General features: G+C 48.2%; 1 protein-coding gene and 1 long non-coding RNA gene across 5 annotated transcripts; both read right to left on the bottom strand.

Annotated features, from left to right (window-relative positions):
- Nucleotides 1-32,599: 32,599 nt before the first annotated feature.
- Znf516 (zinc finger protein 516) lies at nucleotides 32,600-125,561 on the bottom strand. 4 transcript variants are annotated; one of them, XM_029471882.2, is made up of 6 exons: nucleotides 125,438-125,561; nucleotides 79,593-81,518; nucleotides 50,007-51,461; nucleotides 45,476-45,595; nucleotides 43,492-43,559; nucleotides 32,600-36,690 (listed from the first exon to the last, which is right to left on the bottom strand). In XM_029471882.2, the coding sequence occupies exons 2-6, from the start codon at nucleotides 81,361-81,363 to the stop codon at nucleotides 36,631-36,633; spliced, it is 3,474 nt and encodes a 1,157-aa protein (XP_029327742.1). In that variant the 5' UTR covers nucleotides 81,364-81,518; nucleotides 125,438-125,561; the 3' UTR covers nucleotides 32,600-36,630. The 4 variants fall into 4 exon arrangements, with proteins under 4 accessions (XP_029327742.1, XP_021006646.1, XP_029327741.1 ...); XM_021150987.3 differs by lacking the exon at nucleotides 125,438-125,561 and adding an exon at nucleotides 121,710-121,814; XM_029471881.2 differs by lacking the exon at nucleotides 125,438-125,561 and adding an exon at nucleotides 118,597-119,171.
- Nucleotides 125,562-130,742: 5,181 nt separating this feature from the next.
- Nucleotides 130,743-134,185, bottom strand: LOC110284991 (uncharacterized). Its single transcript, XR_002377010.3, has 3 exons — nucleotides 133,775-134,185; nucleotides 133,172-133,320; nucleotides 130,743-131,658 (listed from the first exon to the last, which is right to left on the bottom strand). It is a non-coding gene; the product is annotated as an uncharacterized LOC110284991 (long non-coding RNA).
- Between the last annotated feature and the right edge of the window lie 9,994 nt (nucleotides 134,186-144,179).

Here is a 144,179-nt window from a genome sequence, read left to right as displayed (position 1 = left end):
AGCCCTGCTGGGTTGGGTTGGGTTCCAGCCCAACTTCTCTGCTTCCTGGTCCATGGAGATCCGAGAGTCCCCACGGATGTGCAGGTCCACAGCACAGCCATGAGCTCCGCCTCTCCTCTGCCATCATGATGGACTGTAACCTCAAATCAAGAGACAAAATAAGCCCTTAATTGCTTCTTCCAAGGTATGTGGTCACAGAAAAGTAATACACACACACACACAGACACACACACACACACATACACACACACACACACACACACACCTCTACAAAGTAGGTTCTTGAGAAAAAAAATATACCAGCAGTCACTTTTGTACATGTTCATTTGTATGTCTTTTCTTTCTCCTGGGTCTCATTGGGAAACCCCAAGAGTGAGCAGAAAGCAACTGCCCTCTATTTCTTTCCACTAAAGTCAATTGAAGGCATGGCTTTCTGAGAATGGAAGGCCCATTCTGTCCACACAGTCTGCTTAGGTGTAAGTAACACAGACACAGACGGTGAGGACAGCCCCCTCCACCCTCATTACTGTCAGATGTGAAGAGAAAAGAGCAGGGTCACTTATGAGAGGTTACTTTGCATGCAAAACGCCCCAGCACTCACTGTCATTCAGAAGGTGGCCGGCTACCTCCTCACTCCCATAGTCAGGAGGGCTCAGGTTATAACCCTCCAAGGCACACAAGATCCCAGAACCTCTAATTAGCCCCCAATTTACACACCCTTCAGCAGAACCTGGTCTTCATGGCAGAGCACTGTAAATACGTTTAGCCTTTACTCTAGACTATACATGAACTCTGAATTCAAGGCAGGGCGCATTAAACTCTATCTCTTTGTCTTGTGATCGCGTTTCCATTAGCGGGATGCTGGTTAACCCTTTCAAATGAGACCCATCCGTTGGGGGCAGTCTTTTCAATAAAATTAATAGTTGCCACTTACTCGAGCTACCTTGACCATCTGATCCCATTTGTGGGCTTCTGTACAGGAGAAAAAAAAATTTCACATCCAAATCAGGCTTGATTTAATGGCCTCTGTAGGATTTGAAATGATGGAAATTTACTGGAAGTTTTAAGAATGTCATTGAATCATTGCGCCATCACCTTATAGGAAGAGATCACCAATCATGGACTTTCTGAACTCAACAACAAGACCACATCTTCTGTTTGCATCTCATAATCAATACATGCTTTGTTTTCTTAATTGGCTAAATTATATGGTTGTGCTGGCTGGGGCTCCTACTTCGAGTTGTCTGCTGGCTTGCTGACTTGGCTGTGAGTAGATTGCTGGAGACAGCCACACTTCATCAACAAGGGGTAGGTCAACAATCTATCAACTCGGTGCTACAGAGGGATTTCTAGAAGGCGAATGTAGCCAGGGAAAGATGTTCACAAGCCCTAGTGGAGGAATGTTGAGAAATGGACCACTGTGTTCTTGCTGCAATGCCCACCTCACTGCGATGGAGTGGTGCACTGGACTCTCAGAAACTGGGCTGATAATCCTCCTGAGTCTAATACCAAAGCTGAAAAGACAGATGCATTATGGTTATCTCCTCTCATCACACCGTCTTCCTCCCATGAACCTGCATGTGTGGATGGCAAGTGTGACGTCGAACTCCGGAAAGAATTCTCTCCTAGACAGACCAGTTCCCATCTAAAACTTTTGAACACCTGTCTCAAGTGCTCAAGGCCCTGGGCCGGAGCTCAAGCACTGAATAAACTAGACCTGGTGGTGGTTTGAGTGAGAATGGCCCCTGGAGGCTCATCTATTTGAATATTTGAATATCTGGTTCCCTTGACAGCCATAGAACAGTGACTGAGGCACTGGGTATGGAGGTATACTCTGTGATCCCAGCACTTGAGAGGAGTCAGGAGGAACCAAAGGTTAAGTTGCCCTCAGCTATGTAGCCAGTTCGAGGATGCATCAGACCCAGGAGGGAAGAGAGAAGAAGGAAGGAGGGGAGGGGAGGGGAGGGGAGGGGAGGGGAGGGGAGGGGAGGGGAGGGGAGGGGAGGGGAGGGGAGGGGAGGGGAAGAAAGAGGTGGAGAGCTAAAGCAAAATAAGAAGTGCTAACCCAAAAGAACCTAATGCCCTCAGGCCTAATGCAGCCAACAGCCCATGAGAGAGCCACACTTGTCCTTGTTTAAACAGACTGGCTGTATCCATCTGAGCTACTCAACCTGTGGTCTGCTGTGGCAGAGTCAAGTGCAAACAGCCTGAGGATTTCCCACTGCTTAGAATTCTACAACCCCACAGCACACTTGTGGGGAGTCACAGCATCCACCAAGATAAAAAAAAAAGAAAGAAAGAAAGAAAGAAAGAAAGAAAGAAAGAAAGAAAGAAAGAAAGAAAGAAAGAAAGAAAGAAAGAAAGAACACATGACCATGAAAAGCAGGAAAAAAAATTGGGCAAATAAGTTAGCTGTGGTCGAGTTACCAGGACCCGGCTCTTACCACCCAAGGTAGCAGCAACTGGGTGTTTTCAAACCACTTGTCGAATCAGCCTTCAGAAGCAAAAGAGCCTCCAGGACAGACCATGTACAGGACCTGGGACATCAAGAACCTCTAAAAATAGCATTATCCCATTACAGTCCTGTGTAGGAGCAGTGTTCTCTGCTGAGGGTCTAAACTTGGCATGGAAAAGCATACACTAAACTATAATTTCCAAATCCAAGAACATACACCCTGAGAATGTGCGCAGGCTACTGTGTCGGTTTGCTTCCTTGTGCAAAAAGTGGCTGTTGGAACAATTTGTTTGAAAAGAAATAAGAACCTTCAGCTTTCCTATGGAATGAATTGGCCCCCAAATGTGCTCATGAGAGACAAGGTGCAAAGGCAGGGGTGCACAGAAAAGCAGCAAATATCCCTGAGCAAGAATTCCAGAACTGAGCGCCGGCGAGGAGGGGGAGGATCAGTGGGAAATGGCGAGGGGGGAGGAGCACAGTAGAGAATGGCAGTGATCTTGGGTGGGTGAGTATAGAGACCAGAAAGCGCCTTCCCACACCGTACACCGCCTTGGTTGGTGCGAACTCCACTGCTGTTTCTGTTTGGTTCAGGCAGGTTCTTTTTTCCTTTTGTAGAGGAGAGGGGGACTTGGTGCCTCCTGGACCATCTCCTTCAACCCCTCAGGTCTGTGCCTTTGCCTACCCAGGAAAGCTGTTCATTGCCAGTGTCTGGCCGGTCCTGGATATGACAAAGGTGCCCCTGAGCTAGGGGAGGAGGGAGAGTGGTCGTTCCTTGATGGCAGCTAAGATTCTAGGGGGAACAATGGTCCAAATCATGTCACTTTGTGCTTAGACGCGTCTCACCACTGGTATGTTGAGTAAGTTCTGAGTTTTACAAACATACTCGCTCTTCTACCGGAATGGTTGCAGGAATTGGCTTGATCCCTGGCGGTTTCAGAAACAGACACGTGCACAGGAGCTGAGGGAAAGAAAGAAAGCTCTGCAACCCTCACATTACAAGGAGAATACGCCTTTAATCCCAGCACTTGGGAGACAGAGGCAGGCAGATTTCTGAGTTCGAGGCCAGTCTGGTCTACAAAGTGAGTTCCAGGACAGCCAGGGCTATACAGAGAAACCCTGTCTCGAAAAACCAAAAAAAAAAAAAAAAAAAAAAAAAAAGAGAATATCTTGCAAGGGGCCCTGGGTGTAGTCTTAGTACTTGAGACCGATAGTTGGTCATCCGTGGAAACACATGCTCAGGCCTGAATTACCATGGGGGAAATACGAGAGCATAAACATTGCTTCGTCAACAAGCCCTGAGCTTAAGTGTAAATAAACACATTTTCTGTGTTCGGTGGCAGAAGGCAGAGCCACAGTAGGAAAGCAGCAACGACACACAGTTACACAGTTACCTTATTGTGCCCAAATGCACACTTCCTTGCCATTCATCTCCTGCCCAAAGTCCAACAACAAAATAACCACACGGGACGACACAGCCATTTTATAATCACCGTCCTTCTAGGAAAACGTTTTCCCCTTTTTTTCATTGGCTTTTTTGTGAACAGAAGATATAAAATAGGCCTTTGAGAGTCCCATGAAATATCTCTGCTTTATGCTCAAATAGCCCATAAAATGCACAGAGAGCCATGAATATTATTTTTATACCCAAATTGAATTCCAACCATTGACGGCTATTGTGCTCTTGACTAGTCGACAGGACTAGTTATCCAAAGCAAACTATATGGGCAAACTGTAGCCCACAGCCTCTCGTGAGCACTGCCCTTTGCTTTCCTGTGAGGTCAGAGACAGCTCACTCAGAGCCAGCAGGGGAGCTCTGAATGGAATCTTGGCAGTCCCAAAGCAGGTAGGCAGGAGAAGCAGAAAATCGACCCTACGGCTTGACCCAGAGGACCAGCTGATGGTAAGTGGAGACCTGGAGTCCGTAAATAAGATTTGAACGAATGAGTGAATGTTCACTTTGGAAAACACCAGACAAATAAAACACCAGACAAATGTGAGTCTGGACGCAGACTGAGCAACAAAAATGGTGTGTGGCCCTCCTGAATCTGCCTGCACTCAGACAATTCTTTGGCAGGCCTATGTTATTACTGCTTGTGCTCCAAACCAGGGTCATTATCACAAACACCCAACCAAAGTAACAAATGATTTGTGATTAGATCCTACACTGAAACGCATGGGATGTTCAGAAATTCCGAGTTCAGGGAAAGCTATGTGCTGACCTCCAGCCAATGTCGTCACTTGACTGAAAAACACTGAATTATTGTGAGAACTCCGTTAGACGGGGGGAACCCGAAAGGGTTTTTAAACCAGGCTACCCAAGTCCTTAGCACAGTAAGTCACAGCTTTTATTACACACTGCCCTCGACCTGGATTTATAATTCCTTCCCAGGCCCCTCTGCTAATGGCCATCCCGTTTGCCCCCCAAGATCTCTCTCTCTCTCTCCCATCCCAGTGTAAACACTGTTCCACAGCCACCGAGGACAGGGACACGGTGTGGCTGATGGTGGCTTCTTTTTCATTAACTTCTCTCTGCTTTCTTTTTTCATAATTTTTATTCAGGTTATATCCCAATCACAGCCCCCCTCCTCCCCTCCCAGTCCCACTTTTGCAAATCTCCCCCCCCCCGCCCTTTACACACGTCCCTTCTCCTCAGAGAAGTGGAAGGCCCCCTTGAGAGCCACCCTACCCTGGGCATCGAGTCCCCGAAGGACTAAGCTGAGGCCAAACCTGGCAGTTCAGGCAGGGGAAGGGGATCCAATGGCAGACAATGGAGTCAGAGAGAGTCCTCTGCTCCAGTTGTTAGAGGACCCACATGAAGACCAAACCACACATCTACTACAAATGCCTTTCCACTTCTAAAAGGGGTATCTAACAAGCACTTGGTGAAGTGTGAGACCGTCTGTGTTCTCCTCGGCAGAGGCAGGTGACTGTTGGCTGTGAGACTTCTCAGCCTGGCAGCACAGAGCGTAGTATCAAGCACGGAGCAGCTGTGCTCTGCCCCCCTGAGTGTCTGTCACGGGGCTTCTTCGTCTTTTGGCAAGAGCAGACTTGCTCATCTCGAGGAAGATTGCCAAATCCTCTCAAAACACTGTTCTCAGACACAAAAACTCGAAGAGACCTGCAATCGCCTACTGTGGATTTCAATGACACTAAAAAAAAAAAAAAAAACGCTTCCCATTCAGGCCACATGAACACACTCAAGATTCGAGACTAGACCTCAGGGACCTTGTTGGCGTGGAAAGCGGGCAGGGAATTCATGAGGTCAGCAAATGAGGCACATTCTCCCACACCTACACAAAATCTCCCAGGCTCCTGATGACCAGAGAATCTGCGTGCTATTTTGTGCAAATGATTCGGTGCTGAGGCAGCAGAACCCAGGAACGGCTGGAAAGCCTGTTAAGATTAACCACTAACGCATTACTGCTTGACACAGCAGCGCTATGTCGCAGGCACAGGCTAAAAGAGAGCCTGGTAAGATATTTAAATTTTTCTGCGAAATCTCCACTTTATTCTTAATAGTAAAGATTCTTAAAATTTGAGAGACAGACAGAGAGAGAGAGAGAGAGAGAGAGAGAGAGAGCCCATTGCTTATTAGCAAAACAAAAGGAGTAGCCTTTCCCAGCTCTGTTTCCTTGGGAAACAATGAATGATCACACCAAGGCATCCACAACACTCACAGGGAAACATTGTTGCCATTTAAATTTTCCAGGGGACAATTTAGGGAGGCAGTCATTTGTGTTAGGCTATATTACATGCTCATTTAAAAAAATAATAATAACTCCAAACTTGACAGGTTGCTCTTCCTTTAAAGGAAAAACGTTCTGAGAGTTCATCAAAACCCACAGAGAGGATCGGGTCCTTCCACAGAGGGGCATTCGTTCTAAAGATGCTGGTCCCGCGCTGCGCATGCGTGGGTCCCAGACTGCAATCATCTGTTTCAGGCGTTATGAGCATCCGGGGTTCCTGGGGCCTGTTATTGCCATAGCTCTGTTCTCTTTCCTGCCACTCACTGCCAAGAGATTGGGAACAAAAGCCTGCTGCTTTAATCTCAATTCGTAACACTGAAAATGCAAAATTAAAGAAAAAGGAGGAAAGTTTAATCTTGCCGGGGAATGTGATTGATAACATTGTGTCATGTTACGATTCCTAATATTATAAACTGAGTTTTATGTGGCTGTCTTCTAATAGTGACATATTTAACTTTTTAAGACGGGATATAATAATTTTATGGGGTGAAACGGATATTATTAGATGATTAGACTGTAGCACTTTGTCAAATTCTTGTATATTAAATACAAAAGAACTACAATAAAAATAAGAGGGAGTTTTGTCCTCATCTCATGGAAGAATCCAAACCACCGCTGACCTCCTCCTGAGCACAGTGCTTGCATCTGAATGACTGCTTCCCCGCGGGATATTTTATCTCTGTCAAAACGCAAGTCCTGTCTGTGCTGCTGGTTCTCAGGAAGTTCACATACAGCCATGAGCAGGAAGTCCATGGAGCCCAGGATCTCCATACTGCTACAGGCCTGAGAGAGAGGAGGGGCATCCCTCCCCTTTGCCCACTAAGTATTGTTGAGTAGCTAAACGCTTTACAGGAAGGACAAGGGAATTAATGAAGATGCCAGTGTCACAGACACACATCTAAGTCCAGGGTACCTAACTGAGATTTCCACATCCGTGGGATTCTCGTGTCTGGCCACGGCCAACGAACTGCACCAGGCACACATGGTCTGCAACAGAAATAGAGATTGTTTATTCAGATGAGACAGATGCTCCCAAAATGGGGAGTGGCTAGTGCGTTGAGGAAACATGAGACGGTCAAAGTGCCAAGCCACAAGTCCCGACCAGTCTTCATAAGCATTTACACAGCACCTCCTTCTCTCCCATGTGTTAAGCAGGTGTTTTGCATGTATACCATGTTTGTTACATGTAGTTCAGATGGAGACGCATTTTCAGCCTTTCTTGTTAGCCTTTTTCATGTGTGCGTGTGTGTGTGTGTGTGTGTGTGTGTGTGTGTGTGTGTGTGTGTGTGTGCGTGTGCGTTACCATATCCCTACTCCCTGTTGCACCAGGAATCAAAACCAAACGGCGTGGTCCACCCTGGCTGTACATATTCTGGCAGAACCTCTGGGTCTGGGCAGAAAGACAAGGATGAGCTGAATCAAAGAAGACAATGTGTCCCCGGAGCACTTGGCTTCCGTTTACCAAGCCTGAGAGGTGATCTTACCTCATCACCTGCATGAAGGAGAGACTACAGAGACACAGGAAGCCTCTGGGCCTCTCTACACCAGCCACCTGAGAAGGCCTCTCCCAAGTCCACTGTTTGCAAAAGCAGGCTGCTGAAACTGCCTGAGGTCTAATAGATACAAGATTAAATGGCTACAATAGCAGGCCAAGTTTAAAATACAAGAATCCCAGGCAGATGGCCATGCTGCACACATCCTTAATCCCAGCACTGTGGAGAAAGCAAGAGATAGATTTCTGTGGGTCTGAGGCCAGCCCGGTCTACAGAGTGAGTACCAAGGCAGTCAGGATTCCACAGTGAGACGCTGCCTGCAAAGGGTGTGGGGTGAGTCGAAGAAATGGCTCATCAGTTAAGAGAACTGGCTGCTCTTCCAGAGGACCCAGGTTCAATTCCCAGTACCACAAGGTGGCTCACAGCCATCTATAATTCCAATTCCAGGGAATCTGATGAGTTTCTGGCCTCCCCAGGCATCAGGCACACACTGGTGAGTGCAGACATTGCCACCATCAAAATGTTTATACCCATAAAATCATTTTAAAACTTTAAGGAATCCTAGAGCAAAATGTTGCCCTACAGAAATACCTGCCACGGTACTCCTGACAGTAACCCATAAACTCATCTGCTCTACATTTCCTGGGACGTCTGATGTGTTTCCAGTTCAGGACAACCCATAGAGATGCTCCAGTCCGTAAGTCGGTAACAATAGCAGGCTCTGAGGTTTGTGAACATTTGACTCTATTGTGATTCACAAAAAAAGGCAGTGCAGCCCAAGGTCAAGTTTGTGTGGCCAAATCCGTATGAGCACGTGCATATTTTAGGTCCATATATTGAGTATTTATTATTTTAACAACTCCAGTTCTCGTGTACAATGTGGTTTTAGAAATAAGGCTTCATCAACACACCACAGATAGAGTCACGGCTACTTTGTGGACAGGGGCAGGACATCTCACAGGCCCAAAAGCGGACTGGAAGATAGATCACGGTCATCTGCTTTCAGAGAATGGTGTCTTAAAAAGCACTTCCTTTCAGGACCAGAAGTGCACACTATGTTGTCCTCCAGCAGGTAGGGAACCAAGAGCCTGCAGCAGAGGCAATTCACCGGATTATGCCCAGAAGGCAAACTGCTGGCAAAGCATTGAGTCCAAAAGAGCTGTGCTTCATTGTAGGACGGTAACTCCAGTTCTGCTGCAGGAGAAAGCCAACTTCCAGGCCAGCCTGGACTACAGAGCAAGATTCTACCTCAAATAGGAAGAAAGGGGGTATGAAATCAAAGGAAAGAGAAGAGAGAAGAGAAAAAAGGAAGAGAGGGGGAGAGAAAAGAGAAAGGGAAGGGCGAGAGGGAGAATGAAGGGGAGGGGAAAGGAAAGGGAAGGAGAGGAAGGGAGGAACTCCAGGGAGGGGGGGCAGTGGAGGAGAGAGGAGGGGAGAGACAGTCAAACCTTGAAGCCAGGAGGCCCAAATTCAAATCTTTTTTTCGAGACAGGGTTTCTCTGTATAGCCCTAGCTGTCCTGGAACTCACTTTGTAGACCAGGCTGGCCTCGAACTCAGAAATCCGCCTGCCTCTGCTTCCCGAGTGCTGGGATTAAAGGCGTGCTCCACCACGCCCGGCCCAAATTCAAATCTTAATTCCTCTGCCTCTTAGTTGCCTTGAGCAAACTTGAGTACGTTTGTTACAAGTTCTTGTGACTTCGTTACTTTCCTTACTTTCCTCATAGCAATGTCACAAAGAATCGAACAAAAGCAACTTCAGGAATGAGGAAAGGGGTTCTGAGGTTCAAGTCCATCACAACAGGAAGCCATGGTAACAGAAGCATGAAACAACCGGTCACTCTGCATCTGCAGTCAAGAAGCAACCAGAGAAGCTTGTACTCAGCTTGTGTTCTTATTCAATCCGTGGGTCCAATCCCATGGGACTGTACCACCCACTTTTAAGGTAGATCTTCCCACCTCAATTAAACCAGTCAAGCTAACTCGGGTATGCTAGAGGTTTTGCCTCCCGCAGGGCTCCCTGTCCAGTGGACAATCAACAGTAACGATTCCACTCTCAGTCCAGAGCAACAGCAGTAACGTCTCTGAGCCCACAAAGCCCAAGTGATAGCAGGATTCTCTGAAAAGATCATCAGAAGATATAAACACAGTGTACACATAAAGAGAACAACAATGTTGTATAGATCAAAATAACTCCACTAAAATGCCAGGAAAAAACAAAGCAAAGTGGGAAGCTTTGAAGTGTGTGTGTGTGTGTGTGTGTGTGTGTGTGTGTATGGGTTGGAGAGATAGATCTCTCGGAAGAGGTTTTGTAGTTCAGAGCACTCTTATTAACATTATTATTTACAACATATGTTTAGTGTGTAAGACATATTTCAGAGTACAAACAATAATATGGTCTCTATTTTTACTTAACAATCAGGAAGACATAAAACAAGCCTCCAAGGGGTCTGACAAAGATGCTTAAGTTTTCTTTTAAAGCAAACAAGTCCATGTTAATACTGTCCCTGTCCCTGTGCTATTTCTATTGATGGAGTGTATTATCATACACAGTCCCACAAACCTGAAGATAATGTTCAGAAGAGAGAGAAGGTATTTGACATTGGCAACACATTGTCCTATAACCTTAAAGAAACCAGAAGGATTCCAACCAAAGTCAGAACGGCAACTTTAATCAGCTAGGGAAGTATCAGACATGTCAAGAGACACACAGAGTAATGCATCGTCTGCAAGAAGTCACTAGAAATACTATGTGCTGCTTGGAATAAGAACGGACTCGTAGTTTCTCATATTTGAGTTCTTAGGGAGTGACACCATTTGAGAGGATTAGGAGGTGTGGCCTTGTTGTAGGGACTGTGTCACTCGGGGATGAGGGGTGGGCTTTGAGGTTTCAAAAGACTAAGCTCTGACCAAGACCTCTCTCTTTCTGCTGCCTGTGGATCCAGATGTAGAACTCTCAGCTCCTTCTCCAGCACCATGTCTGCCTGCCTGCCACTATGCTCCCCACCATGATGATGATGAACGAAACCTCTGAAACCGTAAGCAAGCCTCCAGTAAATGCTTTCTTTGGTAATCATTGTCGTGATCATGGTGTCTCTTCAGTACACAGAACACTGACTGAGACATACCAGTGTGTACATACTTGCAATATAAACCCAAGTTCAGGTGAAGAAGAGACACAAGATCAAAAGCATGTTCAGTTATTAACGCTCAACAAACAACAGGCGGGTGTGGCCTTTTCCAACTGTACTAATCTTTAAATTCAAGGAGGGGCAGACTCTATCTGGCACCGTAATAGGGAGATGTGGTCATCTTACCTCACTTCTGCCCAGTGAATGCCACAAACACATCCATCCCTAGGTGACAGCGCTCAAAGGGAGCCCTTTGTTCATGCTGTCAAAAACTCTGAAGCAGCCAAGTATTTTGAAGTCATAACCACTGCTAACCTAATTGCAGGGACCACTTTATATTGTGATGTGCTCATGACATACTACGATGGTAGAGTATAAACCTGTCAAAACAAATAAACCTTTTAAAATATATACACATAGTATGAAATCTACTGCACACAGAGCTAAACAAATTAAGGGGGAAGAATAACTGTCTACTCCATCAGCTGCACGAACACCTGCAGAAAAATCCAGGAAACCTTCTAGAATAAACTGGAAACGACTGAGCACGAAGAGAAAGCCATATTATGATGGAAGGGTAGCGATGGTGTGATCCAAGGTCCAGGGCAGAGCACCATGTGAAAATATGCTGGCCACCTGTGCTACGACGCATCTGCATGGGGCTCAGAACAGGAGAGCGAAGCTGTTCCTAGGCTAGTCACGTGGGTTCACTCTGGCCACTGACACGCAAAGTCTCGGGAAACATCCGATGGCTGCTCTCCCATTTCTAACCAGAGATGGGGGACTGAGTACCAAGTCGGCACCGCAACTGATCCAGAGCTGAGGTGGTTGGCTGGCATTAAAGAAACGGTTCTGGTAAGGAGACTGACAGCTGGTGCTCCCGGTTCCCAGCCCTGTTTTTGGATATTGCTAATACAGCTGTCTTTGAGTGTTTTGTGCTCCAATAAGTAACCCCAATAAATGCATTGATCCACCCAGTTGGGCTTCTGTGGTGGCTGTGTTTTCTTCCGTCTTGAGCTCCCTCGCTGGAGCGTGTGTCACATCTCCCAAGGAAAAGTATTCTCATGAAGCGCTGACCCTTGCAGAGACTTGGCCATTGCTCACAGTGTGACATCATCTATAAAGCTGTATGCTTTAAATTGCTCAGACCACCCTACGTCCTTTCTCAGAGCCTCGCTGCAGCTCAACGGGTGGAAGAGTGTCTTTTCCAGGTGCCTCTGTCAGTCTAAGCCTCTTCCAGGCAGCACATCTGGATTCTCCCTTGTCTAGGCAAGCTGGTCTGGTCTCGGAGTCTTCTTTGCAGCTTCATTTCTGTTTATACTGTGTAGTCTTGTGCTTAGTTAATCAAAGGAAAGAAGTCAAGACAGGAGCTCGAACAGGGCAAGAAGCTGGAGGCAGAAGCTGATGTGGAGGTCATGGAGGGTGAGCTTACTGACTTTCTCCACGTGGGAAATCTGATTTCTTATAGAACCCAGGACCATCAGCCCAGGAATGGCACCACCCACAATGGGCTGGGCTCTGCCCATCAAACTAACTAAGAGAGTGCTCTACAGTGAAGGCATTTTCATAATTGAGGTTCCCTCCATGTTTATTAACATGGAAGACATTCACTGTTGGGAGCCCAGCACAAAAGAAACCAGGGATGTTAATCACAAGGGATTACCCTCTCAAAGGGCTGGATGTGCCACAACGTAGCATAGAACATGTAGAAGAAACTGTTTGGAATCACGCTTATCTAGTATTTTATGATAGGCTTCTCTTTGTCGCATGCCTCAGACTGGTTCTTCTTTTTGCTTACCTGCTTTTTCTAAGGAAAAAAAAAACTGGCATGTAATTGTTACTTTGTTTGATAGTTTAAAAATAAGTAAATCTAGTACCCTTTCTGGCCTTGATGGGTAGCAGGATGTGCATAGCATGTATATAGGCAGGCAGGCAGGCGGGCAGACAGACAGACCGACAGACAGATAAAATAAATGAAAAAAAAACTAAATAAATCATCATGGTCTAACAGCAAAGGGAAACCACTGGAGGTGGGAGCGATGGTTCATTGAATAAAGTGCTTGAAGACCTGAGTTTAGACCGCACTACCCATGGAAAAGCAGAGCCCAGTGGTGTGCCTGGACCCTGTGCTGAGCAGATTGATATAGGAGAGCCCTGGGAGCTCACTGGTCAGCCAGTCTCGATGAATCAGTGTGCTCGTGTGAGAGATCCAGTCTCAGTAAACAAGAGATCCAATCTCAAGTAAAGACTGAGGGCAACACCGGACATCGAGTCCTGACCTGCCCATGCATGTGCACACAAGTGTGCTTATACAAATGCATACTTTTTGAAAGGAAACCATTTGTATGTTTACAAATTAGCTAGCTATAAGAAAGACCTCGCCCATTTTCTTTCTATTTATGTGAAGAATGAGATGAGGATGTTGATTGTGATTTCGTTGAATCAGTAAATTGTTTTGGTACGAAGGTCGTTTTTCACAATGTTAATTCTACCAAGCTATACACTTGGAGGGTCTTCAAATTCTAGTGTGTTTCTTAATCTCTTCCTTCATACATTTAAAGTTTTCATTGTAGGGGCCTTTTACCTCTTTTGTTATGTATATTCTAAATATTTTATTTTATTTGAGAAACTGGGAAGAGGAGCGTGTCCATGATCTCTTTCTCAACATGCTTGTTACTCATATGTATTAAGGCTGGTAAATTTTGTAATTCAATTATGTATCAAAACATTTTGCTGAAATTATTGATAATTCCTACAGTTTTTCTAGTCAAACTTTGGGAACATTGGGTATAGGGTAATATAATTGTCAATTGAAAATAATTTGACTTAATATTTTCCCATTTGTATCCCTTCTCTTGCCTTATTGCTCCAGCTAAGGCTTCAATCACGTTATGGATGAGCAGCAGGGAGAGTGGGCAATCCTCTCCCATTCCTGATTTTAATGGGGCTTATTAATGGTTTTATTGATTTAGGATGATATCAGCCATGAGTTTGTCATACATAACCTTTATTATGTTGGAATATGTTTCCTATAGTCCTACTTTTCTAGGGCTTTTATTAAGAATGCATGTTGAATCTTATCAAAGACTTTTTTTTTCTTCCATTGGAATGATCATATGATTCTTGTATTTTTTGTCCATGTATTTGGCTTATTATATTTATTACTTTAAAAAGAGAAAGAAAGAAAGAAAGAGAGAGAGAGAGAGAGAGAGAGAGAGAAAGAGAGAAAGAGAGGAAGAGAGGAAGAGAGGAAGAGAGGAAGAGAGGAAGAGAGGAAGAGAGGAAGAGAGGAAGAGAGGAAGAGAGGAAGAGAGGAAGAGAGGAAGAGAGGAAGAGAGGAAGGAAGGAAGGAAGGAAGGAAGGAAGGAAGGAAGGAAGGAAGGAAGGAAGGAAGGAAGGAAGACCTCATCCTTCTACGAACTGAAGAAGAGGAGAAGGAACAAGAGGCACAGAGGCAGAATGGACAGGGTAGAAGGCCCCACGACAGGAAGTAGAGGAAGTAGAGGCATCACAAAATTTCCTTCCTTCAGTCTCTCAACAATTGCATTCCTTTCTGAGAAAGGGAAGCCAGTCCAGTCCAGGCCACAGCCTCCTTCTAAACAAAAGAAAAAACCTTAAAACCCCGAGCAGCTCAGAGCCTGGATGGCAGTGGAGAAGCTCGACGGCCGTAGCTCATCATTAGCTCAAGGCAGAACACATAATATGATGCCCATTGATTTCCTCTCCCACCAATTCATTTAAAAGAACGGCGCAGCTAAATCTGAAACGAGGCGAGCTCGTGTGGGTGGAAGTCATTCATTAGCCTGGCTGGACCCAGTGCCACAATATATACTTAAAGCAAGAACAGGGGTGAGACAGGACCTGTAATTAGACTGTCTCTGGAGTGAGGCTGGGCAACAGAAATGGGCATTACTCATGGGGTGACACCAAGCAATGTCCCCAGCACTTAGGAACAGTGTCTCCTCCATGAGAAGGCCTGGACACAGGCGGCAGACAGACCCAGCCCTGTTCTCCACGAAGCCCCTGTGTTCCAGTAGATCCTACCGCTGGGGTTATCAGCACTCACCCTTCATCAATACAAAGGGCATTTGGGTGGTCCTTCTTTCCATAAGAACTCCCTTCTTTAACTTCGTTTCTACAGGGACACCAAACCCCATGGATGCAGACTGAGTGTAATCGCTGTCCCTACCTCAGACTACTGAAGATACCCACTCCTTCTAAGACCACGTGCTTGGTGGAGTATTGATGCCCAGTCAAGCCTGGAAAGGAACCTGTTGCAGAGAGGATGGGCTACTATGAATCCCCACCCTCACCCCAGGGGACTGCTCCCCACAGGGAGCCCTGAGTCTTTACAACATAAGATGGAGCCTCTGAAAACCATTTTCATACCTTATAACCCTAGTGGGTATCAGTAGAAACCCCACACCAACCTTGAAAGGTCAAACTGGCTTTTCACTAAGCCTAATACTGAAGAACACCCCATAATACATGTGGCTCTCGGTTATTTTTTTTAAAATCAAGTCATTTCTGATGTGTAAAGTTTCAATAGGAAGAAAGTAGAACAAGTCACAATGACTGCTGCCATGTCAGACACATTCACTTGTAACCAACAAGCCATATGAGTCCCAGAATATATGTGAATGTGGCCCAGAACAAAATGATGAACTTACTTAAAATATTATGGTTTTGTAATTTTTGTAGCCTGATTGCCCATAGTCTCATGAATGGACTCTGGTATATGACAACATCCTACCACAATGTTGGAAGACTGGATGTGCCTGAGCTTCTTTTTTGTATTGTAGATTGTGTGTTGGTTAGTTTAACTGTTAACCTAGAATCAACCAAGAGGAGAATCTTAATGAGGAATTATCTAGATCATCTTGGAGAGTGGGCATGTCTTCCGGGATTGTACTGATTGTGAATTGACAGAGAAAGACACAGTCCACTGTGGGAAGTATCATTCCCTAAACAGAAGCTACTGCCTATATTGGATCAAGGGAGTATTTCCCTCTGTTCTTCACTGTGGATATGATATGACCAACTGCCTCAGGCTCCTGCTGCAGCAATTTCCCCACAGTAAAGGACTGTAACCTGGAATTATGAGCTAAAACGAACACTTTCTCCGTTAAGTAGTGTTTTGTTGAGGTATGTGCCACAGTGATGGAAATGAAACGGAAACAAGTCATACGTAGGCATCTGTTTCACAAGGCATCTCCAAACCATACTCATCACCCACAGCTTTGGTGGTCCTTGCTGCACACAGTTCCTCACAGAAATCCCCTTTCATATGGGAGAGGTGGGTAGAAACTAAGTTAAGTAATGCATGTAAATTTTAGTCTGCCCGTTTCCTGTGTCCAGCATGGAGACGGTGCTTGTCTCCGCCTGCGCTTGTGTGATGTGTGGCTTATCAGATCCTAGGATGCCAAGAGTGTTCTGAGTTCATCGTAACTCTAGAGACACAAGCATGCTTAGGGTAAAGCAGACTCCAGAGGATGAGTGCAAGGGAAGTGAGCTGGGTGAGGACCAGAGCCGCTCACCCCAGTCCATGTCACACCAACCATGCTGCAAGCCCCATGCCATCCTTGCCTCCATCTCCCAGAACAAGAGCACAAGGAATACCACGTAGGCAGCACTGTGGTCACCCCAACCATAGCCAGGGAAGAGAGTCTCTACGCCATTAGGGGATGGAACACTCCAGAGCCGTCTGTTGAGGACCAGGTGCCTGGGCTCCTCTGCTTGGCTGAGGGCCCCTCCCCAGCCTCTCTTAAGAAGGTGACAGATCCTCCAGTCAGTAGCCAACACAGTGGTTCCAACTATCTACTCACATGAGGAAGTGCTAATGGCAAGAATCAGATCAAAGCTTTGCCTTTCGCCAAGGTCTCTGTCTCCCTGTACTTCAGGGTCTTGAGGTGACATCTGTGGGACAGAAGAGGGACAGAGAAGATTCTATCAGCCAGTAAAGGCCAAGAGCTAGGGCAGGAATTCAATCCCTTTGTGACAAGGTTTAGATTTGCAGATCACAGGCTTGGGATGGAAAAGGCAGAGACAAGCCAGAAAGTCTACAGCAGTGGTTCTCAACCTATGGGTCTCAACCTCAACAAGAATCACGTATCAGATATCCTGGATCTTGGATGTTACATTACAATTCATAATAGTAGCAAAATACCATTATGAAGTAGCAATGAAAGAGCTTTCCCCAGATCAGGCCCAGGGAATTGGCAAAGCCTTCCTCTGGTCAGAGTGTGAATGTTAACAGGAAATGGAGAAGCAACCAACCACAGCTTTCTCCTCTGAGGTGAATGCAGCCCGAGAGAGAGAGACCTCCTATCAAGATTAGCTAAGCCTACCATCTTCTTCAGCTATACGATAAACCTGCCTCCCCAGCTCAGATATGTAAATAAGCAAGCTGAGATTCTGAGCTGTCGTTATTGGTGTGTCTCCATTAGAGAGCAAATGATCCAGCCAATCCCAGCTTCTCTGTACATGTGTCTGTGTGTCTCTCCATCAGGTTTCCAGGACCAAGCTGTTTAGGAAACCGCAACAGAATCCTCATCAAACAAGTTCAACAACGGCAACATTCTGCCATGTGGTAAGTTCTGCCTCTGTTTCCTCACTTCACCACTTGGCCTGGAGTATTTCAAATTATTCGCAGACATGATACTTCAACTATTAATGTTCTCTTTTATAAGACAGAGTATATACTGTAACTCAGGTTAGATTCGAACTTGCTGCATAGCCACCTATGACCTTTAACTTCTTTTCCTCCTGGCTCTACCTCCCAAGTGTTGGGATTACAGACACAGGGCACCAGGACTATTTTATGTGATGCTGTGGATTGAACCCAAGGCTTCGTGCATACTAGATAAGCACTTTCCACCCAAACTACATCACATGTATGTGATATTCCACAGCCTGAGTAAGAACCAAAATTCAATAGATCCAGAAAGTTGGGAAAAAGGGTTTATAGCCAGGAGTGGTGGGGAGAGAGAGAGAGAGAGAGAGAGAGAGAGAGAGAGAGAGAGAGAGAGAGAGAGAGAGAGAATGAGAAGAAAAAACTCACTGCTGTTTGCCAGTATAGCGGTGGCTTTCATCCCATGCTATTAGAACAATAACCAAATTCATTCATCTGGTGAGCATATCCAACTCACACTTGACTGTGCCTGTACCACACAGGTCTCCAGGGCCCTTCCAAGCAACAGAGTCTGTTTGTCTGCTCTTGTCTTTCTTCAACATCTTGAGCTCTCAGAAAGCATTAAAAGGGTGCTCTTTGCTTCTTTAGCACACCTTCAGTGAGTGCTTCCTTGAGACCAGGCACTGAGATGGCTGTTCCCTCCAGGGTCTAGAATCACTGGGGTTTGACAAGAATGACTACAGAATGATCACATGACAGGAAGAGCAGCAGTGTCAGGAGAAATCAAAACTCTCTAGGTGTCTTAGTTAGGGTTTTACTGTGGTGAACAGATACCATGACCAAGGCAACTCTTATAAGGACAACATTTAATTCAGGCTGGCTTACAGCTTCATAGGTTCAATCCATAATCATCAAGGTGGGAGCATGGCAGCATCTGGGCAGGCATGGTGCAGGAGCTGCTGAGAGTTCTACATCTTTATCTGAAGGCTGCTAGTAGAATACTGACTTCCAGGCATCTAGGACCAGGGTATTAAAGCCCATGCCCACGGTGACACACCTACTCCAACAAGGCTACACTTCCTAATAGTGCCACTCCCTTGGCCAAGCATATACAAACCATCACACTAGGTATTTCTGGTTTCATGCCGGACATCATGAGCAGCTTCCACGAAGGGTGGAAACCAAGATTCAGCAGCTCAGACTAAGACCCAGATGTTTGAGCAGGCATCTCCTGCATCCCCTCAAACTGGCAGGAGGACAAGCCTATCGATAGGGAGCCTCTTCTCCAGCCAGATACAGACAGCCTGAGCAGATGCTCCTCTGGGTCACCTGAGCAGTGTCTTCCCTGGCTTCTCAGAGATCAACTGTCTCTTCTTATGGACTTCTGCTTATGGAGTGGACCGCCCAGAATGCCTCTTCCTGCTGTATTTCACCTAAAGCTATCCAAGGATGAGGATGGGTGTTGGCTAAGGCAGCTGGAAGCGGCTCTTCTGCAGGGCACAAAAAGTCTGGAAGAGGTGGTACAAACGTGACAACAGACACCACAGCAATACAGCCAATGCCAACCCAAGCAGTGTGTGTGTGTCTGTGTGTCTGTGTGTATAAAGCATGTGTGATTGTGTATGAGTATGTATGTATATGTGTGTATATGTGTGTCTATGTGTTTATAGTGTGTGTGTGCACATGTACACATGCATGCATGTGTTTGTATTCATGAGTGTGTATATGAATGTGTGTGAGTTTATATGTAAGTCTGTATGCATTTGTAGTATGTATATTAGTGTGTTCAAGTTTATAGTGTATGTGCGTATGAATATATGTATTCGTGTATGCATGTTTGTAGTGTATATGTGAGTGTGTGAGTGCATATGTATGTGACTGCATATGTGCATGAGTGTATGTGTGTACTAGTGTTTGTATGTATGTGTGAGTTTATGTGTATATTAGTGTGTGTTTATAGTGTATGTGAGGGTATATGTGTGTGTATTAGTGCTTGTATGTGTGTGAGAGCGTGTGTGTATTAGTGTGTGTTTGTAGTGTATGTATGTGAGTGTTTATGTGTGTGAGTGTGTGTATGAGTGTGTGAGTGTATGTGAGTGTGTATGTATTAGTGTATGTGTGTGAGTGTATATATGTGAGTGTATGTGTGTGAGTATGTGTATGTATTAGTGTGTGTGTTTGTAGTGTATTGTGTGAATGTGTGTGTGTGTGTGTGCTGACTAGTGAGTGCACTGGTGGTGAGACAGACATGCATAGGGAATAGCTTTAGCCACTCTTATCTCTATGCATGGACCATGCACACACTTCTCTTCTAAGAATGCACTTGGCAGCCTGAGACCCTTACTGTGTGCACTCTGCATGCACGCCCTTCTCTAAGCAATGCACCTAGCATCCTAGAGCCCACACCCCTCTTGGAGCAATGGAGTAAGTTTCTCTTCCTCTTACTAACCATCAAACTTGGTTTGGAAAGTAGGAGGCAACCCAGCCTAAACGGGGTTTTGGTGACTGCACAATGAGGCGAAACCATACCCCAAGTAAACTTTTACAGACATTCCCCTATTTACCACCTTATGCCTATGCATTATTGGCTTTGAATAAAATTAAACTCAGATGCATTATGGGAAAGGACATGAATAGCAGCAAATGGCATATAAACTATTTTATCAGTCAAAACAGAGAAACACCCAAATTATGCTCTTAGTGAATAAATCTTTGCTTCTATTGCACACCTTAAAAGGCCCCAAGCAACACTCGGAGCCTTTTGGTATCCACACACATGGTCGGCTGCTCTCTTGCAGTGTGCTCTGATCGGCTCTGGGACTTTGGTTTGAATAAAGTTTTCTTGCTTATTTCTTTCTTGAATAAGAAGCCAAGAACCTGGAAGCACCTGGCCAAGACCCCACCAGTAGCAGCAGTCCTGGACGTCCCTTGGAAAGTTACTCGTCTACTTTGTGGTAGCTGTATAGAGGTGTAGGAAGACAAGCACAGAAAAGCACCTATGTGGATTTTAGTTTCTGAAGGCAAAGTGAAGCAGGATACTGGGCAAAGCCGTGGTGGTGGGCTTCTCAGAGAGCTGTTTTCAAACAAAAATCGACACAGTTGACGGCTGGTTGGTGTGGTGAGAGGTAAGATCAGACCCTGAGTCTACAGTGGCTATGTGCAAGTGATGCCTCCTCTTCAAGCTTCTGCACCCAGGCTGTGCGGTGTCTCAGTCACCTGTGTGTCTTCTGCATCTCCATCACTACTGAGGAACTTGGAGCCTGTGGCAGCCTCTCCCAAGGTACCTGGTCACCTTGGTGGCATGTCTCCTCAAGCCTGATTCTCCCCTGTCCTGTGTCTGACTTTCCCTGTCATGGTCCTTCCTCACAGAAACATGGCTGCCAGCGTTAGGCCTCTTTGAGCCAATCCCTGGCCTGCCCAACTTACTCCAGAGTCTTTCTACTTGCTTCCTAAAACAGGTGACTACTGGCCCCTTGGCTCTTTCCACTTCCCTGAAGGCCAAGTCCTCATCCCATCCCCCCACGCCCTGTACAGTCTTCTCTTCTGCAAAGAGTCATGATAAGCTTTGAGAACTACGACCCAGCATCAGATTAGCCTCACCTGTCTTTAGCTTTTTGCCATGAAGATGAAATCTCCTAGATAAACATCTCAAGGGAGAAAAGGATTAAGTTGGGCTCGTGGTTTCACAGGTTTCCCTCCAATGATCAGCTGGTCCATAGCTCTGTGATCTGTGGCAAGGTAGGAACATCATGGCAGCAGGGAATACTGATCAAAGGTATTGATCAGTATCAGGACCTTACAGGAACCAAGAAACAAAAGGGAAGAGCCTAAGAAAACTGAGGAGAGGGTGAGGGGGAGAGAGAGAGAGAGAGAGAATTCAAGAGCATGCTCTTGGTGACCCACTTCCTCCAACCCAGCCTGCCTCCCTCCCCACATCCCCACAGCTCCTTCAGTTGTGAGGTCATCAATGCATTCACATGGATTCGAATTCACACCATGGTGATGCCTGTGTTTTTGCTCAATGTCAGGACCAGAAGTCCAGGCCTAGCCTACTATCCCTTGCTCTGATGTCTGCCTATTACAACGACAGTTGCCGTCTGACACTGACTTATCTTGACCCGTCTCTCTGTTCTCTCCTCTGCACCCCACACTGCCATTTCCTTTCCCAAGGCAACGTTCTGTAATTGTTCCCTCCTGAGTTAAAATCTTGGAAGGAAGCTCCCTGAAACGTATGGTGTTAAAGGGGAATGCATAGATAGGATGTGGTAAGAGGAGGGAAATACTCCCTGATGAAGTTAAAACTTAGGAAGCAAACGACCCAAAGGAGCTTCTGGAAGTCACTGAAAAAAACCAGAGTCACTAGCACCCCCCCAGCCCCACACGTGCACATAAGCAGTAGGGACCAACTGGGAAGCCTGGAAGGAGCAGGCACCAGCCAAGGTGCCTGGCAGAGGCTCAGACCAGCGGGCACTCTCTGACCAGCAGTGAGCACGTTGTGCAATGTGGTCCAGATTTCCAGCTTTAGTGAGTTCTCACTGGAGCTGGGATGGGTTTTTAGCGATACACAGCAGCTGTTTCTCAGTCCTATCTGCTTTTGTCAATCATCTCTATGGAACTCACTGGCTCACCGAGCTGCCAGCTCTCTATCTGGTGTGATTAGATATCTGTTCCCCTTTCCCCATGAATAGTGTCACCCAACAGACAAGTTTCTGCCATCCCCCTGCCTCAGGTTTCAGCTTCAGCATCACCCAGGTGAGACTTCTCTTGCCACTGTAACTAAATCGGGACTCCCATTTTTTTAATTCTTAGCATGAAAGTAGCAGATTCCCCTGTGGAATTTTTATGCCTGTTTGGTTTTAGTTGGCCTGCCCATCCCCCTTCTCCCTGTCCCCGTATCCCATCTTAGAGATGGAAATACGTTGTTACACATTCCGTAACACTTGCTAAACATCTTCTGAACAAATATATAACTGGACAGAGAGCTGGCTCCTGCTAGCATCCAGCTCCCGGCCCCTACTCCCCCACCCACAGCTCATACCCTTGCTACCCCCCCCCCCAGACGCATCTGTCTTCTATTGGTCTTGCTCATTTACTAATTTTTCAAGACTTCCAAAGGAGAAAATGCACTTAGACTCACAATACTTTTTTATTTATTCAATGGCCATTTCCAGAACAATGATGTATGAGCCTTAGGCTGGAGACAAAAAGTCGGGGGTCACTGGCCTCATTCTTGGGGATCTTCTATCTCTCCTGAGAGCGCCAATTGCCTCCGCAGTGACGTCTCTCAGCAGGCAATGTGTGACTCCATCAAGGTGTGGTCTTTTTAGACTACAGCTATGTTTGTCTGTGTGCTGTCCCGGCTTCCTCAGTGTCTCCCAGGCCTCTATGCCTTCCACTCTTATCTACAGGTCATTGGCCTTCAGATAGAGGTGACAGTCCATGGCCACCTGAACCAACACATGTGTCCTCAGCTTCTTCTCTCCCCACCCTTCCATCGCTGCCCCTTTACTGCTCCCAACCCCCACCTGAGCCCCGCCCGAGTCAGGCATGGGGATTACAGTGGTCTTCCAGCTCAAGAAGCACCTTCCAGCAAACCAACTAAAAGTGAGACGGTCGAGTATGCAGCTAAAACAATAAACAGCCTTACTGATTACTGATGCTGCATTTGCGCATTCATGTGCCTGGCAATTATAAGAAAATACTTCAGTGACTCGGTCGGCTTACCACAGTTCCCGAAAGGAAGGCACTCGTTTTTCTCCTCCGCAATCTTACAGTCTAACAGAGGCTTCCTCGTTTTCCGAAGCCTCTGATATTATGAGAGAAACAGACTGGAAATCCCCAATGACAACTTTCTTCCAAGAAACCATTTAAAATTATGTAACTAATTTACAGTGGCTGCTAGATCCTGTCTATTAATAGTGCAAATTTGAATTCCTATTCTCCAAGCGAGCATCCCAGAAAAGAACTCCTTATTTTGGTTCATTGCAAGCTCAGCTGGTATCTGGTGGTGGAATGGTAACTCTGGGCTCCCCTGAGGTGCCAAGGCAGCAAAGTGGTGACACTTGGTGATGCCTGGTTCCACAAGGTGCCTCACAAATTCCACCCACTGCTCAGAGCAACCCTGCCTTCCCACATGAGTTGGGCCCAGCCTCTGTGAAAGCATTTGGTCTTGGCGAGCTGTGCATTTGCATGGGCCTCACTTAGCACCAGCTGGTCCACAGAAGCACTGTGTTCTTCCTGCCTCTAGCCACATTCCTCCATCCCCTGTGACCTTCATCATTCATTGGTATTTGAACTTCTTTTTATATTATCTTTCTTTACAAGGCTCACTCATTTTCCTGGCTTTTGCCATAAGATTAAATTACACAGGGATCTTAAGTTTCAATCATTATAATCCTCTTGTTTGTGCTTCCACCTACGGCTATGTTATTTGTGATAATGGTGATGATGGATTTGATAGCAAAGGTTGTGAGGACCATAGTAGTAGTGATGGTGACAGTGTTGCTATGGTAATGAGTGATGGTGGGTGACAGTGTTGCTAGGTGATGAGTGATGATGACAGTGTTACTATGATAATGAGTGATGGTGACAGTGTTGCTATGGTAACGAGTGATGGTGATATGAGTGATGGTGATAGTGTTGCTATGGTAACGAGTGATGGTGATATGAGTGATGGTGATAGTGTTGCTATGGTAACGAGTGATGGTGATATGAGTGATGGTGATAGTGTTGCTATGGTAACGAGTGATGGTGATATGAGTGATGGTGATAGTGTTGCTATGGTAATGAGTGATGGTGATATGAGTGATGGTGATAGTGTTGCTATGGTAACGAGTGATGGTGATATGAGTGATGGTGATAGTGTTGCTATGGTAACGAGTGATGGTGATAGTGTTGCTACTGTAATGAGTCTAGTGGTGATAACGATGGTTGTCTAGTTAGGGCTACTACTCCTATGATAAAACACCTCAGACGAAAGCAACCTTGGGAGAAAAGGGTTTCTTTGGTTTACGTACCCTGAATAGCAATCCATTAAGAGAAACTAAGCGGGGGAACTCAAGATAGGAACTGAGAGGCAGAAATTGGACCAGAAACCATGGAGGAGTGCTGCTTACTGGCTTGCTCCTCATGGCTTGCTCAGTCTGCTTTCTTATAGCACCCACGACACCAGCCCAGGAATAGCAGCACCCACAATGGGCTGGGTCCTCCCACATTAACCACTAATTAAGAAAATGCCCTACTGGGTTGCCTACACCCCAGCCTTACAAGGGCATTTTCGAAATCAAGGCATTCGTTCCCACGAATGACTGACTATAGCTTATGTCAAGTTGACATGAGAACTAGCCAGTGCAAAGGTGGTGGTGACTATAGTATCCTACTATAGTCAGGATGATGATGGCATTGATAATGGTGAGAGGGGACGATGGTGGTGGCAGTAATGGGAGAGCTGGTGATGACATTGACAGGCAGATAATGATGATGGTGGTGACGCTGGTGATGACTATTGTGATGGTAAGAAAGGTGGTAGCAGCGATAGTTACAATAAGCTGTCAAAGGGCTGAGAATAACTGACTGTTAAAAAAAAAAAGTGAGCCCTAAATGTAGCAATAAACACACACACACACCATCATACTCCAGGAATATCACAGAGCAGGGGATAGAAAGAGTGTGTAAGAGCTGGAGTAAAAGGTGAAATGCCTTGGAATTCTTTTTCCCAGATGTTTACCATTGCAGATGTTTACCATGCCGTTGCACCCTTGAACTCTCAGCAGCTGTGAGTGTCACACAAGGCCTGCACAAGATTGAACTCATCAACGTTCAGTCATAGAAAGGACCACTGTGGGCAGAGGGCTGGTGAGTCTCTGTGTCCTTGCCAGTGACCTCTCATTTCCATAATGTCTACTCCTCTCCTGCAGAAAGGGCCAGGTTCGAGGTCAGAGAGCCATCTATGTGCTCGTCACTCAGCTACTCTCTCCAGCCTCTGCTCACCTACACCTGCTGCAGACACAGATGTGGGGTGGACACTTATCCCCTAACCATCCGAGAACTGAAGCCCCGTACCACGACACACACACTCTTGTCCCACCCTGCTCCATCCTCCTAGCTAGTGAGGGACTCCATTCCACTGTAGCAGCCCTGACTCCAGGGCTGGTGGACGAGACCTTTCATTTCCCAAGCAAAATTCCATCCCGCCAACAGCACACACGTGGAATCTGTTTGTTTGTTGTTTGTTCTTTGTTTTGTGCACTGAAAGAGTCATACAAGTTCCCCATGGTCCCCACTGCTTCTTCCCACTTTGGGATGTGTTTATCTGCTGCCCTCTGGTGTGCTAAAAATGACAAGTTGCCTGCAACCCATTGTCTCCCTTTGCCTGGGTGTCTCTGGCTGATCATGCCACATGTGAGTGCATGTTGGCACACAGGCCTGTGATCATTTGCCATCCTCTGTTTCTTGGAGCCTGCAGGCTCTCTGCTTCCTGCTCCAGTCTCTTTCTGAGATGTGTGCAGGTTTTTTTTTTATGGGTAGACTCCTCCAGAAGCAAGATCATCCTACCTCTGTCTGATCTCTCCCTCTCCCTCTCCCTCTCCCTCTCCTCTCCCTCTCCCTCTCCCTCTCCCTCTCCCTCTCCCTCTCCCTCTCCCTCTCCCTCTCCCTCTCTCTCTCTCTCTCTCTCACACACACACACACACAAAGCCTATTCACACATGCATATACATATACACATAAACACAGACACATACATATATACACACATACATTCACACACAGAGACACACACATACACAAATATTACACACAGACACACACACCATCTTCCTGTACCTGACTCAGATCAGATCACACAGCACCTCTGAGGAGATCAGAAGAAAGCAACACCTGCCTCCATTGCAGGATTCAGTGTCGCCATCTACCTGACACCGCACAGCCCTACTGTGTCATCTTCATCCGGGGAACCCCACAGCATGAGCATGCTGTACGTGGCTCAGTGTGTTTGGCGAAGAACAGTCAAGTGGATAAATCTGATGTGGGCATTCACGTACATGTGTGACCTCCATCCGCCATCTAGTGGTGGAAAAAGGCAACTTCATGCCAGTATGCTTTCTGCAGGCAGTCTGGGAGCCCGCAAAGGAGCTGGCACCCAGGTCTTGAGGGGCACAGAGGGGCGCCCCCTGCTGGCCTACAGGTGCCAAGCTTTGTGTCCTAGAACAGGTGTTCCACTGGGTGGCCAAATCGTGCATGTTGGGGCGATAAACATGAACCCGGAGGAAGAAAACCCTCTCAGGAATCAAGAGTTCCGTGTCTATGTAGTGGGATGAGAGCTATCGCCCACGTGTCAGACAGGGATAATCCAGGCAGATCTTCTGTGTGCTCGGGGGTCAGATATGTGTGGAGGCTTTCACTGAGAGACATATAAATTTCATATTTCATATGTCCTGGGCCAACTTGGGAGAGAATTGGAGACAAGCTAAGAGAAACTGAAAGGGGTGCCGAATGTAAAATTGAGGGGCAATGATAAAGAAAGCGTAATAGAAATGAAAAGATCCTAACACAGGAACCCCCAAAGGGGATTATTCAGTGTAAGGAAATAAAATAGAGCTGACACCTGAGGACAACCTGGGGACTGCGTTTCTCAAAGGTTCACTTACCGCCTAGGCTTGCGCTCCGATTTTGAGTTAACTTAAAGCAGCACACATGCCCCGCCCCCGCCCCGCCCCCGCCCCCGCCCCCGCCCCCAGCAAGAAGCTGTGCTAATAACAAGCACATGGCTTGGGGGGGGGGGGTTCTCCTTGAGCTGTCACTCTGATGAGGGCCACCTTACACTAAAGGGTAGAGGCCCTATATCAGTGACTACCTCAGCCTGTGCCTTGGCTAACACACCCCTAGGAAGCTAAGATGATGCGGGAGTCCCGGGGAATAAACACTGAAAGCTTAGTCTAAGGAGGTGTTTGAGACCCAAGGTCTTCCTCACACAAGGCAACCCAGGTACACAGGTCTGACGAACCATGAGCCCACTCAGGGCTTCAGGACCAGCGGTCCTGGATGAATGTCTGTGTACTTTCATAAACCTCAAAGCAAGTCCCAGATCTAGGCATGGTGGCACAAACTTTTAATCTGGGCCACACCTTCTGCTGGAGACCTACATAAGGACATTGGAAGAAGGAAGATTCTCTCTCTTCTTCACCAGCTTGCCTTGTGGGATTGAGCTAGATCCTTGGACTTCCATTCACAGCTGACCATTGTTGGGAGCTGGACTACAGACTGTATAGTCCCTTACTGTATAGAGACTACCCATAAATTCTGTGACTCTAGAGAACCCCGACTAATACAGTGGCATAAGCCTGTCATTCCAGCACTTGAGCTATGGAGGTAGAAGTGCCAAGCCATCCTTGGCTACAGGGAACCTAAGATCATCCTCCTGGGCCACATGAGACCTGTTCATGGGACAGTGGCCTAATTTCTAGCTAATCTAGGGCTTTATGCATGCCAGCCAGGCAGTCCCTCAACTGAGTCTCATTCCCAACCCTCAGCTGTAAACACTTCCACGTGCATCTTTCAGCAAAATAAAACATATTTCCTGGTGCATATGTGCATGCTTGTAAAAGAGAGGGGAGAAGCAATCTAGAGATCTTGATGACAACTGAATGAGACTTGGGAAAACCCATCAACGCGGCTAAAGGTCTCATGTTTTGGGTGTATTGATGTTCTTGGAATGCCCCTCATAAGATCACTTACCACAGTATTGAGACCTTGAGTAGCTGGAAACTGAGCCACATATGCTTTGTCCTGTGTGCTGGTCTAAGAAACATGCCTTGGGGCCTCATTAGCGGACCTGTCTGGAAGGCAGCCCATGGAAATGCCAGTGTGTCTGCCTGTTGAGGCAGAGTTCAGCCTGCCTCAGTGGCAGGAAAGGCTTGTGAGCTTGGGCTTTGGGAGAGATGTAGCCCTCCATGGTAGGGGAAAGCATACTGCATACCCACTATGGGATAGGAATGACAAACAGGAAGTGGGTGCCATTAGCACTGACTTCCTGGCTGTCCTGTGGGCCAGAGTTTTGTATAAGAAGAGGCAAAGATGGCAAATAGAAGGTGCCTAAGGCAATCTGTGCAGCACATGACATTCTGTGTATGGGTTGGGAGTTTGTGAACTGTGTGATGCGGTCTGTCAGGTCACAGGACAGTTCCACATTCCTAAATGGAGAACTGCAGTCAAGGCCCGAGGAGTCATGTCACCTCATTGGACTCTAGAAGAGCCCTCTGTGGCAACACAGGTCAGGTATCTCCCCTCAGGAGCCACTGAAGGGGGGAAAATCATGAAGCTGGAGCAGCAAAGGAGGGACAGCAAGTTCTTAAGACCATTCGTCAGTTGCTGAAAGATGCACACAGAAGTGTTCACAGCTTAGGGCTGGGAGTGAGACTCACTTAACGGTGTGCTTGCCTGCCATGCATAAAGCCCTAAGTTAGCCTAAGCCAGGCATGGCAGCAAATGTCTGTAATTCCAGCACTTCGGACATGCAGGCAGAAATAAACTAAGTTCAGAGTCATCTTTGATAGAGAGTTTGAGGCCAGCCTGTGCTACATAAAACACTGCTTCATCAAAAGAAATAAGGAACAGTTGAAAGGCTGTAACACTTAGGGTCATTGGGAATACTCAGACCAAGCACTAATGAAGGATAGAGGCCATTCTTCAAAATGTAACTGTTGAACCTGAGTGATCGGGAGTATTTGAGTGTGTGTGTTTATATATGTGTATACATATATGTATATGTATGTGTATGTATGTATGTATGTATGTATGTATGTGTATGTATATATCCATAGAAAGGACTAGATCAGAGACAGGATAATTGGGAGAAGTAACAATTACATTTAGTAACTACGTGGTCCTGACAACCTCAACAGGAGACGGTGGCGGGAGATATCCCATCCTGAGAGCTGTGCTTGAAGTGTGGAGACCTGGAGAGTGTTTGGTAGAAGAGGCACCATCAGCATCAAGTCTGTGGCAAGGGGGTGGCTTGAATGCACCAACACAAGTGAGGGAAGACCCAAGCAGTAGAAGAAAGGAAGATGCTAACAGATGCTGAGTTCTACAGGCAATATGGCAGCCATGAAGCTCACACCGTATCTTCAGAATCTGAGTTCACCACTGTTTTTCTTGTCCCTAAGAGATATAAAGCCAGGCTCCAAGGGACTGGCTGAGAGAGCCAATGCAGCAGGTCTTCTCCATGGACTGGCAACAACCCCCTCCTCCTACCTCACCAGGTGACTTCCAGACCCATGAGCAATGCTCCTGTGTTCTAGACCGCAGTCTCATCATTCCTCATCAAGAGTGTGGCATCCCACGGCACACACCCAGAACCTGATTTCTGACAGCACTAGCTGGCTCTGAAGTTCTACTTCAGCTTCCCATCATGAGATGGAGTGAGTGATGCTAACTAGTGCTAACTGTGGAATACTGAGAGGACACGTAGGAGAGGAACAGCCTTGAAATCCCAGCATGTTGGTCTCCATTTGTGTCAATTCCTCTTTCAGGAGAAGTCAGAAGATCCAGGTGAAGGCTCCCACTGCCCATTCCTGTGCCTCAGACCCGGGATCTTCCCACCACAGGTTTGCCCTCAGCCTCGTCCTCCCTTGACCATCTTGCCTAGCTGGACAGCCTCAGAGTCACGTTTCTCAAATGACTGTCTAAGCCCTCGACTTTGACCAGCAGACCCAGAAACGCTTTTCACTGAGCCAACCCTGCTCGCTCCTTAGTTAGGATCATGGCAGCTAGTGGACACCTTTGCTTCCCGAAGCTTCATTTTGTTAGACACCTAACAGTAACTGGCAAGGAGTCTTGGGGGCTTTCCTGTCAAAACTGACAAAATCTGTTCTTGATGCACTGTTTCCTCACATGGAAGTGCCCGTTTCTCTCAGAAGCACGAGTGTTGCATTCTGCTGTAGTCTTCCAAGAGCTTTTTGAGTTTCAGGACCACCCCAGGGATGTGAGACTACTTCTGGCCTCCAGGTGTCCTCCATCCCTCCCATGCACATCCCATGCACACAGAACAGCCCCCGCCCCTGGAGTCCCCGCCCCCTGGACTGGCCTTCATCTACCTCTAGATGCTTGCTTTCTTGCTCCGTTGTGAGCCCAGAATACATGTTCCTTTTTCTTTCTCCTATGCCATCTATCCATTGTTGGCTCATGGTAGCCTGTGTGCTCAAGTTATACCACCGATCTATTTCTGTACATGTCCCACAATTTTAGTGGAGACAGAACTCTAGGGAGCCAACCTTCCCTAGCTGTCTGAGCAAGATTATACAGCATTTCTCAATAACGAACTAGAAGCTGCTCAGGGAACCGGCCACCTCCACCGGCAAGCCTTCCCACTGTCTCCTGGCTGACTTCCTGGTGATTCTTGATGCTGGACCAGGCATCACTAAACTGAGAAGACATCCCAATCTCAAAGCTGGGCTCCAGACACTCCAGGCCTTCCATGACTCGTTACCAAGTTGTGTGAGCTTTGTAAACGGCTCTCTCATCCGCCTCCGGAAAAGTTCAGACATGGTGACTGGGGTGGTAAGAGGGTTAAGTGGAGGGGACTGCCTTTAAGATCTAGATAGTGCGCCCTGCTGCCGAGAGATCCATGTCTCTTTGTCCTTTGGAAGTTGATCAGCCGCTCACTCTGATGCTCTACTCTTGCCAAACCAAGGACTTAGAGTGGTGTCCTACTCATCTCCCTGGCAGGAAAGAGCCATTGCCATTGTCTGAGCAGCTGCACGTACCCAAGATATACATACTGAAACCCACCCCCACTGGGATTACCTGACATGGTGGGTGGGTCTTTTGGGAGACCTGATCTTCAGAGCAGAACCCTCCTGGGTGGGATCAGTGCCCGTGTGAGAGAGGCAGCGGGAGCTTCTCCTTCGACCTGGGGATGATGCAGCAAAGCCCACCACTGAGGGAGAGCTAGCTTCAGCTAAGTCCCAAGTCTCTGGTGCCTTGCTCCTGGATTTCCCACACTACCCAGACTGAGAACAGTGGATCTGCTACTTTAAAATGACCCAAATTACGGTGTTTTGTGATGAGGTCCAGGAAAACTTCTAGGCACACATTTCCCCTTGCAACATGGGAAACCTAATATGCTGTGAGACTGCGTGCTGCATTCTCTGAACTGACACAAGCCTAGGATGACCTCCAGAGAATCCTATAGGGATCTTGGGAGCACAAGGTCACACAGGGACTGCAGACCATGGCTGCTCACATCCTCACTGTTGCAGAGGGCCAGAGAATGCAGGGACTCCTGTATTTCTAGCACGTGACTTGAGGGCACCACATCTGTGAGCTGTCAGCTGTTAGTGGCACGTGGAGATGCAGGCCAAGCTTGGTTCTGCTACATCTCGGGGGCTGTTGCAGTTCAGCTCAGCCTCAGCCACCCTTAAGTCCTCCATTCTGTTTATCGAGCATGCCACCCTTGCATGAACCAGTCATCCAAGGTCAGGACAGTCCAGAACAGCCACACCTCACAGACAGCTTCATTTCTTCTGCCCAATCCTGAGACTTCTAAGGATATCCCTCAAAAATGACAATTCACCTTGAAGCACAGCAGGAGTGGGTGGGTGCAAGCAACATTACACATGGCTCTATGGTCAGTGTCAGCCGGACCTCATTTCCATGCCGTCAAAAGCCATTCCCAGTACCTGCTCAACCTCTTTAGGGGTGGACCATAGACATATAGGTACATCTTTTACCTTTAAAACATACTTTTAAGTCAGTCATCTGATGGCCAGACTCCCTGTTTTTATACCTAGTCAAAAGGTCAGAGGCCCTAGGCCACCATCTGCCCAAAGTCTGGCACAAAAAACCAGGGTTGGCAGCACCCTGACCCCCTCCCTACACACAGCTCCAAGTCCCACTACACCAAGGGCTTGTCTAACCCTGCCTTAAGTATTAAAGCAGACTGATCATGCTCAGAAGTGCAGCAAACATCGAAATGTGCTTCTCAATAAAAACAAAACAGAAAAGGGCTATCTGGAATGCACAGAAGATGGAGGGGAGGGCTGTCCATTCTGGCCTCTTTTTTGATGAACCATCCCATGGCTTTATTGTAAAACTGTACAAAGTAAAAACAAAAAAACAAAACAAAAAAAAAGTGACATCTGGGCTTATGTTCAGCCAATAAAAAGAAATAACCACAGGTCAAAACAGGCTGTCAAATGATGTAAGCCACCTTCTAAAGGAGGGGCAAATGTCTTACAACTCCAAGATGTTTTTATTTATTTCAAATTCCAATAGAGTGAATATGTTTTATCTAAATACTTTTTAATCACACAGCTGTAACATTGAATTATTTTTCTCAGAAATAGTTAAATACATCAATCTAGTTACAAATTCTAATATAAAGAGTACAAAATATAGCATTATAAATTGTGTTTTTAAAAAGAAATACAAACTCTATGGGCTTCTGCATCTTCCCAGCTCGACGAATGCTTAGCGGAGTAGGTGAAAAAGGGACGTGTTGCTTGGCGGTCACGTCACGCAGGCATGTCCCAGGGCTCTGCAGTGTGTGTCAATCATTAGTGTCAAAAATATGTCACCGGAAAACCTTGTCTGTGGGGCATGCTTGTTTTGGTTTTTTTTGTTTTGTTTTGTTTTTTTAGTGAACAAAAGATGCAATTTGAAGTTGCCTGATTTAAAAGCATTAAAACAACAAAACTCGTTCTTCAGGTGCTGACAGGCAGGGGTCTCGTCTTACAGGTCCAGAGACACTTTCCTTCCTGGGGAACTGCAGTCACTGTTTGACCTGGAAGACACCCTCATCCACCCAGACAGGTGTCAACTCTACTGGTTCACAGGAGGTGAAAAGGTCAGTGCTGCCAGCCCTGTGATGTCCACGGTGGAACTGGTCACCTGTGGATCATAAATGGAGAGCGACTCCAGTGCCAGCTGCAGAGAAGCTGTGGTGTGCACACAGCAGCCACGGGGAGGGGCATCCCTCCAGCCCGCTGGGACAGCAGAGCTCTTTCACGTTTAAAGCGTTGCCTTGTGCCGCCTGGAACACCTTACTTCCAGAAACCAGTGTCTTCCTGGGCTTAAAAAAAATAAATAAGCAAATATTGGAGAAACTTCTTAAAGTATCTAATACTCTTTAGAACCAAAAAGGCAAAGTCCACTTGCCTTGGAAATTGTACTACGCAGGAGAGACTAAACTGTCTCCACCTAAGACTGAATAGACTTCCAAGAACCAGCAGAAGTGTGGAAAGGGGCAGTGAGCAACCCCCAGAGGAGACAGAGTCCACAATGTATTTATTGTTTGTGAAGTTAAACCTTCATTCTGGGAATTAAAAATGAGTGAATCACCTGAAGTATCTTGAGAAACTCTGGGTAATGTGTACTTGAAAGGAGGAAAAGCGTAAGAGAAGACACGTCACACAGTGAAGCAGGGGATGGTGGGGGCTGGGCTGGTGTGAGCGAGCGAGGCAGGAGTCAGAAGAGCGCAGGTGGAGAGGGCAGGGGACACACAGAGTGAGCGGCTGCAGTGTAGACAACCAAACCCTTTATTGTCTAAGTTACATTAGACGCAACACTGTAAAAACCCCGTCAGGAAACAAGGAGACAGAAGATGCATAGAGGTAGTAGGAGGTCCGTAACAGTCAGAGATGTGGAAATTACCACAGGAAGAGGGGCAAAGCAAAACAGATTGGCTAAATAAATAAGGAAACACAAATCATATTAAATACTATTGTTGAGCTGACATAAACAAATTAACAAACCAGTCCAATACTGATGGTCAGCGGGACAGAGACCATGCACCAGGCCAGCTGGTCCCAGGAGTGAGCGCTGGGGACCTCATGGCCTTGTGGCTACAGGAAAATTGTGCCTCTCTGTGCTTTGAGGGGCAGGTCATCCTGAGACTGGCTGCTCTCCAGGCAGACGGACCTCAGGCACCTGTCTTTCCCCGCCAGACCCTGGGAAGGAGACTCACCGGAAGACAGACCTTCCAGTTCTCAATGCCAAGTGCAGCTTCAGACACAGGAAAAACACAGACGACACCTTCGTGTCCCTTTGTGTACAGAACTGTTTAATAACTAAAACACAGAAATAGATGGGCCGAATCACAGGCTCTGACATTCCTAACTCTCACCTTCACTCTCAGCCAAGGGAACAAAAAGCCAGAGAGTGCGGAAATGATGGGGAACCTATCAAAATGAACAAACGCCGTCAACAGAAAGGTACTACGCTGCCTCAGGCGGAGAGAGGAATGTATCTCTGCGACCTGCTCCCGCTCCGAGTAACACCTCAGAATGATTGCTATTCCCAAGCACTCCGACACGGCGAGCCGTTCTCATACAAACCTGCTGTAGGAGTATCAGGAAACATAAGTAAAAAAAAATTATATATACACACACACATATATATATATATATGTATATATGTATCTGCTAGCCAGTTAACATTGCATTGCTTGCAAGTGCAGCAGTCACCTGAACGGTCAAGTAATTAAAACAGTAACAAATAGAACCTGGAATCAAACATTAACTAACAATAACAATAACAATAATAATAATAATAATATAATAATAATAACAATCCAACAGATCATTAGAACAGAGAAACCACGCGCCAGGGTTCGTGTATACATGTGTGTTTAAACAAGTCTTTGTATCAGAAGCCCATTTCCTACAAAAACCGCACTGATCCATTACTGGGTTAAGTAAACTGTCGCTCTCACCAGTATTAAAGGTTAGGATAATTTCTGTACATGTAAAATTATTGCTTTTTTTTTGAAAAATATATTTAGCATGCTCGTCTTAATCCATTTCCTGCCTTTACAAAATTTCACAATAAAAAAAAACTAGTAAAGCTTTTGCAAAAAATTTCACAGAACGTTTTCATTCAAGGCAGCGGTAATTCGTGATAATGCATAAAATCATATGTGCAAACATCTGGAACTTGCAGAAGTTATCGCCATCACACACAGTGTCACAGCAACGGGGAAAGGAATCGCTGCTACCTGCGGAATACAGTTCCGACTGCGCACGTCGCGTGGGTTCGGAGCCTCTGCTAGGGCCTTCACCCCACCGCAGAAACGTGAACTTGCGTGACTAAGGAAGAGGTATATAAAGCCGTCTTCACCCTCAGGCCTGGCGACCCCCATTAATCTGTGAACAAAGTCACTCATCCAGTGGTGCTCACCAGGCCCAATGGGGAAAGACATCTATTTGCTGGGGTGGTGCAGGGGAAAGGCTGGGGTGGGAGGAGGAGAGAGAAGGCTCCAGAGCACTAGCACCCTAAGGATCTAGGGCCCCCAATCTGCTCAAGGGTTCCTCTGCCATTACCAAAACAGGCCCAAATTGGGAGGACTCAGTGGCACTCTGTTAAGACATGGAGTCGCCTTCCGTGAGCAGTTTGCAGAATGTAGCCCTGTTACAAAAAAGGTCCTGAGAATAAAAAAGACACCTGCTCCTCTTAGTGTTCAACTAATGTTTCTTTTCCAAAGCAGATTTATATGTGTTCCCACCTCTGCAGTGTTTCCTGAGCCAGACGCAGCCCGGACGGTGAGGACGCAGCATGGCGGGGCATAAGCAGCTCAGAGGGTCGTGGCCAGACACCTAACCGTGAGGAGCTATCTCATTGCCCTGCCTCACCAAGCTCCTCTCCACAGCATTCAAACACCACCTGAACACCCCTCTGTCTCACCTTCTACTTAAAGTCCCCACTGAGGTGGTGGGGAGAGGTGGTAGTGCAGCCCCCTCCGCACCCCACATCCTGACAGCATCATCTGTCTTAAGCACTGGACCTCCCCACAGTGCTGTCCACTTCTTCCAAACACACCAGTATCTTTTTTCCAGTGTCTCATGCCTGTCTTGAGTAATCCAGACTCCTTGAGCTCCCACTGTGCCTGACAATACCACTGCTTATCACGAGGAGACACAGGCCATGGGTGATGAGCACAAACATGTGTGTGAAAGAGCTACACTGAATTTTAGGCATAGCATCTTTGCTGTCCCTAAACATTACCAAGGGAGGCCTCTCCCTGGGTCTGCTCTACCGCAATGGCTCCCGAGTCTAAAGTATCTCGTCAGGAGGCCCTGGATCTTCTTCCCCAAAGTGGCCATGGTCACTGCTGGGAGCCTTCCAGTCACCCGTGAGGCCACAGTCAACACTGTCACGGGGCCGGGCGCTGGAGGTGTGTCTCTAGGTCCCCTTTCGGAGGGGCCCTGCTGGCACAGTCCCTGGGGTGGTATGGTCTCTCCCCTGCAAAAGAAAGAAAATAACAGGCAAGTTCAGTTGGCTTCTGGTCTCAAGGCATTTGCCCTATTCATTTTCTTAGCAAGACCCAGAGACACAAGGTACAATGAAGCCCTCTGATTCAGGGTGGCTCGGTTTATTCCAGCATCAAGGGATTTGCTTTCACTGCCTTCACAGGAACAGCTCAAGAAAACCATCCTCGGGGCTCAGAAAGCATTGCAGACTCCGGACAGCAAATAGCAGTGGTAGACTTGGCTCTGCTCAGAGGCTAAAAAGCCAAACGGGAAGAATGGGGGTTTGAAGAGCACAGGTCTAGGGTACAGAGCAGACCCGGGTGAACATTATTCCTAAGGGCAAAGCTGGATTCACATCAACAGAAGAACAGCCCATGGCACCCACATCCATCTGAGGGAGTCCCAGAGTGCTTCCCTCCATTTTCCCAAACATCCCACACGGAAGAAGCAGAAGAGCTGTGCTTTAAGTCATGTGAGCTGTAGAGTATTGCTGAGTGACAGGGTGCACTGGTGCTTGAACAATGTCATCTCCCAGCTGAGGACAAAACAACGTGTCAGGATGAATCTCTCCTAACAACATCAACCTAGCTAAAATCCTACAGAAATGAAACCAACATGCATTCATAAGCCACACAGCCCATAGGAGACTCTAGTCTCCAGCTAGGTCTATGGGAACCCTAGGAACACACGGGAAGGGAAGCTGGTTGGCATGGTGAATTTAATGTTTCTCTTTAGCTAATATTTTCAGAAAAGTATTAAAAGCTGGTCTCACACACAATGCCTACTGGTCAACACACAGCATAAATCAGAAATATTCTTAAAGAATGTGTCTGAGAGGCAATGCTGCCAGTGGCTGGTCTGAAGGACAGGAAGCGGCATTTAAAGAAGTAACAAACTCAGGCAGATGGTGACCCTCCTGCTGTAGACCAGGAGGGATGTCTAGGCAGATGGTGACCCTCCTGCTGTAGACCAGGAGGGATGTCTGACACCACTGCACACCAGTGTTGCATGGCAGAGATCTTGGTGGAGAGCCAGAAGCACACACCTCAAGGATACTAGTTCTAGGCATGTTCACAAATGAATATGGGGTTCTGAGCTCTCTCTCTCTCTCTCTCTCTCTCTCTCTCTCTCTCTCTCTCTCTCACACACACACACACACACACACACACACAAACACACACACACAAAGAATTGCAGTTCTGGGTTGTTTAGTCTTGATCACTCATAAACACCTCCCAACAGCAAACACACACCACAGAGGTTCCAGGACAGGGGAATCTATGCAAGGCCGAGGTGTTGTGCACATCTGGAGTCTGCACAGACTGCTTCACTACAGACCCCAAGACACATCTACCTGTGGCTTCTACTTTTGGACAGAACATAGGAACTAGTCCTGGGATAGGACAGAGAAGATAGGATGGCCTTCCACCAACAGCCGTCCACCAACAGCCGAAAGCTTCATGACTCAGAACATTTTCAAAGCATTTATCCCAGGTCTACAAAGGTTGAAAATCTACAACAAGCTACATGCTATAATGTAGCCATAGAGCATCATAGAAATTGGCATTTTCCCTCACATTGGAAGAGATGGGTTCACATTCCTCAATTCTGAAGAGTCATCTGAACCACTGACTCGTCAGGACCATCAGAGATTGGACCATGAATACAGTTCCCCTTGCAGGGTTCAAGGGGATGAGTTCAACAGGGGAGACGGGACTACAGTAACAGTCTGAGCAGATAGTCTTGTTTCCTTCTCCAAGGACATGGGAGCATGCTTTGGGGACACTGGGTTTTGCTTTTCCTAGCTGTGTATTCTGAGATGAGTGTCATTACCAAGATGTTTCACTGTCTAGGCTGGACAGATGAAATCATTTCCCCCTTAGTTCTTTATAGGACAAGGGACCAAAGTAAGCAGTCACGGTTGTGTGTGTTCAACATGCACACAACCCAGAGGGCTGCAAGGTGCACATGAGACAGGCCACGGAGCAAGGGCTCTGGGTGCTAACTCACAATTGTGCACCAGGCGTGGGGACCTTGGCCTTGCCCAGCTGGCCGTCAGTCAGCAGCGGCGTTGTGAACTCAGGAGCTCACTCACATCAGTAGAATGTTATACTTGGCGAAACAAACGATGTTCAAGGACGTTTGTTTGATTTTATGGTTTTATGAATAAGAGCTTCAACTTGCATTAGCTATGAGATTTTTAAAAAAACAATCTTTCTTTGTAAAAAAAATTTTAATGACTTATCTATTTTTATTGTACATGCCTCGGTGTTTTGCTGGTGCGTATGTCTGCGTAAGGGTGTACCTAGAACTGGTATTACAGCTGTAAGCTGCCACATGGGTGCTGGGAATTGAACCTGGGTCTTCTGAAAGAACAGCCAATGCTCTTAACTGCTCAGCCATGTTTTCAGTCCTACCTATCAGAACCTGATGCCAAAAACCCATAAACACTGGTAAACATGGGCCAAAGACTCGGATTCACAAACCCGCTCGAGCGAGCTTCCTAACTGCTGTGTGCACATGCGGCGAATGATGTGGAGTGCCTGCCGTTTGTTTTTACATTATTGTTAATTTGATTAATGGAAATATTTCTCCAGCTTAACTATTTTAAGCTAATGCTTAGAATTATGAAGAATAAATGATTAATCATAGTCTTTAAATTCTAATGATAAATCCAAACCAAAAAAAAAAAAAAACTGTATTTCACATTACAGCAAAACTCTCAACTGGGGGTGGGATTAGGAGGTTGGTTTCAAAAGTACTTACAATGTCTTCTCTTGAAATATTGTAGTGCTTGTATGTATTTGCAGTATGTGCACATGTGGTCACGCACACCATAGTGCATGTGTGGGGTCAGAGAGCAGTGTGCACGGAGTGCTTTCCTCCTTCCACGCTGCAAGCCGTGGGTGGGCCAGCAAGCACCTCACCCACCAAGCCACCTCAACAGCTGCTATTTTAACTTATAATTGTTGAACAATATAATAATGATTAAAAACTGTTTCTCTGAACTATCAGACAGGTTTTACCATGGGCCAATAATATTTAACATATAATTTTTCAAAAAGTTGGTTTTTTTCTAATGGCAAATGAGGAGGATTACAGGAACCTAAACGTGGACATGATGCAGCCGGTATCTTTAAACAAATGAAGGGCGACTCTCCCTAGAAATACGGTTTAGAATTCTCTTCCTCCTTGTGAAGGCTCATCTTCAGCAAAGATGCGACAGTGCCTGAGATGGCAGTGTCCTGAGATGGCCTGTGCCCCTCCCCCACAGTGCCCTCCCATGGACATGGCTCCTCAGCTCAGCATGGTGTCCTAAGTTTGTGTTTTAATCTTGTTTGTTACAATTCTTGAGAAATAATAGCAGTTAAGATGACAGGCCACGTGGTCACAGCTGCCTTCTACGAACTCACGCCATGACCTAAGTTCTGAGGTCCGGCCACAAGCCTCTTACCTCCTTCCTATTAGAGGCTCTGGGCACCATAAAGGAGAGGTTGGTGACCTGAGAGAGGCTTACACAGGACATGTGCAGGGAGAGACTGCACTCAGACACACCAGGAAACTAGGTCCCTCACTCCTCCAAGTTCATGTACGAGGGGGCCTGAGAGGTGACGGTGAGTAACCAATCACTTCAGAGCCCTGCCAGAGCCCACGCTGGTTCAGTCTGTCACCAGAACCTGCAGCACGCTGTGGTTCTCTAAGTCTGACATGGGAAACGGAAAGGCTGATATTCAGATACAGTGTGCACTCGTCACTTTTCCAGTCGCTATGTCAAAATACCAGACCAGGCAACTTAGGGGAGGAAGGGAATCTTGGCTCACAGTTCAAGTGTACAGTCTGCAGCACAGGGAGTCTTGGTATCAGGAGCTTGGGCAGCAGTCACACCACATGCTCTGTCAGGAAGCAAGGCGAAGGGAGGAGCGGCGGGAGGAAGGGAACCAGCACATAGCATGGTCCACCCGGTCTGTGCAGGTCAGGATCCCAGCACTCGGCCTGGTGCCATCCAGAGTTAGTGCTGCCCTGAGTCCCACCAAACCTAGCCTCCTCTCGTTACGCTCTTACAGACATACCAAAAGCTGCTCTCTCACATGACTCTGGGTCCTGTACGATGACAACATTAGCCGGGACAGTTGTTCTGCAGCTCTTTATACAAAACCTCCATGTGCTAACTGGCAAGAAGAGCTACTGGGAACTCTGTGTTCACAAGACTGCTCAAGCCAATGACTCTCCTGGATTACAAGTAAGTAGCGACTGGTCTCTCACACAAAGCAAAACCAGCACACACACACACACACACACACACACACACACACACACACACACCTCTAGGCACATCCTGAAAGGGCTGGGGGACGTGAAGACAGAGGCCCCCAGGCTGCGCCTTAGCACAAGCTGGTACTGAGAGTCCCCGTGAGCATGGCCTGTGCACACAGAGAGACAAGCGGCCCGCTGTGGCCTCTGTGTGGTCTAGCGCTGCTGGAGAGTCTCCCCCCCAGTATTTAGACAACTCTCGGTTGTGAGAGTATCTGGCAACAAAGACTCCCTTACAGTGTGTGTCTCCCGTGCCGGGGTGGGCTGCCTCCCGACAGGAGAAGAGATGCACCCCAGCTACAGTGAGACCCTTCTCCTCCAAACTCTGCATCCAGTACCTTTTATTATCCCAGCTCAGCGCCCACTCAGCTGGCCTCGAATGAGTTAAAGCTGACAGCCACTAAACATAGAGGCTGCTGCCACTCCTCCTCCAAGCTACCTGCTTACTGGAGATTCCTACTGGTGTTGCTAAGAGGCTTCTTAAACAACAGGAATTTCATCTGGAAATGGATTCGCTCTGCTCCCCTATCCCTGCCTAGGGGTGAGGACCTCAGGTCTCAGATCCCCCCTCTTTCCTTGTCGACTTCCCAATATGAATATCGATTAGCTGGTGTTAGGAAAGTTCTTGGACAGGAGCAACAAAATCCATTTCTGGCGTTAATAATGGCATAAGCCAGTTCTAGATTAACACGTCCTAAATTCACAGCTGCACTTGTGAATGAACCACAAGACCCAGCAGGAAGGAAGCCCATAGCTAATGCCCCAACTTATTAAAGACGTGTTCTCCTGACAACAAAACTCTTTAAGACTCTTACAGTTCCAAAATACATTAACAAAAATGGGATTTCCATAAAGACCCAGAACATTCTATGAAAAATAAACAAAAACTGCTTTTCAAGGTAAGGGAGGGCACAGGGGCACTGGAGCACATGACCTTAAAAATGGAATTAAACCAACTAGCTGCTGTAAAAGAAGGATAAGTCAGGCTGGGTTAAACCCAAGGCCTGGGCCACTTCTGTCCTTTCAGACAGGAGAGTTGGCCAGCTGAGGCTTCGTGGAAAACAAATGTGTGCCTGGGGCTGGGTCCACTCATCTAGCAGCTCCAGACGATCCTGAGATGTAGAGGGGCAGGGCGGGCAGTGTAACAACACAGCACCACGTTGAGAGACAGGGGTCACATCATCATCATCTACCTCTCTGTCAGAACCAGGAGGCAGTAACAATTAACATAAACACTCAGGATTAAAAAGTAACTCTGGAATAACCCAGCCCACAATCTTGGTAGGTCGTAGATAGCAGGAAACGTCTATCTCCACGTTCCCCGTGGGTACAAGCTGGAGAAGAATTAGGCACATCAAGTGAGGTCACCGGTTCTAGGAAACTGGCTGGTTATTGGCAGATCTGCCTGGTTCATCCCGCTCCAGCAGATACACTTAGCAAATGTGGGCCTTTGGTGGCCTTGGAGGCCACTTGTGAACAGGAGAGCCTAGGAGTCACTCTAGCTGTGACACCCAAAAGCAGTCCTCTAGTCACATAATCATGATCCTGTCACTGCGTCCCGCACACCTCTTGGGGGACTCTTCTGTAGCACTTGGCCATGAGGTCTGTTAAGACAGCACTGTCCAGCAGGCTCTCTGCTGGACAACCTTTCTGTTCAGCATTCTGGAGAGATTATATTCACTTGAAAAACTCTATCACTACCACAAAGGAACTGCTTTCCATGTTTAAACCACAGATTTTTACTGAAATAAACTAAAATAATCCTCAAAAGTTCCTTGATGCGTCACTATAGGCATTAATCCTTCCTGTCATTACAGAACATGGCACACGTTGGGGTCAGGCACACAGACCTGAATCCCTAGTGGTGTGAAGGACGAAGACAGTGGGAGGGGTGGAGGGCAGGCAGAAGGTCCCAGACAGTGCAAACTATCAGCCTAGGATGACAGAAAAGAAACCTTGAACAGATGGTCTGTCCTCAGAGGCACAGTCTGAACCAAGCGCAGCACAGGGCTTTGCTATGTCCCACGCACATACAATGGGGTATCTACATTCTTACGCTGTCAGGAGGTGTTAGGGGTGGCACATAGGCTGTTTTACCAGGTCATACAGCTGTGAAACATCAGATTAACATCTTGAAGAGGCATCTCTTACAAAAGAATCCAAAAGCAGTGCCCTTAAAGGAGGCAGGACGGGATTTATTCACAGGCCAACTTAGACCCACACACGGTGGAAAATAACCAAATCTTGTAATGCATTTGTCACTACTAGTCACTGCCTACTCCCCCTCCCTATCAGCCATCATGGGCAGATCTGCAGCAGCTGACAGCTAAGTGGCCTCCTGCTTTCTGGTCACCCACCAACAGCCCTGGCTGACATGGAATTAGTCCACTGCCCACATCATACACAGGTGCTTTGGCGAACCCTGTGTCCCAACTGTTTGCAGACACCACATTGACAACCAGACATGCAGCATAGGACATACTTGTTTAGGGGCATCCGTGGAGGCTGTGTGAACTTCAGAATCTCGTGGACCGTCACACTCAAACACCACTGTGGGAATAAAGGGTCTGTTAGCAGAGAGGCAATGAGATCCCTGCGCATCAATCAAGGAGGCCGTTAAGAGTGAAGGACTTTCCTAGAAGCACACAGCACCTAGCCTGCACCTGGAAAACCCCAGTTCCTCGTTATACTTACAGTGAGAGCCCTTGATAATGGCCACCTGGGGCCACTAGCATTCCTAATACAGATGCCACACCGTGGAAAGCAATCACTAGCAACATCAATTGTCAGTGTGTGGGTAAAGGGGCCTGTCTTCTGCTCTGCTGATCACGCGGCCTGTGTCACTGGGCATCAGGTTGACTTCTGGGGATGTGTGTGTGTCACACTGCTAGACAGTGTACCCATCTCGCTAAGACTCCTGGCTCTGTTGTGACACACAGGTAGCCCGTGCAGGTCTCAGCCAGATTTATACAGAGATCTGCAGGTGTTTCAGGACCTGCTGATCACACAAGGAGTCTCCATACGCATATCCATAGACTAGCTCTGCCCGTTAGGATGGGAGTCACCAGGCCATGAGTTAGAAGAAGGTCTGGCTGCCACAGATGATGGTGGCACCTGTAGCTCATTAGCATACCCATTTCTGAAGGTCGACTCTCGTTAAAAAGAACCCACACAAAAGGGTATTTCTCGAACTAAACCAAAAAGCCATGCCAGGCACTGAACGGGAGACTGAAGGTCAACTGAGAGGTAGGCAGATGATAAGTAAAGCGTCGCCAAAGCTGGAGCCTAAATATGCCCAGGGTGACAGGCAGTGGCTAGCAGAAAAAGCTCTGTGCTGGTCAGTCTGCCTCACACACCCTGGAGTCGCCTGGAGGAGAGACTCTCACTGATAAAATGCTTGGATCAGGTAGGCCATGGACATGTCTGTCAGGCAATATTCTGATTGGTAATTGATACAGGAGGATCCCGCCCACTGTGAGTGGACCCATTCATAGTCAGCTGATCTTGGGAGGAGGATACAGTCCACTGTGGGCGGACCCATCCATAGTCAGCTGATCTTGGGAGGAGGATACAGTCCACTGTGGGCGGACCCATCCATAGTCAGCTGATCTTGGGAGGAGGATACAGTCCACTGTGAGTGGACCCATCCATAGTCAGCTGATCTTGGGAGGAGGATACAGTCCACTGTGAGTGGACCCATTCATAGTCAGCTGATCTTGGGAGGAGGATACAGTCCACTGTGGGCGGACCCATCCATAGTCAGCTGATCTTGGGAGGAGGATACAGTCCACTGTGGGTGGACCCATTCATAGTCAGCTGATCTTGGGAGGAGGATACAGTCCACTGTGAGTGGACCCATCCATAGTCAGCTGATCTTGGGAGGAGGATACAGCCCACTGTGGGCGGACCCATCCATAGTCAGCTGATCTTGGGAGGAGGATACAGTCCACTGTGAGCGGACCCATCCATAGTCAGCTGATCTTGGGAATAGGATACAGTCCACTGTGGGCGGACCCATCCATAGTCAGCTGATCTTGGGAATAGGATACAGTCCACTGTGGGCGGACCCATTCATAGTCAGCTGATCTTGGGAGGAGGATACAGCCCACTGTGGGTGGACCCATTCATAGTCAGCTGATCTTGGGCTAAGAAAAGCTAATCAAGCATAAGCCTGTGAGTCAGTGAGGCAGAAAGCAAGCCAGCAATGAGTGTTCCTGCATGGTGTCTGCCTTGAGGTCTTGCCTTGACTAACTACCCTCAGTGATGAAACATGATATGGAAGTACATGCCAACTAAACCCTGTCCTCTCCGAGTTGTTCTTTTCATAGCATTTGTTACAACACCAAAATGAGACTAGGAAATACCCCAGCTGCCCCCACAACACACACGCACACACACACACACACACACACACGCACACACACACACTTGACACTGGCCAGTCACATGGCACAGGGCTGTGGTACCTGTGTGTGCCCGAAGGTGGGCCCTGAGTTGGCTGGGCTGGTGGAAACTCTTGCCGCACTCCACACAGACAAAGTCTCCCTGGTGGGCCTGTGTCCGTGGTGTCCCTGTTAGTGATGTCCCTGTCAGTGATGTGGTACAACATGGAGGAGGAGGAAGAAGAGGAGGAAGAGGAGGAGGGAAGGGGAGGGGAGGGAGAGAGGAGGACATCGTTAGTCTGTCCGACGTGTCAGTGTGAGAAGCCGTCACTGGTTGTGACACCTGTCAGCCTCGTCTTGGCGTAGCTGACAAACCAGGTACACAAGACTGCAAAGATACATAAATTACAGTGGGTCACACAAATGCCCCAGAGACACCCAGGGCTGTGTGTGCCACCCAGGGCTGTGTGTCACCTGTCAAGCAGTGTAGCCAGCAGATGAAAGTGACATCAGTGTCACACAGATGGTCTTGAGACAGCAGGAAGTGACTAGGACCAGAGCCCACTATGCCTACAACTGAATTCCCAGTAGACAGATGCAGAGCAGCAAACAGCAGCCACCTCACCATGGCCTCCTACATATCTGCCTCTAGCACAGAAAAGACATGGAGCCCTTGGCTGGCAGCAAGCAGCAGGCAGTAGCCCCCACTATAGGCTATCCATCAGCAGGACAGAGCATCAGACACCCCTCTGCCTAGCCTGGGTCCTGGGTTTCCCTCAAAGCCAGGAGCATCATGTGACTTCAGCCACCCTTGGCCCCCTTCCCTTCCCGTAACACCTGCAGCCAGGACCCCCGCTCCAGTGTGCAGGAAACCAGAACTAGAAAATGTACCTTTCTCTGTGGCCACGATTCTCTCACGTGTTTTCCTCTGCCTGCTTGCTTTCATCCCTACCACCTGACAGGTGACACTCAAGGCAAACAGAAAGGACATGAGCACACCTCCAGGACTGTCCCCTGGGTCCCCAAACTCAACAGAGAGGAGCTACATAAACCACATCCCATTCCCTGCTGTGCAGGTGAGGAAAATGAGTCTGCACGGAGAGACCTGCAGACTCTCGGGCTCTGTATCCCTGTAGACTTACTCGGGACACACGAAAAACACTGAGAATGGCCCCAAAGCCCCTGACTGATGCTAACAGATCAGCACTCAGGGTGGAGGGGAAGGTGATCCGTGGGAAAGGTCACAGGCCCTGAGTGAGCAGCATACGTCACCTGCACCCTTTCTTACTCTTGATTGGAACAATGATTTTCTACATGTGACCCTACAAATACAGGAAAGAAAAGTAAAACTGTGTCCGACTGAACAGGGCAAGCAATGGCAGAGCCATCCACAAGGCAGCAAGGCCAACTGCAGAAGGCCTACACCCCCAGAGACAAAGCCAGGCACTCGGGAGCTCAGGGAATCCCCGGCAGCAGAACTCAGCTGCCCGGTTAGCAACCCTGGACTCTGCAGGCTAGTGTCCTGCATCTGCCTCAGCCAAGGGGCTGGCGTACGGGAGCCTGTGGGTAGCCATGCTCCTCTCTAGGATGGCTCAGTCGGGAAAGTGATCTTGCACCCTCCATGCTCTACCGAGCGCAATGCCCAGGATCCTTCTGCTTACACTGCTTGCCCACCTTCCAGAATGTTCCGGGTATACCTCATGGCATCAAAGCACTTCAGCCAACCACACAGAGAGACACCAAGTGATGACCCAGACAGGGCCAACAGCTGCCCTGCCACAACACACACACTCACTGTCAATCTTCCCACTGCTGTCCCCTCCCCATGCAAGCCCTGGGATGCAGTCCCTGAACCAGCACATGCAGCCTCACACACACACACACACAGCCCCACACTAACACACAGTCCCACACAAACACATACTTCTCACACACACTAACACACACAGTCCCCCCACTAACACACACAGTCACACACACACTAACATACATCACACACACACTAACACACTAACACACACAGCCCACACACAAACTAACACACATAGCCCCACACTAACACACACAGCCCATACACACTAACATACACAGCCCCACACACACTAACACACACACACTCACACACACAGTCCACACATCTACCAGCACATTCGCTTTACTATTTTAAGGAAGGACTCTTGCTCATCACAGCCGCTGATACCACACCCAAGCTGCTGTACAATTCTGAGTTACTCAAAAATATCTTCCATTTGAACAGAAGACTCCCTTGGGAACACACAGCTGTGACCTGCTACCTTAGGACCGCAGAGTCCACAGTGGGAGAACAGCCCTGGCCACGCAGAGACACATGCAGCCTGGCATGTTTCTCACTGCCATGGGATGTGTGATATGTAAGGAGGAACACATGGCCAGAAGGTTGCTCGAAACAATGAGACATTCATGGCTGTCATAGCTTTAGTATAGATGACTTTTTAAGTTCCAATAAGGAAGTACATGCATACTATTTTATCTAGAATTACCTCTTTTCTCTGTCTGAAGTCTGTATTAGCATGTAATGCAAGCGGGTCAGACTGGAGACACAGTGACTTTTTATAACTACTGAACTAACAAACCACTCCTGTCACAGCCCGTGTTTCCAGACTCTGGGGCTGCTCTGTAGCAAGACCGTGAATGCAGTGGGGTTTGTTCTGACAAGCTGGGACCAGGCCCCTGAGGCAGCAACAGTCGCTCTTCTATGTTCTGCTGGGGTAGTGGAGGCTCCACGGCCCACCCTACAAAAGAATCGCTCAGACCATCTGAAATCAGCAGCTACTGCCCAGACACACACAGCAGCATGGGCCAGAAGAGGTGGGGGAGGGGAGCTTTTTAAGCAGGCCGTGTTTTACTGTGGAGGGCTTGCCTTCACAACCTGAGGTTCTAGGAAAACAAGCTGAAGCTATTTGCTCCCGAGGTAGTCTTCCATTCAAACAGGAGATATTTGTGAGAAACTCAGAATTTTACAGCAGCCAGTGTATGGTATCATTGGCTGCTTGGCTCACCGAGGTATACGTTGGTAGGTCAAGCGCCATACATTACAGAAGCCACCAGCGGGTAACTAGTTCAAATAGTTACTACAACATGGTGTGAACATCCGAGTAAGCTGCAAGAGGCCGGGACAACAGAGAAGAGCTGCCAAGGACTAGCCAGCCTGACAGGCGGCTCTCCCACTGTGGGTTCCAAGAGAATCTTCTCCAGAAGAATGGAGAACAGCTTCCCACCCGCAGCCAGCCATACTGCCACTTCACATGACAGAGACAATCTACAACCGCACGGGGCTGCTGGGACCAAGAACCACTCACACAGCCAAAGCTGAGAAATGGGGTAGCCTCGCCAGCCACAGACACACCCCCAAATCAAGTAAGAACCAGCAGGCTGGCCAACACCCACAGACGGAGCGCTGTTACTAACTGGGGTCCCCACAGCCCTGCCGCACAGCTCTCTAACATCTGAGGCACTGGATGACAAAGACAGCTGCTTCAGAGTAATGAAGCCACTTCTCTGTGACCAACACACCTCTCAAGGAAGGGCTAGGACCACAGGAAGAAGCAGAGAGTGGAGTGATTTGGTTTTTTGCTGTGTGATCCTGTTTATATACCAAGGCCGTCCTTGAATTTACAAATCTTCCTGACTTTATCTTAATCAGCTGTCTCTGTTCTTCCCCATGTTATACCTGCTAAGTGAAAGCAGCCTTCCACTTACATTCACGAACAGGACTGTGGTACAGGGTTACTGTATCCAAGACACAGCCAACTGGCAGGGTAGGGGGGATCTACTGGGAAGTTCTCGTGAACGCTACCGGCTGCTGAAACTGCGGACATCCGTGTGAAATGCTCCAAACCTTAAGACCTCACGCCTCGCCTCAGCTCCTGGACAAACTTACTAACATCATTGCCCCCACCACCTCCTCCTCCAGACTGCGTGTGAAAGGTTCGTGTGAGACATAAATCAATGTTGCCTTCAGATTTGGGCCACATTCTTAAACTACTATGTATATGTAACTATTCCAAAATCTCAAAGGATCCAAAATCCAGAACACAAGTGGGCCCACGTACACGGGAGACTTGAGCAGCACTGCTGTTGCCTGTGAAGAATGACACAGAAGGAGGGATGGGGACACCGTAAGTACTGCTGGAGGACTCAGAGACAGCTCAACCCTCAGTTCTTTATGCATACTCCCATTTCCTGCAAGACCCTGCCTGCAGGGTACTGTGTATACGCCTTCTGTATTATTTATACACAAATGAAAGACGTACACGTCCCTTCAATAGACAAACACAGTGGGCATGTGCACCAATGTTTTGTAAGTGACGGGTCATGTGGTCAGGTCTGTCTGCTTCTGTCAAGTTGCAAAACAGAGCAAACACAGGAAGGGGACAGTCAAAAGTTGCTGCCTGCTGCCTGCTGCCTGCTGCCCCAGACACACAAGCTCTGGAGAGGGACACCTGTTGAGAGCTAGGGTAGCCAGGTCAAGAGGAGGCAGCGACTTGCTGGTATGTGCCCTGATGGCTCAGGTGAAGAAGGTAAGCACACTGTGACCTTCCAAGCAGCCAGGGAGGAGGGAGCCCCCCCTTCTTACCTCTGTGCTCGGGCCCAGGGCTGCTGACACCCCAGCCCTGGTAGAGGGTGGCGAAGTCCTTTGGAATGTACGTCTTAAAGATACTGAGGATGTCCAAGCGCTTCTCCTGCCCCTCAGCTGCCGGCTCCTGCTTGGCGGAGTTTAAGGTGGGAGGCGCACCAGGTGGGGCCTGCAAGGCCGCCTCCCCTCTGGACCCCGCTGTGCAGGTGGCTAGTGTTCTCAGCTCCTGGGCCGCCTTCACAGGGGGTTCTCGGGGAGGTAGAGGAGAGCCTCCTTCACCTTTCAATGGAGGCTGACCCTGAGGCTGAGGACTGAATTTGGCTTTCAGAGAGTCTGGGGCACTGTGCTTATTCGGAGGGGTAAAGCCAGTCCCCACTGCTGGGCCCCCAAGTTTCTCCACTGGTTTGCTATTGGCCGAGGGCTGGGCACCAACACGGGTTATCACTGAGGGTGTGGGGGTGGTACTTCTGCTGAGGCCCCCACTGCCTGGGGAAGGTGCCAACCTGGAGCTGCCCTCCTGTTTGGGTTTGGCCAGGGGCCCCTGCACTGCAGCGCTGGGAGGCTCCTGGCCATGTCCAGCTCTGGTCTGTCGATATCCATCGGGGCCAGAGGCCCACAGAGCACAGGGGCCCCCGGAATGGCTCTCCTTATTCTTAGGCATGCTAGCGGCTTTTGTGGTCACCCCGAGGGGAGAGGAGCTGCCCTTTGATCCTGGCGCCCCACCTGGCACCTGGGTGCGGGCAAAGCGAGAAAGAAGCAGGGGCTGGCACTCTTTGCCCCCAAGAGCAGGTGGAGGGCCTGTGCGCCCACTGCGAGTGAGGAAAACCAGGTTGCTGCGAATGCTCTTGTGGCCACTGGGCTGAGTCCAAGGAGGTGCGACAGAGCTGCAGCTGACCCTGTGCCAAATGCGCTTGTGCATCCACAGGACCTCGGGGTAGTAGGTCTTGTGGGTACAGTAAGGACACGGGTGAATGACCAGGGCCGCCTGCAGGGAGCACGCTTCTTTACCGCTGGGCTCATCCCTGCTCGACCTCATGCTCAAGTCCAGAGGGACCAGGTCCGGGGCGGATGCCCGCTTTCCTACCCCGCAGTGCTCCTTGTGCAAATCGGACAGCTTTTCTTTAGAATGCCCGGCCTGGCTGTCCAAGGTGTGCTGCAGGCTAGTTATCTCCATGCTCGCAGGGAAATCTACCCGGTCAGTAGTGCTGGGCACCTCCTGCTTGGGGTGAAATGCTGGCATCTTTAGGTCAAGAGAATATCTATGCTGCTCGGGACCCTTGGCGGTCTCTCTGCTGCTGTTTTCAAGTATGGACACAGACGGCATGGCGCTCCCCACCTTGGGCTCGCTGATGTCTTTTTCTGGCAGGTTATTTCCAAGCTTGTGACTCTGGTCTCCGTTGGAGAGTGCTGTGGGTGTCACCTCTCCAGAAGAGCAGCAGTGGCGAGGCTGGGCCCCTGCAGGATGCAAAATGTAAAAGGGAAGTTAACCACTTCTCAGGAGGTGCTGAGGCTGGGGGGGTGGGGCGCGGGGGGGGGGGGAACGGTGGCTGAGGTGGAAGGCTGGAAGGGAGCCTGCCTCATCTCAGGACCAGGGCCTGCATTGCAGGAAGGATGTGCTGGGGTTGGGTTTACTCTTAACAGATCTGTCAGGAATGAGCCACACAGAGAGAGCAATACTCTACCAGACAGACTGTCAGTTTTCAATGAACTAAAATGACCCAAAGACAGGCAAAGGACTCATGCTATCTTGTTACATGTAGCTACCCACCACTACTGATTCAAGAGAAGGTGACTGGTTATACTTAGAGACCGAGAGCTGATAAGAGGGCTCTCGGGGTAAAGTCACTTGCTACTGATCCCTACATCCCACACAGTAAGCAAGAGGAACTCCAGGCCCACACAGTTTAGGAGGAGGACACTGACTCCCACAAGCCATCCTCTGATCTCCGTGGGCCTCCTGCAGCATGCGTGCAGTTCCATACACATACACAAATGACAGTAACAACTTTAAAAGAAGTTAGCAAAGGGGTCTAACTGTAACCACATGGTACTCTGGACGCTCTAGAACTCTCTACAAGGAGGGCACTATGCTATCTGTGGTCACCACAGAGAATTTGTGGTAAAAGCCAGCAGGGAGGCCCCCATGACCTTGATAACACAGAGCAGGAGTGAAACAGTTTCCAGAGCCCCAGTGCCAACCTCTGACTCTGCATCGTGAAGGTCAATTTTCAACTCTAAAATCTTGATATTAAGTCCCCTTCGAAGGCCTGTGCACACACGCGCATGTATACACACACACACACACACACACACACACACACACACACACACACGGGCTCTGTTACTCTCTCTACCTCTACAGTGCCACCTATGGTCACCAGACAGGTGAGCGAATCCTGGGTGTAGCCCTAAGCTTGGGCGCCCACTGCTCGTGGGGAGCTCAGTACACTGGCAAGAAGGATAGACTGCGGGCTCCACACCCAGCCCCCTGCCTAGAAAGGGCCACGTGCTGGCTGTTGACCACCACGGTAAGGACTAGGCTCTGCTGTTAGTACTGCAGTGAACAGGACACGGCTCAGCAAAGCTTCCTTTAAATGTGAACTGGTTTATTCACACCTGGGTCTGAATCTTCAGGAAGTGCCCTGCAAATGTCCAAGCCCTCTCTAGGCAACACATGGCTCTTTACCACCAATGAGACCATGGTGGTCTTTAGCTCACAGCCCTCACCCTTAGCGCACACTGAGATGGTGGGATGCAGGTATATACGCGGTTCTTTTAAAACGTTCTCTGTGTGGTTTTGAGAGATTCGTCATGGTAATTTTATCATAAAACTATCTCAAAGGACTCTTTGTCGGGTAAGAAAGCAGTCATCACAGAAGGTGGGGGTCCCAAAAGAGAAGGAGCAGAGTGTGTGCCCTGTCCAAGGAGATGGGGGTCGGCGGACAGTCTCCTAGCAACTGTGCCAGAACATGGAGGTCAGCAGAGCTATGCATTGGTAAGATGGGGGTGGGACAGCCACAATCCCACTCTAGTCAGCTCCAAAGAGCTGGCTAAAGGCTCCTGAGAGACAGGAGCCTGTTCTTAGCGCATGCTAGAGTGGCTCAGAAACCACACTACAGATACCATGGCCATAAACCTGAATGCAGACACCATTCGACTTTGGGCAAACAAGAAAAAGGGGGGCGGGGACATGAAGAAGTTGAACCAGGCTTCTTAAAGGTGATGGTAAAGACTCAGGCTGCACTGGGGGGGAAACTGACACACACTTGTGATGGACACAGAAACCACAGCTCTCCACAGGAACCCCAGAACCATGGCTCCTCGCAGCAGGGGCTTTGGAATCGGGACCGTGAAAAGATCCTTAAACCGTGACACCCTGAACTGAGTAGCGGCCTTCTGTACACCAAACAAAAGCATCCCCCTCTGAGTTGACTTCCATGGGGCATTTAACCACAACTGAGGTGGAAGCCAGAACGATACAATGCTGGTTCCAGTTCTCTCCTTCCTGGGAGAGACCAAGAACCCGAGTACTTAGTGTTTCCGAGTCCAAGGCATCCGCCATGACTGACATTTGCTTTGTGTAACCAAACACTTCTCAATAGTGTATTGTTCAATTTCAGGGGTTTGGCTCCACCCGTCCTGAGTGACTAACCTTCTTCCAACAACAGGACGACCAAGGAGAAGACTCTCTCTCTCTCTCTGTGTGTGTGTGTGTGTGTGTGTGTGTGTGTGTGTGTGTGTGTGTGTGTGTGACACCCCAGATTCTCAGCTCAGACACAGAGGCAGAGAGCAGGGTCCACTCTGGCTCGGCACGCATGAGACACGCAGGGCTTGAAATCATGGGTTCCCAAGCAGGTGGAGCATAGCCACCGGCTCACCTCAGTGCCACCAGGTTGGGGACACATCTGTGCCTCTTGAGTACTCTCCATGACAACAGAGCACACAGAGGTCCCTAAGTGGGTTACTCGGTACATTTGTATACTGAGTCCCTGACGCATATGTGGACTTGGCTTGCCTAATACTCCGAACAGCCAAGGGCTAGAATTGCTCAAGGGGGAGGGGGGGCACTAGTGGCTAACAGACACGTCAGCACAGACAAAAACATGGTCAGCAACCATCCCATGCATGTTAGTGGTGTTCTTCCTGAGGTACGGTTTTTAAGTACTAAACCCTGTGTTTGGCCCATGTGTGGTGTGACTTCCCTCAAGAGAGTTCTAAACTGAAAATTCAGGAGATAAGGCCTGGACACGCTGGGGCTCCAGGCTTGGGGTCAAGGACAATGTGGCTGACTCAATTAGGCCAGCTAAGATGCACATTTGTGGAACCTCACCAAAGAGGATGACAAAATGCCACACTATACACACACCCACACAGAGCCTCACCCACCCACACAGTGTCTGAACACACAGGGCTCCACCGCCTGACCCATCCATGACCACAGCAAGGAACAAAGGCCAAATCCTTCACTGCAGCACAGCAGGCACAAGCCTGGAAACTGACGGGGTAAAACTACAGAAGGGAAACAGAAATACCAGGAGGAGAGAGGGAAGGCTAGAGTGTGTGCCGTGTGAACCACCCCAGACTCCAAGGGCAGCACTAGACAGACACCTGCCCTGAGAGGTTCAGATCAAACGAAAGGCGTTCAGGCCACAATCCTGGAGAACACAACCCCAGACCTCATGGCCTCAAACAGTGAAACCCACAAATCATAATCTCTATGATATAAAACTCCAAACAGCTTAAAATTCTGAAACATCAAAACCCTAAAACTTTTAATTCTGGGTTAAAATTACAAACTGCTGAGGGCCAATGAGATGGCTCACTGTTGAGTCAAGGGGCTCTAAGTAAAGCAGGCCGCTGAGTTCAATCCCCAGAGACACTCGAAAGGAGAAAGTGAGATCCATAAAGCCATCCTCTGGCCTCCACATGCGAATCCCATAGCATGTGCAGAGGCTGTACACGCATGCACACAAGCGTGCACACACACACACTGTCCTCCAAATGTGAATTCCATTGCATGTACAGAAGTTTTATGCACACACTCACACACACACACAGAGACAGAGAGAGACTTAAAAATCTAAAAACAAACAAAATAGCCTAAAAGACATTTATTTACAGTCTCAAAGGAGGATTTTTTGTGAGACATATAAAAACATGAGAGAACACTTTAAAGACCTCTTTCTACAACAACTCACGTCATGAGAATCTGTATATCTATGCATACTCGTAAGCTTGGACATCAGGGTACACTAGGGCATGTTATAAGCATACAGACCATGTTCACTAAGAAATAAATCCAAGAGTGCACTGTGTGATTCCCACAATGGTCACCACTGCACCAGAAACTGTCCCCTCACATCTGGAGAGAGAGAATCTCTACAACACAGACTAACAGGCACTCGTTTCCTCCCTGGCCAAGGAACATTCAGGATCATTCACGCACTCCATGTGTTCAAAGTGAGTTCTGCATTAAAAAGTTTTGTCAACTTTGCAAAAAATGCATTAACCCAACCTGAGCCCCTAAGGCCTTCATACGATGGATGGATCTAGTTCTGGGAACAGCGGAAGATTAAAACAGCTGGTGAATGACTAAAAAAATAATGGTGGCAAAACCCCACGGGGAAACTGAAAAGGAAAATCCAATCTGGAGTGGCCTGGGCGGTCCCGCCCACAGTCAGGAAGGAGCCATCATGGTGTCTCAAGTCCTGAATGTGTCCACAGGGTTGTCTCACTTGGAGAACAAGGCTCAGCTTGGAAGGCAGACTCACAGATCCACCACTCGGCCTGTCGTGATCTGATGAAGACGGGCAGTCAGACTCTGCCCTGCAGCCAGGCCTCTACCCTGTCTTGGGCTAATGGTGTGAAGCCCCTGCTCTGAAGGTCACTGAGGGCCTGCCTGGTCCTTCTATTCTCTGAAATACACATTTGTTAAAAGTTACCTGTAGCCAGGCGGTAGTGGCGCATGCCTTTAATCCCAGCACTTGGGAGGCAGAGGCAGGCAGATTTCTGAGTTCGAGGCCAGCCTGGTCTAGAAAATGAGTTCCAGGACAGCCAGGGCTATACAGAGAAACCCTGTCTCGAAAACAAACAAACAAACAAACAAACAAAACAAAAAGTTACCTGGAACAGAATAAAGAGGAAGATGTGCAGAGAGGCAAGCAGGTCAGTTCCTTTTATCTTCTCTGGGGGTTTTGGAGTTTTTTGTTTTTCATGATTAATTTTCTCTATGAGACCCTGGATGTCCTCAAACTAGCTCTGTTTTACTGTTGTTGTTTTGGGTGGGACTTTTTTGGTTTTGGATGGTTTGCGTTTTAGTTTGGTTTGGTCTGGTTTGTTCTCTGTTTTTAATCTCCCAGCCCATCCTGTGTTCACACCTAGACCCTTGATGCAGGCACGGGTTTCAGGAGCAGGTGCTCTGACCCTGCTCGACCACTACAATCACCTGAGTTTCTCCTTTGGAAGTTCTGATAAGAACAGACCTTTAAACTTCCCTCCCCTATCAGGAAGTGCCTGTCCCACCTCGCAGGACAAGGCCAATCCCTCTCCAGAACTTGGTTCTTGTGCCTCAAAGAGCTATGTCCCAAGGAGTTGTAGTTTCAGGAATCCTAGCACTGACGAGTGTCATTCTTACGAGGAGGCTGAGAATTTGAGCTGGGGGCCTTTAGACAATGAAGAGTGTGGTGGTTTGAATGAGAACACCCCCTGAAAGAGAGAGGCACAGTTTTCAGAAAGCACTAGAAAGACCAGGACTGTTAAAACACACAGGGAAGAAAATGGCTGGTACCTGGTCACCTGGATGGCTGCAGTGGATGTCGTCTGACAGCCTGGTGACCCTGGTGACCTTTTGTTGGTCTATGGAGTCAGTCTATTCTGAGCAGTGTTTAGCCCTTATTTCCAGCCCTAGTCTCTCAGTGACTAGAACCCACCCTTATGAGAGAGGCCCCATGTACTTTGTATCCTCCACCAGGGACTCCATTTTTATGCTTATTACAAATCCTCCTTAGGCCTCTGCCTGAGCACTGTGTATCAGTCCGTGAAATACACTCTTCTTACAAAGGTGACAGGTGCTCGGCTCCTTTGTGCAGAGTCCCTCTGTAACCTCCCCAAGCTTACATTGTCAAGTAGACACTGCCCAAAGTTTTACCATGCTTAAATGTCTGAAACAAAAACAAAACAAAACTTAAACGTCAATCTCTAAGTTCTGACCTAGCACCTGCTCAAGCGAGCCAACCAAGTTTCACCCTTCACCTCAAGGATCAATTCCCTGACAGCCTGACACTTGCAAAGTCACCCCAAGGCCCCGACAGGCTCATAGCACTTGGTCCCTAGCTGGTAGAACCATTTGGGAAGGACTAGGTCTGGCCTTGTTGGAAGAGATATGTCTGTGTTGGAGGAGTGTCCCTGGGAGCAGGTTTTGAAGTTTCAAAAGGTCTCATTCTTCTAATGTGTCCCCTCTGTCCCTGTTTGTGGTTTCAGCTGTGCCTCCCAGCTGTTCTGCTGCTGTGCCTGTGGCTCACTGCCACACTTCCTAACTGTGCTGGTGATACAACTCTAAAAGTCCAAAATAAACGTTTCCTTCTATACAGCTGCACTGGTCAGGGTGTTTTTGGCAGCAATAGAAGAGTAGCTGGTCCACCAATATCGGCACCCTAGAATGTGTCTTTTGGGAGCAAAGTTCAGCCATCATCCAGGAAGGACAGCACACTCCTTTGTGGAGGACACAGACAGGAAGGTGCAGCTAAGGGGCCACATGACAGCAAATGCATGACTGTACATGTGTATGCATGTTTGGGAGTGTGCGTGTGCATGCTGAAGGGACTCTCAGGTGTTGCTCCACAACTGTCCTCCTTCTCTGTCAGGGCCTCAATGACCTGGAAGTCACCAGCCAGGCTAGAGGGGCTGCCAGCAAGCCCCAGGTACCTGCCTGTCTCTCCGTCTCCAGAGCTGGGATGGCAGGTGCACACTACCACAGCCAGGTTCTTATGTAGGCTCTGGGGATCACACTCAGGCCCTCCAGCTTGCACCACGGGCACTGTACTGACTAAGCCATCCCCTCAGAAACGGACACAGAGGCTCCCACACCGAGTCTGAAGCAGGACAGGTCACTCTCCTGGGGATGGTGGGCAGCAACTGCAGCACATGAACAATCCTTACAGAACAGGCCAGTCTCCATCCACATAGTGGGCTAGTGTCCTCCCTGCATGCCCTGTGGCTCAATGAGAGAACAAGGAACAAAGCAGCCTGGTGGGTCTCCTGCCACCCTGAGGGAAAGGGGAAGCTGGGCCCATAGCATAGCTTTGGCATCAGATCCTCAAACAAGCAGCAACCAACCAGATGTTACAGCAAAAATGTGCCTTGGGCTGGCTCAGTGGTGCCAGGAACCTGCCAAGCATCTATATCCACGGACAGACAAGTGAGGCAGCAAAGACTGAAACTCTAGCGTAAAGGCCCCAGGAGAGCAAGCCTAGGTCATCAGCAACTCCACAAAGACTCAGGCTCACAGCAATCAGGGCAGGTTCTCGTCTTTGTCCCCTGAAGCTAAGAGCAGGAGTTTCTCAGAACACAAAGAACATAGATTGCCCCCAGAAGACCAGGGGACAAGGAAGGACAGGAAAGGAGAGCCAGTGTTGACAGCAACACATGGCCACCAGGACAGCATAGCTCAAGAGAAGTCCACCCCACACCAGGACAACTATGCCTCAAGTACCTGAGCCCCTCAGCCAGCTAGGCCAGTGCGTGCTTGCTTGCCAAGACATGACAGGAGGTCTGCGAAATGTGTGTGGGAGAGAGAGAGAGAGAGAGAGAGAGAGAGAGAGAGAGAGAGAGAGAGAGAACTGTAGTGGTTAATCTTGGCTGACCACATCTGGATTAACTAAAGCCTAAGCACCTAGGAGGAATATTCCAGGTTGAACTATCTGAGGTGGGAGACCCACCCTCAGCTTGTGGTGGCCGCTTAGACATAAAGGGTGTGGAGGGAGGAAGGCGGCAGTCTCTTCTCTGCCTGCCCTCACTCTCGTCCATGTTTAGCTTACCTGAGCCATTCCTGGTGCTAGAACCTGCTTCTTCGGGATTCTAGCATGGACTGACAACTGGCCAATCTCAGGGCCTGCCTGGGACTCAGCATTGGCCTGGGACTGCTGGGTCTCAAAGACTAAGCAACAACCCAGTCCTTGGTCTTCCTACCAGGAGACTGCGGCTCGTGGACTATTGATAGCCTGTGAGCTGCTCTTAGAAAGCCATATATATGGGGGGGGGGGGGCTGTTAATGCACACACACGCACACTCTCATATGATACATGTGTGTGCTCATTCTTTCAGTCATGCTCTCTAGAGAATCATAAATAATACAAGTATGAAGGACACCCCGCGGCAGCCCTGAGAATGGAAGCCACAGCCTCCCTGAACTCCCAAGGGTCAAGCCCAGCTCTCCCACGCAGACCGTCTGTCTTACTTAGGGCAACTACCACCGTGGTGAAACACTTCGGCCAAAAGACACCCGGAGAGGAGAGGGTTTGGCTCACACTTGCACATGACAGTTCAGCATCATCGAAAGCTGCCGGGGCAGGCGCTGAGGCACAGGCCATGACGGGGCTGTTCATTGGCCTGCTCCCCCTGGCTTGCTCAGCCTGCTCCCTTTCTTTCTTTTTTTTTTTTAACATTTATTTATTTTATGTATATGAGTACAATGTTGCTGTCTTCAGACAACACCAGAAGAGGGCATCAGATCCCACTACAGAGGGTTGTGAGCCACCATGTGGTTGCTGGGAATCGAACTCAGGACCTCTGGAAGAGCAGTCAGTGCTCTTAACTGCTGAGCCATCTCTCCAGCCCCCCACAGCCTGCTTTCTTATAGAACCCAGGACACCAACCCAGGGCTGGCACCACCCACAAGGAGCTGGGTCCTGCCCCATCAAGTAGTAGTTTAGAAAATTCCAAACTGGCTTCTATGACTCAGTTTTACAGAGGCATTTTCTCTACTGAGATTACCTCCTCTCAGATGACTCTAACATTGGCCAACTTGACATAAAACTAGCTGGCTTACAAACTAAAAGCCAGCTCCTTGAATGCTGCCTAGTCCTGGGTCAGAGTATCTGCTTCAGAGACCATGGGAGCTTTCACCCCTGGGGCTGTACACACAGTAGAGTAAGAACTGTAGCCTCTGTGTGTGTGTGTGTGTGTGTGTGTGTCCCCGTCCCACTTATGTCTGAACCTACTCTGCCCCCAAATGATATGGAAGGGTCCCAGCCCTTTGAGAGTCGGTTCTGAGGTACAAAAAAAGGAAATGCAGAGTTTCGGAACAGACACATTTACCAAGTCAGACAAGAAAAGTTTAAAGCTTAAAGCATGAGAAAATGTTTTCGAAAACCACCTTGTGAGCAACAACAAAATCGGAGGCACCTTGAATGTTAGCAAAGGCTTTCTGCTACTAAAGAGCAGTCTGTCAGCCACAAAATACAATCACATCCTCCCAGCCTAGAGCCCACTGAGTCCCCTTCATGGAAACCACACACCGCTGCTTTAAACCGGAGCCACCCTAAAGTGAACAGAACTTGTAGTCCTTTTCCTGCTTTACCCCGTTGTCCTTTATGCCTTCCTGGGTCTCCTAACCCTAAGGGCCAGCTCCAACTGCATCTGGGGATGTGAAACGAGGAAGGAACTGGAGAATGGTTACATCTCAGTTCCTGATTAAATAGCAGCATCCTCATGTAGAAACGCTAAGTTGGCTCTGGGCGTGTATCGATCCTTAAGTGGAGGGAGCCTGGCAAGAGAACTCTGCAGTAACTGCTGGAGGAGGTACGAGTCAGTAAGGAGGAGCAGAAAGCCCACTGCAAGCCCAGCATGCAAGCCTGGCCCACCACACTGCACAGGAAGGAGTGTGCACCGGATCTCCTTTGGGCCAACTGCAAACACACTATAAATACATGTGTGTGCACCTGCATGGAATGTTTTAGGAGAAAAGGGACAAGGAGATTAAGAACTCAAAGGAGAGGTGCTGCTGTGCCTTCTAGCCAACAAGGGTGACATACGTGTAGCTCAGCATGAATGTGGCTTAATAATGTTCTGTGGTAATATATACTTCTCCAACACAAAAATCCAAAGTCTCTATGTTGTGTGTGTGTCTGTGTGTGTGTGTATATATATATATATATATATATATATAATGATCCTTTTAAAATATAAAAGAGATCTAGATTACATAGTAACAAAACCTTGAGGCTTAAAATACAGCACGTGTCTGACTGGCAGACAAAGTCCATTTCATAACACAAGCCTTCTGTGTTCTGGAAATAAAGGCAGACAGTGCCTCTCAACAGCTGCCCCATGGGATCCTGGCCAGTGCATTGTGTTGTCGTGGCCACTAGGTGGCGCCTGTGCCCAATTTATGATATGCTCTCTATCCCAGTGCGCCATGTGTGCCCTGCTATTTTAGAATACCACAGACAGATTCCTACTTCTGAGCAGGTATTCATTAGCAGAAAGCATACCAAGTGCTTAACTTATAAGGTCGCCAAACACAATGATTTCTTTTGAAACGGTTCTGTAGATCTTGCAGTGCACTGTGTGGACTTTTATCCAAAGGTCTTAAAATACCTTAGTTTTTGTTTCAATATTCATTAATATTGCCAAACATTAAAACACAGGGGACTTTAGCAACATATTTGAAATACCTGAAAAAAAATAATTTAAGAGAGATAATATATCCACAGACTATGCATTCAACTTTGAAAGTGTCTATTTTTTTTTTTTTTGATGAATCCAGTTTGATGAGTTAGAAACCTGCTTTGACTATTCTACTAATTCAGTAACTAACACAATTCCTTAGGAAAGCAGATCATGGGTATACTAAAGCCAGTCAGAACTGGCACCTTCAGCCAGAGACTAAGATCTCCTATAGTCTCTGGATTCAGCTATGAAGATCCAAATCCCAATACTGCAGAGCAGGGTTCACTTCACCCTTGTCACCCCAAGGACACAACCGACCCTAGGAAGGAAACCTGTGTCCCTGACAAACCACTGGGGACAGAATAAGGAAATCCATGTGGGGAATAAGAGAGTCTGTGTGGAAGGCAAGCCTGTGGTGGTGAGATGGGGGCTGGGGGGCGGGATGCTGCAGGAGTCTCCACAGATGGGGTTAACATCAAGGACAAGCCAGCCAGCAATGGGGCCACCCTCTCCTGGCAGATGATCATTTTAGCCAACTCAGGCAAGATGAAGAAGCTGCTGGGTGAGGGGGAAGGGACCCAGAGACCCAGAGAGAGACCCAGAGCCACTGCTCTAGGGGCACAGAAGGAGAGAGGACGGGAGGGTTGCAGTAGTCAAGGTATGCCCAGAGTTTGTCTGGTCCGTTCACCAAGTTCACGCCCACAGAACTTGCTCAGTGGCAGAGCGACTTACTCTTTGGTACTGTCTGTGTCTTCTCACAAGCTGTAGAGGCCCTGAGTCGGCCTGGGAGCCGTGCAGAATTCTGAGCATTTGCTAGCTAACCCCACCCCACCCCACCCCACCCCACCCCACCCCAGGTTAAAATGTCTTTACAACCAAAACAAATCAACACTCCACCATGCCCGTGCTTCTTGGGTTCTCCCCAGGTGTGGTGAGCTCCTGAGACATGAACTAGCCCTTGACTAACATGGCTTACAGGGCTGTAAGCAGAGGGACCGGGCCTCAGAAGCCAGACAGGCTGAACAGCTTTCCTGGTTAGGAACCTTCTCTGTTCAGAGAAGCGGGCACTGTATAATACAGGAGCCACTGTTAGCAGGGATGCCGGCCCGCCCTGGGTCTCCCAGGTCCAGGTTCTGTTCTCATCAAAACCCTAATGTCTGGAGCTTTGGCACTCCACGTCACTGCTCAGAGAAACTGTCATATGTCATGCTTTTAACTTAGTCAGGTTTTCCCAAGTCACAGCTGCTTCTGGACTACAGCAAAGGAGCTCAGTGCCACACACAGGGAGTGACTGCAGGACTCTTCCCTCAGGTGCAGTTCCCTTCCTTCCTGTCTTCTGTTTTAATGAAGACAGCTGGTTCTTCCCTTATAGATCTTTATTCAAGTTGGCAGCCCACTTTTGATTGTCTCAATTTTACAAGTCAAAAACATACAAGTTTGGTTCCCAGGATGCCTCAGAACCCTTGGGAAAGTGGTGAACACTAGAGATGCTCCACTCTTCAACTCTGCTGTGTGCACACAGATCTCTGTGATGGTTTACCAGAGATCCATGGCCAATCAGAAGTCCCAGCCTATACTGTAAGCTTCCAGGGTGCAGTCAGTTCTATTCATCCTACTAGATCCCAGTCCACGCCTCATGACCCCTCCAAGAAGGCAAAAGTCAGCCTGCTCCAGCGGTCACCCACACCACTTATCGTGGCTGCCTGGAGGTGAAGAAATGATTACCGCAGAATGCTCAACTCACACCGTGCTGGCCTAGCAGCCAGTGTCAGGAGACCACAGAGACCAGAGAGGCTGGGAATCAACACACTGACAAGCAGGCTGAGTACCTACCCTCTCCGTGAACCCAACACAGACGCAAAAACGTTAAGCAATACGGATGGCAGTCCACTGATGCCCATGTCCCTTTTGTCAGAAAGCTAAGTATTTGCATGGAAGCTACACAATCATTCAGCATGTTGCTGGTCATTGCTGATGGTCCGCAAAGGTTCTGAGATGGGAGCCATGTGTCACCTCTCAGAGAAGGATGACGCAATACAAATGTAGAGTTACTTTCCCCAAAGCTTTCAACCAGCGGCCAGCGTCCACAGTGAGGAGGGAGATCAGGAGTACAAAGAATTAACTGAGTGCGTGCATGTGTGCGTGCACATGTGAGATGTGTGTGTGTGTGTGTGTGTGTGTATATCTACACACACACACATCAAATACCCATCTGTCTGTCCATCCATCCATCCATCCTTACATCTGAATACAACTCCACCAACAGAAACAGCTTCAGGACACCAAGGTCAGAATGACCATCAGGGTGGCTCTCCACTCTACTTCCTCTGCTCAGATACGCTTTGGTTATAAAAACTAGTTTTTTATATATGCAGAGAGAGATTAGAAATACTAGACTAGATGTCTGATGATCAATTTTCACTATCAAAGACACTTACATAGACTTTCATTATCAAAATTTAAATGTATTTTCCAAGCTAATAACATTCTACATTTTGTTTGTTTGTTTGTTTTTTGTTTTTCGAGACAGGGTTTCTCTGTGTAGCCCTGGCTGTCCTGGACTCACTCTCTAGACCAGGCTGGCCTCAAACTCAGAAATCCTCCTGCCTCTGCCTCCCAGACCTTTATGTTTTTAGCCCAACTAGACCTACTTATTAAAGTTATTTAAAATGAAATAAAAACATTCTACATTTTAACCTTACCATCATAACGATGTCTGGGTTGACTAAGGTCTGAATGAGAACTGAGGTTAGACCCCTGGCACCCACATAGGTTAGTGTGTGAGGGGAAGAAGGCAGACAGCAAGAGGCAGGTCAGCCAGCCCGGCTGACCCCAACAAGCTTCAGGTCCACTGAGACTGTCTCAGACAAGAGAGGCTGGAGCATGGTCAAGGAGAGACTCCTGATATCAACCTCTGCCTCCACGAGTAAGTAACACACACACACACACACCATACATGTACACACCCACAGACAAGTATATACACCACGCACACCCACAAAAGAAAACATCCAAGAAATGCCACCACTGGCCCTGTTAATTTGCCGACTGAAATTTCAAAAACCTACAAAATTAAATTTGAGCCGACAGTGGGATTTCAGCTCTGGTCCCACTTTCAAATAGCTCAGCTACCACCCAGCCAACAGGCTACTGTGACCATTTCTCAACTGGAGAGTTTGTGCTAACAGTGAGCTCTTCCTAACCCCAGGGCTCTACCACAGGGGACTGGACCCAAACCTCCTGAAAGGGAAGAAAGGCTCCTGGGAGAGTAAATCACGCCTCAGCAGCAGCAGCCCCTGGACAGCCGGGCATCTACGGCAGTGACAGAAGCTTCACCACGATGTCAGACCTTCAGTCCTCGCCTGAAGGAGGCCACCTCCCAGTTTCAAGCTAACGCCCTGCAGCCCTGCAGCCCTCCAGGACGATCTGGGCAGACTGATAACCGGACAGTGACAGGCCAGAACGCCCCTGACCACGGGTCAGACGCACCTACCACCGTATAGGAATGTGTAATGTGCTGTAATCAAAGGGTTAATCCTGCTTCCGCTGCAGCAACTCTCCTTCCACTGAAGGTGTGTCTCTTGACTAGGTTGGGAGCTGAACTAATGGCCAATGGGACCAGGGCACCCAAGGTCCAGTGCTGGTCAGGAAATCACAACTGTGGTTTTCTTGTGGGTCTCAAGAGAGAAAAGAAACAGTTCCGGAAGACAACATCCCACCTCGTCTGCAGGTCTAAGTGAGAATGCCCAGGCACCTGGACGTCATGGTACCCAAGCCAAGGCTCCCGGATTGATAGAGTACATAAATCAACCAATCGATCAACCATCAATAGAAACACTTTACCCTTTCTCTTACTGTCTTCTTCATGGTGGATTCCAGATAAGATGCAGCCACTGCCTCCCCTTGGTTCCCTCTTCCATTAACTGGGTAGCATGGTTTTAATCTCAATTATAATTATGGCTGTTGCTAATAACCAGACAAAAGAGGGAAAATGGAAGCACTTAGCCCCTCTCAGGTTTGGCAGACACAACCTGCAAGCTTTCCATAAACAGAACATGAGGCCAGGAAGACAGGAACTGAGAAATTAACCGAGCCCCACAGAGCTGCGCACCCTGCAGCCCCGAGGCTGCTGGAAAGCATTGAAATGAGCCGGGGCAGGCAGTGGGGTAAGCCACTGCTTTGAACTGGAAGGCCTGGCTGCAGTGGCCACCAAGAGTTCCAGTCCCTGGGCTCCACTTCAAAGAACAGGCAAGCACGGGTGTGACCTGAGAAGACCAGCTCTGAGCCCCGCCCTGAGCCCCGCCCTGAGCCCCGCCCTGAGCCCCCGCTCTGAGCCCCGCCCAACTCTTCCAATATTTTATGCAACCAGGAAAATGTGGAAGACTGAGCCCTCAGTCACACAGGAATGTTCAGAATGTTTTAACGTGGAGGACAATCCATCTGCCTTACCCCAGTCTAAGAGCCGAGCTTGTCCTTACCAAGGAAGCCTGCAAGACTCGAGTCCAGCTTCCTCGTGTGCCACGTGACGCAGGTAAGTGGGGTCAAGCCAAGATTATTTTCTTTTGCTTTAACATAACATATGAAGAACTCTGACTGTGTCATAAGCACAGCTGATGAGTCTTGGTCACTTACAGCTGAGAAAAAATAAAACTTAAAAGGACTTTTCCCTTTCCTTCTGTGACCTCAGGCTTACAGGGACAGCAAACAGCGCGCTAGCTACCCACCATTCCTGAGACACAGCTATGCCAGTCACTCCCTTCGGAGTCAGCTTACACACTCGTGTTTCAGGAAGCCTGAGGTAAGGAGCTCGGGCTTCACCCCGAACCCTGACAGGAAACGATGTTTGAATATCCAAGCCCACCCACCTACGAGACATAAAAACCATAGTTACCAATCTGGCAAGGCTTCTCAGTCCACAGGTCAGGCACAACTGGAAATCTTTACAGCTTTTGGACATTAAAAATCTCAGCCAAACGGTTCTTTTAGTTTTTTCTCTTTCTTCTTGATCCCCCAACCCCCACCCTTCACTGGCTTTCACTTCCAGGCACATAACACACTGCCTCCCTCCCGTGCGCCTCGACAACACACAGACACAGGCTGGCCTGAGGCTTGAAGGAAGAAGAAAAGGTGTACTTGCTAGGTCATCCCCAAATTTAAAAAATAAGTAAAGTAGGAACAAAAATCCTTTAGCAATAATTTCATTTCAAGTGTAATTATGATCTCTGTTTTCCCTTTAATATATATATATAACCCAAAAGACCAAGGAACGACTTCAAAATACAAATGATGTTGGCCATCCCAGGAAGGTTGACAGAGGATGCCACAACCAGCCTGCTGTAACTGAAAATAAGACGGCATACTGTCCATGGGAGAGAGCAAGGAGGGCCTGCAACACAGGCATCCGGGCTCTGCCCCTCCTGCCCCTCCAGCCCCACCAGCTCATCTCCCAGGCAAGCGATCACTTTCTATAAGTCACAGCCAGTGCCACCCTGAAAATGCACATTTCCAATGCCTAAAATGAGCTATAGCTGCACTCCCTGTGCCGCACGAAATTCTGTCTGGTAGATATGAGCTGTGTACCCCTGACACTCAGAGATGAGGAGTGCAATTTGCTGGCTTGTTCTTCATTGCCTGTTCAGCCTGATTTCTTGTCATCAAAATCAATGACTCAGGGTGGCACTGCCCCTAGGGCTGGGCCCTCCCACATCTATCATTAATCAATAAACTGCCCCACGGGCTTCCCTACAGGCCATCTTATCACGGCGTTTTCTCAGTGAGAACCCTTCCTAAGTAACTCTGGCTTGTGTCAAGCTGATACAAAACTCACCAACATAATTGTCCCCTTGTCAACTAAACACCCAAACACATCACTATTAAACCATAAACATTTCTTTCAGTTGCCCCAAGATCTCATATTAATAATACTATCACAGTATAGAACTTAAATAATCCGGGTGTGGTGGCAAACGCCTTTAATCCCAGCACTTGGGAGGCAGAGGGAGGGGGATTTCTGAGTTCAAGGCCAGCCTGGTCTACAGAGTGAGTTCCAGGACAGCCAGGGCTACACAGAGAAACCCTGTCTCGAAAAACCAAAAAAAAAAAAAAAAAAAAAAAAAAAGAACTTAAATAACTTAAAAAGTCTCAGTTTTTGAAAATTCAAACACTTTAAAAGCTCAGTCTTTAAAATACACCCAAAATTGAAAGTTCAAAACCTCTCTAAAATATCCAAAGTTTCTCAACTATGGGTTCCTGTAAAATCAATTAAAGAGGGCATTAGAGACAGAATTAGGGAACCACAGCAGGAATTGGGGGGAGAAAGGAGGGTAAAGGGTATTAGAGAGCTCATATAGAAAATTCTCAAAAAAGAAAAACAAATGAATATGAAGAGCAGAAGGGGAATCCACCATGCACAGAACTAAGAGCTGTACACCACCACATGCAGGGTGCACGCACACCCACACACACACTACCATACACTCACATATACAACACTATACATGCACATTGTTTAAAGGGCATATATAAACAAGTTATAAGACATGGAAACATAGAACAGTCCTAGACTGGTGCAGCTAGAGGGAAAGTTTTCTACAAATGTTAAATGGATATGGTGTAACATGGGGGACAAAATGCAGAATTCTAAAATGTCCATCAGCAAAAACACAATGGCCTGTCACGAGGCTCGCTTTGCCAAGCTTCTGGCACACCACCTTCGCCACTGCCTCTCATAGCTGTCTGGCTACTCACCTACGTTTCAGAAAAGTAATCTATCAGGCTGTAGTCAGTAAAACAGCGGACAGACAGAGCACCCACCAGGGGGAACTCATGGACAAATCGCCCGCTCACACTACATGCACACACTGCTGTGAGAGTTCTGTCGACATGGACAGAGGGGTGCTGCTACTACAAGCAAATGGGAGACACTCCGTGAAAATCCTAAATACACAAGATGACCAATTCCCGCTCAGAAGGCTAGCTACCTGCCACAGCACCAGACAGGGACGGTGGCACCCCCTCAGGATGCCTCAGCCCCTGAACACACTGTTCAAAACCACAAGTCCATTCTTAACAGAAAAACCTTACTGAGCAGGTGGGATTCATGTGACCAGTGTATGTGTGTGCCCCATAACATGTGTCACCACCAACACCTCAAAACGAAGGACTCCAGAGAGTCCCAGGAGAAGCCAAATGGAGGGCACACTTTCTGGAACAAGGTGACATGTGTGGGAGCATGTGGGAGGGGCCACTGTGCTCACTGCCTGAAGAACCTGACCCACTTCTTTCTGGGAGAATGAGCCACTCGGGAACCCAATACCACATGGGATGCATGTATGCTTTGTCAACGTAGTTACATTCATCTCAACTCCAAATGTTATTACTCAGGCTGTATTTTTATTTACCAAATCTGGCAACCTCAGCTTTCAAAGACGAACATGCTATCTGGACAAACGAGCCCCAGCAAGGAAACGCATGCATTCCACACCCAGGCTGGACGCATGCAGACGCTGGTGTAAGCACACTAACACTGTACCTAAGAGGAAATCTGTCTCTGTGCTGCTGAGGGAAAGAGAAGTGCTGTCTACGCTGCAGGCGGGAGCATTTCTTGGCTGGCTAAGAAGCACCCAGCATCACTGAGGTGAAATATTCTGGCAAGTATTTTCTGAGATTACAAAGAAGCTGTGATTCAACCTTGGGGGCTTGTGGGGAGGATGGGGCAAGGAAGAGATGGGTGCAACCTTAGGAGCCCAGATGCCTTGGCTGCCTCACTTTCTGTCCCTCCTCCCCGTCTCCAGCATGGACAGACTGCAGTAAACACTGACCATAGCCACCATTATGTCTTGGTTCCCACTCGTGACTGACATAACCTTGAGAGAATCTCTGTAACCCTCTCAGCCTCAGACATGCTCACGGTTGGCAAGCCATGCCTATAAAGCAATGGCGCTGCGGGGTGTGGCTGACAGTTCAGGCAAGTGAATAACGGGCCGGCAACATTAGGAAAGGCCAGGCACAGTGGCGCACACCTTTAATCCCAGCACTGGGGAGGCAAAGGCAGACAGATCACTGAGTTTGAGGCTAGCCTGGTCTACAGTGCAAGTTCCAGGTCAGCAAGGGCCACACAGAGAAAGTCTCTCTGTCAAACAAAACAAAACAACGGCTAGTATACTAGATACCAATATGGCAAAATTTAAGAACTTCTCACAGAAAGCATGCAACATTCCATGTGGGTTAACACTGTGTGGAATGGAGAAAATGTAATAAAAATTGGAGTTACTCTGTGAAAATATTTTCACAGCTGGACAAAGATGACTCTCTGTCATATGCAAGAATTCAAGGGTGATAAAAGGAAATTGGATAACTGGCTATTGAACTTCATGAAAGACTTCATAAATAACATTTTAAACAAACAAACAAAAAAAATAGAAGGAAGTATCTTAAACACACAAAATAAAATATTCAAATCTCCAAAACTGTAAGCTAAAAAACAAAAGGCCAGGGTGAGCTTACTGGTAGACACTTTCCCTACCATGCAAGAAACCCTAAGTTCAGTTTCTAAGCAGAACACACACTGGGAAAGTACCAACACTCACAAAAATCAGAAAAACGAAAATTAAAAGCAGCACAATACTCCACGTTTCTCTTTCCAGAGAAGTGAAACACCAACAAATTCCGATTCCTAGGAGCGGAGAAAGCACACACCCCCATGATGGGGTATGGTAAGTGTGATGGGTAGTGTTGGCTGTCGCCGTGAGAGTTTCCATGCATAGCTGGGAAGGATTATAGACTGAATAGACTCTGGCCAGGCTATGCGGGATTAGCTTAACTAAATTGACTGAGATGAGAGGACCCACCCAGAAGGTGGACAGAGGCATTCCCCAGCTGGGCACCGTGTGAAAAGACGGGCGTGGGCTGCAGAGTGCGGGCAGCAGCTCTCCCCACCCTCTTCTCCCCAGCTCTGGACATAAGACCAGCTGCTTCAGCTCCTCCTGCCTTGACCAACCAGCCGAACGTAATGGGCTGGGCCTTCGACTGAGCCAGAGTGAGCTTCCTTCCTCACACCGCTTGTCAGGGTGTCGCAGACCCGACGCTAGAAGCTACGATGATTCTGTGAGAATTATTAAGCTCAAGTGGTAGAGTCTGTCCACACAAAGGTGCACACAGCAGGAAGCAGCCACTTACTATAGGCCTCGACCACAGGAGACTCTGCCTTCCTGTGTGTGCTCATGGGCTACACTTGGGGCACACTGCCCACCGCTCAGAACCTAGGAAAAGGGATGAGTCTGAACACCAGCCAGCAAGTGAATAAACCAGGGCGCTGTAACACTGTGTGTCTGTCTGTCTCTCTGTCTATCCGTGTTCCTGTGTCCGTCTCTGTATATCTGTGTTTCTATGTATATGTTTATGTCTGTGTGTCTGTGTGTGTCTGTGTGTGTGTGTGCATGCAAGGGCACAAGTATGCATGTACATATGTCTGTGTTCATGTACATGTGTGAGTGGGGGTGTACATGTGAGCATCTGTGTCTCTTGTGTGTATGTGTGTGTGAGTGTCTGGGTATGTGAGTCTGTCTCTGTGTCTGTGGGTGGCTATGTGTTTCTGTGTCTGTCTCTGTGTGTCAGTGTTTGTGTGTGTCTGTGTTTGCATGTGTCTGTGTGTGCATCTGTGAGTGTGTACTGCATGTGCACACACACAAGTTACCATAATAGGTATGTGTGTCCACATGTTTGCATGGTGTGGAAGCCCTGAGCTGACGTCTGTTGTCTCTCTCCACTTTACTTTCTGAGGCAGTCTCTCTTGCTGAGCCCAGAGCAGAATGATCGCCACATTGCCCCAGGGCAAGCTCTGCCTCCTTTTTTATTGTTATTGTTTATTTGAAACAAACTCACATACGTAGTGCTGGCCTCAAACTCAACACAATGTGCCAGGCTCTGCATCCCCAGGGCTGGGATAAAGTATCCCAGAGATACTGCCAAGCTCGGCGAACCTCCCGCCTCTTGAAGGCTGGCTGACAGGTGGCCACGAAGCCCACCTGGCCATTCCTGGAACTCTCAGTCCTCGTGCTAGTTCAATAGGCTCGAACTCTCAAGTTACGAGCATTTGTGTTACACCTCTCAGCAGTCAGAAGTGAGGCAGAGGTCGTCCTACACACACAGAAGATTCCCTAAGACACTGCGATATTGAAAACAGGCTTAGGAGCAAGACAAACAGACTCGGCTCCCAAAGTTTCAAACCTACACACAGAATCCACATGGATACATCCTTACACTGCTGCATTCCAAAGACCTGAGGAGGCTCAAGATAAAAGGCTTTCTCTCAGAGACGCAGCTGACAAGAGTCAGCAGAGGACAGTCTCCCGTCTGACAACATGAACGTAATCTGGACTGCTCAGAAACTGCACACTCGTGAACAACTTGTCAAACTAAGCAATGACTGAGCAGAATCCTAAAAACCACTGTAGTATCAAAGATGCACCCAGCCTTGAATGGCATCCTATCCTTCCCAACACACCCAAAGCCACCTGCGTACAGAGACAGCCTCAGCAAGTGAGCAAGAACTGCTCGTCCTTGTCCTCCCTCTTCACTTCTGGGGTCCTCAAAGACAGGCGTGCCTGCCGAAGGACCCGGAGCCCTCCGTCAGGAAGATGAAGACCCTGATCTTGTCAGCCGCTGTGTGGGTGAAGGCCGTGGGCAACAGGAAGGACCAGCCTCTGAGTTCCTGCTCAAACCTTCCCACACACCAGCAGCAGCATCCAACATTATTTGGCCTTCACATTCAAATGAAACGATTTCCACCCACCAGAGCCTCACCCAAGACAACAGGGTGCCAAGAGGAAGGTACCAGGGGGCCTGGGGGCCTGAGGTCAGCTGAGCTGCTCAGAGTGGGGCGCCATCCTATCTACCCCTGGAGTACAGTACAGAACTGCACACCAGCAGAGAGAGCCTCTATCAGTGGCTATTGACTGTTGCCATAGAAACCACTGGTCTTAGCCAGTACCTCCAGACTACTTCCCTCATGCCTGGAATGTCAAATGTCCCACTCTGCTCATTGGTCACCTTTCTGATTCTTCCCAGCAATGCAGGCCCACGATACTAGTGTTCAATTTGACCTAGGAGCCTCCCCTGCGATTCCATACCATTTTGGAGAAGGTAATGCCCACTGGCACTTCTTATAATGAGGAAACTCCCACAATGCTCCGACCACTTCCCAGTTCAGTGTCACGATGATCTGTAAAATCATATCCTTGGGGCTGGGGAGATGGCTAAGCTGCAAAGAGCACTGTCTGCTCCTCTAGAGGACCTGAGTTCAATTCCAAGCAACCACAGGGTGGCTCACAGCCACCTGTCCTGGGATCCCTCTTCTGGCTTGCAGGTGTTCGTGCAGATGAAGCACTCATATACATAAAATAAGTAAATAAATGTAAACAATAAAGACGTACACTGAAATCCGATCCTCGGCACCCCTGTCCGTGGCTGTTAGTTCTCAGACGCTAACAGGCTCTGATCCCACTCTTTATAAGCCTTGCAGAATCAGTATTTGTGCACATATCTGTGCACATACATGCTGCCGCCGCACATGTGGATGTCAGAGGGCACTCACAGGACTCACTTCTTGCCTTCCCCTATGTGGGTTACAGAGACCCAACTCAGGTTGTCAGGCTTGGTGGCCTTTACCCAGGAAGCTTTACGTCTCACAGTCCATCAGGTACTTTGGAGGCCAGGGACTACTCTGAGTGGAAGGACTGGGAACCAGGCCATCACTTCAGTATCAAAGACAGTCTCCGACTTTCCAGTCCTTTCAGAAACTGTTCCTGTGGTATTTACACAGCACTCAACCACCAGGCAGTCGGTCCCGTGTACAGAAAACTAGATTTTATTGTGATGGAAGGCACCTGCCCCTCTCTTCTGGTGTCAGGTGTCAGATTCCTGCATGTACACAGTATCCTATAGGAGGCAAGCTGGAAGACGACAGCTCTGAGTTACCATTCATGTACTACATTTCAATAACCAATTAGGTTATTAAGCGAAACCAGTAATCACCTTAAATTTGGAATACAGCTTATTCATAACGGCTGAAAGTAATTATTCGAGAGCTAAAGCAAGCACATGAGTAACACCCAGACTTGGCAAGTCTTTATATGAACATATTTGGCAGCTAACAGCCAGCCCCAATGCCTTACTAATCTGTGAAAATACTTCTTTCAAATCGATGGCTCCCCTCTGTAAATAACACAGGATACTGGGCCTCCTCTAACAGTGTATTATACATTCACCACACACAGAGAATTGAGTAGAGTCCAGAAAAAAAAGTACTACCTTCTAGTCTTAGAATTAGTTCTATTGCACAGATCTCTAAACTGTTTTTTTGTAAACAGGGTCTTACTGCCTAGCTTTGGCTGGCCTGGGACACACTTTGTAAACCAGGCGAGCCTCAGACACACAGAAATCCACCCAGGTCTGCCTCCCAAACACTGGGTCTAATGGCATGTGCCACCATTAGCCTGTCAGTCGCTTTAATATGCGGAGACATATGCGAGTTGTATAAGCAAAGGGTGCAACTACAAACTCTCGTGGAAAACCAGCCTCAAATTAGATCTAGCACGTAAGAAATTATTCTGAAAATGCTCCCACCCCAAAACTAAGCCTACAAATAAAAGCTTACGGACTTGGAGCAGAGATAAACACATAACAAAACACTCACCAAGTAAGATTTCGTGTTCCAGCATTCAAAATCCAAATCTAATATACAATTCAAAATTCTAACGTGAATACACCTGACCAATCCCTGCAAAAGTAGAGGAGTATGATGGGGGCCACACCCACGAAGAGAGTCACACTCTGCAGGAGGAATAGAGACAAGTCAGGAAGAGCCCTGCCCTGTGCCCTAAGCTCCATTGGATTCAGGAAGGTTTGCCCAGGGTTCTGACAGAGACACAGAGACACATGACACACATGACACCAAGGGACAAAGTGCACACTCAGGCCTCAGCCAAGAGATGAAGCTACGTGACATGAACAATTACTTTGAGTTCCCACCATCAGGCATTCTCGGGATACTACCCATAACAGTACCAGCTTCTTCTTAAAGAACAGGGCTGTGGAATGGGAGATAGCACGGTGGGTGATAGTCTCAAGTCTGATGGCCTGAGTTCAGTTTCTCAGATCCTACAAAAAGAGCTAGATGCAGTCAGTGGTTTAAGCTTCTGTGATCTGAATTTGTGCCTAAACTGGCAGAAGGAGACAGTACAAAGGAGTCGGGGAGAACATGGCTACATTTTAATTTTAAATAAAGACTAATAGAGTTTTCCTCTGTCTATCTCCACCTAACTAAGCTCCACACCCAGGACACATCCAACCCCGTGACAATCCCAGAAATATACGGAGACGGGTGCTGCAGGCAGGTGCCACAAAACAAGGCAAGGCCACTCTAACAGGGATGGTCAAATCAGTTCTTATGCAGCAATGTATAAACAGCAGAGCCGGCTCTCAGCTGCTCCACAGGAAAAACATGCTGAATATCTGTGGGACCTGCACTGGTCCCCCCAGGCCTAGCTTCTCAGCTCAGGGACTGCAGGTCAGGATGGTCAAACTCAAAGTGCACCTGAAGAGATGACACTGCAAGCTTCCTTGCCACTCCTTCAAGCATTGCTAGTCAGTCACTAAACACAGTCTGAACAGCATGTTCTTCTAATCTTACAGGCTTGGGGTCTATTCACCCAAAGTGATGGTTTTCTAAGCTCCCAGCTGGGCTTGTGTGCATATATGTTAGAGTTTTATACACTTATATATACCTTGAACCTCTCTTAATTAAAAATATAAACTCCTGCAATCTTCAAATATACAGTTTCTACCTTTGCCAAGTCACTTTTGAACAACCACAGTTCAGTTGCTGTCTGCCACCTTTTTCACAATGTCATGGAGATTCGAGTGTCAGGGATAAAGGCTTCCTGGCCCAGCTCATATTCCGAAGAAACCACTATGACCAAGACAGCCCCCTACAGGCAGATCCAGAAAACAGCATCCACATTAACTCCTGATGTCCTAAGTGCTATTCAGGTAAGATTACAGTGAAATGGTATTTAATGGAATTAACACAGACATCTGAATGCAGATTTCAACGGCAGCTATGCCAGGCTGGATCTCCGTAAAAGCTCCACTCTCTGCATCAATGATGTCTGCAGACTTGTTCCTACCTGGGCACTCCATCAACGTCTTGTGGGAGTATAAAACGCCTTGTTTTAAAACTTGCAATCTTAATAGCAAGAGAGGTGGACATTTTCCAAATCTCTGCACGTATTTTAAGGAAAGAGCAGATCCTAGCATGCAGAGGTTTGTTTTTTGTTTTTTGGGTTTTTTTGTTTTTTGTTTTTTGTTTTTTGTTTTTTGTTTTTTTTTTTTTTCAAAAAACAGCTGGTCCAAAAGCCCCAGTAGACCCTTCCAAACAGAGAGAGTAGTCATACAATACAGCCATGTAACATGCCTGCCTCCTTCAGGGACAGCTACAGTCCCATAACTTATTGCTAATATTCCACTGCCTGCTCCTTGATCAGAAAGCCTGAGCATTCGTGTGGAAAGACACTATCCTTGGGATCACAGAAAGTGACCTCAGCAGATCTACAAGGCTCCTCCACACAGATCTGGTCCCATGGTGACATTAGTCTCTCTTCTCTCTTACTAAGTTGCAACTTCCTCTCTTTTCCCATAAATAAATACAAAGACGACACAGTATTATTATAGGATCATGTAGACTCTGTGTGTGTGTGTGTGTGTCAGAAATTGTGCTCAGTGGTACTGTGTTTGTCTGACTGCACAAACCCTCAGGGGTAGATATCCAGTAATGCACAGCCTGCTGTGTTAGCAGCGCAGGTCACACTCCCAGCACTGAAGAGATAAAGACCGGCAGGAGAGCCAGGAGCTCGGGCCCATCCTCACGCATGTGGTAAGTTCAGGGCCAGCAGGAGACACCACTTCAAGAGGAGGAAAAGGGGATGCTTCTGTAGAGAAAATTCTCACACTCTTATGAAAATGAAATAACGGTCTCTGGTACTTAATAAATACAGATAAACTCCAGGAGAAATGTTTTTAAGTACTGCTGCAGAGATGGCTCACATGAAGAAATCATGCTGTTCTTACAAAGGACGGAAGCTTGGTCCCCTGCATCCTAAGAGCTCACAGACACTTAGAACGCAGTTTCAGGAGACCCGACATCTTCAGAACTCCATGGGCATGCCATATACACAGACAAGCCGAAACACAAACATAATTCTTTTAAAGTATTGTTTTAAACTTTTTAAAGCAGAACTCATCTTGGCTCGGTAACTTTGAAGGGGCCACTGGATTAGCTCATTGGGAATCACGTGACTTTTTCACAATGAATGGGGGTCGCATTCAGAAGCGTCCTCTCCTGCTCGACCTGGTAGTGAAGGCCTGGAGTCTCAGGTAGTTGGGAGACTGAGGCAGGAGGATTAAACATTTAAGGCCAGCTTGTGTTTCAGAGTGAGTCTAAGACACTAGTATTGCTCACTAGAAGTGCTTACCTCACTACGCAAGGACATGGGTTCAATTTTTAATACTACAAAAGAAAAAAATTCCCCCGAGTGTTAGAAAGATACAGTGCTTTCCTAACACTTTAGCAGACACGCAGGTAACAAAACAATTGGTGTCAGACGCTGCAGTACATACGTAACTGGACAAAGCGGGGTGGCTAAAGTTCAGCAAGGTCAACGGGGGCTCACCCAGGCTTTGCACCTTAAGCTGCCAGAAGAATGTAGAAGGGCTTCAGGCAAGGACCTCCCCTGGCCCAGCACCTGCTCCCCACCCACCTGAGTGACAGGAGAGATAAGCTGACAGGCAGCCCGTGGCTCTGGTTCACTGGTCCCTCAGGGTGCTAAGACTCCATTCGGAATTCCCAAAGGGCTGGGGGAATGCCTTGTGTGCCCAGTTCTGGTGCCTGCAGAGACCAGGTAGCGCACTATGCAAATCTAATGTCAGACTCACTTGGGCCCCTAGCAAGGAAAGGCAGCATCTGTTTCTGCTATCCTCTTCCTCGCTGCAGACACAAGAGCTCTGCAGTGGGCTCCTCTGCCTGTAAGCACCCCACCTCAGGTAAAAGCAACAGTCCCCAACAGCTGCTAGACAAGGAAGCATGCTGGCCACGTGCAGCTACAGGTTCACACCTCAGCACTGCCTTTCCTCACGGCAACTGCCCATGGCAAAATAACAAAGGCAATGCTCAAGGTTTATTTTTAAATTGGGGAAACCATGAAACGCCAAGCCAGGGTCCTGGAAACATTCTCATGGCTGCTGTTTGAAAAGAGATCTGTTCTAAAAGTCTCTCAGCCCGAAGGGTTACCTGAATCTGAAGAGATTAGTTATAACTACACAGAGATTCTAAGTTAGCCTTTACCCAGATGTCTGGCAGTGAGAGTGGAGAGGAACGTGTGTGCATTAGCATGTATTTTGTGTGTGTGTGTGTGAATGTGTGTGCACCTGTGTATGTGTGTGCAAGAACAAGCACGTGACATGTATTCAGTACATGCTAAATATGTGGGCAGGTATGATTGTATATCAGTAAGTGTTCTGTGCTTATAACCTCTACATGTGTGGTTTATGTATATGTTGCAATATGTACACGTTTATGTGTTCATATGCATGTGTACTTATCTGTGTGTAAGCAAGTATACATGTGTATTTTTGGTGTCTATTTAGGCTTCCTTGCATGTGTGAGTACATCCATGTTTGTGTGTATGCATGTTTTTTTATGTATGCATCTGTCTGGGGTCTCTATGTGTAGTGCTTCTATGCCTGTGTGATGTGTGCATGTTCATGTTTGTGTGTACGCATATGTGGTTGTGCAGAGTAAGTGTGTATTTTGGGGTGTATGGTATGTCTGAATATGTGATTTTTACATATGTGCATGTACCCATTGCATATTTGTGTATGCGCACGTGGGTTTGTGTATGTGTGTTTGCAGTATCTGTCCCAGTCACTGTTCTGTTGCTGTGGAGAGGCCCCGTGACCACAGCAACTCTTATAGAAGAAAGCATTTAACTGAAGCTTGCTTACAGTGTCAGAGACTTCACCCATTACCATCCCTGTGGGGAGCTTGGAGATGTACAGGAAGGCCCTGGAGCTGTGAGCGCCACATCCTGATCCCCAGGCAGGAGAGCGGAAAGGAAAGAGTGCCAGGGTCCCCGTAACATGCTCCCTCCAACAAGGCCACACCCACTCTAATAGTCTACACCTTTTAATCCTTCTAATCCTTTCAAACACTGCCACAGCTGATGATTATGCTTTCAAACACATGAGCCTATGGGGCCGTTCTTTCAAACCACCATACTATCTATGGTCCGTTTCCACGAACGTGTTTGTCATATATGTATGTGATGTGCACATGTGTGCATGTGTATGTGCATGTCTGTGTATGTGAATGTGTGACTGTACATGTGCAAGTATGTGTATGGTTTTAGTGTTTTGGTGTTTATATGTGGTATCGTTTGTGTGTATTCTAAGCATGCACACGTGTGTGTATATTTGTGTCATACATAGAGAACAAAAGGACATTTCAGAGGACTTACTCCTTACTTACAGAATACAGACCCCCAGATGAAACCCTACACTTTAAAAGCCAAAAGTGTTCATTAATTAATCAATTAATTAACTCAGCATTTGTAGGTGAGTAGCAGAAAGGAGAGAGAGGAGGAACTGACAGCATCAGTCAGACCAGCAGAGCCTCCAGGATCCAGCAGGTGCAGGATACCCAGTGCACAGCCTCGGAGCCAGAGCCAGAAACAGGGCACAAGGTCACCAAAACATAGAAGCACCCGAGGACACAGTCCTTCCACCAAGCCTGCTTGAGTACAGGGCCAGCGGGCAAAGGACTACATGGGGTACTTGAACCTCACCCGCCCAGGTATGCCTGCTCACCTGATGCGGGCTCAGGCACAGCCTCTTCACCACTGTCATCCACCACCTCCTCTGCCAGGCCAGGGGAGTCAGCAATGGCGCAGGCTGAGCCAGGGCTGCTTGGCTGGGAAGCCGAGTCACCCTCGCTGAGTGAACCGCAACGGGCACGCGCTGCTCTGTCCCCTTCAGGATCCCTGTCACGGCGGGCACGGCGGTGCACGCGGGAGTGGAGCACCATCTGGTGGTAGGTGCGGAAGATCTTGCCGCACTCGAAGCACTCAGAGGACTTGCCCTGGCCAGTGGTGGCCGAGGCCCTGCGGTTGGGGCGTGAGGTTGGCCGGGGATCAAGGTGGCCAGAAAGCATGGGGTCCCCAGGTACACTGGCCCTCTTCCTTGGGGGAGCTTGGGTAGCCGGAGCATCCTGTTCACGCTTGCGTTTTTCCTGGCTCACCAGTATATACTCACGCTTGTCTTTGTCAAAGGCTACATCCCCTGCCAGCGCCTCGTCCCAGGTCCCATACTTGAGGTACTCGGCCGGCTCAGCCACCTTACCCCTGGTAGCTAGCTGCCAGGCCTGATAGCTGTTGACGGGGTCCAATTCAGCCACCCGCCGTCCAGCCTGCCCACCGGGGGAAACATCACCAGCCACATATGGTGTCAGGTTCAGGCACTGTAAGAAGAACTGCTTAGTGTCCAGGGGGTCCTCTGAGTCCCCCTCCTCAGCCGGGGCTCGAATCCGGCTGGCTTCAACTTTACGGTGTATGGCGTTATGGGCGTTCAAGCTGTCCAGGTTTGTAAACAGGTTCCCGCACTTTGTGCAGACCTCATAGAGGGACAGGCCAGCGACAATGACTTCCTCCTGCACCACATTGTTGATGGTGGCAATGGGATCCAGCTCACTCTTGGGTCTGTTCTTGTTTCCTGCCTTGGGTCCATGCGCCTTCATATGGTTCTTGAGGAACCAAGGCTCTTTGAATCTCCGGCCGCAGATGTGGCAGCCGTGGTCAAAGGAGCCCCGGTGTTTCTTCATGTGTGCCTTCAGGAACCAGGTCTGGCTGAAGGCCTGGCCACACACCTCGCAGGGAAACTCCCCAGGGCTCAGCTCCGGTTTGCCGTTCTCCACACAGGCCTCGCTGCCATTGGGCACCTGTGCAGTGATGTGGTCCCTCTCGATGTGGCTGAGCAGAGACTCCTCCCGCAGGGTGACATAGCTGCACAGCCTGCACTTGAACGGCTTGTGGGCCTGGTGCACATGCAGCTCCAGGTCCTTCTTGCGCTCAAACCGGCTCTTACAGAAGGAGCATGGCACCGTGGCTTCAGTGTCTTCCTGGGCACTGGCCGCACCCTCCACCTCCTTGCGGCTGCTCCTGAGCAGAATCTTGCTGCCGTCCATAGGCACGGCCCCATTCAGCACGCGGTTGCAGGCAGAGGTGCTCTTAGTAGGGCTGGCACACCCATCCAGGCCCTCAGAGACACGCATCTCACCCAGCTGAGCTTCTCCCGCCTCTGGCTCATGCCCCTGAATCAAAGTCCCTGTCCGGTGGCTGCGGATATGAATCTTGAGGTTACCCTTCTGGGAAGCCCTGTGATCACAGTAGGGACACTTGTAGGGCTTCTCTCCCGTGTGCTTGCGCATGTGCTGTGACAGGGAGCTCTGGAAAGGAAAGCTCTTGCCACAGATGCAGCAGCTGTGGCAGGCAGCCTTGTCCCCATCCACTTCGTGGCTCCTGCCAGCCCTGGGTGGGCTGGGTCCTCTCCTCAGCTCCATCTCAGCCTCTCTGCTGCGATCCATCGGGGCGGTACGAGTGTCCCAGCACAGCCTTGCGTCGTAGGGGCCTGAAGTGTCTTATCTCTCCATTCTTAGAGGGGCTCCTGCTGCCCAGAGGGGAGAGAGGTCCTTGTGATGAGCAGGTGCATGTTCCGTGGTGTGGCAGATGCAGCAAGCACCTGTAACAGAGAGACAGAGACCCCGTCAGTACAGCATCCAGGCAACCGCGTGCACAGCACTGCCTGTGGTCAGTTTCTGCATACTCCACCATGAAAGTCCATCAACCTGAACTAAAGGAAAAGGACGCTCACGGGAGCACAGCCATTTGCCCCTTTAAAGGTCAGTAACTAAAATTAATAGTGCATGCTTGAGTAAGAAACTTCTACCTCACCGCCACCCAAAGAGTACACCTTTAAGAATCCCTACAGAAGCGTGTTTACCGACAAAGGCATAGAGAAAAGAAGGCTTCCACGCAAGAGGATGTAAGGCAACATCCTCAGAGAGACGGAAGACGGGAGGCAGAGTCTGGCTGGATCCAGAGACCACCATCCCTGAGTTTCAGAGGTTAACAGCTGACCGTAGCTAGAAAGTTTTCAGCTGGTTTCAAGGCTGGGGAGGCATGCCCTCTTAGAAACATACAGGGACGCAACACAGAATACTCAAGCAGCTGAGGCCAGGGAGCTAGATCCTCTGTGGCAGCTTGCCTGTCCGGGCTACGTGTACAAGCGCCGGCAACAGAGCGCACAAACCATGCTACCACACTGGCTGACCTGGCCTACACTCTCTCTCCTACATGGACTCCTTGCTCACATGTATTCAGAGGGACCCCAAGCTCCAGCCACAGGACTGAGTCCTGACTCCAGGAAAGATACTTTTGACCACAAGGTCCTGTGGTTTCCCTTCCTGTTTCACTGTGTCCTCAGAGGTCACAGTCAAACCTACCCTAACAGTGCCCAAAAGATAGTGCCCAAGCCTTGCTCAGCCTACACAGCATCATTATGTATGACCAGTCCAACCTTACGTCTATCCACCCACCAGAGAATAACAGACAGGTTCTCCCTGGGTCCTCCCTGGGAGAGAGGGTGACGGAGAGAGAGGAGGGAGGAGGGAAGGAGAGAGACACAGAGAATGAGACAGAGAGAGAATTCACATGTTCAGAACTGTACAAAACACAAAGAAGCTACGTGCCTAGTTTTTGTTTTAGTCTAGCAGTGTGCTCACACCGGTCTTAATCAAACACATAAGGGTCTGTCTCTTCCTAGAGAGCCCAGCTCCTTGTGTGCTCTGGCTATCCCCTGAACCTATTCTCTGCAATGAGCCAGGAAAGAAACGATCAGCCAGCAGGGGGAGCACTGCTCAACACTGGGTATGGCAGGCGTCCTGCAAGCACCCTCTCAGGAACTGCGTATTCTGAGTGCTGCGTGACCACAAACACGCCACAAGGTAGAAATCTGAAAGTGACCTTGAAACACACATGGAGCTGGGGAGAGACCCCAGACCACCCAGGGCTGGCAGGGGCCGTGAGATGGACTGGGACAAGTCTGCCTGCCACAGAACAGCGGCTGCTTCCCTTCCAGAGCCTGCCGTCATAGGACATGCTTAAGCAGGCAGGGGAGAAGCTCCGTACAAGTCTCTAGGAACCTAAATGGACACAGCCAGGCCAGGCTGAGTAGTGCCCTCTACAGGTCTCCAAGAACCTAAATGGTCACATGCGAGCCAAGCTAGACAGCGCCCCCTACAGGTCTCTAGGACCACTGACGGAGCATATGGAGGCCAGGCTAGGCAGCCTCTGCAAGGCAAGCCTTCCTGGCTCTTCCACAGACTGCCCACCAGAGCCAAACAGCAGATACAGAGCCCAGAGATCACTGGCCCCAAGAATACAGCAAAATTATAAACTTCTTGACCATGTCTTAAGGACAAGCCAATTTAAATAATTTTATTAAGATGTTTTATGTGACTGTACAGTTATTTACAAGGATGTAATATAAAAGGCAAATGAGTCCTAGGAAGTACCACCTTTTCCCAGGCATTACTTTAGTATAACCTGAAAGTGCTAAATGAGAAACATATAAAAATATGAATGAAAAGTTATGTACATATAACTTAAAGACAAAATAGGGTATAAAAAATCTTGTACATTTAAAGAATTAGCAATGAATTTTATATATATGGATATATATATTGGATATATATATATCTCCAAAACACAATCTTGGATGTGGACGGACCCAAAGTAACTTCAGACTGCAGTCTAGTAACTTATGTTCATCAATGGTGTCTCATTCCATTCAGCTACCCAAGAGAATTAAAAGCCATGCCAAAGCCTTAGACGAGACTTGGAAAAATAGCCACAGGCAAGCAAGGACCACAGAGGCAACCCACAGGTCACCTGGAGTAAAAGGGAACACTTGAAGCATGAAGACCTGCAGGTGCAGGGTGCAGGTGCAGGGTGCAGGTGCAGGGTGCAGGTGCAGGGTGCAGGTGCAGGTGCAGGTGAAGGTGCAGGTGCAGGGTGCAGGTGCAGGGTGCAGGTGCAGGGTGCAGGTGTGGGTGCAGGGTGCAGGTGCAGGGTGCAGGTGCAGGAGCAGGGTGCAGGTGCAGGGTGCAGGTGCAGGGTGCAGGTGTGGGTGCAGGGTGCAGGGTGCAGGTGCAGGGTGCAGGTGTGGGTGCAGGGTGCAGGTGCAGGGTGCAGGTGCAGGAGCAGGGTGCAGGTGCAGGGTGCAGGTGCAGGAGCAGGGTGCAGGTGCAGGGTGCAGGTGCAGGTGCAGGTGCAACCACCTGTTCAGCCTCAGCTAGGGGTAATGTGTGAAATCCCACCTCTGTGACTACACTACACAGCTAGCTTTGTCCTCTGCCCCTCCTTTGTTCTGTATCTCACACCCTTGGAACATCTCCTACCTAAGGAAACAACACACAGAGCCATGTGCACCCAGAGGACCTACAAAAAGCACTGTGTGGCTCTGCTCACCCACTGACACATGCCCACCCTCTCCTCCTACTGCCTCAATGCTCAGTCTGACTCCAGCCTTCCCAAACCATCACAATTGGACACCTGTCTCCACCAGCCCAAAGATGGGGTGGAGGAGGAGGTAGCTTCCATTTCCTATCTAGCCATCCTCCAAACGATCTTACAGCTCTACCCAGGACTAGCAGGTCCCAATAGGAAGGGGAAGACACTCACTCAGGGCAGGGCCTCAGTGCCACAGATAGCACTGCCTTGCTCCTCAGTAAGAAGCCCTGAAATAAAGCCCAGGAGACCCCCCAGATGGGACTTCAGAGCACTACTAGCACTGAAAAGAAAAAAAAAAACAGTCATGCAGAAGTGAAGAGTGGTCACAGGCAAGGGCAGTCATTAGCTAAGGAACACCACATGGGGACCTAGCCACTCTGACCAGAGGCTGGGCAATGCTCCTTCTATGCAGGCAGGAGACCAAGGCTTTGTTCCATCACAGATCCTCATGGGGTCACTCAGGGGCCAAACCAATGTATCTCTGTACTCTTCTCTGGCTACAGGTACAAACTGCTATTAATCAGAGGTGTCGATTGCAAAGCTGACCATAAATACTGATTGCAGATACTGATGGCTAACTGAAGCAATCACAGTGGTGTCCAACCAGCCACACAAACTTTATGTCCTTAAAGCCCAAAGCCACAGTGGCTAGGACAGTCTCCAACGATCTACCCATCACATTCTTACCTGATGAGCAATGGTTCACATACATGTGGTGCCCTGTGACTAAGCTGGGTCTAACTAAACAGTCAAGACCATCTGGCTGGCCAGAGCTTCCAGAAAGCACCTCAACCTGCAAGAAACCAGCCTTGTAAAACCAGCAGAGCTAGCCTGCTGCCTAGGCCGGGGCGACTCAGCAGTCCAGAGCTGCACAGGCAGTAGGAGGAGACCCAAAGGGGTGCGCTCTGCTGGTGTCAGGACAGCAGGCTCATGTGACACACTTTGTGGGATTTATAGGATATATACCAATTTTTCCCAAGACTGAAACTCAGAATTAGACAAACAAGGCTCTGATGATTTGTTTTGGCCGTTTGGAATTTTAAAACAGATTTCCAATGGGCTTCTGTTGTGTGCTTAAGTTTCTCTGGAGGTGCAGAGAATGCTTTTTAGAAAGTGCTATGCATAATTTCTAGTGTATTTCACTTTATAAAAGCCGGAGAATCAATCTTAAAGGTAAGGCGACATAGAATATTAACCTAGGTTAATGCATATGATTGGAGATGAAGAGAATACCAAGAAAGAGAAAAGACAGGAAGGAAACCATATAGCTGAACTGTGAGGTAATTCCATAGACACAGCACAAGGCCAGCCCAGGCCAGACAGCACCAAGGTGTCACACACAAACAGCTTCCTCTGACCCTTTACCACCTGGACGATGACTCTCCCTGGACCTGAAATCACTAGGATGTAACACCCCAGACAGAGGGCTTTTCCTGTTCCCTGGTCACCCAAGGGACTCAGCCAGGCAGAGTGACAGCCAGGTATCACACTCCATAGACTGGGACCATAGCAAACACACATCCTTTCGATGAGAAGCCCTCCACCCCACAGCACAGACACGTCACTACCCACTCGTACTCGCACTGAGCTTCAACCACAGGTAGACCTGGGGTCACTCTGAGGCTGGGAGGAATAAGCACCCCAAAATGAAACTCCAGCTGCTCGTGGGAAGGCAGTGCACTCCAACTGAGCTACAGGCCACTTACAGAACAACGTGAGAGTCCCAGCACCCCATGACTGATCGGGTCCTTCCCAAGTGTCTGCCTAGAGTAACCATGAGAACAGGCTGAGCACAGCTCTCAGCTCCCCAGGGCACAGAGCATGCTGGGAAAGGCAGGAACTGAGCAAGGGAAGGTGAGCAGAGGGTGCTCCATGGTTAAAGGTGAGGCAAACCCCAAGCCCCAGTTACAAATAAAACAGCATGCTGGCCATGTGCCAGCTGGACCAAGAGATGCTTCCAGAAGGAGTGGTGCCCCACCTGCAAGAACTGCCAAGCTCCCATGAGGGAACTGCATTGGGGATTACAACCAGAGTGGCTGGACTCTGAGCATCAGGGCAATCCCATGACCCTTTTTTTTGTTTGTTTGTTTTGGTTTTGGGTTTTGGGTTTTTTTTTGTTGTTGTTGTTTGGTGGTTTTTTTTTTTTTTTTTTTTTTTTTTTTTTTTTTTTTTTTTTCGAGACAGGGTTTCTCTCTATAGCCCTGGCTGTCCTGGAACTCACTTTTTGTAGACCAGGCTGGCCTCGAACTCAGAAATCCGCCTGCCTCTGTCTCCCAAGTACTGGGATTAAAGGTATGAGCCACCACGCCCAGATGACTCTTTTTTTTTAATCACAAGTATAGTCTTCCATGATAGTATGCACCTCCACAGCTATCTCTGAACCCCACCACCAACCAAAAACCGTCCCAGAGTATGGTGCAGCGTTATCTAGGAAATCGCCTCCAGGCAAGGCATAGTACACAGTCCTCCCCTACCCCCGGGTACAGTGCCACCAACCTCATGGAGAGGTCCAGCTGTCACAGGCCTCTCCAGCTCTTACCATGAGCCCAGAACATCTTAACTCAGTCTATGAGGAAGAAGCTGACCCCTGCTGTGCCTGTGCCCTGCAGCCCTGTACCCTGCACCTCGTCCCTGAATACCTCCAGGACTCAAGCTCCCAGGAGTGAAACCATCCTACCCCACCCCTGTACAGCCTTCCTGACACACCTCAGCCACTGACACCGAGATACACGGTAGTGCTTGACAACAGGATGTGACAGACATCAGACCACCTGGACCAACACCCAGTTCTGCCTTTCACTCAGATCATCGTCTGACCCTAGAAGCGTAACTCCACCCTCTCTCGCCCTCTCCCTGTTCCTCCATCTTCAAACTGCTGTGGTGGTGATGCTATAAGCCCTGCACGGCTTCCGTCATGAGTTGGATTTAAACTCACAGGAGCTGCATGGTTCAGCACTCAGGACAGATGCTCAGTGTCTCAGAGGTGTTCGGTGATTTCCAATGAGTGAAGACGATGTGAACGAAGTGGCCAGACACCCGCTCACTGACGTCAGCAGCATCTGGCTCCACCAACTCAAAGGGACAAAAGAGCAGCTTGGGACAGTCCTGAGATGCAGCTAATGACCACTGCATTCCCGGGGCCTTTTAACTTGCCCCTGACCAGGTTACACAGCACAGTTAAAAAGCCCTCACCCAGGGTCATGAACACCACAATGCATAGCTAACACATTCATTCGGCATCAGGACACTGTAAAACCCTACTTTCCGATGGACTCCATATCGAGTGGCACTTGAGGAGCACTGCTGGGCCATTCATACTTGTAGGTAAAATGTGTGATGAACTATTTCAAGGCACTCTACAGACTCACCCAACGCTCAGGGCGCTGGACCTGGTGGGAGGTGTGTGCCCTGTTATTCTTCCTGTTTGCACTGGGAATTTATCACAAAGACACTGCATGCTTCGAATGCTACTCCAGCAAGAAGCACACAGGAAAGCAGAGACACTCCTGGAACCTGCACCAGTCCTTTAGTGGCCCCTTAGTCACCGTCCTCCCCCCCACCCCCACATACACACACACACACACACACACACACACGAGCTCAGGGAAGCTGGGACTCAGCAATACAGTTTGGGGATTACCTTCCCTAACTCTCAACACTTAGGGTCTGCTCAACTGAACAGTGGTTTCTCAGTTTTGAGGAGGGGGTGCTCTAAGACCTAAGAAGTCTCCCCTCCTCCACCTCTAGGCACAAAGCCCTCCCCACACAGAGGGGCAGAACAAGGAAACGGGGTTCACCAAGAGCCCCTGAAGCTTTCTCTGACATCTGAAACAATACTTTTCTGACTAGCTGAGTGCAGCCTTGTGCTGGTTTGTACGGACATTCTGACGTGAACTTCATGACAGACAGTCCAGCTGAGCTCTCTGCCTGCCAATGGAACCAATATAGAACCAAGGCTGCATGGTTTCCCTGTCTTCCCCAAAACTAGCAACGTTGACTCTATCAGAACGTCATCCTAAGAAAGGAATGAGAGAGCGAATTTTCAGATGTGTTCTGATATCCACTCATTTCCTGAGCAGCCCTGCTCCTGATGTGATGTCTCTCTGAATGGGAGCCATGGGAGAAGGAGAAACGAAGGCTTGGAGGGGGGAAACCAAAAGCCAGGGATCCCCCACATATCTGCTGGGGGAGGGGAACAAGGACTCCACCTCACCTGCTGAGGGAGGGGGAACTGAGATGCCCTCTGACCTGCTTGAGTGGTAGGGTGAAGACTCCATCTGACCTGCTGGGAGGTGGGGGGAGGGAACCAGGATCCATCTGACCTGCTCGGGAAAGGACAGAGCCACCACTGCTTCTGACAGTGGTGTCAGATGTCTGCTGCCTTCAAAGCTCTGACTGGTCCAGGGATTGCTCAGTTCCGACTCACTCATTAACTCTGTTTAGTTTTACACTGCTCTGGCTTCCCTAAGACCAGGTGGCTTGTCTGTGTCTATGCCGTTTTGAAGCCTCTTCCAGACAGAAATGGGTTTGTAAAGGAGCCTGGTGGCTGCTAGTGTTAGAGGCCTTCTGTGGGAATGTGACTATGTGTTCCCTCCTCTGTGAACAGAGGGAAAGGACCAGGAACATGGCCTACTGGGGGTCAGGAGGCCCAGAGGGCCAGGGCACTGTCCCACCAGCTCAAGCTAGAAAGCAGGCTAAAGAACAAGCCTGTCTACAGAGGCAGAGGCACAGAGTCCCTGGGACACAAATCACACAGAAGCAGGGGCTCTGCTCTGCTCAGCGTGACGTGGGCAGGAGCTGCAGTGGGTGCAGGGCCCAGCACACCCCACAGGCTATGTGGGAGCTGCCGGTCTGGACTGCAGGACACTGTGAGCTTGTTCTCCTGGAGACAATGGAAGGGCCTCGCAAGGCACACTGCAGAATTATGAGCCATGAATTAAAATACATCATTAACATCTTGGGCAAGCTTATCTGACTTCTGTAGACAAAACACATATTATCTGAACAAATGGGGGATGCCCTAACAACAATGAAGAGGCCCTCTCCTCACAAGCCACTCTGCCCAGGATGGACAACTGTGGCTCAGTGTCCCCAGACCAGGGTCCCTTGGAGGTCCATGAAGGAATACATTCACTGCTGTGGAGTGTGCAAGCCACAGGGCTGGGCCTGCCGTCTCCTGTGTCCTCAGACCATCAAGAATCCTTTCCACTCCAACAGCAAGACCTGAATGGATGCACTGCTTTCCTGAGAGCCCTCCTCCACTCACAGGAGACAAGACACAGACCCACAGCCAACTGCAGAAAGGGGCAGTGCCCTGGGCAACCCTGGCCTGGAAGCATCAGAGAAAAGGAGCCACGGTGTTTCTGAAAGTGGGTTCAGCCATGCTTCCCTTGGAAAGGGAGGCAGAGGGATGAAGAAGGCAGAATTCAGTTGTCTTAAACAAGATCTCCCTTTAAATTCTAGCAAGCCCCACATAAACTGATGTGAGTACCGTCACATCAGCACCCAGACACGGGGAAGCATCCACACGACTTTCTAGGAAACTGTGGTCTTTCCAGCAAGCCCTTTCTTTCTGCACCTCAGGCTGAGCAGTGGACACCACATGCAATCACAGGAAAACATTCATGGTCTAAGTGGGACTCTATCTTCCAAAGTAAACAAAGTCAGAACAAGGGAGTGCAAGGCAAGAAACCTCTGTGCCTTTTCCCTTAACATGAAAACATGCTCTCAGCCTAGGAACCAAGGTTACACTCAGAGAAGCTCAAAAGTGAATGAAGATGGGCGCTTCCTTCCCTAGTTATTAACTACCTACTGGGACAGTAACAGACTTGAATCCAATACAGGGTTGGGGTTTTGAGTCAAAGTGCAAGAGCATCCATTATGTGTACCTACCTGCCTGTTCCTGCCCTGAAATGAAAGCCTTCCTGCGAGTGCTGGCTCACTATTTACTATTTTCTGAGTCTTCTATCAGTGACTTGTCACCAGGAAAGTAAACATGACAAAGCTAACACAATCAGTCCGGGAGGCGCCAGCCTGCTCCGTGGGGCTCTCCAGATAAGCGCATGTGTGTCTGCCCCTCCAAGACCATTCAGAGACGGGCTAGGGCTTGACAGTAGACCCAGATTCCTGAAGCAGCTCCCAGCTTTTAAAGGTTTCCATGAAGAGCCCCACTTCCAGGCTCAGAGAAACCACCCTCCCACATCTGGGCAGTCTGGATGGAGTCTGCTGTTGCAAAGGACGGTTCAACAGTGTCCCTAAGATCGTTGGGCTCCCCTGCTATTGTGACACCAGTCGGTAGGTCAGATGCAGGCATCCCCCCCCTCCCCTCCCATCACCATGAAGACCAAGATTGCAAATAGCTCAGAAATGCAGAAAACTGAAGGGGTGTGACACCAGAAAAAAAAAACCTGAAAATTCATAAATCTCTACTTTCAAAATCTATGTTGAATTAGGAAGCCTTCACTGAACTTCAGGAACAGCCCAGGTTAACCAAGAGCCAAGAGCTCTCACAGAGCCTGACTCACAACAGAACCCTCCCCACCCTGGTGTGTAAAATAAACATTTTTTTCAAATTCTTTGAGAAATTGACAGCATTAAAAACAACCAGCCTCAGAGAAAAACACCTTTCCTATCAGTCCTGATTCTCCAAAGAACTATGTCAGTCACCCCAAGCAACAGAAACTTGCCTGACTCCAAGCTCTGCCCTAGTTCCAGTCTCTCACCTAACACCCAGCCCTCTCCCCGTGAAAAACACAAGCTGCAGTGGCTGATACGATCGGGCTGACGTTATCTCTGTCCTCTGCTTTTTTGTGAAACAGCATCCAAGTCACCAGCACGTTACTGAGAGGACCACTGAAGCACAGAGCAGATAACTGTCCCCAGCAAGGTGCTGGGCTGTTAACCATCACCTAGGAGGCAGGCCAGTGCACACAAGACAGCCCCAAATCCCTTCATCGCCCATTTCTCAGGAGAGAAATAAACCCCCAAACCCCCCAGTAACCAGTTTACTAAAATCTCAGTAAGAGCTTACACATCTGATGCAAACAACGCTCTGAACTGAGAACATTTGTAGAACAGGCGAAAAGTGCACTTTACCAGGTCTTAAGCTCTTGTTTGCTATTATACAAACACCAACCAATATACCCTGAAGTCACAAAAGGACCGATCTCTCAAAATGCTTAACTATACACCTATTGTAAATACTACACCCATTTAAATATTCCGGATTGGTATCTGCCAAGAGTGGCAATAACATGACCCAGTTCACTAACATGCACTGCCCTTCTGCAAAGCAGCCAGAGCCCTACTAGAGGAAGATCCATCAGAGAATGTTTACAAAGACTCATTCCTAAGGAGAACATGATGTCACATTTTGTGGGGTTTACCCTGCTTTCCCTGTCTAAAAATACACCTTCATATGTGTTTACTGGCACGCTGCAGCAAGTTCTAGCTCCGAGGATGAAAGCCACCTAGACTTTGCTTGTCACAAACCAAAAGACTCAGCACCTTGAACGTCCCTCGCTGTGTGGCTCTGTTGTTGTTGTGTTCTCATGACCTGCAAAGATAAGCGTGTGCTCGTGGAAGGCACCTCCCCAGCTTCAGCTCCTTGGTAAAGTAAATGTAAGACTAGAAACTATGGTTTTAGATTTCAGGTGCTGAGCTCCGCTCTGCAGCCATTAAATGACATACTTTCATATGACTCAGCAGGACCTGACATATGGAAGGTTAGATATTGTATCTTAACTGGCTCATGCCAATCACACCAGTTGCTTGTGAGCATTTCCCAAGAATCCAAAGACCATGTCACCCTAGCCATGTGACTGTATAAGGACAGTTCCTTCACCATGACAAGGTCAGGACTGCTGTGAGTATATGTCATTTAATGTTGCACACACCTACTGTATGATATCATCCAATGGTGTACACATCTACTGTATGATGCCATTTAATGGTGCACACACCCACTGACACCACCATTCCCCTCACTCTTTTCCTTCACCCACCCCACCCGTGTACACAGAAACCCATGCAGGCCTGGATTCCTCTTGTCTAGTCTGTCCAATGCAAATGTTGTGAGCAGATGTGCAAGGTGCTGCTGGGATACAGGCAGAGATTAATCACATGCATCCTACATCCAGCAAGGTGGGGCCCGAGGGTGGGGCTACCCGGCCTCTGCCACACTCAACAGGCAGCTGATAGGAGAGGACGTGGGAGCTGAAGACTCGGGAGGCCATGCCTGTTCGCAGTCATGATTCTGCGTGGTTCATGAATATCACTTACATGGGGATTTTATGAAAACAAACATAACTAGTAACAGGAAGTCATCCGAGCTCACCAGTGAACAAGGCCACTTGTCTATGAGAGAGATGATTTGCGTATGTCATCTCTGTAGACAACGGGCACTGAAAACTATAAGACCCCAGCTCCCAGTGTCTCTGAAGTAAGTATCGATACGAGCTGCCACACATGATTCTGTAATAAACTGGAAGCACCAAGAGGACAGTCACCTCTGCCTGGACACTCTCAACCCTGCCTGAGCTCCCAGGAGAATGCGCAGGCCTGTCTCCAGGAGGCTGAGCCAGTCCGATCTGTAAAGAGATGCTCAAACACAGAGCACACTTAGGTGGCTCTACAGCAAGGCTTCCTGCCCAGTACTCCACAGTGCATTTCCAGGATTCTATCAGCACCTGGTGGAGTTTAAACTGCCACCACACATCTGTACATGAACGAACCAAGAGACGCTCGATTCACTGTATAGTCTGGGGATGTGAGTTCAGTGTCTAACACTGGTGCTCTGTCAAGCCCCTCATGCCCAAACATAGCAAGGCACAGGGTTTTTGTTGTTGTTGTTGTTGTTTGTTTGTTTGTTTGTTTGTTTTCCCCAATTTTTTTGTTAGGTATTTTCTTCATTTACATTTCAAATGCTATCCTGAAAGTCCCCTATACCCTCCTCCCTTCCTGCTCCCCTACCCACCCACTCCCACTTCTTGGCCCTGGTGTTTCCCCTGTACTGGGGCATATAAAGTTTACAAGACCAAGGGGCCTCTCTTCCCAATAATGGCTGACTAGGCCATCTTCTGATACATATGCAGCTAGAGACACGAGCTCCGAGGGGTACTGGTTAATTCATATTGTTGTTCTACCTATAGGGTTGCAGACCCCTTCAGCTCCTTGAGGCACAGGTTTTTGTTTCCTGTTTTATTTCCTGCTGGGTTTATTTTGTTTTGCAAAAATCACTTTGCTGCACTAAGCCTGAGTCTATCAGAGAGTGAAGCGGGCTTGGTCCTGCCGGCTGTCTACCATAGGGAAAGCACAGAAAGGGAAGCCACAGGTCTCCAGCTGTGGATCAAAGTGACAGAACGCCAGAGTGGGCAGTCTATAAGTGTGAACACACACATCAGACAAAGGTCTACAAGAACCCTTCATGTGAGCCGGCATGTCACTGCGCATATACATCACAGAGAATAGAACATGGCTCTGGTGTACAAGAATCTCCCCTCTACAAAGTTCTTGACAGGAAACTGCATTCCTCATTCTCTCCTCCCTCACTGGACATCTCCACCTCAGGTGAGCAAACCACATGCTCACACGGTCAGGTTAGTTTCCTAAATCAACGCTCAGATCTCGCAAGGGAAACTGCAGACAAATTAAGACTGTGTCTTTCAAAAGCAGAACCAAGGGCTAAGGACATGGTTAGGTCAGCAAAGGGCTTGCCACACAAGCATGAGGACCCGAGTTCAGACTGCCAGCATCCCTGTGAACAATGCTGGGCTTGGTAGTGTGCATCTATAGTCCCAGTGGGCAGATAGAGACAGGAGGATGACTGGATCTTGCTGAACACAGAGCCTGGCCAGATTGGTGAGCTCTAGTGTTACAACAGACCTATTTCCAAAAAACAAGATAAAGAACAATGGAAAAGACATCAAAATTAGCCTCTGGCCTCATGGGCTCACATATGTGAGCAAGCACACACACATGCAGAGAGACAGAGACAGACAGACAGACAAACAGACAGACAGACATCCTTTCCCAAAACACAATCCAAAGTTGGAATCTAGAAAAGTTGTCTCCATACTTCAAACTGGCTTCCCAGGCACACACTGGGAAGCCACCAGTTCCCTCGACAGCTTGCCGGTCCTCACTGCATCCATGCCACAAACACTCTCATGTGCACAGGCTAAATGTGTGAAGGTCAAGGCCCTCCCAATGTAAGTGCCACTAGCAGCTGCTCTTGCTGAAGTACCAAGTCCTTAGAGAAAAGCCACCCTGAAAAGAGACCTTTCAAACAGCAAGCTAAGGGGCAAGCTGCTTCTTGTGTGGGGCTCTTACCAAGGGAGGTCCATAGGGAACTACCCCCCCCCCAGAATAACCCAGAAGGGAGCAGGGCCTAGTACCCCAGAGAACAGAGACTGGAGACCCATCAACAGCCCATCAAAGCAGCATTGTGAAGAAAGGCTGTGAACATGTAACTGGGTACACATGCTCCTGCCAGTGGACAGACATGTGAAGCCACAGAACATGTTTGCGGGCATCTATAGCACTGTCTGCATTTCAAGGGTGCACATGTCACATGTTGGTGTGTGAGAATAACCTAAGCATGTCACACGAAGGTAAAAAGACTTTCATTCCCGAGAGTGGATCTGCTCAGCAGCTCCTGTGTTGTGGCCTTCGGATGATGCTGGTACATCCTAACACCCTCCCAAGCTGCTGCCTCTGGTCCCGATTCTGAGATGGTCAGTTCTGTCCCTCAATAGATAGCTCTGAATGTGCTCTGGCTTCACCTCTGTGACAGTAGATACACTGCTTTCCTGAGCATGGCTAGGCTCTCACCCAGAGTCCAAATTTCCCTGAGAGCTTCTCTTCCCTTCCCAGAAAGAGATTCAGGCCACCAGGAGGGAGTAGGGGGCCTTCACTGTAGCCAGGGCAGCCCTGCTGTTGCTCAACCCAATGTGTGGATTCTTAGCAAGCATGGTCAATGTGCATACACAGTTTTACTCGGATGGGTAAAATTTCCTCACAATCGGCAAAACATGTTCAGAACAAACTACCTTCTCCTGTCCTGAGGAACCTTCTGTCAAGTGGACCAGCAGCCATGTTTTTGTGGTACACACTGCAAAGAGCTGCGGCCCTTCTAAGGGGCCTCCACGGCACTTACACACAAGAGAAAATGGGAATCAGAATGGTAAGCAAGGATTTTTCTTGGATAGCAATGGTTCCCATTACGATTTTGAATGGTCCAGGGGTCAGCTGCAGCCCTGAGACAGACTTTACGATAGAGGTGAGCCTCCCAATAGCACACACCAGCAACAGGTAACAAAGTCAGCCAACGGAAGGCGGAATGAGCTGTCAGCATGCACTGGGTGGGTCTCTTCTGCAGTGACTTTAGGGAAATTCTGCAGAAGGTTCTCGCTGCCCACACCCATCCCCATGTCCAAATCTCTGCAACCTCATCATTCCACCACTGCTGACGCAATGGAGGAAGCCAAGAACACAATCGCTCACAAATGAACACCGCATCTGCGACACCCTATGCTAAGCTTGCAGTGTGAATTGACCCAACCGTTCTCGTGCCTATAGAACCCAGCAAGAGGCTAAACACACCATGTTTCCAGAAGTGAAACTCCACCTTACTGCTGTCACCAACTGTGCCCAGGACTCCACACACAACACAAGGACCTTGTCTGCTGGGGTTTGAGCCTAGTTTACATGACAACACTCAGAGTGGACAGCCTAGAAGTGTCCCTTGGGGCTGTGTCTGGGCCCCACAAATGGACGTGATCTGAATCTACTCAATCACCACTCTGATCATCAACCAAGCAAGCTACAGCCACACAGCTTACAGACCTCAGACTCACACAGTAGAAGCAGGAGACCATGGGTCAGCTGGCACAGGAGCTCAAGTATAAATCAGGACAAAGTTACAGCTACCTTCTCCCGCATCCTTCTCTCGTCTGGGAGGGCCCTATGGCTTATGAAAGGAAAGTAGACACCTGGCCTAATATTACCAAGGGCTAAGGGTCTGGGGCCGGTGTGGCTGAGGACCACTGACAGGAGTCCATCACTGAAAGGGGTTCCTGTCCCCCACGGCAGAACCCATGCTGTATCACTGTGGAATCCTCTCCTTTAAAGTAAGCGATGGGGTGATCCGAGACACACCAAACAAGATTCCTTAATCCTACACTGGCAAATGCCCCAGGGACTCCATGACCAAGGCAGCCAGGAGTTTGTCTGTAGCAACACAACCGCCATTAGTGGCACCTTCTTTTCATGTAACTGGGGATTATGACAGTTTCCCCTAGTCACAGAGTACCAAAGAGACTGCAGAGGTCAGAAGCTGGTGTGTGTGAGAGCCAGGAGGGCTGCGCAGACCATTCAGATGCCCATCTTAATGAGGTCTGTGACGGGAAGGAGAGCCTGGTGGGGAGGCCTGGTCACCTACAATGTCTTTACTTGACATGAACTTACTTGTAGGACAAGGAACATTTTGCATGAGCAAAATTCAAAAGCAACATGAGAAAACAGACCCCAAAGCTTACAGCCCTGGTCCACGTGGGCTACCAGCCAATGCCAGCACTCCCTTGCAGCCCATGATTCAGCAGCAGCCCAAGTACTCAAAGTCCACTACAGAGGACAGAGGCAAGTCGTCACCTGCAGGTCACCATGAGATCCAACAGGCATTTCCACAGAATCTAATGGAGGCTGTGGAGCTCCACCCCGGACAGGGTCTAAACCAGGCCAAGGACCCTCCTTCCTCCCTCTGCATACCACCTGAACCTCCACCCCACCCCCCAAAAGCAGCATCTAAAATACACAAGAGACGATAGCCAGTACCATGTGTCACGAGCTGGTTTAAACACAAGGCTGGGCTAGGCTTCGGTCACAGAAAGCCTGTGACACCCTGCGCATCCCAACTCAGGCCTGTCAAAATAAACACACATCTGCACCCCTGTCAGCCCACACATCACCCTGAAAATAATTATGACCCTCCAACTCAATTCTTCACAGAGTTAGAAAGAGCAAACTGAAAATTCATCTGGAATAACAAAAACCCAGGATAGCAAAAACTCGGCTCAACATTAAAAGAGCACTGGTGGAATCACCATCCCTGACCTCAAGCTGTACCACAGAGCAACTGTGATAAAAAAAAAATGCATGGCACTGGTACAGTGACAGGGAGGTAGATCAATGGAATAGAATTGAAGACCCAGAAATGAACCTACATACCTATGTAAACTTGATCTTTGACAAGGGAGCTAAAACCATCCAGTGGAAAAAAGACAGCATTTTCAACAAATGATGCTGATTCAACTGGCGGTTAGAATGTAGAAGAATGCGAATCGATCCATTCTCATCTCCTTGTACAACGCTCAAGTCCAAGTGGATCAAGGACCTCCACATAAAACCAGATACACTGAAACTAATAGAAGAGAAAGTGGGGAAGAGTCTCGAACACATGGGCACAGGGGAAATTTTCCTGAGCAGAACACCAATGGCCTACGCTCTAAGATCAAGAATCGACAAATGGGACCTCATTAAATTGCAAAGCTTCTGTAAGGCAAGGGACACTGTCAATAGAACAAAATGGCAACCAACAGATTGGGAAAAGATCTTTACCAATCCTACACCTGATACAGGGCTAACATCCAATATATACAAAGAACTCAAGAAGTTAGACTCTAGAAAACCAAAGAGCTAACAGAGCTAAACTAAGAATTTTCAACTGAGGAATACCGAAGGGCTGAGAAGCACCTACAGAAATATTCAACGTCCTTAGTCATCAAGGAAATGCAAATCAAAACAACCCTGAGATTCTACCTCACACCAGTTAGAATGGCTAAGATCAAAAATTCAGGTGACAGCAGATGCTGGTGAGAATGTGGAGAAAGAGGAACACTCCTCCATTGCTGGTGGGATTGCAAGCTTGTACAACCACTCTGGAAATCAGTTTGGCGGTTCCTCAGAAAATTGGACATAGTATTACCTGAGGACCCAGCTATACCACTATTGGGCATATACCCAGAAGATGTTCCAACTGGTAAGAAGGACACATGCTCTACTATGTTCATAGCAGCCTTATTTATAATAGCCAGAAGCTAGAAACAACCCAGATGTCCCTCAACAGAGGAATGGATATAGAAAATCTACATTTACACAATGGAGATCACGCATATAAAAGTCTCCCGCAGTTTTGATCTCTGGGATATAAAAACAAGGCAGCAGCCTTGCTGAGCATCCATGTGTAGGGCAGCCTAGCAGGACTGGCTCCACATAGGCTCAACAAGGAGACAAAAGCCCCTTCAACATCCTTGTCTAACGAGATTCCAAGCGCCTCTGGGGAAGGAAGGGCACCTCCATTCCTCACAGGGTTACCCTGGTCATTACTAAACGCCACAGGCAGCCGCTCAGCAGCAAAGGAAGCTGGGATGCTGGAGATGAGCTACCCAGGGGCCCTGAATACTTGCCACCCAACACAGATGGAGACAGGACAGGGAAGCCTCTCACAGTCCTGCCCTGTAATACTGTCCGTTATCTGTGTGGCCTGGTCATCTCAGCAGCGCTGCGGCCTTTCTTACAGATGCAAGCATGCAAGTTAAGCACACTGCTTTCCTGTTTTCTTTTAAATCCATCTTCAGGTGCAAAATAACGGCACGTACCTTTCCCTCTTTCAGCTGACAGTACAATTCACGAAGGGATGAGGAACACAAACCATGACCTCTAACCTCTACCCACGAGTTTACAAGCTTGGTCACACGGGCAGCCTCACACACTGGTACAATCCACCCAAGCACAGAGGCTCCTTGTGAGACTGCCCCGGATCTACATGCCAGTCAGAGCTGCCTGGCTGCATACCCCAGTTCCCTACAGAGGTACCCTAGGATACCCAAGGTACCCTAGACACCCTAGTATCCAATGGACCATAAAGGTCAAGAAACTGGCAATGTCTATTTTCTCTACAACAAAATGTGTGTACAGTATTTGTCTAAAAATCACAGATATTTGATTTGATGAAGGTGATGCCCTTCATCATTTGTGGCCTGTACAGACTATAATCTCTGAGATAAACCACTCAACTCAAGTAGAGAAGAGAATTCAGTCTATGAAGTGCCTACCTCATAAACATAGATGCCCCAATCTGACCCCAAGAACCCACATGGTGGTACAAGTGCCAGGAAGGTGTAGGTAAGGATACTTGAGGCTTGCTAGCCAGACAGCCTCACCAAATCACTAAGCCTCAGGCCAGTGGGAGACCCTATCAAAAAAAGCAATGTGCACAGATATAGGCACACATGTGTGCACACGTGCTTGCACACAGACACACTCACACACACCTCAACTGCAGGGGTACAGATAAAGATGTCCATCCATGTAACCATTCACTTCCCAGCTTGGTCCTCAAGGAGCCTCTGTGAGGGCTCTACACATCACCCTCACTCACACATATCTATATCCTAGTGTGCAAAGATGCTGAGCCTCCCAGGGATAGTTGTGTGTGAACAACAAGGGCCAGGGGGCCAGCACTGCAGAAGAGGCCTAGCACCCTCTCCTCATTAGCATCAAGCTCACTCCAGAGTATTCTGTTTGTTCTCATGAAGTCAGAAGCCCCCCACCCACCCAGCCACCCCTGCCATTCAGTCCTGAATGCCTGAACACCGCCAGTGGGGTGGAACCCAGGCGTGCTAACCTCTGCTGCCTGGCAGAAACTTTCTGCCTTCTCCCAGCAAAATGTAAAATTAGCAAACTGACAGAAGGGTGAGGTCACCAGGCCAAAATTACACCCAAACCACTGCTTCTTAAGAATGCACTGCCCTGCTCCTCACGCATAGGGCTGGAAAAACCATGGCTCCATCTTTATTCTTATAAGGTGGAGACTTTTCTTCTTCTTCTTCTTCTTCTTCTTCTTCTTCTTCTTCTTCTTCTTCTTCTTCTTCTTCTTCTTCTTTTTCTTCTTCTTCTTCTTCTTCTTCTTCTTTTTCTTCTTCCTCCTCCTCCCCCCCCTCCTTCTCTTCCTCCTCTTCTTTTTGTTTTTTTTTTTTTTTTTTCGAGACAGGGTTTCTCTATCTAGCCCTGGCTGTCCTGGAACTCACTTTATAGACCAGGCTGGCCTCGAACTCAGAAATCTGCCTGCCTCTGCCTCCCAAGTGCTGGGATTAAAGGCGTGTGCCACCGCTGCCCAGCTTTTAAGGCTTCTTAAAGCAGGCCTCTGTGGAGCCTGGTGAGTATGCAGGCTGCTAGACAGACCCTATCTAAAAAGTACACTCAGAACTCTCAACCACATTCTTGCTTTTCTAGTCTGAATAACCAAAAGGCTGCTAACAGTCTCCACTACTGACTGGCGGTCGGGTGCCTTCTCTCAATGGAAAAAAATGGGAAAGCCTTGGGCTTGTTCAAAGAAAGGCTCATGTTCAAAGGACCCATGGCAACGTTGGTCTTCTTTCTAGAATCTTCAACATTTCAGAAAATATAATGCAATGTTGGTATTAAACAGAAACTTCATTTTCTAATCTTCTTCCATTGGACCGCTCTAAAGCCTAGAAGTTAAGCCACTGTCCTGGAAATCAGGCACAGCTACCTCACCAAAGGGCTGTCACCAAATATTCACAACTGTGTTAAAGGCAGACACTGAGTTGTACATTTATCACAACAAAAATACAAAATAAAGGCTTTAAACACTTGAGCTCATATAAAATCCTATTATATGTCCTTTCCGCCCCACCCCACCCCCGGGATCTACAGCATAACACATGGAATTTGCAAGGTATCACCGAGTAAATAGTGGGTTTTTAAGTAATCACTACTTCTCAAGGTTCATTTTCTTTTTAACTATGCTTGGGGTGCACTTGAATACAGGCACACATGGAAGCCAAGAGGCTGTCAGGTCGCTGGAAGCTGGAGTTACAGATGCTGGTGAGCCACCTGATATGGGTCCTGGGATCTAAACTCCCCTGGAAGAGCAGCAAGCATTCTTAACCACTGAGCAACGTCCCCAGCCGCACTGCATCTGATTCCTGTGAACATCCAACTACCATCCACCATCCTTGGCTGAAAGCATCTAAGTTCCTACAGTTAGAAGCCAGGGCATCTTATCTGAGATTCTGTGCCTACACCAGGTTGATTTTGTAAGCTAAATAAAACTGACAATACTTTCATATCCTTTCCCCCTCCACATACTTTCTCTGACGGTTTCTGTGCTAGCTACCTAATCAGAAAGCACCTTCCAACTGGCAGCGGTCTTCACACGAAATAAGAATAGGCAAAAATGCTATGGAAACACTGCAGGGCAGCTGTGGGGTACACAGCACAGACACTGCAGGGCAGCAGTGGGGTACACAGCACAGACACTGCAGGGCAGCAGTGGGGTACACAGCACAGGCACTGCAGGGCAGCTGTGGGGTACACAGCACAGACACTGCAGGGCAGCTGTGGGGTACACAGCACAGGCACTGCAGGGCAGCTGTGGGGTACACAGCACAGGCACTGCAGGGCAGCTGTGGGGTACACAGCACAGACACTGCAGGGCAGCTGTGGGGTACACAGCACAGGCACTGCAGGGCAGCTGTGGGGTACACAGCACAGGCACTGCAGGGCAGCTGTGGGGTACACAGCACAGGCACTGCAGGGCAGCTGTGGGGTACACAGCACAGGCACTGCAGGGCAGCTATGGGGTACACAGCACAGACACTGCAGGGCAGCAGTGGGGTACACAGCACAGACACTGCAGGGCAGCTGTGGGGTACACAGCACAGGTACTGCAGGGCAGCTATGGGGTACACAGCACAGGCACTGCAGGGCAGCTGTGGGGTACTCAGCACAGCACAGCACAGCACAGGCACTGCAGGGCAGCTGTGGGGTACACAGCACAGACACTGCATGGCAGCTGTGGGGTACACAGCACAGCACATCACAGCACAGCACAGGCTATTTCTCCTGTCGTCCCAACAAGGAAGTTCAGTCACCCACGTGAAGAGATCTCCACAGAACCTTCTAGAGCAGAGCACTCAGCTGTCTGTCAGGGGAGGACTCCCAGGCCTGCCCTGTCTCCCTAACCAGATGTGCACTTTAATCTGTCACTGAATTTAGCTGGCCCTTAACTTTCCACATTTGTAGTATGAGAGATTTATAATGGAAAAAAAAAAAAACAACAACAATTTTTCAATTCAACTCTGAGTATTCTGCAAGGTGGGGCAGGTGTAAAGGGAACAGTTCCTGCCTCAGTTTCAGCTGTCTACAGGCTGGTCCTGGCTGGTCCTGGCTGGTCCTAGCTGGTTCTGGCTGGGTTTGATTTGTTTTGTCTTCAACAATCTCAAACAAGCTAGAGTTAGTTATCTGGGAAGAAGACCTCTACCACAAGATGCCCTCACCATGTATCTGCATGCAGGTGAGACTGTAGTGTCTTTTCTTGATGAATGATTGGTGTGGGTAGGCGCAGCCCACTGCTGGGGAGGCAGGGTGGGGCCATCCCTGGGCGAGTGAACACGAATTGTAAAGAAAGCAGGTTGAGGGTTCCAGTTCCTGCTTCCAGGTTCCTGTCTCAGGTTTCTTCCTTAGCTTCCTCCAAAGGACTGTGACACCAGATATGGAAGTCAAATAAACCCTTACCTCTCCAACGTGCTTTTAGTCATGATGTCTCATTGAAGCAATAGAAACCCCAACTACAACAAGACCACAGAGGTCTCTCTTGTGTCTCTCTCTGTCTCTCTCAGTCTCTCTCACTGTCTCTGTCTCTCTCTGTCTCTCTCTTTGTCAGAGAGAGAGACAGAGAGAGACAGAGGCTGAAATGCTCTGAACTGAACTAACCCATCCCCACAAGATGAGATTCCGCAATACAAGTCTACGAGAGATCCCAGGCGTTTATCCAAAAGCCCTGGCGTTTCCACCCAAGCCCTAGGGATCAGACACCAAGTCCCTACCTCAGAACACACTTCCCTGACCACGGCCAGGGTGACAGTTTTACCAGGAGTCTTCCAGCCTGCTACAGGCATGTGCCACCCACACTGCCTCACTCCCCTCTAACACTTAGTGTCCTGCTACTAGGATCCCTGTCCCTGTAGTTCCCTGGGGAGTTCCCTGGGTGCATACCTGCAATGCACACACACAAATGTAATTACAAAAATTAAAATTATAATCATGTACTTTAAATTTTCAGTCAGAACACACACTAGCTCTGAACCACTGGCCTAGCATTTGGCAGTCCTTAGCACTCATACAATGTTATACATACAAATAACATACATACATGGGCACATATGCACCATGGCATGTATGTGCTTCGAGGCAAGACTGTGTGCACACATGCATGTGTGCATGCTTACACTGACATAAACATGCCAACATGTGTGAGTGTAGATACGTGGCACACTTGCATATTGTGGTATGTACGCATATGTGGTATGTATACTTACATTGAAAGCACATGCCTGCGTACTTACACACATTATTCACTGCTCCATAACTGTGTACTTTGTACATGTGTGCCTGTACACACTCATATATGTACAACAGGGCAGACCTTCATATGCACACACATGGCCACGTGCATCTGCGTGCACAGGTTAACATGCACAGGCATCCACACACCTCTAAGCTCTAGCAGACTCCACTGCCTTGCCCCTCCAGGGCTCTGTCACTTGGAGGCCTCCTGAACCATCACCGACTCCTCCACAGAAGCTGCAAGTCTACTTGCAAGGGTAATCTGGCCAAACAAAGGGATGACTCAGAAAGTTCAAGCTCAGAGGGAAAAAAACAAAACAGAACAAAACAAACAAACCTGGCCCTGCAGAGATCACTCCTGTAAACAAAGGAGACAGAGCCCAGTCTAAACATCTGCGATCCATTCAGGAGATGATACACATCCAATCCCAACGAGCCTCAAAGGAAACATACCGTGCACAAAACCAAATCCACAAGACTGCACACACAAAACCACCATCACGAGGTGACCGAGACATAGTGTGGGTTAGGACCGAATTTCAGCAGAGGACACGCAACTGCAGGAGCCTCTGCCTGGGAATCCCCTGGGAGCTGAGGGCTGCACAGGCACAGACTAGGGATCAAAAGTTACAACTAAAAACCAGCTGGGGACCTAACAGGTATTTCTGAATGACTCTGACCGAGAATTCAATAGAGCTAATTGATACAGACTGATAGAAATAAAGGGTAACTCAAAGAAGCAGGGACAGCTGCCTCCTAGGTGAGGAAGACCACAGCCTAGAGGACAGAGTGAAACCTGCTCAAAGGGGAAGATCGGCAGGAGAAGACAGCTAAGAACATCTGTTTCAGAAATAAATGACAGAAACGCAAAAGAAACAATCCACACTAGGATTAAAAGCTAAATCCAACTATTTGTTCCCTACAAGGCCCTCCTAATATTAAAGAGCTCTGAACAGTTGAACAAAAACAGTAGATAAAAATACACCCAACAATGGAGAACAAAACCTACAGCAAAAATCAAAAATGTCACTGGAAGTTTAATTCCGGGTGGAGAGAACACTTACCCAGCACACACACGGCCCTGGTCTCATCCCCAGCACTGAAAAACATCCAAAAGGATCCCACTAAAACAAAATCATACAATTATGGAGTGTGGCGACATCATTGTCCTCGACCGTTGAGACAAACAACTGGATAGGACAGAGAACACGAGTCCATGAACACACAGAAGCGTCAGCAGGGAGGAAAAAAGACCGCAGAAATGTAAGGAACCTCGGAGGCCTGGATGGTTGGGAAGTGAAAAAGAAGAAGCAGAAGATCTGGAAGGACATTTAAGCTTTCTATAACTAATATGTAACGATCAAACTCCACAGTCTATACACAAGGTGTCCCACACAACTCAGAAGCCAAGGGAAGCCCTCGTAGGCTCCACATGCACCAGGAAGAAAGTTAACAAGCGCTCCCAAAACAGTATTGCCAGGGGATCAGCCACATGAGAGGCTCAACTCTCCAGAGTAACGTAAAGGAGGCCAAAGCTAAGCTGTCCACAGGTTCAAAGATCAAATATACAGACAGAAGCGAAATAAATGCCCAAGGCTAGCCCACAAAGAAACAGGGCCAAAGCAGCACTGCACAGATAAAATCAGCTACTGACCCCTCAGTGTCCCCAGTGAAGCATACAGGCAGAAGGAGGAGGTAGTCTGATGGGCTCCCAGCAGAAAAACTAGAACAGAATGGTTCGGGGTTACACATGCATGTGAATTTAGGAGGCCAAGGTAGAAGAATAGTAAGCAGGAAAGCTCAAAAGATCAAACAAAGGCTGGAGAGATGGCTCAGCAGTTCAGAGCATATACAACTCCTGGAGAGAATCCAAGTCCAGTCCCCAGCACCCATGCTGGTCCATTCACAACCACCTTTAAGTCCAGCTCAGGACCTTTGATGCCTTCTTCTGGCCCCTGCATGTACACACACGTACATGTACACACACATAAATACACAAACACACACATAAACAAACATATACTCACACACATACACACATACAAAAATAAATTTAAATATATGCCATAAGATTTTAGGAACACATACGAAAATGGCTATTATTCAAAGTGTTCTTGTAAAGCAAAAATTCCCTACTATTGGTAGAAAAACTGACTAAATGAACAAGTGATTTGCAAAAGAAACAGAATGATCTGCAAACGTTTAGACATACTTATCAGACTGGAGAGATGGCCCAGTGGTTACGGTCACTGACTGAGTTCAGTGCCCAGCAGCATGGCTTACCACCATTGGTATTGAGATCCAGTGCCCTCTTCTGGTGTGTATGAAGACAGCAACAGTGTGTCACATACCTTAAACTGCAATGGTATTTCAGGCTGGCCAAGATTTAAAAGACAGATAGTATGAAACACAGAGAAGCTCATCAGTACACAGACTTCTCACGGGGAGGGAACCATGCCATAGGTGAAGTCTGATGACACATTAAAATGACCCCTTGTTCCAAACACCACACCTTGAATAACTTACCCTAAAGAAATATTCCCACAAGTATAGACAATTGTATATCCAGAAAGACCCCTTCATGCTAGAAACCCTGGAGACAGCCCAGATGTCCACCTCTCAGACAGAACAAACTCAGGGAACAGAGCTGGTGGGCACAGTATTCCCCGTAGGATGTCTATGGTAAGGCTACCCAAATAGTCTATTCTTCATACACTGGGCACTAAACATGTGTGTGGTGTGTGTGCAGACAGGTGGGTGTGCACACAGAGGTCTATGGCCCATACATGCCTTTAATTTTTATATGTAAAAAGACAGACAGAATGAGGAGATCTAAGCAGTAACAGTGTTTGCTATGAAATCAAGAGGACCTGACTTCAAACCCACAGCATCCACATGCAAGCCATGCATGACACAAAGACTTGCGCCCTCAGTGTGGGGAGGGCAGAGACAGGCAGATTCCCCCCGACAGCCTAGCTGACCATCAGTGAGCCTTTGTCTCAAGAGCTAAGGAGAAAAGCTGTGTAGATGAAGAGGCACCTAATGCATTCTCCTGGCTGTGGAACACACGTGTCTGCATAAACATGTGTGTGCACGCTCACACACACCACACGATGAGTATGCATGTATTTATTGATAGGTACATAGAAAATTTTCTTTCAGAAACATTTTTTATCAGATATTTTCTTCATTTACATTTCAAGTGGTATCCTGAAACATTTCGCTGTAGAAAAACTCATGTAACATGATACCATTTTAAGTTGCGATATTAAACCACACACACACACACACACACACACACACACAGGGAAAAACCTTCACAAAGAACTAAGCTCATGTCATTAAATGGCCACCAGAGAACTGAGTACAGAGAAGCAAGTACAAAGCAGTTCACAGAAAACCACAACTATGCTGTGCAATGTCCAATATTCTTCCTCCGAATGTCATTTCCTCTTTACTTCATAAATGTCCAACATCAAAGGCGATTACATTTTTTCATTATTGATAACATATTTTTGTAAGCCTTTAAAATAAAGTTCCATTTGGGCATGGAGCATACTGCCCCAAGCATTTGACTGTAATTAAATTACTAAAATAGGTGCTAGAGGGCTGGGGAGGTGGCTTAGTAGTTACAAAGACTTGAGGACATGAGTTCAAGTCCCAGCACCCACATAATGACTCACAACCTCCTATAGTTCCAACTCTAGGGGATCCACTGCCCTCCTCTGGTCTTCATGGGTACTGCACACAAGTACATGACAGTCAAAGCACCCATACAGACACATCCAGTGATAACAATTTTAAATTTAAAAATAATAAAATAGGCACTGGCGTCTCACCAGTTGAAAACATTAGCTGTTCTTGCCGAATTCAGGTTCAGTTCCCAGCACCCACATGGTGGCTCACAGATCACAGCCATCTGTAACTCTAGGTCCAAGGGATCCAATGGCCTCTGAAGGTAACAGCCATGCACATGTAGGTACATACATGTGTGTGTGTGTGTGTGTGTGTGTGTGTGTGTGTGTGTGTGTGTGTGTTTTAACTAAGAAACTAAATCTGTGGCTGGCAACCAAGCCACAGATTTCCAGGCCATCCCGCAGAATTCACGGACCTTAACTTTTGAAATGTTTTGTTTATGTCTTCAAAGCAAAGTCTATCTTTATCCCCCAAGCAATAAGACCCCAAGTACAGCTGTCAATCAGTTACTCTGGTTCAATAATTAAAACGTGTGTATAGCTTCGGTTACTTCCCCTGGACTACAGCACTTGAATCTGCTCACTGCCAGGCAAGGAAATTATACAGAAGAGGCAAAGCCCACATCACAGCCTTCTGAGGACATGGCCCCAGCTCCCTCTCAGCTACCACAATTCCTTTCACTCAAAAATAGGACACAGCCCACTCTCTTAAGCTCCAATGCAGACATCTTAAAGTGTATTAAACAAAGTGCCTTTCAAATGAATATGAAAGGTTTCTGCCCCGAGTGATTAACAGGAAGCCTACAGTCCTGCTTGCCACGAACCCTCCAAAACCAGTCAGGGTTTGTCTAAGAAAGGGATGTTATCATCAGAACACTTTAATTTATTATGGTGTTGATGTCCCATCTGACCAGCAGATCCTAAGGCAATTGAATAACCATAAATTTCACATGACTAGTTAGAAACAGCCTGAGCTCTTGAGCCCCCAGATGTGCAGCCAACAGAGGGTGGCTAGCTCTGGAGAGTTAAATCATTTTCAAGACCAGAACCCAGTGATGAAGCCTAAAGTCCCAGAGACTTGGGGATTTCTGAATGCAGGAAGCAATCAAACAAGGTCTCTCCACTCTCCAGCGAGGACACCAGGAAACAGTTTCCTTTGAAACAGAAAAGTCCATTGACTACATTAGCATATGTGCTGACTGGCACCTTCTGTCCTCCATGAGCAATGTACACTTGGCCTTGGTGACCCCACCTGAATACCAGCCAGTCTCACGTTTAAAAGCCTAGCGAGTTTTCTCAACACTGACTCTATGCTTCCAGGAGATTATAAACAGAGTTCCAGGCCATTTCAGCAGCATTTCACTTATCAAAACAAGCGCTACAGTGATTGATACAGGCAGCAATGGAACTTGACCCTCAGTCAAAACAATAAACCTGCGGATGAGAACATCTGCATTTACAAGCGTGAAGAACTGGTAACCAACAGTCCCATCCAAGAGCAGGGCACAGCCCCACAACCAGGAAGTAAATCGCATTTTGCCTTGAAGACAGGATAAAATTGTACCAGCCAAACTGGAGGGTCTGAAAACTACCCAATATTTCTGTCTGTGCCCATGGAGTGTGCACCTGCCCTGTGGTGCTCACTAAATGAGTCTCTGCTCCTTTTCTTCCTAAAGGTCTTCCCTCCCACCTGCTGTCTTCACAGTGTGGCCTGTTGTGACGTGTCCCCTATTCCCTTCTCATTCCCAGCAGCTGAAGAGGAATGACACACCGCTAGAAAACCACATCGGAAGGACGAGGGCCCTGCAACGTTGGCACACCCCTGGCTGGGCAGGGGAGCAGAGGCATCCGGGAAACTTCAGCACCCTCAGATGTGCTTGCCTCACCCGCTCCAGAGCAACGCCTCTGACACGGTTACCTGGACAACCCTGTGGCCGGCCAGGTGATGGAGCTGGTACCCTGTTAAAGATTAACGACGCGCTTTGTTCCCTCATCCTTCTGAGAAAACACAGTGGTCTGCCAGCCTTGTAAGTCAACAGCCATGCTTCAGGTGGGCAGGTCTGACGTGGGGAAAATCCCGTGAGCTCTTCTGACCCTGGCTGCAGAGTCGGCTCATCATCTACCTGAACAATGTTTCATAGAGAGGTGGATTATCCCTCCCTGGGCTTGCCACCAGGTCTATCTCGAGCCCAGACAACGCTGTCAATCACTCTTTTCATTAACACAATGCTCATGTGGTGAGAGTCACAGAAACACACCAAAGTACAAACGTATAAATAACAACGACTTTAATGAGGGCAGTCACGTTCCTCTACTTTTTTAACGAGTGCCATTTTTATCAGCACCACAATGAACTGAGCTAACCAGCCCGCTAAGTACCACTTTTTAACCTATGAAAATAAGTGACTCACATTACAGTTTATACTAAACTGGGTACTAAATTATCATTAGATGGTAGAGAACACACACCCATCTCTGATCCATACCTTTTTCCGGCAAAATACGAGATAAAAACTAATTCATCTCAAACTGCAAAATCACCCTTGGGATTCCTCAATCTAGCACTGTGTGTATGGCGAGTGTTTGAAAATCCAGGGCGGTTTGGGTGTCTGAATACAGGGGACAACACTGTGATCATGGGAGGTGGATGCTCCAGGACGACACAGAGGCACCTGTTGCACACACAACTGCTCTACGAAAACAGGAGCACCCTGCTGTACACCCACCATCCCTCAAGGCGATAAGAGCAACCAGTGAAAAATGATTCTCTCCTTCCACGAAACGGCTTTTGAGACTCCAACCCAGGCTTAGTGAAGCCGTTTACCCACTGAGTAACCCAGCAGGCCCTCGTGTAGATGATTAAAAAACATCCTGAATGTATTAAAATTTTTAAAACATTGTTAACTTTGCCCAATTCTCTTTTGATGTGATTATAAGCGTTCTGTCTTAATGAGTGGCAAGCCGTACACAGACAGCAACCAAGCAGACCAAACTCTATCTAAGGCCTATCTCTAAACAGCCTCTGGACCAAGAACAGCTTGGACATGTGTGATGGCTGAAAAAAAAAAAATAACAAGCTCTACTGTGTGAGATAGCAAATTATATGAAATAAAAAAAAAAGCCTCTTACTATCTGTTACTATGAAATGCCATCTATGGCTGGCATTTGGAGGATTTGAGACTTTTCTTTTTAAAGAAGTATTTATTTTTGTATGTATATGAGTACACATACAAAAATGTGTAGCTATCTCCAGACACACCAGAAGAGGGCATCAGATCCCCTTACAGATGGTTGTGAGCCACCATGTGGTTGCTGGGAATTGAACTCAGGACCTCTGGAAGAGCAGTCAGTGTTCTTAACCACTGAGCCATCTCTCCAGCCCCAAAATCCAAATTCCAAGTGTCCATAGCAAAGGGGTTTTAAGTGGTGATACTTGCCCTCTAAGGCTTTGGTGCCTCAAGGCCAAGACATCTTTACCAACCCAAATGGCTTATCTGTAGAAAATGTGTGCTGGGCTGGGGGCATGGCTCAGTGGGTAAGTATACTCGCTCTGCAAGCTTGAGGACCCAAGTTCAAATCCCTAACAGGGAGGGAAGGAGGGAGAAAAAGAACAAAAAAAAAAGAAAAGAAAACAATCAAGGCACGGCTACACATGCCTGTAACCCAACACACACACACACACACACACACACACACACACACACTGATAAGGAGGGAGGGAGGAGAACGGACAATCCTTCCCCCGATGTGGCATCTATAGACTTGAGGGCCCCACTAGGGAGGATGAGTCTCCAGGCTCCCTCTCAGCCCCCTGGAGCATGAAGCCAATAGGACAAAAGGACACAGGCATGGCCAATGGCCCCAGATGGCTAGAGCCCCAAGGCCCTCCTGCACTGAGTCTTCCTTAGACCATCCTGGTAACTACACAAGGCTCACACTTATGTCCAGACCTAGTCAGAGGACATAACATCGAGCCAAACTCAGGTGAGCTGCTATAAGCATCCTGCAGACTCTTGGGAAGAATTCACCTGTAGGAATGGCGCCCAAAGTGCTACGACTTCAAATGTCTAAGACCAAGATGTGAATCAATTCTACAGTAATTTCAACAGGCTTAGAGTTGGGGAGGGAGGGTCACAAACCAAGGGCAGCTGCCGCCCGGGTCGCCTGACCAGAGGAGTCAGCTACGAGCTTCATTAAGGGCTCTACTTTTCATGCCTCCACGTGAAAAGAAGCAGAAAGCACCGCCAACTTCCCAAGGCTGTTCTAAATATTAACTAATGCATGTGGCTCTCACAACAGGGCCATGTTCAGAGCAGGCACCTGATGACCATGAAAGGACACAGACTCATCTGGGGACAGGTTATCCAGGCTTTCGTCAATGTAAGTCTATTATAAATAATCAGTAACTCAGCCAGCAAGGATGCTTGCCACCGAGCTCGACAACCTGAGTTCAAGCCACAGGACCCATGTGCTGGAAGAAGAGAACTAACTCCCCCAGTGTGATCTCTGACCTCCACACGTGTGCTGTGGTACACTCTGGCCTCTGCACACGCACAGTCAGTAAGCAATCAGCAGGTGCTAAGGCACTGTAGTTTGTTCCTATGACCTCGGCGTTTTGGTATCTATGTAGCCAGAAGTAATCACCTAGGTAGCATGTGCACTGACGGTCACTGAGCGGCAAAGTCTGCAAAAAATCAACAGCATTGGAGCTAATGGGAGAGCGCCCTGTGTCACCAACAGGAGAGAGCTGTGTGTCACCAATGGGAGAGTGCCCTGTGTCACCAACAGGAGAGAGCTGTGTGTCTCCAATGGGAGAGCGCCCTGTGTCACCAACAGGAGAGGGCTGTGTGTCTCCAATGGGAGAGCTCCCTGGGTCACCAACAGGAGAGAGCTGTGTGTCACCAATGGGAGAGCGCCCTGTGTCACCAACAGGAGAGGGCTGTGTGTCACCAATGGGAGAGCGCCCTGTGTCACCAACAGGAGAGGACTGTGTGTCTCCAATGGGAGAGCACCCTGGGTCACCAACAGGAGAGAGCTGTGTGTCACCAATGGGAGAGCGCCCTGTGTCACCAACAGGAGAGAGCTGTGTGTCACCAATGGGAGAGCGCCCTGTGTCAGACACTGAAAAAGAACGATCTCTCCAGGAAGCACCCTAGTGGTTTCCCAGAATAATTAATGCAACATATAAATCATCATGTTGCGCTCTTTATTTTGGTTGCCAGAGAGCTCTGATCCTAAATTCTGGCTTATGTGTCCCCCTGGGGGAAGTCTTGAGGTCTGCATGTATATCTCAGATCCCCTCCATCATGAACAATTAATTACTCCATGTCCTGCCTCTTATTTGTACTTTGTGACAGATTGGATGTGTGACCTTAAGTGCTCTCAGCCTTTAGTGGCAACAGAAATAAATGCAAACTGCTAATACCAATGTGAAAGTCACGGGGTGTCAATCACCCCATACTCAGAGGGGTGGCAGCCTCACCAGCGCCTACAGGAGAAGCACCCTTGCGGTGACACGAACACAGTCAAGGTGTGCAGTGCTCAGTTTACACTGGCCATGGCGTATCTTGAGAAGTTTTTAGGAAGTTAGCAAAATGATCCAGTATATGGCCAGCAAAATGGCTCAAAAGGTGAAGACATTTGCCAACGTTGATGCCCAGAACCCATGTACTAACTCCTGCTTGTTGTCTACTAACCTCCGCATATGCATCACAGTAAGCATATGTCCTCGCACACAGAAACTAAACAACGAGGCTGGAGAGATGGCTCAGCAGTTAAGAATACCTGCTGCTCTTTTAGAGGATCGGAGTTCAACTCCCACTTTCGGCCAAGCAGCTCACAGCCGCCTGTCACTCCAGCCCAAGGGTTTCAACACCGTCTTCTAGATTCCATGGAAACCCTCAACCACATGCACACACCCACACAAACACACACACACGTGATTAAATAAATAGACAAAGTTACTGGGCACAGAGTTTCAGGTAAACAATGACAACCTAATCCTCTTCGGAAAATGAACATCATTCTAAGTTTGAAAGTCAGCCTGGACATCTTTCCTCCTCTCAGAGAAAACCTAGCCCGACTGGCGAGGTCTGTTAAAGGGACCCCACAGACAGCGGTAGGCGGTTATGCTTCTTTCCCAATAAAGCAAAACGAAGCAGCACTGGCTATGGAGGACCCAGGAGCCAGGAGTCTAGCAGCCATTAATGATCACAATGAGCCAGCCAGACATCAACTAGGGCACACAAGACAAAAAAAAAAAAAAAAAAGTGCTACAGTCCAGTGGGCTACCAATGCAGGTCTCTCGGCTGAATAGCAAAGAGAAAGGACCTGCTCTGCTTCTGGGCTCTCCTCCTTCCCATGACATCGCTCCTTTCTTGCTATCCTGTCTGTGTATGCCCAGCTGAGCTCAGAGGCCAGTGCCCTCCACATACTGGTGAGCTCTCCATCCCGGCCACCCCTGGTACAATGCCCCCACTAGCTTGCCCCCAACCAGACCTCTTTGCCACTGCCTTCAGGACCTGCTCACCTGTTCCTACCTGATGACACCAGCTGTGGACACAGGGCGCTGACTGTAACAGCAGAATGGCTGCAGGCTCTTCTGACACCTCTCCTAATCTTCTGGCGATTCTTTTCTTCTAGGGTTTCTTTATGCGATGCCAATAACTTGCTTACAAGACATGATGATTCTAGGTACTATTAGTTCTAAACTTACCAAATGAAAGGGGCCCTGGGTTTTATCTCAGTGCTGGGGGAAATGAGATCTGGAGAAGGCTCAGCTGATAAAGTACTTGTCATGCACACGTAAGGATCTGAGCCCAGATCCCCAGTGCCCACAGAAAAACTGATAGTTTGTGTTTATAATCCCCGTGCTGGAGCGAGGGACACAAGCAGATTCTTGGAGCTTAGGGGACAGCCAACCTAACCTCACTGTTCACAAACACCCACACGCACATGTGCACACAATCACATGAACACACACAGTGCTACTGGGATTGGTAGCTACCACTGGATTTCCTTGAAAAATCTACACCTTTGTCCACAGGGCAGCTTGGAAACTATGCTGACAGCTGGCTGGCCGGGAGGTGGGCCTCTCTGCTTCCTCCAGGACAGCAGTCTGCCAGTGGCCTCAGATGGTGACAACTGGCCCCGTTCTTACACAAACACTTCACTGTGGAGATGCAAATACTGAATCGACACTTTTTCCACCGGTTTGGAGCTAGCTCTGAGCACCACAGGTGAGCTGAGAGGTGCTCTATCAACCTTGCTTAGTAACTGATCATTTGCCAGCTCGGTGCTGAGTCAGCAGACTCCTTAACGGCCTTGTCCTCTGGGCGGGCTTTGAGCACACCTAGCTGCGTGTACTCAGTGCCAATATCCTGGAAAGAAAAGCAACCCAGTGCTAAGAACCCAGGCCAAGCCCTACCCCATCTATGGCCTTGCCCGAGTGACCAGATTTTCCTGCAATTCAGCACATACAGAGCTGCAGGTTCACCCCCTCCCCCCAAATCACCGACCTCTAAGTCAACTAGATACAGTAAAGTCCAAACAGAAATTAACAAAGAAATGCAAATGACCGTGAAAGCAGTACCCTGGTGTACAGTGAGACCAGTCTCAAAAGAAAACAAAAAGAAACAAGGGAGGGAGAGTGGGTAGGAGGGAGGGATGTGGGAGGGAGGGATGGAAGAGGGAAAAGAAAAAAGAAAAGAAAAGCCACGCTAGAGTCACCTTAGCCAGCTCAGAACGAGGCTTCCAGTTGTTAACTTACCCCCTAGGACTGGAGCACAACCCAGTGGCAGGACGCGTATCTCCCATCCTCAGAGCTGCAGAAGGACTAATTACAGCCCACCCCTGTGTAAGCACCTAAGGAAGCCTGTCTGAGCCAAAAGATGTAATGCACTTTCTAAAATGGGTGACTGTTCTCGCAGACAGCAGGACTGAATGCCTACACCACATGTTCCAGCTGCCCCTGCATGTGTGCCCCGCAACAGCAACACACTGCACAATCAGATCCCAAGTTCCAGCTGAGACGGACACTTTAGAATGTGTGTGGGTTGGGAACAGGAACCGCTCCTTAAAGTTAACAACATTCAGGACAGCCTACAATCTTCCACCAACCTAGAAAACAGGTGATAAGCCCGTCTACCAGTAAAACCATTAACGTGCTCTGCCTTTCTGTCACCAGGGTAATTCACAGAGGCTAATTTTAATCCTACCACTAATCCCGTGATTCCACGGAACCGTCCCCAGGTTCGCGTTGCTATGGAGAGTGCTCATAGCCCAGACGCCACTTACTGTCAGTCTTAGGACCAAGACCATCCTTCTCCCCTCTCAATCTTTTGTTCAGGGAAAAGTCATTTCTGGGGAAAGGAAGACAATCCGGTGCCTGGGTCATGTGCTGCCCTCATCACAATGGCCATTATGGCTTCACGCCAGGTACTTCTCCAGGAAAGAATGCTGTCATCATGTTAATGGGTCATGCGAAGGACACGGTAAGTACTAGTACGACTGGAAGATCCATCTGGATCTTGAGGATATAATTATCAATAGATGATGGCATTTTTCTCAGACTGTTACAGAAATACTAAGTCACTGGTCATCTCAGTGTGACGTGTGTGCAAGGCAAGGCACGGTTCCACTGTTCAAACTCTGGGCAGTGCACAACCTACAGAGCGCACGGTGCATGGCTTGGGGGCACAAATGTGACCAAGCGTATGTGTCTACTTCTTTCCTTTAAACAGGGAAACCAGGAAATGAAGGATAATGAAGCCATCTGAGAAGACAACAGTGTCCAGAGGCTCTGGGGCCCTGGGGCAGCACAGCTCCACATTGGTCAGGAATGGAGGTCAATGGTGACAAGGCAGGTGGATGCCCTCCTGAATCATCTCAGAATGCAAATCTCTCGTGAATTAAATACAGTCTAACCACCGAAACCCCCAGCTAGAGGGTGCAGACAAGACCGTCAGAAGCCAAACACCAACTCCACATGTATATAATTCCACAACAGCTCAGAACTTCAGTAAAACTAGGACACTCTGAGTCTATGAAGTCATCAGTATACTCAGGAAGCCATGAATAGAGCAGGCTACTTAGTGGATCACCTTGGGGCAGCAGGGTTGGGGGGTGTGGGGGAACTAAGCCCTTAAGATGGGGGGGGGGGTTACACACATTTTGAGCTCTGGGTTAAAAATCACAGAAATAGTAAGGAACTAGAGTTCTCTTTCTGACCGGCAGATCTTTAGGCTTACCCCCAAGGATAAGTCTTAACCACTCCTGTCTAACTCTCGGGTTTTCTAAATCTGTATAGTCACTCCACACTTAATGGCAAACTATTTCCCATAAACACAAGTCTCGCTCACCACTCATAAATACCACTGAAGAAGCTGCTGAGGCCACAGCCACCTCTGGGCACAACTTCCAATGCATCACTGCCTGTACTCAATTTCAAAGAACATTCTCGAACGCCAAAGTAAATCAATGTCCAGCCCAGCTCTAGTCAGCTCACGCAATATAGGTTAAACAGAACCATATGGTAAAGACAGACGCATGTTGCCCTCCGCTGAAACAAAGGACAAAAATTCCTAGACAAATTGTCCCTTCCCCTTTCACATGGGAGGAGGAGGGGATAATTGGAGGGACTTCTGAAGTACTAAGCATTCAGGGCTGGGGCAGGTTCAACGGAGTGCCTCCATGTTTGAGTCTCCGTCTAGGTCTGGAAAAGTAACACCATATTGCAATCTCTAGGCGTCACCTCCGCCTAGGCAGGAGGAGGGCAGGCCAGCTGTGTGCAGGAGGCCCTGGCATCATCTGGTCCCCAGGGTATGAGAGGCATCAAGAGACAAGTCTACCTGTTCCGAAGGAATAAAACACCTGCTCAGCTCAGCTTGGAAATAAAACAGTAAGACACGGGTCTACCTCCTCCCACGGCCACAGAGACAGTCAGAACTCCGCCATTACAGACTGTATGGAAAAATAAAAAGAGTTCGGACTGTAGCAACTTCATTAAATTCCTGACTCAAAACACCCAGAGAAAAACAACCTCCCAGAAAGAGCACAGCCTGGAAAAGGGGGACATCTGATGAAACTGCTTCTCAGGTTATTTTTTTTTCCCTCTGTTCTCCAGTTTTGTGTCTTACTCATTACTTAACATATATTTACATGCCTGCTTTCTAAAAATAGCTCTAGCTCTAATTACCCTGCTTAGTAATTTCCAGGACCATTTGGGCTGAAGACTAAATGCCAGATCTTTCCTGAAAAACTACTTTTAAGGCATGTAGAGAGAGGCACAAAATTATACTTCTTGACAATTCCGATGTGTGCCCGGGGAAGCAGCCCCTTCCACACAAACACCGCCGCTCCCAATCTGGCAGGGAAGGCCACAGCTGCCAGCGTCACGTGTAGGCAGATGCAGAGGATAAAGGAGGCAAAGAGGGCAGTTGCAACTGCCAATTTCCCCCAATCCTTCGGAAATATACCTCGTTTACCTCAAGAGATAGGACAGGACATTTACAGTCCCAGAAATGTACTCATATGCCCTAAGTATATCTCCTTGGAATAAAATTACTTTAAAGTAGAGGGTTGTTTGTTTGTTTGTTTGTTTTTGTTTTCATAGGTTTGGATAAACATTCCAGATCCACAATGTCTCCCTTCACGTGTCCTTCCATAAAGTTAATTTTATTAATAAATTCGCCAGAAAAAAATAGAAACACTAGATAGGATTCCTTTCTTAAATTGGGTTTCTGGTAATTTTCAAAAATTCTAGAAAATTCTGAAATAATCATAGCTGGCTTCCAATAACAAAAAGACTCCCGCCCACCCTCCTGGGCAGGACAGGAGAGGAAGGGTGCTCTCTCAGAACAGATAAGAAAAAGGTCTTACCTCCCGCCCAGCCTGCTAGTGAGAGAAAGAAGGATGAGGGCCAGGGCCTGAGCGGAAAGCTGCCCCTCCGACGCCCCCTGATACTCTACACCCTGAACAGGTGGCTGCTTCTACACTCAGACACTCCCAGGCAGTCTGGTGCAGAGGGGCTGGGATCGGGGCCCCGCAGGACCAGTCAGAGCCAAAGCGGACAAGAGTAAAACCCTACCCACTGCCCCTGAGCATCTCCAGGGTCCACATTCACACCTGCCTCTCGGCTTCTCCAAGTTCCTCCCAGTCAGGGACGCACACAGCTTCGGATTCCAGAAGCCCCTTCTTCCTTCCTCGGGCTGCACAACAGCCCTACATCCTGAAGCTGGGCTTGCTGGGAAAACGCAGCTCCCGAGGAGCTGCAGTTCCCAGCAGCACCAGAGGGGTCGCTCGCCTGCCCTGCCAGCTCCGGAGTAATGAAATTAGTCCCTCATGCTTCCACGTGAATAAATCTGGAAGCTAAGGTCAGAGATGCCGAATTGTAAGCAGCCTGGAGAAGCCTAGTGAAGCACCAAGCAAAACTCCGGTGGACTACAACGCAGCTGGGGGGTCGAGGCAGGGTGGGGGCGGCATACTCAGGAAGATGGGGAGGGAAGGGATTTCCCCGAAGTTTCCAGAACTTGAGGGTGGGGGGGGGATAACAAAGAGATCCATTTTTAAAAGAACAGCATCAGGTTAGCTTGTCCCAAGCACTGAAACATAAAAACACGAATTTGGTAAGCTGTGCTTTTGAGGAAGGAATGATAATCCCAGGTTCAAAAGTTTATAAATTAAATACCTAACTAACTGTGTTTTCTCCTTTCGTCCACGGGTTCTATTAACTGGGATCAAGTCCACATGCAGCGCTAACAGCAATGTGGGCGATTCGGGATAAATATGGCCAGTCGAAAAAACCAAAGTGAAAACTGATAGGTCCCCTGAACAGTGACAGCCATGTTTGCTTTGGTTGTGGACCTAGTGATTGTATAAGCAAAAGGTTTCTTATAGTGTGCCACAATTAACACCTGTCCTTTTCTCCTAAATTGAAAGTCCAGTGTGAAAGAAACAGCAGCGAGGTGACCAGGCGACCCTCTAAAGGAGCAACATTATAATAGGAGAGCATGCAGGCTAGGGCATGCTCCCTCCTACTGCCCAACAGAATCAGCTTACATTTCGGCTCCTATTTCCATGGCCTTAAGGTATAACGCAGCTGAAATTCTACACACAACCTCCAGTCCCACTCAATGCCACTCCCACAAAATTCTTTTTCAAAGATTCCTTCTGGTAAATTGTGAATAAGGCCAAAACATATCCTGGAGTATGAATACACACACACACACAAAAAAAAAAATCTACAACAACCCCTTAAACTCAGGACTGGTTTTTCGAGAAGGGAGCCATGACTAAACACTTAAGTTACCAGCTTCCCCCAGTGGAAGACTGGGAGCCATCTGTTTGAGTATTCCCCACTTCAAAGTATGCTTAAAGAATCTTTTTCTCTTTCACATAATTGTTGCTAAACTTAATCACATCAACTGCCCCACTTATAAAACTCAGATATCTTCTGGTAGGAAGCAGTAAGACAAACGGAGCTAAAAGTTTCACTTATGAAAGTGGAGAGACACAGTGTGGCCCGGTGGGGGGTGGGGTGGGGAGGGGGTAGTTGCTTCTCTCAGTCCACTCTAATGGTGTCTCTGGGACTCCGTGGGAAGTGAAGAAATAGATAAGATTTCAACATCCCCGGAAATCTTTTAAAGGTACTTTAGTTGCCACTACAAGGCGTTTACAAGTAAGTGTTCAGAAACTGCCAAAGTGAGCTACCACGAGGTCTTATTGGCAATTAGTTATCACACACACACATACTAAAGTTAAAGTTTGGGGCCCTAGGGTGATTTTATGCATTACATTTTTAAAAGCCCAGCACAGCAAATAATCAAGATTCCCTTCTTGTCCACTTTTGGGAGCAGTGAGCAGCCAAAGAGCAAGCTACTGGGTTTTGTTTCCTTTTGGAAAGGCATGCCTTGCTTCTCTAGCAAGCTTTATTACAGACCCACTGGGATGGCCTCTCTTTTTGAATGCTAATGTACTCTGAGGGCTTCAGTATTAGCAAGTGTAAGGAAACAAAGTTCTCCTAATGAACTAAGAAAATATTGGACATGTATTTATCTTAACACATCAGGATTTTAATTTGATTATCAAAACAGTGTGGGAGCCTTCCCTTGAGCTCAGTTTATCACAGAGCCCATTCGAGATGGCTATGGGGTCACTCTCGTGGAACTAAAGCTGTCTCCATCCAGTGACCTAACTCACACCCCTGACACCAGGGCAGCTCAACTCCATCTCTAATTTTGCTGGGGGGGGGGGGGAGGGGACCCTTAGATTAACGCACAACAGTACTGAGGTATATTTAATTCTCGCCGGGTCTGTGTAAATAAAAATACACAGCTATTTTGACTCAACAATTGAAGAATGCGAGGAATAAATGAGTGATAAAAAGAAAAGGTCTCTTGTGTCCGGGGCAGTAGCGAGTATCATATCAAATAACAGGCATGCCTAGTTCCTTAAAGTAACACATTCCAAACCGAAATACTCCAATCATATTAATAGGGAGGTTTAAAAACGTAATCTGGAAAGATCCTGCTGGGGAGCTATCCTCTTTGCTTCTACGCCGGTCAACGCACATCAATTTTTAAATTACATTTAATCAACATTCAAGACTTAATGGTAGGTTCACCGGGACGTGACTTTCTACTGTACCTTTAATTAAGACGCCGTCTAAAGTTCCTTCCGAGACTTGCTGGTTAAGTGGACACCGCGAGTGGACCAGAGGTTCAAGCACTCGGTTCTTTGTTACTCAATGGACACCCTGGGAGGCCCGCCCCAGCCCAAGGGCACATCTGGGCTTCTAGAAATAACCCAATGTCCATTCGGGCCTCCTCTGCACCCAGGCATCGATTAGGTCTCACGCGTAGACCACAGAGCCCCCCCTTTCCCCCGGAGCCGCCAGCACTCCGTACCCACCGGCCACTCCCGCCCCGGAGAAGCAGGGCCCAACTCAGGTGTGGAGACTTACATAACCGCCCCCCAGAGGGGGCGCGTCTCCCCTCCCCACCCACCTCCAACAGAACAAAGTGAAGTTTAAAATAGAAACCAATTACCTGGCCTGCCCGCGGTGCTGGGCCGCGAAGCCCCGCCGCGCCTCTGTAACCCACCCCCCCGCCCGGCCGGGCCACCCCTCCCCGCCCACGCTCGCCCACGCCGCTGCCCCCACGAGTTCGCCGCCCCTCCCCCCACTCCCCCCGTGCCCACGCCCCGCCCCTACGGCCCGCGCCCCCACGGCCCGCACGGACCCCCAAGCCTTTGTTACGGTGCGAAGTTGGGCTTGCGGGTCCCCGTCTCTTTCACTTCTTGGGTTACAGTGAAGGCGTGTGACGTCCGTTCCACATGACGGGGGCGGGGGGCGGGCGCCCGAGAAGAGGGGGCGGCCGACCGGGGCCTCCCCTTCAGCGCCCCGCCCACGGCCCGCCCCCCGCAGCCCGAAGCCCAGCAACAAGCGGCCGCCGCCCCCGCCCCGGGGACAGGCAGGTGGGTGTCCCGCCCCCAGCAGCACGCCACGCCTCTAGGGCGGGCAGGTGGTGCCCTGCCCCCGCGCAACCTCCCCCCCTCCACACCCTCCACCCCCACCCCTCACCAGCCACCCAGTCCCACGCCCCCCCAGCGGCGCCGGGCGGCCGGGACACACAGAAATAGGAATGATTTAATGCAACGACATACCCATTCCTCAAGCCGCGGGCTTGCAGAGATTGGAGAGAGGGCCGAAAGGGGTGGCGATCCGGTTGGGTGGAAACGGCCCGCGTAGGAGGAGATACGCGAACTGACAACACCTAGTAACCAAGTGGGAACTCTCGGGGCGGGGGCACCCTCGAGGTGACCTCGGTGCACGCAGACACTGCAGACCTGGTGTGGACACTGTGCCTTCCAAGGTCTGTGGTCCCCATAGGGGTCTCTAGAAAGGGAGGCGCACGCGTGTATTTAACCCCACACTGCATCTTCACCACCACCACCACCCCTAGTGAATCACAAGGCAGACCACCGAGCTCCAAAGGCCCAGCATTGAAACACAAACTAGGCAGTCCAGGTCCGGCGCGTTCAGGTCCCGAAGTGAGTCCTATCTCTACGGACGTTCCTAAGTGGAGCGGATTCAGACAGTGGTGTGGCCCGTGACACTCTGCCAGTGAATGTACCCATTGTGCGGAGCAGTCGCGGCTAGGGCGCAGCACTGGTAAGACCAATGAACACCGAACTTCCATTAACCATAAACAGCTCGCGTTCTAGAATGTACCATGGACTATGTATCACTCCCCTTGAGAGAATGAAATTGGAAGTTGGGAGAACAACGGTGCCCTTCACTTTTATATGGAGTTAATATCCCTTTTCAACAACCCGACCTCTGCATGTTTGCTATCCGCAAGTGGCCACGACGCGACTCCACCGGAGCCTGGAACCAGGCGGATAAAACTGCTCCTGGGTTCCCAATGTCTGAGAAGTGTTATCAATCGTTCCTCTTTCCTTTCCATGTGGCAGGTTTCGACTTGAATCCGAAAGTGTCTCTACTGCCCAGTCTTCGCAGGAAGACGTTGGGAGGGGGCAGGGTCTCCACTTGGACTGCTGCGTGCGCATCTAGCTGGACAGACTTGGATAAAAGCGTGTCCACGTCTACAGCACACATCTGTGCAAATGCGGGAGCCTGCGGATGCGCGCGTCTGGCCCGACTCTGGGCCGATACACGGGCGCGTGGTCGCGCGTGCGCGCGCTCACACACACACCCCAAATTACCTCCGGGATAGAGAAAGCTGCTGCGGATTGGCCGACAGAGCCGTCACTCAAACCCAGGGGGCAGGGAGACTTTGCAAGGCAGTTTCTTTTCTCTTTCCCCTCCGTGCCGTTCCATTTAATGGTAAAACAACAGCAGAGCTTTGAAAAGTTAGCCATCTATGCAGAGTCTGTCTCCCTAACGAGGCCGGAGTCAGAGAATACCATTTAAATATATCCCGTACTTCCACAATGGACAAAAAGGGAAATGGGCAGCTAGAACAGGGAGCCCAGAGTAGGGGGGGGGGGTCAGTCATCCGGGCGGGTAGACTCGGAGTAGAGTTGTTCTCAACACCCCAAAAAGGACTTTAACCTTTGAGTGATTTAATAATTAAAAATTGTTTTCACGACTCAGATTAAAACAAATGTTCGGTCCTAATTTTTAGAGTCGTTATTTTATTATTTAAGCTTGCTGAAGCAAGCATGTTTCCTTAAGAAAGAACTGACCTATTTTTGGCTGGAGATAAACGATCATGTTAACAGATGTTAATCTTGTAATCTGTTTTTCCTGTAAAGCACTTCACATACCCGGCCTTCAAGACCTTAAAAATAACATCTTTTCCAAAAAGACCTGACGTCACAATCCACTCTCTGGAGGGAATAATCACACTCCCCTCCAGTTCTTTTTCTCCTGCAATGATTTCAAAGACATTAAATCTTTTTCACTTTATAAGTGCCGATTTGTTCTGCCTCAACTCCCACAGGCTTTTATTTGCATTTCAAATTCCACAGGTTACACCAGTCGCCTTTTCAGAAATATGTAAACCAACAACGAAGCAGTAAATGGCTTTTTGTGCATCTGGATTAAATAAGACACCGAATGAATATATTTCAAAAGAGGGGCCGAGCAAGTTGATCTGTGCTCACCCAGAAACCAAGTGACTCTTGATCAGCAAGCCAGGCAATGAGGTAGCTACACACAGCCCCGAAGCTGGGGGTTGGGGGAACTGGGCAGGTCGGCTGTGCAGAGCTTGTTAACGCTGGTGATGGATGCGGCTGACTTACAGACCCACATTTTTCGGGTAAAAGGCTGGTTCTCTGGAGACCTAATTGCAGATTAGGGATCCACTGGCTTCCCGACTCACAAAGCCTGATACTCATCGCACACCGACTTTCCTCCATGAACCGCTGGCTTAAAGACCCCACTGGCCTGGCTTTTGACAAACTTATTCAGACAAAGTTTCTTTAAAACTTCACGAGGCGGTTTAATCTAAATACTGATCTTAACTATTCGGTATGTTCTCCCTGGAAATGGCAGAGGAGGCGCCTTTCCAACCCCTACCCCACCCCCGCAGCATACACCCCACTGCGTTCTTCTCTTTCACACACCCGGGTGTGAAATTCGTGTGTATGTGTGTATGTACAAATATACACACATCTATGGTTATCAATAAATCCCCCACCCCCACTCTGCCATGGCCCAGCAAGGCAAATCGCAATTCTGTGGAGTCCCCGCCGCGCTTCCTAGCCCACTCCGAGTCACTTCCAGAACCTCGCCCCCGCCCCCACCCCTACGCGAACTTCCCTTTCTAGAGATCCCACTTCTTCAGTGCTGGGGGTCACTCAAATCTCCACGCTGACGGGCAGGAGTCCGGGGAGGGGACAGTGAGAACACCCACCACCACCACCATCACCACCACCACCAAACACAAATACGCAAACACGTCCCCTAGGCAGCGGCGCTCTGTGCCCACAGGCATCGATCCCCTCCGCCAAACCCTTAATAATTGAAACGGCTCCTTCGGCCCCGCCGCCCATCACCCACCTTCATTAGCCAGAGCGTTTTACTTTAAAGTAAGGCAATTTGCTCTTTGTCTCCTAATGGATGAGAGCGCATCCGAGCTCCCCTCCTCCCGCGTCGCCTTTGACGAAGTGTACAAAGCCAGAGCCTCTTCCGCGCTCCCACCCCGGCCCCCACCCCGCCCCTCCACTGCGGTAAAAGCCACCTCCCGGGCGTTCTCCCTGCTGCCCGAAGTTTCATCTTCTCCTCTCCTGGAATTGCAGAGCGGAGTAACTATCAACACAGAAAGCCAAGTCGCCCTCCTGGCGCCAGAGACCTTCTACAGGGCGCGCCCCCTGCCCAGCGCGCCCCCACCCCACGGGGCACAGCAGGGTCTTATGCACATAGTGGGTCCCGACCTTCCCGGCCTTGCTAGTCGGTCCTCCCCCATCTGAGCCAGGAAGCCCCCCTCCCTACGGCCCCTACCTTGGCGGGGAGGCGGCGGGCCCCAGGAGGAGGACGCGCACGCCCCGCGCATCTGAAGGTGAAGCAGAGCGCCCGCGGCGCGGAGCCGAGCGCTGCTCTAGACCGACCGCGCCAGCTGCGCCCTGGCGCGGGGGACGCGCGAGGACGCGCGGGACCCGCCACGCGCCCGGCCCCCCTCCGCGCGCCGCGCGCGCGCCCGGGACGCACCGGCCCCGCGGGGGCCCAGGCGCCAGCAGGGCTCCGAGGGACTGCACTGTGCAGTGAAGGGGACCCGGCGTCCACGGCCTGAGCAGGCCCGAGGCTTCCCCCAGCCCGGGAATGGTCTGCCCTGTAGGAAACGCACACGCTCCACTATTGTCTCATCAGCACAAAGTTCTGCCACACTGCGGAGAAAGTCTGGAGGCTCACGATGACTCAGACCTAGATAATTCCTCCCCTAATAGCCCTGAATCACGACGTCGGCGGCTAGTGGTCGCCCCTCTGCTTAAGGTCTCAGGTTGCCGAAGCTCCCGTTCCTGAAGGCTGTTTACGCGCGCACACCACACACACACACACACACACACACACACATACGTGCAGAGGTGCTTGGGATGCGTGTCCTGCCAACTTAAGCACCTGGACGCTGAGCCTCGAGCCCACACCAAACGGTGTTCACCCTGCCTGCAACCTCAGAAGTGCGCGTGTCCCCTGAACTTCACGGGAGCGAGTCTGGGAGTCCGCATGCTTTGGGAAGAACAGGACAGCTCTGGGGCAGAGTGGAGCTTGGACTCGTTTATCATCGTGGCTGTTTACTTGTGTCTTCAAAGTTCGCCTCATTTTGCTTTGGTTCTGAAAACTTCATTTGCACCCCCCACCCTCACCCTACCCTATAACTACCCTCCGTGGGTCGTAGTTAGTGACAATATATTGAGTCTATGAATCAAAATCTTGATTTGACTCCCCAAAGCTTTCTTGGTACTTGGCAGGGAGGGGCTGAGGGAGGGGGGAGGGGAGCTGGAGCAGAAGGAGGAGAGAGGAGGAGGGGCCGGGGAGCGCGCCCCGCGATCCGCGGTGACGTAGGCCAGGGGAGCTGTGGCCTGCGGAGGGGCACTATCTTCTCCCACCAGGCTCTTGGCCATATTGTTCGTCTGCTGAGCGTGATAACTCCGCAGTGGAGATGCATTCGGGTCAAGACGCCCGAGTTGGCTCTGCCGAACAATCAGCGCCAAGATCCGGGCGGTTACCTTTCGCGGTGGCTTTTCCTCGTGCTTACCCTCGCTGCTCGTGCAGCTCGGGGGCCCTCCCTGGCCACTGGTTTTGCAATAGAAACTCCTGTGCGGACGAGCTGCAAAGGGCGGCGCTTGTACCCTGGCAGAGCTGGCAATCGGGCGGGGGCCTGGCTGAGAGTGAGATGTTTCCGTGTGCATGCGTGTGTTTCCGCCGAGGAGGGGGCGCAGAGGGAGGAGGCCCGCGAGGAACGGCCCTCGAATCATAAAATGTAAGCTCCGTGTGATTAATGGTCGGCACTAATTTGGAAAGCAGGCATGTTAAAGGTCACGGCCAATTGTTGCTAGTTTCAGCCTGAATGCTTAAGTGGGATGTATTCCTTAACAATCACATTTTAGTCTGATTCACAGAAAACTATTGAAGTGCCCACAATTCATGACAATACCCAATGAAAATTCATAAGAAAAGCGTCACCCAATTCAGCTAATGACATTATAAATAGCATGTGTAGATGTTACATGTGTGTGCACAATCTCCAACACAGATTCAAAAATTCATAGCATATTTTTAATTGAAGCTTTTGGGGGGGGGGGTGTTGTATTTTTAAATCGATACTCATCCATAGTAAAACCCAGATAGAAGCAAGAGGCTTCTCTCTGCCTAGTTTTTCTAGTTTCCAACTACAGATTGCATTAATAATTTCCATGTGTTGAAAAATTGACAAGTTGAAGCAATAAGCAATAAGAGAAAGAAAATTTAAAAGAAAAAAAAAAAACCTGCTCAACATATAAGTCTATCATCTTCATGGCTTGCCTCCTTTTCTCCAGTCAGCCAGAGAGCTTCCTCCAGTCACTCCCGTGCGACTGTGTTCATTGCTCCTCTGTCTACAATAATATTGTGCTTTCAGATGGGTTTCTTGCACAACCCTGGACAATACATTCGAAATCTGAGAGTGAAATCTGATAGATGGGCAAGAGTCAGATTCTGGTGCCCATGTGACAAACCTAGAAAAGGCAGCCTGAAGGCGGTGGGTTTGTTACTAAGTGGAAATGCATTTTACCATGCTTAAGCCTCGGTCATTGTTTATTGTCAGAAAACCAGTGCTAGATTGCTCTGCACACAGAGAACAATGGTATAAAAATGAATTTGAGAGGGTTCTCATGCTATTGGTGCAACCATACTGCAGCTGTTCTGTATCCGCAAGTATCTTTAAACAAAACAAAAAAGCCCTTCATGATTTATACAGCAAGGTACAAACCCCTAGGATTTCTTGGGGGTGTGGACCCCCTCCTGTTCTGAAAGGTTTATTTAAATTAGAATATTCAAGCCAAGCAAAGCCACAATGTTAATGGTTAGTATTTGGATATTTATACAGTTAAACTGTCTGATCCTTCTGGCTGACAACACAGGAGCATGAAGAGAGCACTAACTCCCCTCTGCTGCTGCCTAAAGAGTGATTGGCTCAGGGTTTGAATCTCTGCTCCTTCTAGTGATTTGATGGGGAAGCTGTGTTCCCTGATCTGGGATGTTTAGATAAGAAATGTTCTTAAGGGGTTCCAATAAAGAGGAGCTAAGAGTAAAAGGCTTGTCTCCGCGCCCCCAGAAAAGGCCTTGCCTGTCAGAAAGCCTGAAGTGAAACTGTGTTAAAACATGAAAGCCACAGCAAACTACCAGGATATACTAGGCATACAAACTCAAAATATAAGCCCAGTGAGGGGAGGGGACCACACGTGTAAATATTAATCCTATCTCTCTTCAAATTCATTAAGACTGTGAATTATAGCTTAGAAAGGAGACTAGTGCATTTCCCGAACTAACTTAAGTATACAAAGGGAATGTCTAAAGGCAGAAATTCAAAGGGAACACACTCTAAATTTTATTTATATCACCCACAGGTATTTCTAGGTGTATCGGGTGAGGCTCCGGGTTAAACTGGTTAGGAATGTGAAACATTTTGTGTAGAAATGGAAATTCTGTGTTTGCTGTTGTCCAAAAAATAGGGCCTCAATCCTAATTTAGCTTTCTTTTGAAAAGTCTTCCCTTCCCATGGAGTCTAAAGAACTCAGATTTCTCCCTATTGAGAATACAGATGAAGGGAATGATGGGGCCTCCTCACCTTGGAGGTGTTAGTAGGAAGTTAACCCAAGGTGACCCCTTGGAGGAAGGTGCTGCTGTGCCTCTGGGCTGAAAGTCAATCATCCCGAAATGCTTAACACACATGAGCCTAGGCCGATGGCATGGGATGCCTCTCATCTTGGTTTAGGGCTATCTCCGTTCTCTTGAATTTTCATTCTATTTAAGGATGACTAATAGAAAAGAAGCCATACACACACACACAAGCACACACACAGCCACCTCTGATGTCTGATGGATGGGAACTGTAGCCAGATAGTCCCGTGTTTACACTGAGAAGGTCCTGACTAAAGGCAGTCTTCTGTGGTCATTGATGTACCCGATAATTCAGGGTCAGTGATCCAATCGAAGTTGAGATCTTCATGTTCTTTCAAACACTTTGAAAACTTGCTCATCCCTCTTCCACAGCTAAGCCCGAGGATTCTGTACAGTCTGTGCCCATGTCTTCCATGACAAGAATGATTTACTCAGTTTTTCCCCCAGTGCAGAAATCTTAAGAATTTTCTCACAGACTCATCATTTTAAGAATCTTTCCTTTGTCCCCTGCTTCCCGCCCCCCCCCAGTTGAAGTACAAACAAACAAACAAAATAAACTCTAAAATTCTTCACACTGGCTCATGTACTGTTCTTCCTAACACACAGGTTTTCTTTCACTGATTTTTGCTGTTTTGTATCTTTGGGGGTACAACAACAGGTAGTGTTAACAAATAGCACCTTTGGATCCCAGAGCCACAAATGGTATGGAGTTGCCCTGACTGGTTAAGCCAGGCAGCTACATTTTCTCACTATTTGCAGGTTTTGGTGGCTTCACAGCAGGTAGACGACCCTCGGGTCTGTTCCTAATTTCATCCTAACTAAAAGGCCCAGCAACAGCTGGCTTCAGAATGGCTGATGCAGATCTCCACAGATGTGGGCCATAATGGTTTGAAGAATAAAAGGAACGGGGCCACGGAGTAGAATTCATTTAAGGAGAGACAAATTCAATAAGCGTCCCCTTCTGAAAGGGTCCCTATGTTTGAGAAAGAGGGGCTGTTTTCCTTACTAACTTCTCTCATAATCTCACACAGCATGTTAATTTCTTAGCAGGCAGGTTGTGGCCTATTAACACCACACATCCTAACAGCAGCAAAACTCTCAACCGTCTCAGCCCCCCAAATCTCATTAGATGTTGCCACGCATATCTGATTGCGTGTGCGAGTCGACGGGAACTTTCCCAACAATACTGGGAAGAAAAGGAGGGAAGCGGCCATGTCTCCTTCATCCTGGTAGCTGAGCACAGCCTTACTGAAAGGGGAAGAAACTGAAAGGCCCTTCTCTGAGAAGTGATAGGGTTTAAAAGACAGCAGCAGGCTGTCACAGGGCTCAGTAGGGGGAAAGTCAGTTATCACAGGATCTAGGAGACTTTGCCAGATCTGGGACTCCCAGGGCCATTGTGTTAATAGACTAGGTACAGTAACTAGGAGGTCTCAATAACAAAAGAAAATGGACGGTTTAAACCAGTTTTAAAGGTACAACCAGTACATTTTCACAAAGTCCTGTGAGTATCTTGGCAATGTGTGCCTGGAACTTTTTCATTATTCCTACAGAAACTGCAAGCTATTAAACACTTCGGTCCTCCCCTCCCCTCCCCTCCCCTCCCCTCCCCTCCCCTCCCCTCCCCTCCCCTCCCCCCCTCCCGGCCGCTGGCATTCACCACCCTACTTTCTGTCTCTGCATTTGACTACTCTGGGGACCTGGATCCTCCAGTACTTGTCTTTTTCAACAAGTATAATCTCACCTCCCTCATGTCCTCGAGGCTAATCCGTGTTAGAGAATATAGCTGGGTGTAATTTTGCTTCCTTCAAGAAAGACAGAAGTGGGCTGGAGATGAAGGTTCCTGGTAAATGCCTGGCCACATGGCTGGCTGGCAGGCGCACACACACACACACACACACACACACACACACACACATACACACAGCCTTGATTCAATTATCAACACTGGGAGAAATAATTATAAATGGAAGCCAGTAATTTGAAAAAGCAATAATAAACGTGTTAATGAAATGACGAGAACTTCACTAAAAACAGACCTCAGGAATTTTTCTGTGACCCACAATGATGGATTCCCCTCTGGCTGACTCAGTGTTTGCAAGCCTTGTAAGCAGCAGCAGGAATCCAGCAGCTCCTCTTCCTACCCTGTGGTACCAGCAGGCCTGCGTCGTCTACACAGAGCCAAGGAGAGGGCTGCTTTGAGTCAAACCCTCTCTGGTATAGAATTCTTAACAGTTTATGGAAGACTTACGAACAACTTCTTTTAAAATAAAATCTCACTCACAACCTGCCAAAAGCAAGGTAGAAAATTTGAGGAAATGTGCTAAAGCAGATAAACATAAAGGAACTGAGAAATTAACAGACGTTGGGGGCGCATTGACAAATGCAGCTGAGGTCTAAGTGATGTCAAGCCTTCTGGCCCCAAGGAAGAACCTTGAGTTAGAGCTGCTGTCTCTGCAGCCTGAGTCCAGCCTGGTCTCTGGTCAGTGGAGAAGTGCTCTACGTTCACATGGATGGTGGTGTTTCAGGGCGTACCCCAAAGGCACGAGCTCAAATTTGGGGGTCCACAAGGAATCTTTCAGAGATGCATGCTTTGATCTCTACCGTGTCAACAATGCACAGGCTCTCACTTTCAATTGCGGTCCTTGTGACAGCATTACGGGGTGAATGGGAAATGTGGAGGACATGTATTAGATGGTTAAAAGTTTGTCTAGCAAACACTTTCGCAGAATTTCATGCTGGCAGTCATCGTTTAAACAAGATCATCAGAGCAGACACAAGGAGCGGAGATGCGGAGGCCAAAGCTGGAAGATCAAAGTTCAAAGCCACCCTGGGCTACCTGGAACAACCTTGTTTTAAAAACAAAACAACAACAAAAAAAATCATATAATAATTAATTAATCAGTTAATAATAATAAATGAGTATCATACCAAAAGTGTAAGTAAATATTTGTTATTTTTCCACAACTGTACATTTGTTCATTGATTCCACATTTATTTCTTGAAGCCAGGCATTAAATCAGAGTGCTAATTTAAAAACAGAATTGATTGCGTGCTTATTATCCCATAACCTGCAGCCTGTGGGCCATATGTGCCAAGAACAGCTATGAATCCAACCCAACATGTAATTGTTAATTTCAAACATTATGAGTTTTGTGTGTGTGATTTTTCCCCCCTAGGTCAACTGTACAGTTCTTAGCTGATGTCAAAAGGTTGCTTCTACCTGATGAAAATCTCATAAGCAATTTTATTTTGTGCCATTTACTCTGGTACAGTAACTTAGGAGGAAGAGGGTATAGTTAGCCCATTTGTCAGATGCCAACAGAGAGGCTCCGAGTTCACCCAGGAGACCAGTGGGGAGAGCTGGCAAGCAGCCGGGTGGAGGGGGAATGCAGCAGCCTTGGACACAGTGGAAACCTCTCACCTGACAGAAACTGCAGCCTTGCTAGTGAAACAGCAATTTTGTAAAGGACAAAGCCAGAAGTAGATTTTCTCACGACAGTCGCAAACTCCATAGCTACAGTTATTCTATTATTTATTTATTTATTTATTTATTAGTCATCTGCACTTATAAAAATTCTGTGATGTCTTTTCTGAATCCCATCCATACCCCAGGTATGTCACCCACGTGTGCTGCCATCGTTTTCACTTTATCATCCCTTTGCACCCCTGTTGTACAAGGAACAACCCCTGTTGTACTGTGTACAACGAGGCGTGGGGACACACAACTGTAATCCCAGCACTCAGAGCGCTGAGGCAGGAGGATGGTGAGCTTACAGCAGCCTGGGCTACCTAGTAAGAACCTGTCTCAAATTTTAAATGAACAAAACATATATATCTATATAAACCCAGAAAGAAATCAGGCCAAGAAATAATTAGAGAAAGTGAATGAAACAGGGTAAGGTATGGACTCAGCCAGGGTTAGCACAAGACAGGCCGGCAGGTTACAGATAATGGAAATTTCCTCTTCGCTTCTAGCTAGTGTGCAAAGCCAAGATGGAAGCACATTTTTTACAAGATGCACACTGCCTATGAACCAAGGCTCTGTGGGCTGAATGCCCAGGGCTCTTACGGAAGGGGAAGACTCCTACTTTTTTTTTCCCCTCATGATTGTGTAGAGGCAAAATAATCGACTTACAATTTAGCAAAAATGTATACTGACTATGTAAAAAGTGGGACTCACTATGAACAAGAAATGTAACTGTCTAGCAGAACAAAGGGAACTGAGAGGAGGGGGAGGGAGTGTCAGGGAGGGGTGGGGCATATGCTCAAGTACCTTATATGCTTGTATCAAAGTGTCCTTATGAAGCCCCGGCCCCTGCACAATTAATATTTGCCAAATAAAATTTTTATTGCACTTACCCATTCATCTTTGAAGAGGGAGTAGTGTGCTTTCCAGAGGTAGCTCAAGTATGGGGGGTCAGAACACAACTGGGGTTGGGGGGGTTCTCTCAGACTCAGGTCTTCAGGCATAGTGGCAAGCACCGTCACTTGCTGAGTCATTCAGTGTCCTGAAAATTATATCATTCGAAATAAAAGGAAAGCAAATGTGACAATCAGTTACGGTTGTTTTCAGGGTATGTCAGCATGGAGACAGGTCGTTCTTAAGAGCATAGATCCCTCCCCAGGTAGTAGCTAATGCAGCCAATATTAGTAAACTGCATTATAATGTAAGATGTCTGAAAATACCTGGAAGCCTAAGAATACTCTCTTAGATTGCAATAATGCTCTGCCAACGTGAATCGCTTTTGAAATCATTCCTGTTTTCCCTGGTGACGTTTTTTTTGTTTTGCCTATTTTTATAGAACACTGTTGGTACAGACCTAGGCTTGTGTCCCTAAGCACAGATGTGCGCGCGCAGGCACACACACACACACACACACACTGCATCCATGTTCCCTGTGTGAGGCCCTGCCCCTTTCTCTGAGGACCTGCCCAGGGAGAGCCTGCACGGGCTGAGCTTACGTCCCGGCAGACTCCAGCAGGGAAGCTTCCTCCGGGTACGTCAGCACTTTTGACTTCATGCAGTTAATTCCAGGGCTGACCAGCTTGGCCTCTTGCCTCTCCAGCCGCTCCTGGGTGTGCAGAACATGAGGCCTTCGAGTAACTGCTATCCGGGCAGGCTCCAGAGGAACACTTTTCCTTCTTTATTTCCTGTGGCTTAAACCCTTCGGCTTCTAGAAAGCCTTTATTTAAAATAAATACAGAAGAGATGTGCTTCGCTGTGAGCTATAATACAAAACAATCCTCCACTGAGTGCTGAACTCTGTTCAAACAAAGTTCACGGATGGGCTGACAAATTTACAAAAGCCAGGGACCCCAGAGAGGAGGGGCTGCCCCTCAGCCGGGTCTCCCTGCAGTGCTGGGCTGGCCTGTCACCAGGCGCCAGGGGGAGGGGCTGCGCAGTTGTGGGGGGGGGGGAGGGCTTTGAGTTGCGATATGGGCCCAAAGTAGGGGAACTGGCAATGTGAAAGGAAGCCTTAAACCGAAGTGGTGGTCTCTGTGCCCCTTGTTCCCAGAGAGTAAATTACCAGCTCCAGCAGGGTGGAAATGAGACCCTTCTGCTTTCCAGCCCCTCCCCCGCAACCTTTTTTTTAAAGCTGCAGTTGAGCTGCTGCAGTTGTTAGCACAGGGAGGGGGTGGTGCGTTCTGAGTGGGGCAGAGAAACTGTTAGGCAAACCGATGCTAAGCACCAAGCCTATGGTTTGTATTCTTTAGGAAACCTTCGTATTCGGTTTTTGCTGATATTTCCAATTGTAAGAAACAGTCCTTTGGAACAAACTAGGAAAGCACCTTAGTTGTTGTTGATTTTTTTTTTTCAGGGTCTTGTGAAGTATCACATAGCTAAACTTCTGACCCTCCTCAGTGCCGGGAAATTTCGCTGTATCCTTAAATACAAAGGCATACTCTCACACATCCCATACTAAAATTTTCTATCTGTCACAGGAAAACAGAACAAAAAGAATTCTAAAAACCTAAACCGCAGAACTGTAGTCACACAAGAACTGTAAAATCTTACAATCCTGTATGTCACCCCAGCATCTGGCAGGCCAACGGAGGACAGTGACTTCAAGTCTACCTGAGGGTTGGGGATTTAGCTCAGTGGTAGAGCGCTCGCCTAGCAAGCACAAGGCCCTGGGTTCAGTCCTCAGCTCTGAAAGAAAAGAAGGCTGAGGTAGGATTGCCATGAGTTCCAGGCTAACCTGGGCTACAAAGTAAGACCTTGTATCAAAAAAACAAAAACAAAAACCCTCAATCAAGTCTACCTGAGTTTCACAGTGAGCCCCTGTCTCAAAAAATGATTAAAATAGGGCTGGATGGCTCAGAAGCCAAGGGATCCACAGCTCCAGGGCCCTGTTCCCAGCACACACGTGACACCTCACGACCATCTGTAACTTCATTTCCAAGAAATCTGACATAATCATCGGGTCTCTCCCAGGGGCACCATGCATGCCCCTGGTGTACAAACATACAATGCAACAGTTTCTTTTTAAAAAGTGTATAAGGAAACTGCCTCTAACGTCATGCTCTCTTGTCATTCCTGACTGCGGATTTAACTTCTCCCTCTCTTGCTGTCCCAAGGCACAGAAAAGTTAATGGTACAAAATTAGCTGTGAATTTGGGGACCTTGCAATACATCTCACTGCACAGCATGGTTTATATTCTAAGACTACTCCCCTAATGCCCATGTGTTAGACACCTAGCCCCTGACTTGTTACTGTGGAGAACCGTTGGCAGGTCTATTAGGAATTAGGTCATTGGTAGTACCGCTAAGGGGATTATGGATCCCTGGTCTCTGTTTCTCTCTGTCTCTGTCTCTGTCTCTGTCTCTGTCTGTCTCTCTCTCTCTCCATCTCTCACTCCTGTTACAAGTTGCCACGACATGAGAAACTTCCTCCACCAAGAACCCTAGCCATAGTGTGCCATCTACAGAGGCCCACTGATCCCACACCGACACCCCAAAGCTGTGCACTAAAATCAGCCTTTAATCTTTTTAATTTCATTATCTCAAGTGTCTGCTTACAGTCACAGAAAACGGACATGTAGATTCTAAAAAGTTTTGTTACTAAACTCAGAGAGAGAGAGAGAACAAAAGAAAGACACTCAAATGTTTGCTAAAAAAGATTTAAAATATTTCAGTAAAAAAATTACCTCAGGGACTATAGCTCCATGGCCAATAACTCACCTACTATTTGTTTTTAAGAACTATAAGTCAGAAGGAAAAATAGAAACCAAAAAAAAAAAAAAAAAAGTTTTGATTGAAAAACTTCAGTGGAGCCGGGCGTGGTGGCGCACGCCTTTAATCCCAGCACTGGGGAGGCAGAGGCAGGCGGATTTCTGAGTTCGAGGCCAGCCTGGTCTACAAAGTGAGTTCCAGGACAGCCAGGGCTATACAGAGAAACCCTGTCTCGAAAACCAAAAAAAAAAAAAAAGAAAAAAAAAGAAAAACTTCAGTCATTACATCAAAAATTTACTTCGGAATATGTTTAATTTGATGAGAGAACATTTGCCTGGCGTGTGCGAGACCCTGAGTATAACTCCCTGCACTTGCAAGAAGGTTTGTTTTTCCTTCAAAATGTGGTGGCCGTCCATGCTGCTACTTCTTTTATACATAAAGATCCTCATCTCCTTCTCAAACGTAATACGTAGAGGACGCCATTGGTGTGGAAGGCAGGAAAGTACACTATAGGCAGAAATTACAGGACACAGAGAGCAAGAAAACCAAGGCGTTGAATGTGCAGGAGTCTCCTGGTTCTGGGAACTGTTGCTTATATACACAGTCACGAAACAGCACAGTCCATTTAGAAGTTAAAACTCAGAGCCATTGTTTAGCTCCTTGGTGACATCATCAGCTAGAAGCAGGGTTGTTTGAAATTTGTATGTGCCTCTAAGACTTAGGGGTCTCCGTGTAACTCTTTACAATCCACGTGCTCCCTCCATATGCTGCGGGGAGGAATCCTCCTTCCGGTTACTCCAGTATGGCCACCTTGTAAGACACCACTCCATCTCGAACAACTGTTCTCTTCTTCATCATTCTCTGCTGAAAGGGAGACTGGAAAGAACGTATCATAATGTTGAGTGTCAAACCAAGAATTTTTTTTTCTTTTAACAAAATGTAGTTGTGACAAGCTATAAATTGGTGACCGTTTGTGGATAGACCAATTTTATGAATTAACATTAGATGCACGCATGAATATAACTTCAGCAGGCTTCATGTAAGGGATGATGTTAAAAGATAATGCAAAGGATGAGGGCCACAAGGAACACTGTGCTGAGCGTCATGGGGGTACAGTGTACACCCTAAAATGTCTCTTCATATTTACTCATGGCACTAGACCCTGTCACAAAGATAATATTAGAAACATATGACAGAGAAGTGAAGCCATTCATTCGTTCATTCCACTAAGATAGGTTGTTCACACAGAGCATATTTGCTCCATGCTGGTTTTGAGTCTTCACGAACAAGGTCTGTGCTTTAGTTAGATTCCAGCGTGTCTACCATACCTAGTACAGAGGCTTTGCCAAGCTGTCCAACTTGAGTAGGTTCCCTGGCCCTCCCATCTGATTGGATGAAGAATTTCTTGGGCCCACGAACCATCATGCAGGTTCCTTCCGTCTCATATTATATTCCGAACCTTGTTCGTGGCCAGTGAGTATACAAGACTAGCTAGAAGTCTCAGGGAAGGATAAAGAGAGATCTTAAGTCAATGTGATGGCCCTAATCACCATGCTAAGATGTCTGCAGCGGTGTAAGTCCGACAAGAGGACACAAGAAAACATTTGCTAGGGGACTATGCAGGCTTCTGGCAAAGGACTCCCTGTAGCTAAAGGAGCCTGGAGTCAAGTGTCCTGCGACTTCCTGGAGTGCAGTCATCTGGGGTGGAAGTCAAGAACAGGTTCCTTTGCCTTCTGCCCCGTGATGACACAAAACCTCCTTCACTGGAATGTGTCCTCCTTGACCTTGGAATTCCAGGTTCCAGAATCGTGAAAAAATAACTGCGTGCCATTCAGAAATTCCCCCCCAGCTGGTAGGAATTTGAGCAGCCTGGAGAGACCCAGGAAGCCCACAACCCAAAGCAGCTGCCACTGCAGGCAGTGCATGTTAACTCAGAACTGTCAGCTGGTCCCAGGGTGGGAGCAAGCAATACTCAGCACTCATTCAGTCCGTCTGGAGGGGACTGCACTGCTCTGTGGCTGGGACTCCTATCCTTCCAGGCCTAGGCCTGCCGTTAGGGACACCTGAATTTAAAAATACCCCTGCAAAGCACAGTAGGAATACTGTGGGTTAGGGTTACAATTGCTGTGGCGAAACATGCCAGGGGGGAGGAGAGGGTTAACTTGACTTATACTTCCATATCTGTTTATCATCAAAGGAAGTCAGAACAGGAACTCAAACAGGGCAGGAACCTGGAGGCAGGAGTTGATGCCAAGACCATGGAAGAATGTTGTTTACCGGCCTGCTCCACGTGGCTTGCTCAGACTGCTTTTTAATTATTATTATTTTATAGAACGCAGGACCACCAGCCCATATATGGGACCACCCACAATGGGCTGGACCCTCCCCATCAAACTAAGGATATGCCTTACAGACAGATCTTATGGACAGTATTTTCTTAATTAAGGTCCCCTCCTTTCAGATAACTCTAATTTTTACATCAAGTTGACATGTTACCTAAGATAAGTAACCCAACTTCAAAAGGGCCCGAGTTAAGGTATGCGGACCTCTGTCTCCGTCTTAGATGCCTCAGCCACAGGGCAGGCATACCTACCTAACTGCAATGGCTGGTGGGCCTGTGGCAAATGGTGTTGAAGATGGTGTGAAGTCACTGTCTCCTACCGTGTTGGCTAGGTGTGGGATGCAGACAGTGCTGGGGGCTAGTCAGGCTGTTGGTGACAGTGTGAGAGTCTCCAGGCGACCCAGCGAGTCCACTCTTAGGTCTCATCCCAGCAGAAGGCTTCTCCAGCACTGTTCCGGTGAGCCATAAAGGGAAGACTGCCTCGACGTCCACCCACTTGACGGATGATTGAAGATGTGACTTAGGTGTTTGCTGGTGCACCATCAATTGCTGAAAGCAGCGAAGGTGAATCTCCTAGAGTATCATGGGAAGTGACAGAAGCCGGCGTGACGTGAGGAGATCCCATCAACACAGGGTGTCCAGAGCAGGGTGACTCGGAGAGACAGGAGTAGATTTGTGGCTGCCTGAGTGTACGGGTTAGGTCTCTGTTGGGGAGAAACATGATCTCTGTCTTGTACCTCCATGTTACAGTCCATCACTGAGGTCAAGGACTCAAAAGGAAGCTGGAGGCAGCCACTGCTGCCGACACCGCAAAGCTTGTTTTCTGGCTTGCTTTCCATAGCTCGCTACGCTTGCTTTTACGTAATCCAGGACCTCCTGTACAGGGGTGGCGCTGCCTACAGTGAACGGGGCCCTTCCGAATCAATCATTGCACAGGAAAATGCCCCCACTCTCTGGCCAAAATGATGGAGGACGTTTCTCAGTTGAGGCCCCCCTCTTCCTGGGTGTCTCTCGTTTGTGCGTCACTGACAAAAACTAATGAGTACACTGGGGTGACAGGACTGGGTGTCTGCTCATGGATATGGGATTCTTCGTCTTCTGGAGCCAAGATGGAAATGTCTGGGTACCGGATATGAGATAGTTAGGCAGAAATGTGTCCTTGCTGGAAGGCACCGTGTTAAACGGGGCAGTGTCGGGGCAGTGTCGCGGGATTGTGTCTTAAAGTTTTTATTATTATTATTATTATTTTTAATGTCAGCTCCATTAACACTGGTCTTAATTCAGCTTCACACAAAAAGGGAGATTCAAAAGTTGGAAAGCCAGTGGCTCTTCCAGACCCCTCAGGAGGGGACGCAGAAGGAATGGCTTCCTGCCTCACTCTGCCCTGTACTGGCTAAGTTAACCTACTCCCTACCCCACCCCTACCCCAGACCTTTGTTCTGCAACTCACCTCAAAAATGGCAGGCCAGAACTAAAGAATCACTCACATAATAATCTCCTGATCTAGTATTTTAAATGGATCTCTCTACACTTGTGTCCAAATATGAGCCATGAAAACCAAACATATGGGCCTATTCATTCTTTTAAAAAATACACAGCCGTGTGTAAATTGCGGCCGTTCGTGTGACAGAGCCATTAGCGGCTCACATTTTGTTTTGCGTGCCTTTTAGTCCCCCCCCCCCAACAAGCATATTTAATTTATACTTGGAAAAATCTTTTCATCAAAAAAATAAATAAATAAATAAAAATAAAAAGAGTTTGAGCCACATTGGTTAAAATGTGATAACCCGAAAGAAACAGAGTCTGCTGTGGTCACTAAGTAGGAGGGTGGGGGGCAGATGAGAGTGGGGGAGCACTGCTGTAACTCTCCAGCAATGGGAGGAGAGGTTGGAAACCCCTGACATTTCTAGAGCTGTGAGTCTTACGGACAGGATTAAGCTATGTATCGAAAAGTGTTCTTGGAATTCTCACTGAACATGGACTACATTGCTTTGATTTGTATAAAGTAGGAGCAGGTGCTGACCTGATCATCATAAATACTGTGGTTGTGCGCGCACGCGTGCGTGTGTGCGTGCGTGTGCGTGTGCGTGTGTGTGTGTGGGGGGGGGAGACACTGGCCCCAACAAAAGGAAAAAGGGGAAATAAGGCTTTATACTCAGAAAGCAAAGTCTAGGGTGTAGACTAAGCTGCACAGGAGAGCTGGGGCTCGACAGGCAGGCTGTCCTCACCTCCCTGGGCTGTGTAGGAGCTGCAGGACAACAAAGTAGCTCTTCTTGCACTTGATTTCCATGTCAAGAAACTAGAACTGTGCAGCAGGGAGCACTTTGATTAAATGACAGTGAGACTTTTTTTATTTATTTTATTTTATTTTATTTTTATTTATTTTTGGGGGGGGTTGCTTTTTCCAAGACAGGGTTTCTCTGTGTAGCCCTGGCTGTCCTGGAACTCACTCTGTAGACCAGGTTGACCTACAAATCTGCCTGCCTCTGCCTCCCGAGTGCAGGGATTAAAGGCGTGTGCCACCAACTCCCAACTCCCGGTGAGACTTTTTTTTTTAAACTAAAAACTGTCACGTGCATATATCCAACATGACCTTTTATAGAAATAAACTTAAACCACAAGTTGTATGCTTTAAGAACTGCATAAAGACCAGGTGTTGTGGCACAAGCCTTTGATCCCAGCACTTTGGAACCAGAGGCAGGCAGATCTCTGTGAGTGAGTTCGAGGCCAGCCTGGCCTACAAAGTGAGTCCAGGACAGCCAGAGCTGTTACACAGGAAAAAAACTGTTTCGAAAAAAGAAGTGAATAAAGGGCCTGGAGAGATGTCTTGGTGTTAAAAGCTCGGGCTGCTCTTGCAGAAGACCTGGGTTAAGTCCCCAGCATCCACATAATGGCTCAACATCACTCATAACCCCAGTTCCAGAGGACCTGATGCCTTCTGGTAGTCATGTGCACCAGGCACATGCATGGTACACATACAGACATGCAGACAAAACACTTACACACATCAAAGAAAATAAATATGTAAAACATGTTTTAATAGAAGTGAATAAAGCTGGTGGCTTAGAGCCTACAATTCCAGTCCTCGGGAGGCTGGGGCAGAAGGATCAGCACATGAGTCTGAGGTATGGGCTTCAGAATGAGACCCAACCTCAAAATAAAAATACAGATAGGTAGCTAGGCAGGTAGGTAGATAGATAGATAGATAGATAGATAGATAGATAGATAGATAGATATGGATCTAAGGATCAATTGTGTCTTGATAAAGCACATCTGACATCCACACACATGTCCCACCTGGTCTTTGTTGCTATGGCTTGTGTCAAAGCTGAGGTCCGAGCCGGGCGGTGGTGGCACACGCCTTTAATCCCAGCACTTGGGAGGCAGAGGCAGGCGGATTTCTGAGTTCGAGGCCAGCCTGGTCTACAGAGTGAGTTCCAGGACAGCCAGGACTACACAGAGAAACCCTGTCTCGAAAAACCAAAAAAAAAAAAAGCTGAGGTCCTCACAGACCTCAAAAGATAGGCTGACACACTGAGAGACAAGCAGATGCCTTTTATCATGAGTGGGAACTGCCTCTGCAGCAAGAAGGGACCAAGTCCTGGATGCTACACTCAGAGAAAGGTATCAGCAGGACTAGGGGGATCTCTGCACTGGCTAATTTTTTTTCTGGGATTCAGGGCACATGGGATGGGGTTTAGGAAGGAAGAAACAGCATGTCAGATGTTGGTCAGGTGCACCTCTTTGTGTATGGTTTTCTTCATTGTCTTTGTTATTTAAATATACTGTTGTGTAAGTATGCAGACAGGAAGCCAGTTACCCAAAAGCTTGCCCAACAGCAGATAGGGTTTCACATATTCAGATGGGCTCCTGTTTGGAGATTGCTGTATATTTCAGTTTTGGGAACTACTGCTTGGTATTGTGTTCTCACATTCAAGTTTTATTTATTTGTATAAATAAAACTTGGAAGAACATGGTGATGTTTCAAAGGAAGCTAGGGGTTAGGGAAATGGCTTACTGGGTAAGAGTGCTTGCTGTACAAATAAAAGAATTAGGATCCAGATTGTGGGGGCCCAAGTCAAAAGCCAGGTTCTCCCGTAACTCCAGGGTAGGGAGGCAAAGAGAGGTGGATCCTGGGAGCTCTCTAGCCAGCTCTCCTAGCCAAGATGCCTTCCTCTGTTCTCTGCACGTGTGCACAAGCTTTTACACCTGTACAGACAGCTATGTATACACCCTCTACCCCTCCTTCCACACACAGACACACTAAAAGAGAAATGGGACCATCCTGTATAACGTGTCCCGAGTTTATCATTGCTGTTTGGGCCTGCAACAGAAGATTTAGGTAATTCCTCATGCTCTTTGTCTCTTTCAAAAACATGACATTCTTGTGCTCAGCAGTGGGAGAGTGACTGAGCAAGTAGGAAGTACCTGTTGTAAGGTTCCTGCCAAGTTCTGCAAGGCTTTCAGCTAATAGGTATCTCTGTGCACATAGAAATCTCTGCCCCCCTGCCCCAGCTGTCCCAGAGACGTATGGGAGCCCCTCCTTCAAGGCTGGACCAGAGAACACGTTGAGAAAAGTGTCCTCCTCCCAGGGTCAGGCAAGATGGCTCTCCTCTGAGTCCTTTTATGGCAGGTTTGTTTGTTTGAAGATTATACATACTATACTATACTATACTATACTATACATACACACACATATACATACAAGCACATAGACAGACACACACTTGAATACACAACACACATTCACACACCGTAAGTTGGAAGGATCTCAGACTTCCAACAAAATTTTAAAGAATACAACATATTATTTCAAAACAAAATCCATTGTCACCTAATTCATTGCGACTGGCTCTGATTTGCTTTCTGCTCTCTGAGACGGTTCATGAAGAGTAGGATTTTGGTAGCAATATCACTTTTGAGTAAATCATTTTGAGGGGTTATTTGTGTAAATAAAACTTGGCAGTAATTGATTTTTGGGTAGTGTGGTCTCTCACTTTGACTACTGTTGTTTGGTCTTTTGCCGTGGCATCCCCAAACCTTCCTTGCTTTGAAAGCCTTGATGAGCTGACACCTCAAATTCAGGGGCACTGCAGTTAGACATTACAACTTGGCTAATGCTAGCTTCTTTACTTGTATAATTTGCTGATTTCTCAGAGTCTGGTAAAGGCTTGTCTGTCCTCACTGACTGGAGAGAATCACTTGAAATCCTAGCTAGGCTGGTATGGTGCAGGTGTCTTGGGTTGAGTTCTGTGTCTGCACTTTCTCAGAAACTGAGAAAAAAATGTAGTGGTTCTCTGGACACCTAAACCTGTCTTTCCCTCATTTCATTCGAGTAACAGAACACTACAGACACATGACAGCCCTGTGGCACGTGTGACATAAGAATGAATTCCAGGATTTACAATTGAACACTGAGAAACACGAGAGTGCACACACATGTGTGTGCCCATGATGTGTGTATGCACACATGCCCTTCGGTGACTTCAGAAATGGGCATTGGATATCCTGGAACTCCAGTTACACATATGTGTCATCAGCTGGATGTGAGTGCTGGGAACCAAACTCAGGCCCTCTGTCAGAACAAAAAGCGCTCTTAACCACTGAACATTATATTCCTCTGCCCTCTAAGCTTGCCTTTTAACGTGCAGATTAACACCCTAAGTAAATGCTTTCACGTTGACTCTTCTTATTTAGTACAAATGATTGGTTGAACTAAGCGGGGGCTGGGTTTGGGCTCCAGCCAACAGCTCACGGGTCATCCCCTCGGCTTTTAGCAGAGGACAGAGAGCACAAGAAAGAAAGTGACATATCCGTATAAGTTAACTAATTGATACTGCAAGCCTGAATCT

This window comes from Mus caroli, unplaced genomic scaffold (genome assembly GCF_978045245.1).
Source record: "Mus caroli unplaced genomic scaffold, Mus_caroli_1 scaffold_19, whole genome shotgun sequence".
Taxonomy (NCBI): domain Eukaryota; kingdom Metazoa; phylum Chordata; class Mammalia; order Rodentia; family Muridae; genus Mus; species Mus caroli.
Note: the sequence above shows the minus strand (reverse complement) of the source record. Positions and strands in the feature narration are given on the sequence as shown.

What these genes read in the sequence shown, in the direction of transcription:
- Znf516 (XM_029471882.2), bottom strand. Translation starts at nt 81,363, where the DNA reads ATGGATCGCAGCAGAGAGGCTGAGATGGAGCTGAGGAGAGGACCCAGC. An exon ending in TGTGCCTGAGCCCGCATCAG is followed by an intron (nt 51,462 to 79,592) that starts GTGAGCAGGCAT and finishes TGCATCCTGCAG; the next exon opens with GGGCCCAGCCTCGCCACTGC. An exon ending in CCACCTTCGGGCACACACAG is followed by an intron (nt 43,560 to 45,475) that starts GTACCACAGCCC and finishes TTATTCCCACAG; the next exon opens with TGGTGTTTGAGTGTGACGGT.